The sequence below is a fragment of the Pezoporus occidentalis genome, unplaced genomic scaffold (assembly GCF_034315485.1).
Source record: "Pezoporus occidentalis ecotype Australia unplaced genomic scaffold, CSIRO_AGI_Poc_V1 ctg53, whole genome shotgun sequence".
In the NCBI taxonomy this organism is placed as follows: Eukaryota; Metazoa; Chordata; class Aves; order Psittaciformes; family Psittacidae; genus Pezoporus; species Pezoporus occidentalis.
In genome coordinates this window covers 567,117-682,829 of record NW_026915866.1, presented here as the reverse complement: position 1 = coordinate 682,829, position 115,713 = coordinate 567,117, and the positions used below count along the sequence as shown (strand labels likewise).

Genomic DNA, 115,713 nt, shown 5'->3' with positions numbered 1-115,713 from the left:
AAGTGGTGCCATTTCTAATGCTGAAAGTGTGTAAAATTCTGGCAGTAGAAAATAGGCCGAATTGGGCTTGTTTATCTGGCTTCAAAATGCAAGCTGTCACATGGGCAATGTTATGCTTGTGCAGTGTGGGTTGAGTGGGCATTTCTTCAGGAGCTTTTCCTTCTGAGTGACTCCTGACATTTTGTGTTTATATTTTTAGCCTTCATGTTGCAATAGCATTTTCAGTGCATTTAACTGCCCTTATTTAAAACGCCAAAGCTTGAACTGGAACAAACACTTCTTTGAGTGCAGAGTTCACACCACTCTCCAAAACAGAACAGCTTTGTGTTAGCTCTTGTTGTGAGACTGAAGCTTTGTAGTGGGAAAGGCAATCAGGAAAGTGCTGCCACCCATGTCAGGGCTGAATTCATCATGCAACATGTCTCAGCTTACCTTTCTGTAGAGCCTTTTCTTCTGACATGGCAGAGTGTGTCTGGGCATCTTTACTCTTAGGTGTCAAAAAGAGAGGAAGGTGTCCCATAGGTTCAGAGATGTCCTCAGCTAAGTTTGTAGAGAGTGAAGGGGGATCCAGTAGCAGGCTTGTACAGGCATTAGAAAGAAATTCTTCACTATGAGGGTAGTAAGGTGCTGATGCAAGTTGCTCAGGGAAGCTGTGGCTGCCCTGTCCTTGGCAGTGTTCAAGGCCAGGTTGGACGGGGCTTTGAGCAACCTGGTCTAGTGGAAGGTGTCCCTGCCTGTGTCAGGGGATTGGAACTGGATGATCTTTGAGTTCCCTTCCAACCTAAACCATTATGTGATTGTATAATAAAGATGGCAGAACCAAATCCTCTGTGGTGTCTGCTGGCACTGTGGCAAATGGCAGTGGCAGCAGGTTGCCACATGGAAGGTTCAGGTTGAATGTGAGGCAGAGTGACTTCCCTTGGAGAGTGGTGCTGCAGAACAGGCTGCCTCAAGGGGCAGACAGATCTTTCTGCCTGGAGGCATTCATGACATGGCTGAACAAAGCTGCACAGACCAGTGCTAGTGGTGGTGGCAGTCCTGCTCTTTGTGGGAGGTTGGACTAGGGGCCATCACTGTCCATTTACCACTCTGAGGATTCTGTGAGCTTGAGCAAGTTCCTTTTTGCTGCTTCAGTTGGTGTTCTCTTGCCCTTTGAACACAGACTGCAAAACGAGAACTCTGACGATGAGATGCTGAGGCTTTCCCATTTGTTTTATTCAAAGGCAGAGCAGATGAGGCACTGCTGACAGCCTTCAAGCAAGGCTGCTCGGCAGCCTGAGCTCCCAGACCTAAATTCTGTCCCTGTGTGTCTCGCCACGTCTCTGAGCTATCAGACCAGACCAGCTCCTCTGACTTGCTGGTTTCAGCCGGAAATGCCATCCAGGGCTTGAAATGTTTCATCAGCAACATTTCTGTATGAAGTTTATTTCAGTGAATCAACAGTTCCTGCAAAGAAAGCTTTGTTGAAAGATACCCTGCGAGCTATGCTTTCATGTGTGCTTGAGTTAACTCAGAAGGAGGTAGCAACTGGGTGGGATGCTCAAAAGCTGCTACATTTACTTGCTTTAACTGCTCATGGGGAAGGTGCTTTTAAGGCTTCCTTTGGTTTGATGTCAGGAAAACAGGATCATCCCTGAATGCTTTTGAAAACCATGGTGATTTAATGGCTTGATCAGGAACTAGTGACTGGAGTCTGGCTGCTTTCCACATTGTGTTGTGCTGGGCAGGAATCTGTTTAACTCTGCAGTTTAATTGCAGTTGCATGGGATTCTGAAGGGAGTTCACATGTTCGTATGAACTTTGATGCTCCTGGGATCAGTACTAAGCCATGAGAAATAGTCTTGACCACTGACATGCTTTGTGTGCACCTCTTGCCTATGGTAGGAGGCTTCAGGAGGAATAGAGTGGGAGTGCCAACACAATAAATATGGATGAAAAAGAGAAAAGTGTTCTTTTGCTTTGAAACATAATGAAATCCTTTATTCCCTCGATGATTTTGCTTGTTGTATAGCATGTTCATTGAATTTTGTATGTACAAGGGCACAGGAGAGAAGAGGGGGCATGCAAAGCTGTGCTTAGTTAGCTTACTCAGCTCATTCTGTTAATTGTTTTAAGGAGATCTGTATTTTTCGTACACTGGAGTTTTTCCTCGAGTACCAGTATAAGTAGATGCTTTTATTGCAACTGTAATGACCTGTAACGAAGGGAAGGGAAGGGAAGGGAAGGGAAGGGAAGGGAAGGCTGCATGGAGACCTCATAGCAGCCTTCCAGTATCTGAAGGGGGCCTATAGAGATGCTGGGGAGGGACTCTTCATTAGGAACTGTAGTGACAGGACAAGGGGTAATGGGTTAAAACTTAAACAGGGGAAGTTTAGATTGGATATAAGGAGGAAATTCTTTCCTGTTAGGGTGGTGAGGCACTGGAATGGGTTGCCCAGGGAGGTTGTGAATGCTTCATCCCTGGCAGCGTTCAAGGCCAGGTTGGACGAAGACTTGGATGACATGGTTTAGTGTGAGGTGTCCCTGCCCATGGCAGGGGGATTGGAACTAGATGATCTTAAGGTCCTTTCCAACCCTAACTATTCTGTGATTCTAAGAAAACCCCACAGAGTTATGATCAGCTTTAGGTCCCTGTTGTAAGTAACTGTAATGTTTGAGACAGAATAGATTGGTGGATAAGAGAGGGAAAAAAGCTTGCAATAAACCAGGCAAAGACACTGTAGACTTCAGGGACAGGGTTAAAAAAAATACCAAGTTAGAAAAGGTGATCTCTGTGAAGAAGATGGTCAGAGTTGTTAAAGGCCAGCAAAAGACAAGGGAAGTGAGCCACAAACAGCTGGAGAAAGACTGCTAAGAAAGAAAACAATCATTCTCTTTAATCAAACCAGAACAGATCAAGAAGTCATTCTTCTGGGAGCTGTGTAGTATTAGGCAAAGTATTTCATATAACTTTTCATAACAATAGCTAAGGAATGTAACAGGCTCATTAAAGTTACCAGGAATAATTGCTGCCATCAGGAGACATCTGTAGCTTAATTAGCAGCCCACTCAATGCAAGTGCATTTGGGCTCAGTTAAAAATCATTCCTCCTGCAGTAAAGGGGAAGATGAAATAAATAATTCCACTGCGAATTTCTTTGTGCTGAGATGATTATAATTCTCCTGGAGTGAAACTGGAGAGGTTGCTCTAAAGACATCGCATTGTCGTGAGCAAAATAATTCCCAATTTCTTGCCTTGTGCCAGGAATTCCTTACAGTGGGAGCTTCCCTGATCTCTGAAACTGGTACCAATTTCTGAGAAACTGCAGCAAAAGAAGTTTTCGGTTAACCCAAGAAATGCTTCAGGTTGCAAAGGGAGAAACAAAAATGCCAGTATAAAAAAGGAATGGCTTGCACAGTTCACTAGTAGGGCTGGTGATGGAAGAGGGGGGGAAAACACGGGCAGTCCAACAAGTGTGCTGATTTCGACCACAATGCAGATGCTGCCTAGCTCAGGACATTGAGCGTTTTCCCAAGAAGAGACATGGGAGAAGAGACAGCCAGTCTTGTTCCCTGCTCCCAGTGGATTTGTGGCTTCTTTTATATATTATATGCACAGGGGACAGAGGTACCAAGTTGTCACTGTCCTTGATCTGCACAGGACATCTTGGCCAGGACTGCCCAGCTGGTCCAGTATTTTGCCAGAGAATATTTACTGGCACCTTTTGTGAAGGCATTTAGGTACTGTGAGAGACAGCATTTGGACAAAGCCAGCATCTACTGCAGGGGTGTTTAGCTGCCCTTGCGTTGCCAGGCTGCAGCCAGCCCCTCACAGCACTAAGCCAGAGAGCTAAGGGAAGAGGAGCATCCAACGCAGCTCCGCTGGGACCATGTTTCTTGGTAAGTGGTGTTGAGCTTTGGACTAGCCAGCAGCCTGGCTGGCACCAGTCTGGCCTGGGAGCCAGGTCTGAACTGCTTGAGAGCAGCGCACTGGCCAGACTGAGCTGCAAATACCGCCTGTGGGGTTCAAAGCACATGTGGGATGGTACCAGTGCCTGCAGGCAGGCTCAGCCCGGGAGCATGGCTCTTGTCATGAGCGCAAGGTCTGTCCTGCAGCTGGACCTGCGCATGCAGTGCTGTTCAGCCGCCCCAAGGAGCAGTGACCAGTTTGGCAGCTTGCTGTTGGTCTTGCAGAAATGAGCCTCAGAGCTCTGAGGGCAGCTGAGGGATCTGACTGCCAGGGGGTAAATGAGCTCATTAAAGAGAGCTGTTAATTATCTTAATCCGCTCAAGAGGGCGGAAGAGGAGGAGGCATGGGAGGTGCTCACTACCTGCACAGGGGCTGGCAGTGCCGTCACCTCCAGCACCGAAATTCTCTGCCTTGGGTAAAGCCCTGATGCCGCTTGGGAAGCCTCGGCAGCACCACAGGTTCCTATAGAGCTGGCACCGCTGTCCCACTAGGTGAGGTCTTGGCTGGTCTATACAGTGGTGTGTCGGGCTTTGCTTCCCAGCATTTGCTTTTTCCCCTTACAGCCTCAGGGAACACCCACTGTTTGTTTTTATTAGTCATCGAGGCACCTCCATCTTCTTCTGCCCTCTCTGTGTGCTTGCTTTGCTTTCAGCAACTTGTGGGAAAGGTGGCACCTTCCTGTCACTATGGGTGTGTTTTACCTTGTACCTTTGGTTGCCTCATCCCGTTGTTCAGTCTGCCTATTCACTTTTATGGGGGAATAGCTCAGGGCACGGTTTACCGCATCCTCTTCTGCAGCACCCTTGGCTATACTGAGAGATCACTCTCTCCAGGACTGCTGTGCTGCTGCAGATGTCTTCTGTCCCAGTGGCAGTGCAACACTCGCCTGCCTTTCTGATGGGGAAAGCTGGCAGCAGTAGGTGTCACAGCTGGAGAAGGAGGATCCTGGCATTGTCAGTACTGCACTGGAGAATGCTTTGCTGGGTGAGACCCAGTGGTGCTCCCTGTCTTCGTGAGCTGTGGGATGTGGAGGGGCAGGAGACAGTGGGTGAGCTGTGCTCTGCCCTGTTGTGGGTGGGTGATGAGCAGAGCAGGGGGAGGATTTACTGTCCCAGCCCTACAAAGTGATGTTGCAGGTGAGGTCCTGGGAGCTCACACCCGCTGCCTCTGCAGCTCATCACTAATGCACGGACACAGGCATTCCCCTGCTGCTAAAGCTGAATATTGCTGCTCCTGCCTCCGTCTCTGGAGCGGCTTTCCCTCCAAAAGCTGTCTGTGCCTGCCTGACAAAAATGCCTCCTTTGTTGCTGTGGGTGGCACACCATGTGGCTCACCTCTTCTGTCACCTCTGCTATATTTCATTCCTTGGGGCTTTCTTCAACAGCAGCAGCACAACCCCTCAAACGTATTCTAGCTCTGGAGCTGCTCTGAAGGGTGGTTGTCCCTGGTTGTACATGAAAGCTGCTCCCTGGACAGTCTGAGGGTTTAGCAGCCTTATTCAGGGGCCTTAGGGGTTTGGTGCTTCCATGTGGCCCCATGCACCTCTCTGGAGCTTTTGCTGATTGGAGGCTGCCAGCAACCTGCGCAAGCAGGGACCATGGTGGCCTGGAAAGAGGGGCCTCCCCAGTGTACACACCGGTGCCAGATGAGCTTCTCTAGCTGATGTGGACGAAGTTCTCATCTAGCATAAACCAGTAATTTAATTGTTGTCAGCTAAACTACCAGCAGCCAAGCTTGGCTTGCAACTGAGTGCATTGCGTATACATCTCTTGGAAGGAGCACATCACTGCTGTGAGTGACCAAAAAGCCCCCATCCTCTTCAGTAAACCAACTCCCATACAGTGATTTCGGGCAGGTGACAGACCCTACCCCGACCATCCCTGTTGCACTCTGGGGTATGGCTGCTGTAGTTGGGGGATGAGAGGCTCTGCCAGACCTCCTTTCTCCAACCGCGCCGGCAAAACGTGCGGTTTGCCGAAGACGCTTGTTTGGTTTTAATTTTGAGTGAATGCACGATTTGTGAGGGGAAGCTGATGCTTTCGCACGTCTTTGTTAGCACAGATGTGGGGGAAGCCTATATGCGCTGGACCTGCTCCGGCTCTCAGGGACGATGACGTGGAAGGCTGGGCTGGGAGTCAGCGGGCACGGTGGTGCGGGGCTGTCTCAAAACTACAAATAACCTTCTCACGCAATGCTGAGGTGCTGCAGCAGCGCGCTTGGCCATCAGTGAGAACTTGCTACAGTCACTGGTTCTGATTTAGGGGAGAAATGTTTCACTTCATTTGCTCAACAAGACCTTGTTAGATGAAAGGTGCTTTGCTGTGTGTTGTAGGAAACGCCAAGAAGTGCAAACCAGATGTTGAAGCTGATAAGGGAATCCTGCAGAAATGGCAGAAAACACCACAACCTTCCCACCGCTGCTCTCAGACCTGTGAGACAGTAGTGTGGCAGTGGGAGGTCCTTGCTGTCTTCTCAGCAGTGCTCAGATGAGGAAGGCAGCAGCTTGGCGGCGTTCCTCCGGCCGCTTGCACACAGGCTAGCTCACTCTTCCTCTAGGGCCAGCTTGTGACCGCACACATACCTCCAGGATGGGATGTGTGGTGCTTGTGAGGGAATGGAAAATGACCTCAGTGCCACTCTGTTTCCAGAGCAGCGTGGGAAGCCCTTGCTTCCCCTCTGTTCCCCCTGTGCTTTTCAACCACATGACCCATGGTATATGGTGTAAATGGTTTGTGGAGCTCAGCGGTGCTTTCATATTGATCTGTTCTTTCCAGAGCTGCCTGCAGGTTGTTCAGTCTCTCTGTGGACAGCAACCAGTTGTTAACCAGAGGAGATGTCAGCCCCGCTTCTGTTGATGAAAGACTGCCGAATCACAGCTTGTGTTCTTCCTTCAGTTATCAGATTTTAATTAGGCACCTACCACCCCTTCCCATTGGCTAAGGACATCAGGCACACACTATGTGTGCCTTGTGGCTCCCACTGCTAGTGCTGTGCTCAGTTCATGCACCCACCAAATGACTTTGAGTACTGCGTATCAGTTGTTCCTGTCTGCATGTCCTTGGCACGCAATGCATTTTCCAGGGCTGCAAGAAGTCAGACCATAGATATCTTCTGCTTAATCAAGGCTCAGTCATCTGGTTTTCCCATGCTGCTGCTCTGGTGAGCACAGATGTGGCTGAGCAGTTATCTCCTGGCACTTTGCTATCACCTTCAACACTGGTACATCACAGCAAGCGCAGCCGGTCTCACTCTCTCCTGGCTTGCAGGGTTTACCTACGCTTTCAGTTGCAGCCTTGAACATTGCAGCTCTGTGTGGCTTGGCCTGAGCTATCTGCAGCTTCCAGGGTGAGACGCTCTGATAGCAAGCAAAAACCTGGGACACAAAGCCCTGATCAAGATGCTGGGGTGAGCAGCCTATGGGGGCTGAGCTCAAGGTGACACAAGCTTTTCCTGTCTATTTCTGCTTTCTGACCAGGCAAGATTATGAGTTTCCCTTGCAATAGCTGAAGTTCATGACCCAATTCAATACCCTACAGCAATGTGCAAGTTTTGGAAGCCCTCAATTCACAGTGTCATTAAGGAGAGATATCTTTGTGGCTTTTCTACATGGCCTGCACATGACTGGTTGGTGAAAGGTTGGTTTGGGCTTTTTTCTAAGGAAAGATCCTGTCTATTCACTTGAAAGCTTTTCAGTGATTTATCAGTTTGACTAAAATTTGTCACACAATTTGCTGAGGACCAAATACTGTCTTATAGAAATGCTTCAGAATCCTTAAGTGGGATATAAAGTATTTCTTAACTCTTTATTTATTGATTTCTTTGGTTGAACGTAAGCCTATGAGCATCCTCCAGAACAGCTTACATGACTGAAACTCAGTAAGCTGCAGGCTTGCTTTTGGTTGCAAGAACCTAATATGCCATTTGCTGTAATAGAGAAACATGAAGCCTAACCAAGACAGTATTCTTCTTTCTGAAGAGCTGACCTGAGGGATGAGCTAAAGGCTGCTACATGAACAGCCCCATCCGCAGACCTGTGAAGCAAGAGTCTTGGCCAAAGCATCACTGGTGTTCTGATGTTGTGTATAGAGACAGTTTGTTAGACAAGTCCTCGAGAGAGTGAGTATTGAGTTCTAAACATAAATACAGGGAACAGATGGCACCAGTTTGAAAAGTTAAGTGGTTTTTAACTAGTCCAGTAACTAAAGTTCTCATATACCTACAACAATATTACAGTTTTATCTTTGCAAAGATCAAAAGGAAACTTTGAAGCATTTTCCAGGCACTCACAGCCATGCGTTTTAATAGATGACAGACCAAATGTGCCCTTACAGTAATGGGGCTGACCTGCTGATTTCAAATTCCCCCATGTATTCCTGCAGTGAATAAAGCCTAATGGCTGCTCTGGGTTTTTTGGTAGTGTTTTTTTGTTTTGTTTCGGGTTTTACTGCTACTACTGTGGACCCAGCATTGCCTCAAACATCCTGTAGATATTAAGAGAAGTCTGCAAGTCTGAGGACCAACAGAGATCCTGGTAAGGAAGGGTTTTATGAGAGAAGAAATAGGAAGCCTCTGGAGCTGCCCAGGGCTCCTCAAGGGGCTCAGTATGTCAGCATCCACCCCTGTTTAGATCAATTTGCTTGCCTGTGGGTGCCTGTTTTAACTTCCAGAAAAAGGGAGAAGACAGACTGTGGCATGCCTGATTTAGATTGGTTCAGGCTGGCCCTGCCCTGTGACTTGTTGGGCAGGCTATAGGTATGATGTCTAGCATGACTGAACCCATGGGAACTGCAGGGCAGTGTAGCAGCAGGCGGGAATGCTGTGTGCTTGCAACACGGAAAACCGACCTCCGGTTGTACAGTTTATTCTGAGGGTAGAAGAGGCTGTTTCTCCCAAGCTGGAATAAACCTTTTAGTGTCCAGATTTCTTTAGAGTTACAGGTGAGCTAAAGCTTGCTCTTTATGCGAGACGCTGACTTCTATTAGTTTGCCTGCGGGACAGCAGCTGCTGCTTTCCACAAACACTGAGCTCTGTTGGAAAGCCTCTCTCCTGCGCCTCTGCTCTGCTCTGCTAGCCAAACCCAGTGCTATCAGAGGGGAATGCCACTGCATGTGCTTTGACTCTTAACTCCTTTTACCATACTGAAACTTGGCTTCCCAGGCCACAGGCTTCCGTTTTGTTTGTTACGTGCATGTTCGTTTGTTTTTAAGGAGCTTAAGCTTTTACTTAGCTTGACTTAAAAGCGTATTTTTGCAGTGGATATTTAGGGCACAGTTAAGAAACCTACAGATCTGGTAACAGTACCCTTCCTCTGGATTCCCTGTCAAAATGGCCTCAAGTCAAGTTTCCAGAAAGCCTATGCAAGAAGCTGCATGTCAATGCCGCCTACAGAATTTGTGCAAAGAAATCTATGGCAGGGATTTTTTTTCCTCAAATTCAATCTTATCAGTTAGACTTTAATGCTTCTCCTATAATGAAGAGAGAAGGAAAGAGGGTCAGCTTTCCTTTGGTAGGTAGATCATCAGCAAGCTATGTTTAGAGACATTCGTAATGTGCTTTAAGAATCAGACACTGCAGTCTTACCTCAGTGACAACTGAGAGACTGGGGCAAAGTCTGGGATCCTGCTGCCCCTTTAGACATGTAAGTGTTCAGCATTTAGTTCTTGGGTGTCCCATATTCATGTCCAGAAGAGGAGAAAGTAGCACTTCCTTTTCTTCTGTACATCACTTGTAGGAGCATTTACAGAAGTTTAGGGAGCCCTTGGGTTCCAAAAAATCCCCTCTGCCATTGGACAGAGCAGTCACGGGATATCTGCCCTCAATGTCTGTGTTTATCCTGCTTACTGTAAAGGATCAGTTGTGACAGTTGTTCTCAGTGACTCCCCCTGCCACAGCCTCTTGGACAGAAGATCACAGCTTTCAGGGCCAGGCAAAGCCAGTGCCTCCGCATGCAGGAACAGTCTTGTCCTGCTGCCTGCCAAATGTGCAGGCCAGATTAAATGTATGTGCTTGCAGCGACCCAGTGGGGATGCAGAGCTGGGGCGGGCATCTCATTATCTCTGGTCTGCCCCATCTCCTGGCTTTTCACCCTGGAGGAGGGGGAGCAGAGCAAGGAGGAGTGGGTGCAAGCAGACAGCTCTGCAGCACCTCAGTGCCTTCACTATTTAATTCCCTCTTTAAAATGCAGTAGGGGTCCATCTAATGAGAGAGCAAACACACGATTAGAGGCACAGCTGTATCTGCAAAGTTCTCTTTGTGCCAGAAGTTATAGGAAAAGGGTTGGAGGGGCAGGAAACCTGCTGGCTGAACTGCGGAGTGGGAAACGGGAACTTCTAAGGACAGAACAGGACAGAGAAGCCTCAGAGGCACAGTGATGATCCTCTCATCATCCCGTGCTTCCGGAATGGCTGAGGAGAGGCCCTTGCTCAGCCTGCAGCTTCCAAATGCTTGTGCAGCCAGGCGTGGCAGTGGTTGCACAAGGTAGGCAGTGCTGAGGCCCCCCATCCCGGCTGCCTCTTGTATCAGAGGTATCCATCACTCCCGGGAGCTCCCCAGGGAGGTTTTACTCCTCTTGGGATGGCAAGATCTGGCCAAAGTAAGGCTGATTGCTGGGACGACAAAGGACATCTATTAGTAATCGCCCGTTTCTCTATTTATTCTCGGGTATTTCCTGGTTTCCGTGTTGTGTGATGTTTACCGAGGACAGACAGCCAAAGTAAACCACCCGAATGAAAAATTGCAGATTTAAAAACCAGCTGCAGAGCAATGCTGGTCCCCTGCCTGCCAGTGCTTTAGTCATTCCAGATTAGGTGCTCGCTTGCCGTTCTTCTGCTGATAGGCTTATAAGCAATCACCCTGAGACAAACCTGCCTCCGTACACAGCCACAGGCAGAAAGCTTAGACAGGTCTGGAAAGACTCTCTAGAAAGAGGAGGGATTAATGTGCTTGCTTGTTAACTTTGGCAGCGTGTGTAGTCATTGTGCCAGCAGAGCTAGGGAAAGCAAACGGGGAGGGATTGTTTTATGATCGGTGGCATTCCTGGTGCATGGGAGGGTTTCTTTTAGGGACGGACTTCCTAGCAGGAGTAAGAGGCAGAGTGGAGTACAAAGCAGTTCCTTCATGGCCAGGATGCTGTTTTGGCAGGAGGAGCCAAAATGAATGGAAACTTTCCCTTCTCCCTTAAGCCAGTTGCAGACCTGTTTTACCCAGAATGAGTCAGTGGTATCAATGTTGTCCCGTAACTTGGTGACAAGTTACAAGCTCACAGGGGTTTTTTGTCCAGCAAACCAGCTTGCCAGCTCCTTTCTGAGTTCCCTGTGGAAAGGAAGGGGCCACCCAGGCTGGAGATGGGATTTCTTCACCTGCAGAAAGAGGGAACAAGTCAAACTCATTCATAAGCTGTGTTTCACCATGACAAGTGTGAGGATTACTTATTTTACAGAAAAACTTAGGCCTCTGAACAGCAGGGGAGAAAAGTTCAGCCAGCATTCACCTTCTCTGACCCTTCTCCCATTACTCACTGCATTTCTGTTAGTGACCCTTGACAGATACTATTCAACGGGAAGATTTCGCAGTCATAGAGGGCACTATCAGATGGAAAAACGAGGGGACGCCAGAGAGGTGACCAAGAGAGAGTTGTGCCTCTCAGTATGCTTTGCTTGGCCTTTCGCTCCCAGATATGAGCTGGGAAAAAAGAGTTCAAGGAACCAACCCCAGAGGAAAAAAGTACTCTGAAGGACTGATTTTAAAGGAAATTTGTTGAAACTATTGATCATGGAACATACAGGGAATTAATTTAAAATGATGTCATAAAAATAGCACATGAAAGAAGTGCAAATGTAACATAATTTCTATAAATAGAAAAGAATCCTTATGCTGACACTTGTGTAAGTTATAAGCTGAAAACAAACCAGCTGGCTAGCCTACTGGGTAAGTGGTGTTAAACACTGGATGCTAAGACCCAGAGAAACAAAGATCTTCTTTTGCCTTCAAGTGCAAACCTCATGGTGAGTTCAATGTTGGAGGAATATCGCCTGAATTGATACAAGGTAAGAGAATGCATCTAATTTGATGTTTTTTTCCCACAGTAGAGCAGATGTAAGGTGGACAAATTTTGTTATCCTATCGTTATTTCTGAACCAACTTATTCTTCTCCTGTTGAGATGGAAGTTGGTTGGTTTTAATTTTTTGCCTATGCTATTTCCTTTGGTTCCTCTTTCTTTGATAATTCTTCTGTCCAAAAGCTGCAAACTGTGAAGCAAATGCATCCTACACTCATTAGAGTTCTACAAAAGTCTTTCTAACATTACTACAAGCCCCTGGTGTGATCTTTGTACAAGTTCCCTACTTGCTTTCATGTGAAGAGAGGGTTGTTTTTTTTTGTTTTCTCTTACCCTGTGCTTGTACCTTGTTCTTGTTGCACCAGTTTTGGTCTCTGCTGGAGTTCCTAAGTCCTGCTGAAAGGCCTGCAGTGCCCATAGTTTCTCTGGAGTGTCACTACTGGAGTAATGGGACATTGTTAAGAAAGGATGATTCCCTCTCAAGTCCATGCCATAGCTACCCAGCCTATGCTTCCTTTAATTCAGACACTGTGACCTGGCCAAAACCACTGGGGTGAAACAAAACCTGAAGAAAGAAAAGCAATGCAAAAATTTTCCCATTAAAGCCATTGCCTAAAAGCAACACTCTGGGAGAGTGTGGTCAGCTGTGGTGAGGATTCCCTGGCTACATTTGCATTGCCAATGCACAGCCATGCTCTGCATGGCATGTCATAGAATCATAGAATAGTTAGGGTTGGAAAGGACCTTAAGATCATCAAGTTCCAACCCCCCTGCCATGGGCAGGGACACCTCACACTAAACCATGTCACCCAAGGCCTCGTCCAACCTGGTCTTGAACACTGCCAGGGATGGAGCATTCACAGCCTCCCTGGGCAACCCATTCCAGTGCCTCACCACCCTTACAGGAAAGAATTTCCTCCTTATATCCAATCTAAACTTCCCCTGTTTAAGTTTTAACCCATTACCCCTTGTCCTATCACTACAGTCCCTACTGAAGAGTCTCTCTCCAGCATCCCTATAGCAGCCTTCCAGTATCTGAAGGGGGCCTATGAGGTCTCCACGCAGCCTTCTCTTCTCCAGGCTGAGCAGCCCCAACTTTCTCAGCCTGTCTTCATACAGGAGGTGCTCCAGTCCCCTGGTCATCCTCGTGGCCCTTCTCTGGACTTGTTCCAACAGTTCCATGTCCTTTTTATGTTGAGGACACCAGAACTGCACACAATACTCCAGGTGAGGTCTCACGAGAGCAGAGTAGAGGGGCAGGATCACCTCCTTCAACCTGCTGGTCACGCTCCTTTTGATGCAGCCCAGGATACGGTTGGCTTTCTGGGCTGCAAGCGCACACTGCAGCTGGCTCATGTTCATTTTCTCATCAACCAACACCCCCAAATCCTTCTCCGCAGGGCTGCTCTGAATCTCTTCTCTGCCCAACCTGCAGCTGTGCCTGGGATTGCTCCGACCCAGGTGTAGGACCTTGCACTTGTCATGGTTAAACTTCATGAGGTTGGCATCAGCCCACCTCACAAGCGTGTCAAGGTCCCTCTGGATGGCATTCCTTCCCTCCAGCGTATCAACTGAACCACACAGCTTTGTTTGGATGTTTGAATGCTGTGGAAGATTGTTTGGATTGTGTTCATCAGGGGGCAGTATTGGGACTGATCCTGTTTAACATCTTTGCCAGCGACATGGACAGTGGGATCGAGTTTGCCCTCAGCAACTTTGCCAGCAACACCAAGCTTTGTGGTGTGGTTGACACACTGGAGGGAAGGAATGCAGTTCCTGGGACCTTGACATGTTTTAGAGGAGGGCCAGTGGCAACCTCATGAAGTTCAACAAAGCTAAGTGCAAGGTCCTGCACGTGGGTCAGGGCAATCCCAAGCACAGTTACAGGCTGTGCAGAGACTGGATTTAGAGCAACCCTGAGGAGAAAGACTTGGGGGTGTTGATTGATGAGAAACTTAACATGATCCGGCTTCAGTGTGCGCTGCCAGCCCAGAAAGCCAGCCGTATCCTGGGCTGCATCAAAAGGAGCGTGACCAGCAGGTCGAAGGAGGTGATCCTGCTCCTCTATTCTGTTCTCATGAGACCTCACTTGGAGTACTACATCCAGCTCTGGGAGCCCTAGCATCTGAAGGACCGGGGCCTGTTGGAGTGAGTCCAGAGTTGATCTGAGGGCTGGAGCATCTCTCCTATGAAGACAGGCTGAGAGAGTTGGGCTTGTTCAGTCTGGAGAAGAGAAGGCTGCGTGGAGACCTTAGAGCAGCTTCCAGTGACTAAAGGAAGCTTACAAGAAATCTGGAGAGGGGCTTTTTAGAAGGGCATGGAGTGACAGGACAAGGGGGAATGGCTTTAAACTGACAGAGGGGAGATTTAGATTAGATACTGTGAAGAAATCCTTCACTGTGAGGGTGGTGAGGCACTGGCACAGGTTGTTCAGAGAACCTGTGGCTGCCCCATCCCTGCCAGTGTTCAAGGCCAGACTGGACGGGGCTTTGGGCAACCTGGTCTAATGGAAGGTGTCCCTGCCTGTGACAGGGGCTTGGAACTGGATGAGCTTTAAGGTAGCTTCTAACCCAAACCAGTCTGTGCTTCTATGATATGTTAGAGAGGAATTAAGTTCAAAGTTTGTAAATGTGGATATTTCACAGCAGTAGAAAGCACCTTGTTTTGGTGTTTGACCCCTAATAGGGGGTATTTCTTTCTATAGATATTGCAATAAGGACAAAAAGGCATCTTACAGCACAGGCACAAGAGTTACACAGTCTGTTCTGAATATATCATTCCTAAGCTGGTACTGCTACACTCAAGGAAACTTACAAAAGAGCAAGAAAAGCAATCTGAGGGTAATTTAGGAGGAATGATTAAAATAGCTGAGCGCGTACTTGAAAATCAGCTTGGGATGTCTGCTTTTAATCATGTTCCAGTCTGGAAAGACAGAGAATGGTCACATATTGGAAATATCTAATTATTTGAAGATGTTTTGGTGGCTCTGTCAGAGTCAATGCATGCTTTTCAAATACTGACATTGTTTTATGATCAGAATTTTAACTTTTAGTAAAAACGATTTTCTGCATGGGTGTTTACAGTTCTGCTGTATTCAAGCTCCTAAAAAGTTGATTTAAAAAATTATACAATTGTAAAGGAACACAAAAGAAATAATCCCTGTGAGAGACTCATGAAACATGTCATGAAAGTGCAAAAAACTTAGGAATTAACTCATTAGATTTTTCCCTATTTTTTAAAAATATGGAGCTTTGATAGGTGGTAAATCAAGAGAAGTACCTGCACTGAAGGAAGAAGTTCTGAAGCCTTGAATAACTGAAAACAAAGATTTGGAATGGACTGGCTTTATGTTTCTGAAATGCACTGTCATGCCTGAAATATTTCATGTCATCAGAGACAGAAGGAGGCAGCAGCTGAATGCGAAGCCTGAACTACCTGTACCTAACGTATCCTGGCATTGTCTTTCTTGGAACAAACACAAAAATCTCGATATTTTATGGCATATGATAATGATCTGCTTCATTTCCTGCTCAGATTCTTGCCCAGCTCTTAAACACAATTACTTTTTTTTTGGTACAACAAGCAGTTAAATATGTATCTCTGCACCCCAGCACAGTGTTTTCCACCTCCATTCAGGAAACAAACTCTGTCTGAATCTGCAATGACTTGGTCCCATTCCCAGGAATGTTTCCCTTCCATTAAAAAAAACCCAACAAAAGACACCCTCTCAACAACAGCAAAACCAGAAAGAAAGCAAGTACTTTATCAGCACTAGTTAGACCTAGACATGAGACATGTGTCCACGCATTCCTCTCAGTGAGGCAAGACAAGGTTTGATGGACCTTTCCCGCACTGAAGCCCACTGACACAGTGTCCCTTTGCTCAGCCTCTTTTGAAGAAGCTTTTCGCCAGAGCTGAGCAAAGCTGTTTTTCCTCCTTCTGGGAAATTCCAGTGCTGGGATGTTAAACCCTAACTTCCTCACAACAGCCTGCCAGTGATGGCTTGCACCCGGTGGGCTGTAACAGGGTATTTTCTCTCCTGGTGAGCAGAAATGAAGCAGAAGCTGTCCAACAGTGAGAGTAAGAGATCCCATTCCTCTCATTTCCTGACCCCCCTACAGTGCAGCCCACTTGAGGAACCCAACCCTGGGGTACCTACAGTGCCCCTGATAGCTGGGGATGTACTGGGGGGACAGCACCATCTCAGTGCAAGCAGGTTTGCTGCCTCCTGTGAGGCCAGAGCTGAGGGTGGTTGTGGCTCTATCTGGAAACCTACAAAATCCTTGTTTTGGAATAGGCATGGCACCTTGTTTTCTTAAAAACTGGAAAGATGTTTTATGTCTCCAAATGCTCTCTGTGCATGATCTCTGTCCTGTAGCTTGGGGTACAGCAAAGAAAACTGACTGACACAACAAGATGCAGTGCAAAGAAAAGAAGTCCTTCAAAATACTGAGTGGTACCCAGGTATGCTTCTCTGGCATCCACCTCCATGCAGTTCTGGGAGCAAGCAGTGAAGGCTGGGGGGACCCATTCTGTATGAGTTGTCTCAGTTCTCATTTTGGAGCAACAATTTTGAGCAGTGCTGGTAATGGGTTCTTGCGTGTTTGTCATAGTGGTCTTCAGAACAGGGTGCCAAAGCTTGCTACAGCATTTACTGTTTTGTAACTGTGTATTCATGGAAAATCCTAACATTGCTTCAGAAACATAAGAGTTTTCAACTTGCCTAAAGTGCCAAGTAAGAGAGGAACTGCATTGTCCAGCTTTGCCTTGCATGTAGATTGCTTTCTGTTGATGCAACTTCCTTGGGAGTCAAAACTTCATCAGGACTATTTTGCCAGAAATGAGGTCTTTTCTCTTGTTGAGTAATGCGGATGCAACTGGTCTAGAAAAACAAAACTTTCCGTATTATTAGAACAAGCTTTGGTGCCTTAGCCTGTGAATTTGCCTGCTCGCTTGCTCCTCTGTTAAGGCAGCAAATCAGCATCACGTTATTCCCACTGAATGCTTTCAGACAGGATATGATAAAAAAACACAACACAGCGCTGCTTCCTTGGCAGAGGCAGTCCCGAAGGCTCGCTGCTGAATGAGTAGCCGTTTACACAGCACTTCCATGCTCTGCCACAGCAGCAGGGTGAGGATAGCTCAGAAGAAAAATAAAGGGAATCTGCTCCTTTGCATATAAAATTTCAGTCTGAAGACGTAACCAGGATATTGAGCAGCTGACAGATAGGCCTGATACCAAACACGACAAAGTTAAAAATGTTTATATTTTGTTATAGAGCTCCTTTTTGTTGTAGTTGGAAGATGAATAGCCGAAGCCCTGCAAGTCAAATTGAAGCACAGGCACCAACAGTGCATGCCGAGGCTCTGCTTCCAGGACCGTGAAAGGATGCCAAGCCATTCTGCTTTTAATTACACGAGTATTACACCTCCTGCTCCAAAGACTGCAAGCACAGCTTTGATCACTTTTCCTCGCCATCCATTTCCTGGGGGGTTAGGAGAAGAGCGCCCCCGACTCAGTCCAGCTGGCACCGCTGTGGACAAGCCAACGCGCTGACACATCCTGGTTACCAGGGGTGAGTATCAGGAAGCAGTTTTGCACTGCTTGCAAATATTTGGAAGGCGTTTCTGCGCATAACACAGCCTGGCCAACGTGTTTGTAAGCTCCCTCCCCGTTCTACTGCTTCTGCCTCTTCTTCAAGGGTTCTGGGGCAGGGTGTCACCCGGGTTGTGCCCTCTCTGCACTGCTTGCTTGTCCTTTCTCAGCAGAAAAGCAAAAACCATTCTGAGTGTGGATGCTGACATACAGAAGGAAGGAAGGGAGTGGGCAGGGTGGAGGATCCTCTCATGTGGGAATGGGGAGGAGAAGTGCTTTAAAGAGTGTGATGTGCCCAGATGCAGCAGGAGATGGAAGAGTCAGTACCTCTAGCTGGCAGAGGGGAGAGGACTCAGGGCTCTAGCAGCTGGAGTCTGATCCCAAAGCTTCGTTCCTTGAGTAACACAACACAGATGCAGAAAGAAGAGGCAGTGGGGAATGTAGCAGTGAAATAATCCTTGTAACTCTGATGGCAGACTGGCTGAGGACCAGTGTTGCCACCTGATTTGTGGCTTTTGATAAACAAGTTCATCCCTGTGGGGTTCTATCCCACATAAGTGTATTTCTGTTTCTACATCTGGTTTGGTCAACACTCATCTCATACAGCCCTCCATCACTGGTCGCTGCCCTGTCTAGCAGCAGCAGCTTACCAGTGGAAGAGGGTTGTGGCAGGAGCCTGTCCCTCAGCCAGCACTCAGGGAGCTGGCACAGAGCTGTCAGAGCCAGGGATGCTGAGCAGGCTGTAGCTGGGGATCAGGGAAGAGCTGGCAGAGGGAATCAAATAAAGGGAGTCAAATAAACAGGAAACAAGAGACCTTAAAAAATGATGGCCAGAGTTCTGCCTCAGCCCTATCTATCTGTTGGCAAAGGCTTGTGCGTTGTCTCTGCTTGGAGCACCTGAAGTTACAAAAACACAGGCTTTTTGCAGCTCTGTGCCCCTCTAGGTGGGAAAAAGGAATGTACTGGCACAGGTGAAGGCACATGCCCTCTTTTTAAACAAAGGAGGAAGGATAACCATAGCTTAAACTTGAAGGTTGAGAGAAAGCACCCACAAGGTGCAACTTTGTTCAATGCTGAACATGTTTACTCTGGAGAAAGGGAAAAAGGATGATATTCTCACCTTAAAAGACAGCAGCTTTCTCCTACTTTAGACTCTGATTTCAAAAGAAGTCCAGGCTAACAGCTGATGCTCTGGGAGGCAGGTGTTTCTTCTGTGTGTGGGGCAGCTTGTGGATGGCATTTCCGGCCACCTTGAACATCCTCAAACCTTCTTGTCTCCGGATAACCTTATGAATCCTGACAAATTGACCTGGAACGAGAGAGAGATATGTTGCTTGTAGACTTTTTTCCCTACTGATGGAAACCAGCAGAAGACCCACCCAGGTTTCTTGGCTTTTGAAGCAGCTTACTGAAATGAACTGCTTGGTTTCTGAACTTCAGCATGGGAGTTTGGGTAGGGTTGCTCCAGTCTTCTCTTCCCGAGAGAAACCAGAAGCCCAGCCGAGTTTAGAAGAATGATGAGAGTGGGTTGAGTTTGGATGCTAGGAGAAAGTGGGTACTTATGAAGAAACAGCTGGCACCTACCTCAAATATCCACGAATGCATGGTTGCAAAGCTGCAACAGATAGAACATCATGCCCATTTCGCATTCAGGGAAGTATGTGGCCTCATATGTGGTCTTCTTCAAAAGTTTTCATAAATATATTTAACTGTATCAAGGATTTGCAGTTTCGATGACAAAAGCATATAGGAATGAGTCACATAAAACTCAGAATTAACATTTTTATACATTTTGAAAGCTGAAAGTCTTCCCTGTTTCAGACCAGGAACTGAGAGGTGCTATAGGGAAGAGGTAGCTTTGGGGAAATTGGTGTTAACCCTTCACTAAAAGACCATTTCCCTTCTCTGCTGTGTCCCACAGCTGCTCTGTCTCTATTTTAAAATGTTATGATTATCATCTATCCTCTGTAGCAGACAGAAAATACAAAGGTATTTCAGTTTTTCAAGTCCTTTTTTGTTTGGAACGTGTCAAGTTCTTAACCTAATGTGCAATGCTAATTTCAACTCAGTGGGACTGAAGGTTGCTATGAGATGTACTCAAGCTTCTGTGCACCCTTGAGAATTTAATGGGTTTACCTTTCAGAGCTGTTAGGAAGACTCCCTACACCTTTATGGTCATTTGACCAACCATGTGTTTCCATTCAGTCAGGCTAAAATATTATCAAACCTCCCCTCTCAGAATCGATTTGGATGCTTACAGGTGGATACTTTCCTTCAAACTGTCTTCTTTTTGAGGCAGAATATCATTCCCATTCTTACACATTTTCTATTCCTTGATAACATAGGTCTGCTTGTGTCCTAGAAAATGAAATGATGTTACATGTTTTTCTAGCACTGACTTTGACTGAACAATTTGACTCCAATTTTTTATCAAATTAATACATATATCAATTTATTTATTGATAACATTTTACGGAACCTACACAACAAAATAACTTTGCTGTTCTCAAATGGTCTGTTGCTCAGTATAGTTAATAACCTCCCAGTGCATACCAAACAATAAGTCTCAAAAGCAGAGATACAGGGAGGTGAATGCAGTTCTGCCTAGGAACTATTTCTGCACTTAATGCTGGAGGAAGTGATTGTGAAAGACCGACTTACGCAAAATGGTTGCATCAGCCTTTCCAGTGATGGGTGATGACCGACAAAAGGAGAGCGATCTGCCACTGAATTTCAGCTCGAGAAGAAGAGAGTGCAAACACAATCTATGCTTATTTTCATGTCAGCAGAAGTGGTAGAAGAAGTTGAAATGTGAGTTTGAAGGGCAGCGTCATGTATGCCGGACAGTGACAAGCTCTTCAGAAGCCATGGATTCCTTAGAAGAGCAATCATTGAACAAAAGTTGTGTAGACCGGTATGCTTCACAGGCTGAATAGTTAGAGGATATTGGGAAATAGTTAACATAAAGTTTTGTTTCAGAAGCACACTGAAATATTTTCTTACTCCAGGACTGTTATCACATCAGACCTGCCAAAGGGTTTACAGCTTTTGTTGTTCTCGCAGGTGCGAGGCGATCACTTGGATCCCAGAATACGTGATTCTCACACAAGGAAACTGAAACACAGCATGCAGTACACAAGGTAAGTATTTACTGGAGGGTTATTCAGGATTTGGGGGTATTGTTTGTCTGCAGTACTGGAACTGTTTAAGAGCAGCTTGTGAACTTTAATAAGTGACTTACTTTCTGGTGTAGCCAATGCAAAAATGATCTTTGGCACCCATGGCAGGAAACACAGACCTTCTGTAAATCAAAATCAGTATTTTTCTAATTACATTCACTGTTTATATGTTGACAGCAACATCCAATTCCCATCTATTACCAGCGTTGGTATTCAGAAAAGGGTGATAGACTTGTTTGGTTGCATATCAGCATGTTCTGCCTTTCCAGTAAAGAATATAAATTGCTTACACAGTGTCTAAAAGGGTGTGCCAGGAGCAAACACAACTTTGCTTTTTGAAAACCCTGAGGCTGGTGAGACTTTATGCAGAAGACCTCAAAATCTCTTCCGGGGAAGTCTGCAGTGTTGGAAGCCACAGCACACTTGGAGCAAGAAGGAAGAGCATGCTCCTGTCTGAGCTTCTCCCTAGCAGGTAGCCATACTATACGGGCAGGCTGATGCTACAAAAGCTATGAGCATTTAGAATCATAGTCACAGAATCATTTAGGCTGAAAAAGACCCTTAAGATTATCAAGTCCCACCATTAAGCTAACGCTGCCAAGTCCGCTGCTAGAGCATGTCCCTAAATGCCATGTCTACATGTCTTTTAAATACCTCCAGGGACAGCGATTCCACCACCTCCCTGGGCAGCCTGTTCCAATGCCTGACCACTCTTCTGGTGAATACAGTTTTTTCTTAATACCCAGTCTAAGCCTCCCCTGGTGCAACTTGAGGTCATTTCCTCTCATCCCATCACTTGCTGCTTAGGACATGAGACCAACATCCACCTCACTACAGCCTCCTTTCAGGTAGTTATAGAGAGCAGTAAAGTCTCCCCTGAGCCTCCTTTTCTCTAGACTAAAGAACCCCAGAACCTCAGTTCCTTCAGCCGCTCCTCACAGGTCTTTTGCCCCAGATGCTTCACCAGCTTCAATGCCGTTCTCTGGACCCACTCCAGCACCTCAACACCTCTCTTGTAGCAAGGGTCTTCACAAATGCCAAATACAGGCTGGCCACTCTATTTCTCATACAGGCCAGGATGCTATGGGCCTTCTTGGCCACCTGGGCACACTGCTGGCTCATGTTCAGCCAGCCATTGAACTATACTGCCCTGTCCTTTTCCACCAGGCAGATTTCTAGCCAATCTTCCCCAAGCCTATAGCGTTGCACGGGTTGTTGTGACCCAGGTACATGACCTGACACTGAGCCTTGTCAACCCATATGCAGTTTGCCATAGCTCATCGATCCAGCCTGTCCAGATCCCTCTGCAGAGCTTTCCTACACTCTCGCAGATCAACACTCCTGTCCAACTTAGTGTCTTCTGCAAGCTTACTGAAGGTGCACATGATTCCCTAGCCCAGATCTGGACTAGGGGACATTTAAACCCCTGTTAGAGTTGAAAGATACAGCCATAAGCCATAGCTTCATTCTTGAGGGGAAGCACAATGCAAGAGATGTAAGAGGTGAGAGACATAGCCAATGCACATATGAAAAGGCAGAACATTAATAATGGTCCTTGATGATTGCTGAGACATGATATGCCTGGAGTCCAAAGATGAGTAGCACACCATGTCTGCAGAGCTGAGTGGCTGAAGCAGGAGAGTCAGACAGATGTCAAGTTTTCAATTGTTTCAGTTCCTGTTCAAAAATAAAACCTGACACTACCTTGTCTCCTTTCTGTTTCCTACAGCGAAATGTTCAGACAAACAAAACACAAATCAAGAACTATACACACCTGGCAAGTGTGGGCCATGTACATGGTCTTAGCTGTAAATCTCTCCAGAGAGCAAGAGATGAAGCAGACTTGTCCTTCCTGTGATACTACTGAGATTTGCAACTGCTCTTCCATGGGCTTGGAATTCATTCCACCTGGGCTCACAGCCAAAACCACAGTGTTAAACCTGGCCCACAACAGGATAAAGCACATCCACTCCCAGGACCTGCGGCAGGCTGTGAACCTGAGAGCCCTGCTGCTGCAGGCCAACAAAATCAGCTCAATAGATGAGGATTCGTTCCGCTCCCTTGGGAAACTGGAGCTCTTGGACTTGTCAAATAACAGCTTGGCTCACTTGTCCCCTGCGTGGTTTGAGCGCCTCTTTTCACTCCAGCACCTCCACCTGCAAGGCAGCTCCTACAGAGACCTGGGGCAAAGCTCCCTGTTTTCTAAGCTGAGGAACCTGAGCTCTCTCCACCTGGGCAACCCATGGTTCTCCACAATAAGGCAAGGGAACTTTGAGGGCGTTGTGCTTCTTGACAAGCTGTGGATTGACGGGGGCAACCTCAGTCATTACGAGCCAGGAAGTTTGGAGCTGATTAGGAAGATAAATCACATGATCATAAACGTAAGAAATATTAGCATAGTCTCAGCAATTGTCAGGGACCTTCTGCACTCTGTCACTTGGTTAGAAGTGAGAGAAATTGACCTCAATGAACCTGCTGAAACACAACTATTGAGAGTCATGTCTCACTCCTTTGCAAGCAAAATTTCTTTCAAAGAGACCTTAATAACAGATGCCACTGTTCCTGAGTTTGTCAGCATTATAGCAGACATGCCAAAATTAGAGGAGGTTGAGTTTATAGACTGTAGACTCATGGGAACTGGACGATGGAAAATGCAAATTCATGTAAATCAGTCACAGACTATTAAAATTATAACAATAGATAAATTGTCTATAGAGCAATTCTATTTGTTTACAGACCTTCAGGATGTGGAAGGTCTACTAAGTCTTCTTACCAAAGTCACAGTTGAAAACACCAAGGTCTTTTTGGTACCATGCAGGGTTTCACAGCACCTTCGATCATTAGAGTATCTTGACCTTAGTTCGAATTTGCTTGGAGACCAGAGTTTGGAGCACTCAGCGTGTCAGGGTGGTTGGCCCTCACTGCAAATTCTAAATTTAAGTCAGAACTCATTGAGTGACTTAGGGATGACGGGTAAAAGTTTGTCTCATCTGAGACACCTAATTCTCCTAGACATTAGCCAAAATAATTTTGGTGATATTCCAGATGTGTGTGAATGGCCAAAGACCCTGAAATATTTAAACCTCTCCAGAACTCAAATTCCTAAGGTAACGACTTGCATTCCCCCAACGCTGGAAGTATTGGATGTTAGCGTGAACAACCTGAAGGAGTTTGGGCTGAAACTGCCATTTCTGAAAGAGCTGTACCTCACCAGAAACCAGCTGAAGACCTTGCCTGATGCAGCACCCATCCCTAACTTAGTGGCCATGTCGGTCAGAGGAAACAAGCTCAACAGTTTCTCCAAGGCAGAGCTCGAGTCCTTCGAGCACATGGAGCTGCTGGACGCCGGCGACAACAACTTCATCTGCTCCTGTGAGTTCCTCTCCTTCATCCACCAGCAGGCAGGACTAGCGCAGGTGCTGGTGGGGTGGCCGCAGAGCTACGTGTGTGACTCTCCCCTGGCAGTGAGAGGGGCTCAGGTTGGAGCCGTGCACCTCTCGCTGATGGAGTGCCACCAGTCCCTCATGGTGTCGTTGATCTGCACCCTGGTGTTCCTGGCCATCCTCTCCCTCGTGGCTGTCGGCTACAAGTACCACGCGGTCTGGTACCTGAGAATGACCTGGGCATGGCTGCGAGCCAAGCGGAAGCCCCGGCGAGCTCCCCCAAAGGACCTCTGCTATGATGCTTTTGTCTCCTACAGCGAGAATGACTCGGACTGGGTGGAAAACATCATGGTGCGGGAGCTGGAGCAGGCCTGTCCCCCCTTTCGGCTCTGCCTCCACAAGCGGGACTTTGTGCCCGGGAAGTGGATCGTGGACAACATCATTGACTCCATCGAGAAGAGCCACAAAACGCTCTTTGTGCTGTCCGAGCACTTTGTGCAGAGCGAGTGGTGCAAATATGAGCTGGACTTCTCGCACTTCCGCCTCTTTGATGAGAACAACGACGCAGCGATTCTCATCCTTCTGGAGCCCATCCAGAGTCAAGCGATTCCCAAGAGGTTCTGCAAGCTGCGGAAGATCATGAACACCAAGACCTACCTGGAGTGGCCTTCTGGTGAGGAGCAGCAGGAGATGTTTTGGGAAAATTTGAAAAGAGCCTTGAAGATGTAGGACAAGTGAAGAGCCCCTATTTCGGCATATTTCACATAATGTATATGTCAGGGTTTCTTCCTGGTAAGAAATTTTTCCTTCCTGTTTTCTTGTCTATGGAGAACTTGCTTTGTTGGATATAGAAATAATTATCATCTTTCTAAATGAGAAAGACCCACTTTCGGCTTTACAGTGATTTAGTACTCTGATCTGTCAAAATCCCTGCCAATGACTATTATATTTGGAAGCCCTGTTGGATTTCATATGCTTAAATGTATACAAATACATTTAGATGAATATAGGGTATTTCTGTACTTTTTCCTCCTGTTACCACATTCCTGACTAGTTCCTAACAATACTATTGTAATTTACAAATTAAAATAAAAGCCAAGTGTTTCCATACTCTCCATGTCTGTTCTTCTCCTCTGGTTTATTTTCAGTGCCATCATGCATAGCACAGCAATTAAAATTAAATTCTGAAAAAACCCTGAGGACTTACATCAAAATAAGCTCTCTCAAGCCCTACCATTGCTGTGCAACACTATAAAAGACAGTTTTGATTATGTAATTCCATTCACACGTCTGTTATTCTGGCTAGTTACACCAGCATCTGTACCGCCATGCACAGGTTGGGGTTTGCTCGGTACGAGGGAAGGAACCATCCTGGCACCTTGCATGACTGGTGAAATCCATAGGCATAAAATCACTGGGGTTTGTTGGTGGGTTTTTTTTTCTGTTGTTTTGTTTTTCCATAGGCTTCTTTCTCCCTGTGAATGCTTGTTTCTCCTTTCACGGTGACCATGTTGTTCCCTTCTACCTACCCACAGAAATAGCTGAAGCCCTCTCTCTGTGGGCCTCAAGGCTGTGCTTAAATGAGTGGGCTAGATGGCGTTGCAGACTGGCTCACTTCTTCTTTCTGCTCTTCTACTTTGCACAGCACATTTGAGTAATCATTGGGCCAAGCACCCCTTACAGCTCTACTTAGCTTTCTTTATAACCAGGAAAGAAAATCACACTGATAAGAGATAGTTTATCTTTCTACTTCAGTATGAGGTATGTCTTGGAACTACTGTATTGCTCTTCACCAATTACAAGCAGGTAGATACAGATGTTTATATTAAGATAGCTGATGTCACCCTGTGTGCCATGAGTCACAGTTGTGCGTTTCTTGCGTTTTAGAGGTTTTTGTGGAAACTTGTCTCTCAGGGGATAAAGTTAGGTGTGGGTTTCTTTAACTTGGCTCTTCCATGCTCCCCTTTGCTTGTGTTGCGAGAGTTTAAGTGCAGGAGAGCCTAAATGAGTCTTGATTAAACTTTATACACACAATTATTTTGTACTGAAATACTAAACCATTGCTGTATAGGATGAGTATTTGAAAAAAGGGGAAATTTGCTTATACACACATGTCTAAAAGTTGTACATGCTCATATATATGTGTATCTGTGTATGTGCTAATGCATATGTATATATTCCCACTCCTCTGTGTATGTTATACGTAAATACACACATGAGACGGTGGTTTCTCTGGGTGTAGGCTCCAAGCACCACTTTCAGTTCTACTTTCCTGTTATAATGATATTTGTAGGGTTAGTCTAAAGTCTGCTACAAAAGAACTGATCTATATACTCTCTTGGAGAAGAATAGCTCATGGGCTAATCCAGGCTGAACTCCAGGTAAGTGATGAGCAAATGCTATAACAGCAAACACTGAGCAGTGATAAAACAGATTAGGAGTCTGAGTGCCTAGAGGTAAGGAGGAAAACATGTCTTGCTAGTCGTTTCAAAGAGAGGGTCAGAGAGAGAGGTAAGAGAAGCCTTGGCTTTCACACAGTATGCCCTTACTATAAGTTCATTGTTATGAGTTGGCACATTTAAAAGGACTGATAGTGTTACTGTTCTGTCAATCAGAGCCCCCATGTGGGAATTCCCTTGCTTGCATCACCAAGGCTGATCAGTGAAGTGGGAAGGAAACACCAGCGTGGGAGGAAGCTGGGTGAAGAGCAAGAGAGAGATGAAATGTGACATAGGTTCACCAGCATGCAGGCACTGGAGCTGGATCTGGCATCTTTGGGAATCTTTTCTGCACAGAGGTGAGTTTGCAGGTGGGTGGAAGCTGGAGACGCACAGAAAGAGAGTGGAGCTAGAGCAGAAACAAGGAGGGAGCACTGGGAAGAGGCTATATAATCTCTGCCCCGAGTCATCTTCTTCTACATGGGAGATTCAGGGTATCTGGGGCTGCCAGGCAGGGGCCAGCACCTGCAGGAGTGCAGGGGAGGGAGGGATTTCTGGCTGCCAGCAGAAGTGGAGCTGGCACATGCAATTGCAGGCAGCTGGCATGGCTGCGTGGCAGGCAGGCAGCAAAAGGAAGGAGAGCCAGGAGAGCTGAGACATGCTGATGGGAGCAATGTTCTTCGGGAAAGGGGAGAGATAGCTCCCCTTTCTTGCTCAGTTTCCTTGTGGGAGGGTGCCTTGTATGTGCTTAGGGTGTTGTCCCACTTGTGTGTCGATACCGGCTGCCCTGCGAAGGCTGGGTGTGAAGATGGGCTGTGTTTGTTTTAGGAATTCAGCCAGAAAAGGGCTCATTGAGCAATGGCTTCAGGACAGTGGAATCAACTGTCTCCCCACCTAACTGCCCTGTTGCATACCCTCTATATCAGAAACAAGAAGAGGCATGCTTATATATGTGTGTGTGTGTATACACAGACACATGATTAAGGCAATGCTGTGGGCGATAGCTAGGATATGTGAAATCCACACACAGTCAAGTGGAAAGCAGCATCTTCCCCAAGTCTGCCTGTGAATCAATCCCTTCACCAACTACTGACACTGCAGAATCCATAGCATTGCTCAAATTTATCACCTCTCATTTAACTTGCTAGTGTTTGCCAAGCTAGAATCAATTTGCACACTGTTGGCATGCTTAATTTTAGCAGTTACACTAGCTTTTAGCATTTGTTAGCATTTATACAACCTCATTTTGTTGGCACTCATGGTTCTGTTTATGTGCATATTTCCTCAAATACTTCTACTCGCCTGGGCCAGGGAAAATAATCCTGAGCATGTCTGGTGGCTCAGACTATTTGTCCATAATCCAGACACAATTTGAATGTGTAGTTCATCACAGTGCCTTATGGCATAAAGGCATCTATGCAAGTTTCCATATTTTTAGCTGCATTTCAGCTCCTATGTGGCTTTTTTTCCTCCCAGTGCAACAGGGAAAAATGATTTCTTGGTAGGGCAATGATATTGTGGATTGGGACTATATTTCTGAGTGGGTGCAGAGAAGCCTGAAAAATTCTCTAAGTCAGGGTCTTAAGATGAACTATTAGACATTAATGAGAAGGGAAAGAGAATACTTCCTTCTCAGTACCTGCCCAGTTCCCTTCTGTGCTGCTAATTTTCCATCTGTAAATAACCTACCTATAGATAGATTTTGATTGACCACGTTGCCTGGTTGTTTCTTTTCCAAACAGTAATCTTTTAGATGGCAACTTCAAAAACGCCACTTAAATTTGTCGCTTTTGAAACTCATCTTACTCACAGCTTTGTTCCTATGGCCTACAGCACTGTATTAACCAGCCAGACCTGCAAGACCAGAAAAGCCCCATAGAAAAGTCTCAGCTGTACAAGAGGTGAGTGTAAATACAGACCACAGTTTGTTTTGGTGGGATTCACATGGACAAATATCTAAGTATCTAAACTTTGGTGCTCCATTTTAAGTCAGTAATTTCTCTTGGGGTCATCCCATCTTAGTGTGGATGTCCAAGAGACATGATGTGAATTGCCCCTAAAAGTTGGAGGACACGGTGGTTGACTAGCTCAGCTGTGGGCATCTAAAGATGGATGAGAGGATTGTGTCCTTCAAGACACAAAGCTCTACATCAGGGAGAGACAGAGATTAAAGGAAAATAACACAAGAGGTCAAAATGTTTATAGTCCTGCAGGTGAGAAGAGATGGAATGATTAGAAAAATTATCCACAAGTTTTCCTCCTCTCCTATATGCCTGAACAATCTCAGCTAATTCTGCCCCTCCTGAATGATTTTAAGCAACTCTGGCTAAAAATAATGTAACTAGAAGAACTTGTCCGCATGAACTTGTCTGCATGGGTCAGCTATTGTACAGCAAATTAGAGCATGAATTCAAAGGACAGTAGGTCTTTGCACAGAGTGTTAGTGTGGCGACTGAGAGAGAAAGTACTTCTCAATCAATCTAACCTGATTATACAGAGCCCACTGTGATCTTTGGGAACCTGTTCATTGTCTTCTTTGGGGTCAGCTCACTCTTCACCTTCTTAAGTAAGATACCTACAGAAATGGAGGGATTTGTGACATGCTGGAAAAAGTAAAGTTTCAAAAGTGCTCCTTGATCCATGTCAGGAAAGCATAAACAAAAAAGGGTTATAATTCAATATGTAATAAGGGTTTTGAAGGGGATTCAGGCTTCAAGAATTGTTTTTCCAACTCCTCAGAGAGACAGAAGAACTAAAGTCACCTCGCCAGGAGTAAGGACAGACTGGATATGCAGCAAGCTCTGTAACACAAAATGCCATGGCAAATCAGTACTATGAAAGGCCTGGCTCTGACGGGAAAGAGAAGTGACACAGGATCCACAGCTGTGCAGCTTCTCTTGAATAATTTCAGTCCAGACGAGGAACAGGCTGTGGGCCTGGAAAAAGCTGATCTAGTCCAGCTGATCTGATCTGCAGGAGGCTCCAAATGCCCCTGGCTCTTTCTCATGACTTGGCCTGACTTCCTCCCTGCCACAGATACCCAAAGCAGAAAAAGCCACTGGCAGAGAAGTCTGTCAGTAAAAAGGAAGAGCTAAGAGTCAGTAAGCTACAATGGTCAGCTTTCCCAGCTTATGTTTCATTAGCAAGTATTGCACTGTTGTCAACATGATAATAATGGCCCACACAGACATCCAGGCAAATATTTCTCTCCCTGCTCCTAGCACATTTACAAACAGAATAGCCTAAGGCAGATAAAATGAGGAAGCGGACTGAAGCATATTCTTCTCCTTATTGTCAGAATAGAGATTAGACATATACCTGATATGAATATTAAATGCGAATGTCACCGTCTCTTGCAAGATGCTGACTCTTCTTAACATATCCGGGATTAGAATTAGTAAAAAATTATATGCACAAAATAATACTCACAAATTCAGAAGAAAAATGCCTAAGACAGGGCTGAAGAGGGGTGTATGAGGACTATACCCTAAACAGGCAAAGGATCAGGTTAGTAGTAATGTTGTGATTATTCAGATGTTGAGGTGAATCAGCTAAAGATTTGTGCAGCTGTTAATTTATTTGATAGTCCTCATGGAATTAGAAATCGCAGGGGAAAAAAAGTAAATCCAAGGAGTGTAGCTTTTGATAAATAATTCTGGAATATTTGCGTATAGTATGCCTGGTTTCGACTAATCTCTTTAATCTCTGAACAGTGTTAAATATATTTATAGTAGAATCAACTGGAGAGAACAGTAAAGGCTATGGATTAGATAAATCCAAAACATACATTCTCCAAAACTAACTATTCATCTTATATTTGCTCTGACTGTATTTTATATTTTAAGGCAAAATAATGAATACACACACCTGGCAAGTGTGGGCCATGTACATGGTCTTAGCTGTAAATCTCTCGAGAGAGCAAGAGATGAAGCAGACTTGTCCTTCCTGTGATACTACTGAGATTTGCAACTGCTCTTCCATGGGCTTGGAATTCATTCCACCTGGGCTCACAGCCAAAACCACAGTGTTAAACCTGGCCCACAACAGGATAAAGCACATCCACTCCCAGGACCTGCGGCAGGCTGTGAACCTGAGAGCCCTGCTGCTGCAGGCCAACAAAATCAGCTCAATAGATGAGGATTCGTTCCGCTCCCTTGGGAAACTGGAGCTCTTGGACTTGTCAAATAACAGCTTGGCTCACTTGTCCCCTGCGTGGTTTGAGCGTCTCTTTTCACTCCAGCACCTCCACCTGCAAGGCAGCTCCTACAGAGACCTGGGGCAAAGCCCCCTGTTTTCTAAGCTGAGGAACCTGAGCTCTCTCCACCTGGGCAACCCATGGTTCTCCACAATAAGGCAAGGGAACTTTGAGGGCGTTGTGCTTCTTAACAAGCTGTGGATTGACGGGGGCAACCTCAGTCATTACGAGCCAGGAAGTTTGGAGCTGATTAGGAAGATAAATCACATGATCATAAACGTGAGAAACATTAGCATAGTCTCAGCAATTGTCAGGGACCTTCTGCACTCTGTCACTTGGTTAGAAGTGAGAGAAATTGACCTCAATGAACCTGCTGAAACACAACTATTGAGAGTCATGTCTCACTCCTTTGCAAGCAAAATTTCTTTCAAAGAGACCTTAATAACAGATGCCACTGTTCCTGAGTTTGTCAGCATTATAGCAGACATGCCAAAGTTAGAGGAGGTTGAGTTTATAGACTGTAGACTCATGGGAATTGGACGATGGAAAATGCAAATTCATGTAAATCAGTCACAGACTATTAAAATTATAACAATAGATAAATTGTCTATAGAGCAATTCTATTTGTTTACAGACCTTCAGGATGTGGAAGGTCTACTAAGTCTTCTTACCAAAGTCACAGTTGAAAACACCAAGGTCTTTTTGGTACCATGCAGGGTTTCACAGCACCTTCGATCATTAGAGTATCTTGACCTTAGTTCGAATTTGCTTGGAGACCAGAGTTTGGAGCACTCAGCGTGTCAGGGTGGTTGGCCCTCACTGCAAATTCTAAATTTAAGTCAGAACTCATTGAGTGACTTAGGGATGACGGGTAAAAGTTTGTCTCATCTGAGACACCTAATTCTCCTAGACATTAGCCAAAATAATTTTGGTGATATTCCAGATGTGTGTGAATGGCCAAAGACCCTGAAATATTTAAACCTCTCCAGAACTCAAATTCCTAAGGTAACGACTTGCATTCCCCCAACGCTGGAAGTATTGGATGTTAGCGTGAACAACCTGAAGGAGTTTGGGCTGAGACTCCCATTTCTGAAAGAGCTGTACCTCACCAGAAACCAGCTGAAGACCTTGCCTGATGCAGCACCCATCCCTAACTTAGTGGCCATGTCGGTCAGAGGAAACAAGCTCAACAGTTTCTCCAAGGCAGAGCTCGAGTCCTTCGAGCACATGGAGCTGCTGGACGCCGGCGACAACAACTTCATCTGCTCCTGTGAGTTCCTCTCCTTCATCCACCAGCAGGCAGGACTAGCGCAGGTGCTGGTGGGGTGGCCGCAGAGCTACGTGTGTGACTCTCCCCTGGCAGTGAGAGGGGCTCAGGTTGGAGCCGTGCACCTCTCGCTGATGGAGTGCCACCAGTCCCTCATGGTGTCGTTGATCTGCACCCTGGTGTTCCTGGCCATCCTCTCCCTCGTGGCTGTCGGCTACAAGTACCACACGGTCTGGTACCTGAGAATGACCTGGGCATGGCTGCGAGCCAAGCGGAAGCCCCGGCGAGCTCCCCCAAAGGACCTCTGCTATGATGCTTTTGTCTCCTACAGCGAGAATGACTCGGACTGGGTGGAAAACATCATGGTGCGGGAGCTGGAGCAGGCCTGTCCCCCCTTTCGGCTCTGCCTCCACAAGCGGGACTTTGTGCCCGGGAAGTGGATCGTGGACAACATCATTGACTCCATCGAGAAGAGCCACAAAACGCTCTTTGTGCTGTCCGAGCACTTTGTGCAGAGCGAGTGGTGCAAATATGAGCTGGACTTCTCGCACTTCCGCCTCTTTGATGAGAACAACGACGCAGCGATTCTCATCCTTCTGGAGCCCATCCAGAGTCAAGCGATTCCCAAGAGGTTCTGCAAGCTGCGGAAGATCATGAACACCAAGACCTACCTGGAGTGGCCTCTTGAAGAAGAGCAACAGGCGATATTTTGGTTTAATTTGAAAATAGCTCTAAAATCCTAGAGAGGGACATTAAGGAATACTTAAATTCCAAGTATATTTTGGATTTGTTTCCTGTTTCATCTTATCACCTATCTGTATGTTGAGATTTGAAGGCTGAGCTTCTAATATATACAATATATATATTATATATATAATATACATAATATATAATGCTATAAATTCTATTACTTTCTTTTTGTATCCATGTACATTACTTTTTTATTATAGCTGTGGTCATGGATTGTTTTGCTGATCCAGTCTGGAATAGAGTTAATATTCCTTCTAGTTTCTCTTTTGTTGCTGTGGTTTGGATTTGTGACAAAATCAGTGATGATTATGCAGGGATGTTTTAGTTATTGCTGAAGAGATGTTGCACGGCATCAAGGCCTTTTCTGTTTCTCACTCTGTCCTGCTAGTGAGTTGGCTGGGAGTGCAAGATGCTGGGAGGGGACACAGGTGGGACCTCAGATCCCAGGCAACCAAAAGGATGTCTGATCCCATATAATGTCACGCTTGGTAGTAAAAGTTGTGAGAAAAAAGGAGGAAGGGAGGACATTTGGAGTTAAGGTGTTTGTCTTCCCAAGTAACTGTTAAGTTTGATGGAGCCCTGCTGTCTTGGAAATGGCTAAACGTCTACCTGCTAACAGGAACTGGTGAACAAATTCCTTGGTTTGCTTTTCATGCATGCAGCTTTTATCTTACCAATTGAACGGTCTTTATCTCAACCTATGAATTTTCTCACTTTTACCCTACTTATTTCTCTGCCCCATTCCACTGTGGGGTAAGTGAGGAAGCAGTTGTGTAGTGCTCAGATACTGTCTGGGGTTAAAGCATGACAGTTGTTTACACATGTTAATCAACAGTGTTAGCAAAAGCTGTTTCATTTAAATATTTAATGATGAAAAGTCATTTATGTATCCAGCTATGTAGTTTATATATCTCTATCTTTGTAAAAGGTTTCGAAGAGAGCCTGCCTAACCAAGGGGTTTTCTGCATTCTTTGTGCAAACCACTTATAATCAAATGCAATAAATGTCAGTTTATGCAGCACAGGTTTTTGTCCTAGCTATACCAGTTTGTGGATCTAAGGACTGATTCTCAGAAGCATTTCACAATCGCCATGAGTTAAATGTCCAGATCTCCAGAGCATCACGTCTGCAAGGCTTATTGTAAAAACACACTTTCACACTGTGGGTTTGGCTGTTGTAGCATATATGTTCCATGGCAGACAACTTTCTTGATGAAAGATGCCTACGGAGGATGATTTTTCTCTAGTTCCACTGTGCCATATGTGGTAATAGGTGTTTCAGAGTATTGTCCAAATACTCTTTTGACTTTTTCAAATGGAGTTTAAGCTATTCTCATCTAGAATATGGGAAACACTAATATGTATGTAGTCTTTCAATTTAACACCGTTATTCCTTTCTCTGATCAGCAGCCTTAGCACAGGCACGAATATGGTGTTTCCTACCTCTTGTCTCTATAAATGAAGAGAGGACATAGTGAGGAAGGTAAAGAGCAGATATCATGTTTGCTGTCTGGTGGACCCATGTTTTCTCTAGATTACTGGGACAAGGCCTCTAACTGCTGGAAAAGTGGAACAAATGGGAAACACTGGCATTAAGCTCTTCCTTCAGAGGTGATTTAGAAAGAAAGGAGTATCTTAGGTGATGCTGCCTTGCAGCCAGAGGAAATTTCAGAAGAATCCTAACATCTTGAGTCTGGTAGGCCAGAGGGACAACTAACTTCCAGATCAGTACAGTGCTTACACAAAGTGTAGGGAATTTCCAGGCATATAGAGAAGCAGACCTTAAAACCCTTCACATGCAATTGCCTACAGCGTTTGGTTATATCCACGATAAGATAGCATCGAAGTTAGTGTTTTATTGTTGTGTTTGGTCTTGGGCATCTAATGCATATAAAATCTCTGTTTAAACACCTCAATACTTGTAGTTGAATTGGTACATTGAAAGTCTCATCTCACAGCTAATTACCTATTGTATTAATGCTTTTTGGAAATTCTCCTCAGAGCCATCATGTCAGTGAGAGCTGAAGTCCCCCTGTCCTTGCTCGCCATTGAGAAAGCTGAGGACAAACATTCTTCCATTACACCCACAGCTGGGCAACTCTGTCTGTGTAACACAAATGATTTATTTATGTGAATTTTTGCATATATGAATACAAGCATGACACATTGTAAGAATTATTAAGTTTGCTACTTCATCTGAATAAACAAAGCCATCTGCTTTTGATATACTTTAGTTCTGCTCTTTATTTCATTTAATTAACATTTTTAGTTGCAGCTTTTTCTACTTCTAGTATCCAAAACTTACCTTCATCAGTAGATGGCTTTGTGTGGTCTCTGCTTTATTCTCATCTATATATTGAAGTGTAAATTAAATCTTTATCTCTTATTTCTAATAACAATGTAAAGATTGTTGGTATATTGACCATATTTCATTTGAGTTCCAAAGCTACTTCAGCTAGGCTAATTACCTTTTAAGACCAGCTTCTCTACTTCCTAAGAAGAACTCACCATTCTTGGATAAACATCATGCGTTTCAGTTCCCCACAGTGTGCCCAGAGTAGTATAGATGTCAATCATTCAGCTGCTAAGCGGCAAGACGTACGCATCCATTTTGATCTGGTTGTTCTTTTTGTTTGTGTTTGAGAAGCTGTTTATTAAGAGTTGGGCCTTTTGGCAGAAATTTCTTTTAATTCTTATTTTGAGTAAATTAAAGAAATGCTTTAGTAGCATGCTGAACAGCCTTGCTGTAATACAAAAAGAGGCACTGTCTTGCAAAAGGGTGTATAGCACACTAGAGTTCAACCAACTGCTATTTTTTCTAGTCTTTTAAAATTACGTACAGAATATACATATCATTATAGACCAGTAAATATCCAACACTTTGCATTCTGATTAATAATCTGAGTCCTATTCTAGACCCAACGAGTAACTAATGTCTTGGATGAGGCTTATAACATCTGGTTGCCAAGCCACCAGGTAGCAGAGCCAGTCCAAAAGTTGTCTATACAATATATATGTGTTCTCACCTACTCTTTTGTTAAGCAGTCTGCAGAAAAAATGCAGCAATAGGTAAATCTTAGTCTTTTTCTTAGCCAGAATCAAAGAAAAAGGATTAAAATTTTGAAATGCTTTCAACATTTCTAATTTACTTTTTTTTTTTTTTAATAGGGGTCAGGTTGAAATTAAATATCCTCCCTATAAATGGTTAAAATAGGCTTCAAAAAAGCAAGCCAAACTTTGCTTCTACTTGAGCAGGTATCTTCAGCGGCAGCAGCAGATCTTCAACTATGATTTCATTTACTAAAGAAAAAAATGTTGTTTACTAACTACTAAGAGAAGACAGGGAAACCAGCACTTGTTCTGAAAGGGGATTATATCAATTTTGTTATTTCATTAAAGAGCAAAATCCACTGCATGGTCTTTCTAAAATAGTGATTTACATTCTTTAAAATGTTCCTCTCATTATAAAAATGATTTCCGGATGTCTTAAAATCAAGAAGGAAGAAATATATGGACTTTTCCTAGCTTGCTTGGGGTCTTAGATAAGAGAAAGCCAAACATAACTATCATCTTCCCTAAATGTAATTGTTCCTTAATAATAATTGGGTTTTGACCTATTTAATGTGGCCATCTCATCCTTTCACTGCAGATCAAAACAAGAATTAGTAAATAATCAGGCTACAGTTTAGAAAATCCAAATCAAAAGCACTTGCTAGGGAGAGCGTATGGGTTACTTAACATTCTCTTTGAATTAACTTTCTTAAGGCAGTATGGGCAAGCCTGGTCCTTGCCAACAAGGCACCAGCCATGGATGTAGGATTCATGAAACCTGAGATCAGGTGTATAGTTAAAAGTTCTTTCAAATATAAAGAAGGTCCAGTGCTTACATCTGCAAACCTAGTCAAACCATCAACAGACTATTTTAATGACTGATTATGGATACTGCTTTATTTTATAACCGAGCAATTTCAATTTACTTAAAACATTTGGAATTATTTTGAAGTTAAATCCAATGTCCTGAACATCTAGACTGGTATTCATATTTTCCAGCTTGCAAGAAGCCAGGATACTTTTATGAACTGCAAAAGGGGGTTATTAGTAATATTGTTCCAACACATATGTGATACCTTTCACTTTAATTTCTGGAATACAAAGTGATGAGCTGTTTGGTATCCCCAGGTATGAGACACTGCATCTTCTGTCCAGCCACAGGGTATGTACGTGCCATGTTTGAGAAAGGTTCCACATCTGCCTTAAAATTTACCCAGCAAACACAGCCCCAGGTGCAGCTGGGGGAAATCCTCTGCTGTATGGGGGAGTCTGGGTTAGCAGACCTGACCACTGGGTCAGCATGCCTAATCTAACATACTGCCAAGCACACCCACACCGGCTGCACACAAAGTACCTGGAAGGCAGAAGTAGGATACAAACTTTGGTCTTATGGACACTTTTGCATCAGTTCATCTGTCAAAAAGCTGCATGGATTCAACTTGTGTCACAGAACTGAAATATATTTCATGCTCCTATTTTTATTTTTCTGCTACGTTGTTTCTGAATGTGGTTTTGGTTCCTTTTTTTTTTTTTTCTTAGTATTTATTGCTGCTGTTACTATTTTTTTAATGCAGTATAAAAGAGGAGAAAACAAGTGTTCCATAATTACATGGAAAAGATACACATGATTACAGGACAGCTGGTAGGTATTTTCAATAATCCCTTCTTCATTTATACCCACAAGAATTTTCTGCCCACAGACTGCACAGATGTCACTGGACAAATTCCTTGTTGGTATGCCACTGATGATGTAAAACTGTCAAGATCAAATTTACAGGAAAAAAGAAGCCAAAGAACAACAAAATATTTGCTTAAAGTCAAGGGTGCATAAATACATTTTAAATGCTGCCAGAGATAAGGGCAACACAGAAATGGCTACAGTTGTCTCAGTTTACTACTGCCAGGATGCACACAAAATAAAATCTTAGTGCTGATGCAAAAAAATTCAGCAACAGTCTGCTTGATTTTAAGTAACTGCGACATAAGAGATTTGTGCTGAGATAATCGCTTTATTTGGAAAGGGAAGATAGGAGCTATAAAAAGGAAAGGGCAAGAAGAGTCTTTCACAAACTTTGGGGAAGAAGCTTGACTCCTATGGAAAATTATGTAGTCTCTTGTACATAGGGGCCCACCTATTGAAAACCCCAAATCAGACACTGGCATATGTCGCTGGTTACTACTTCATTAAGACTATTCTTCTAATCATAAGACTGATGAGGGAGCTCAGCAGTTTGTCTGTGGTACAAAAACAGCTCTCCTCATGAAAAGCAAGGTTAATCTACTGCAAAAGTATCCAGTAGAACTCAGTCTCATGAGCCCAGAGGCACAAGAGATTCAACAGCTCACTTCCAGACCTTCCAAGTGGTTTTCAGGATGGTGACCCTCAGCACTTAGAGAAACGGTGTAAGCCATGTAGTCAGAACAAATCTCTGCCAAGTCTCTTTCCATCACTCCATAGTACAGCCCATAAGAAACAGTGACACAGCAAAATCCATGGAGCCATCAGACTTGATTCATTCATAAATCTACAAAAGAGTACTCAGGTGGGTCTGTTCTTGTCCAAATTGTCAGAATAAAATATCAACAATGTTTTTTTTTTTTACTCCAGGTAGCTCCTGCTTCCTTCAAACTGCAGGTTTAGTTTCGTTTTCTCTTGCAGCAGCAGACACACTCATACTTGGAAGCATCAATATGCTTCATGGTAAGCAACATTGAAAGTAGGCTATGAACTGCTTTTGGAGTCATAACTACTTAGCTCTGTTTATAGGAAGGCCAAACTGACACATTTTCTTACAGAAAGGGACTTTTCTTAGAGTCTTATTATACAGAACAATTAGATAGATGTAATTGTTTTGCAGAAGTAATGAGATCAGCCAAATCTAAATAAGGCAGTATCTGAAAGAGCCCACTGTTCTCCTGAATAAAATCTTTGCTAAATTTCATCAAGCTGTGTTTAACCCATTATCCCCTCAGAACCCCAGTCCAATAGAGTCTGCAAAAATGTTAACAAACATCTCTTGCCACCTCTCCTAGATTATATGTGTTACAGGTCTTGGAAGATTGAAATCTGGCTACCAAATACTCATAAAAATAGAGCTTCTAAACATTAAGAAAGACTCATCATTTCTGCTGCAATAGGACACTAACTGAAAACCTTTAAAATAGAGCTAACAGATTTTGTAGTGATATCTTTGAAATACACTGGTGGGGGCATTTAGCTGGTTAAATAAAACACCTCAGCTGAATAAAGCTTAATGGTATCGGTAACACAAAACTGTTAAGTTTCTGCCCAGAATTTTCCATCAGAGTTAATCAACTATACAACATACAGCAATAAATCTGACACTTAATGGAACAACTGATTCATTTATGTGCAATATCTCCAATAGCTCCAAGATGTGTTGGACTTATAGCAGATGTATTATGTAGTTGATCAACACACTGTTGATGAATTCCTGGAACTTCTGGTCAGACTGTACCTCAAACAGGGTCCAGCACAGTAGCTCTGGCTGGGCTATTTGTCAGACAGGAATTCTGGACAAACATAAAGAAAATCCAAATTCTACCCAGGCAAAAATTTCAGCGGGATCAAGAGTACAGGATTGTCTTTGGCAATAGTCAAAATAAAAAGAGGAGAACCCCCTAGCAACATTATAGCCTAGTAGAGTGGGAAATCATAATTTTCAAAAAGAATTAGAATGTGGTTTTGGTATGAATGCGCTCATCTATTTTTGTTGTTTATGTCAAGCGTTTTTATGTCTCATCTCCTCCAGGTACATAAATGAAGAAGTGAGGATTAGTTTAGTTAAATTAGGGGATTAAATGAGTGAACACATGTATGAATTTTTAAGTTTTTCCCCTCCTCTCTTCACACCAGAAGCACAAGTTGTAAAATGACTAAATATCAGACTTCAGAACAACTATGTGGCTATAAAAATCAAGAAGTGAGAGAATCTACAGCTACACAACGTAAAAGGGATTTCAGATGTTGAAGTGGGTGGTGAAGAGATCCGCCTGGAGCAGAAGAAGAAAAATCTATTGAATAGGAAATTATAACAGTTGCAAATCCCAATTTTAAGTGAAGATACCAACCTAGAAAATAAATCCAAACATTGTGTTGAAATCCAAACATTATGGCTAGATAATCCAGAATTCCAAATGCATAAATCAGTTTATAGATCAGGAGGAAACATTTGTAGACCAACCTGTGGATAAGATAAAAAAAGACTGCTCAAGACCTTAAGTATTTTTTAGAGTGACATAAAATGCCATATACATAGCTTCTGCTGAAGTATTCATATAAATATAATGCAAGTTTTACACTTCTCTATTTCTTGCTTACTTAAACATGAATAAAAATGAAAAAGTTCAGGGAAAAGAGAAACAACCAAAGCCTTTTTTTTTTTTTTTTTCCCCTAAGGCTTCACAAGAAAAGGTAATTGTGAACAGATTGCTAACATAATTAAAACTAACAGTTGGGAATTCTGAAGGAGGAAGATGTAGGACAGAGCAGAATAAGAGCAGGTGAAAAGAAACTGAGAAAATTTAGATATAGTCGAGCCAGTATACCACCAATGAATTTTATTTAAAATACTTAAAAGTTAGCAGAAACAGCATCTGAAGCATTAATAATTGTCTTTGTGAGTCCAGGGTAGAGAGGCAGAATTTCAGAAGACTGGAGAAATTTGGTATGTATACCAAATTGAGCTATCAGGCTAAATAACACCTGGAATGACTGCTGGTGCTAAGAGTGTGAAGAATGAAAAACTGAAATAAAACTGATGGAATGAATTTAATTTTAACTCTTGTTTAAGTCTTTTTCATTTGCATGTCATGTTTGATAATTGCTAATGGCCCTTTTTGTAATCTATGAAGATTTGTTCCAGGGAGATTCTTATTTGCTCTTCTCCTACAGCTTTCCTTTAAAAACAATATCAAAAAACCCCCACCCAAAACTAAGGCAAAAACAATAAAAAAAGGATGTACTGTTGTGATCTTCCCAAGAAAGGCTTGCAGGTTGCTCTGAAAGTGATGTAAACTGGGATAACTGAGAACATTCCACAGATGGACAGGGATCTACACCAGTAGAGTCTGATGGTGAAATAAAGAGGAACAACCCACATCTGCAGCAGCGTGACTAGCTGTTGACAAATTTGAGACAGGCATTTCAAAGTAATGACTTCCTACAGCTCCATTTTGCATGGTTAGGTTTGCTTAAAAGATTGCTAAACTGTAAAACTCATGTAAAAAATGTGACTTGTACAGCATCTGACACAGGAGGGCCTTTGACCCTAGAATAACATTATCCTGCCTTGTACCTTGCTACTAAATAGTTAGTAATCCCACTGCAGCAAGTAGTTATAACACTAGGATACAACTCATCAGACCCCCACATCCTATCCTCCAAAAACTAAACTATTGATAGAATTAATGCTACTGAAAAAAGAAAAAATCAGGTTTGTTTTCTAACTCAATTTATGATGACTGCCAGACTAAAGATTTGGGAGCAAGTTTTCTGAAATAAGTGGAGGCAATTTGGCCTTTAAACCTTAGAACAACTCTTAGAAACTTTCAGAAGGGCACATTGGACAGCATTAATTTGGGATGCTGCTCAGTTACATGACCTGACTACTGAAGGTTTCTCTTGAAAGCTTTTTCTCGAAAGCTTTTTCTCAGCACAACAAAATGCTGTGGCTTAAACTTTTAAACCTTTTTCCTAAATGAAATTATATCAAATTTAATATGTATATTTGCTTGAAGTGCCCACAGTGATGAAATATTCAACATCTTTTCCAATAAGCAAATATTTGAAACCAACTGAAGAGTCAAAATTTGGTTCTCTCCATGATCACATTAATAAACCATGGATTTGGGATTGTGGAAACCTGATGATGACAAAGATAAAGCAAAACTGGCTTTGATATGTGTTTGCAGAGTTAGCTCCTGCATCCTTGCAGAAAGTTTACCAAAAAATATATAAAAAAAAAAATCTGAGGGGAAATGGTTTTCAAATTTACATTTGGTCTGGGGTGAGGGGATTTGTTAAATGCAAACAAAAAGCACAATCTATCTGGAGTAAAAAGCTATTTCTATGGAAGATGAATCACCTTCCTTAATCCCATAAATAGAATTCTGAAGGAACGTGTTCCTTGCTGCAAAACCTAAGACCTTGCTGCAACAGATTTAAAGGGAAGCAGGACTGGATTCTTCTTCTTCTCAGAAAAAGGAGAATTTCATAAAAAAAAATCCCCCAAACCTCAGAAAGAATGAAACTATTGAGGAAACTCATATTTCACAAAGTAAGTTTATATAAGTTGACAGATAGAAACAACTGCAAAAGATAATAACACAGCATTATCAGATCACATAGCTATAATGCATTTCTCCACCCTGCAGCCCTTCCTTTGTGGTACCAGAGTATGCTGCCTGTGACCATAAATGTGAAAGAGCTCCATCAGTGCTCTTCTGGCATGCCACAGGTCAGTGGTCCCTACGTATCCCTGTTCGTGGAGCCTGATGTCTCTTGGCTTTCACTGGAGGCCATCAAAGGCTCCAAGTTGCCTGCCTGACAGCCTGTCTTGCTCCTGTCATCCAATGTGATGCCTCTCCATAGACTCCACAGTCTATATGGACTGTGGGCTGTTTTTTTCTCAGTAGACTGAAAGTCTGAATGTAAGTGTCAAAGCCAAAATTGAAAGGGGCATACATCTTCAGTAGATACTTTCCAATACAAATTTGTAACAGAACTTTGCTATCATGTTAGCTGCAAAATGAAATGCTAATTGATTTAAAAAATGGTATCACGACCTTCCCTCAGGTGATGCTGTTATCACATCAATTGGTGTATATTGTTTGCAGTAATTGTTTCAGATTTCTTTATTGATTTTTATGTTTTCCAGATTGTTAATTTTAATACTATTAGCCTCTATGAAATGCATGAATATTTTGTCATGTAAATAAGGACAAGGGTAGGAATCCAGTCATATAGATGAAACCCACAGTGTTGATTTATTATTAATACTGGAAGGTCACCATCTGGACAATCCCATAAAATAATGCATCTGCATTGCTGCTAAATGGGAGCTTTAACATCTGGATCGTGTTATTCCAAATTTTCCTCATCCACCCATCATAGCAAGAGGAATTTCCTGACAAATCAGATTGCTGCCCAAAGGTAAAATGTTTTTCTCATTAGCGTACTTTAAATGAGCTCAAAAAGACCTAGAAATGAAGTCAGCATCAGCGTCATAAACAACTTTCCCATTTCTAATTATGCAGATTAAATAGGTCATACAAGCACCAACTGAAAAACGTCCATCTGTCCTCTGCTTGCCTCACAACCCCTCCCCCCCAAACTGAGAGAATAAGAATGCCTATCACCAACAAATTCAGCAGAAGAGCATGCTTCCACTACCTTTTCCATCTTACAGCATACGGTGAAAACTGCATACATAAAGAAAATAGCTGTGTAATAACTAGATTTATTGTGGGAGACTGACCTTACTAGAACTTGTTAACTTGGCAGCGCAAGCTACCTAGCTCTCTAAAAATCTAGTTTATTTTGATGTAGAGATATTCAAATACTCAAAAACATATGCATGGAAGAAATAATAAATCGGCTATTTGGGTTTCTTTAAGGTTTAAATTAATATGCTTATACATGATAGTACATTGGAAATTGGCAAGGATTTCAATATTAAGTAAATCAAACAACCTTATTTTCAAGATTTGCCTCATTAGTTAGGTATAGAAAACAATGCTGTCATAAATATGCTGCTTCATCTTTCAATTATATTCCACAGTAAGTTCTCATTACTGCCAGATGATTACATGGCTGCCACATGATGCAAGATACATAATCAGTAAAATGGGCAACTAGGCAACTGTATATGGGACAAGAAGTAAGGCTTTTGTGTTTGAAATTGTTCTGAGACCATTAAAAATCTGCGTATCTCAGATATTTCAGGATTTCTATTGTACCAGGGGAGAACAACATTGTCCACGTATATTTATTTTTCATTAATGGACAGCTTTCATCAGCAAGCAAATTGCATTATAAGAATCAGATGAGTACCTGGTAGTTAGAATTTCCTTTGGGAGAACACAGATTCAGAACACTAATAAGCTTTTTCCTTCCTTCCCCATTTGATATGCTAGACTCCGGCCTTTATGTTGAGAAAAATTGATAGAATAGTCTTGGACAGGACAGAATGTTTTTTTCAAGGATGATAATTCTCTGACTAGCTCTCTTTGTTGCCATCCTAGAGCACATAATGCAGTTGCAAATATATAATTGCCTGCATCTCACTGCATTAGAGGAGTGCAAAATTTGTGAGCAAAATGGAGAAATGAGAGCATTATGTGAGCACAGATGAAAACCTATTGAGAAACCGGGTTTGTACAATGTGAATTAGCAGAACACAGGCTCCATATTTATTTCTGAAAATCTCAAATAACAATAGAGAATTTTCAAAAATAGCTGAGGAAAGATCGTTTTCTCTAACTACTTCCTCATCATACAGACATTAACCCCAAACTGCCACCTACCATCTAGAAGAAAAAGTGGCCTGCATTTTATTTCAGTCCAAGACTTACTAGAAAAACCCCTCCCTTATTTTTTGTCTCCCTCCCATGCCAAGGTCATGACATGGTACTTTAGATGTAGCCACCTGGTAAAGGGCAAACTCTTCCCTCTTGCCAAAATTATCCACAGCTGAGCCTCTGTTGCTTTGCTGCAACTTTTTGCTCTTGCCTCTTTGAAATAGGAGCCTTTTTGAGCGAGTTGGTTTTTTTCAGGAGGACTTTTTACATTCTCAAGAAGCCTGGATAAAGCTCTTTTGGAAGGTACAGGCTGGTGCTGTTTCTTTTGTATCTAGTAAGTAGTCACTGCTTTTTATTTTGGGTTTTATTTTTAAGCCTTTATGAACGGCCTTTCCATTGTGGACTGATTTTATGCTCCCTTTGACCTTCATTTCCTTTTCTTTCAAAAAGAAACCAAGCTTCTGTTTTTTGTTTTTTTTTTTTTCACGTTTGCATGTAAGAAAAAGAGCAGGTTTTGATCAGAAAAAAAGAGCTTAAGTTTACCCCCTCCAATTGAAAACAACATGTTCTACCTCTACGTCTAATTTACTTCCTCTTTTGCTCCTAAGGATGTAAGCATATTGTCACAGGCAGGTGAAAGTGTTTGGTTTCTTCAGTATTAGCCACTGTTATGTCTAACCTGTATGTGAACTATACAGGCATAAACCAAACAGTCAAAAGGTGGATGGCAAGTAAGAGAAATGCGTAAGCCAGCAAAAGGAGAGGGCTGTTTTCTCTTTAGTGAGCATGTGGTTGTTTTTCAAATTTGACTTATTAAAATGTTTCCTACCAAATCAAACAAAAATGATATGCACATGAACACAAGCATAATAACTGCCACCTGGAAGAACTGTAATGCAGAAATCTAGACCTGCCTGTACTTAGGGGAGCAGTAGATGTATTTTTTTGTTGTTTATTTTTATGGCAAATGAACAATTTCCTGTATACATTAACCAAGTTGCTTAAATCCTAAATGCCACCATCTTTACAGTTTCTGCTCCTAAATCAGGTTCCTTACTTGATGCAACAATATATACTAGCTATTTTTCATCTGTGTCATCAGTCAAGTTTATGTCTTATTGCTTGTCCTATTTGTTAGTTTTCAAAGTACAGTGGATCATATTTTTGCAGTTATTATACTGGTAGAAATTTGTGACTTGAATGATGTGCTTTTAAAGATCAACGGTGTGTTTGATAACTATACAAAAGTATCTGGATATGAAACATGAGGGCAATTATAACTTAACAGACAAACTTTTAAGTTATTTTGGTGACAAACACTCTTAAGTTACCTGACATGGAATAAATGCAATAAACCATTGGCAGAGACCCACTGTGAGTGATGTTTGCTATTATGAAGTAGCTTCAAACATAGGTGATAGGTGTGAGAATATATTACTCTCCCAGATAAACAGAGCATGAAGCAGAACTGCCAAAATGCAGTACAAAGTGAACTTCAGCTTCTGGTGCTGCTATTTTTACTGAAAGCAGCTCTGTTTCAGTTCCTCTTTTACTGGAGGAGGCCTTGCTGCTGCCACACAGCTATGTACTGAAATTGAGGCCCCAACACATTTCTGGTGCAGATGCTTTGTTTATTTTAAAAAGTACTGCAAACACACAAAACCCATCAAAAAGTTTTATTAAAGGGTTGTGATGGTTGCAATTGTATTAGAGCCTCCCTATATTAGACTAAATTTCATTTCTATTTCAATGTATATTTTTCTGTATCGGTTATGTCACTCTGTAGATGTGACTGGCTCCTGTAAATTAATAGTTGGGAATGAAGCTTCAATTGCTGAAGGCTAAGTTACCCAAGTAATAGAACTGTGATAAGTGTTGGCTGTTGGTATTTTTTGACAGAAGTTAAGTCTATGTAGTGCACATTAACTAACTTTAAATACTGCTAAGGAGTATAATGCCAATGCAACCCAGGGTGCATGTTTTTTAGATTCCTACAGGCTTTCCCAGGCAGATAGGGACCTTCACAGCTGCTCATCACTGTATGCGTACACAGAATTCAAGTATGTCTCAACACTGATTCAATACCAGTCTCATGCGAAATATTTTCGATAGAAAACAAAGACGTGGACAGTCTGAGTGACTTCAGTCACTTCAGTGCTGTGCTCTTTATTCTAAATGTCTGTTGAAATCAGTAACACAAAATGGATGGGAAATAAATACTTGAAAATCTCTGAACTGAGATGCTAACACGAGCAAAAAACGATTGAATTATACAGCAGAACTGGTCTAGAAGAGAAGTTAAAGAGAACATAGTGAGTAAAGTAACACTGTATATGATTATACTATACATGCTCAGGTTATGTGTGCGCTCAGGGTTGGGTGTGTATTTGCAGAGGTGTTATGAAGCTAAAAACCTCAGTGACCTGTGCTACCTGTGACTTCATTAGATACTTCACCTGCATATATGTTGTCATGATGACCTGTTTCTAGGTACAGCTGAAAAGCCTGTTTTGCAATCTCTGTATTGCAATTTTATGCTACTGTGAAACTCTACTAACAGTAAAGCTGTCATAGATCAGGCTGCTTTTATATATCCTGAACCAAAACAATTTCTGTAAATTTTATCAAGATTTCATTCTTCAGTGTTTAACAGACTTGTCAAATCAGGGGTTATGATGCTTTAGAGTCTGAGGAGCAATTGCCAAGAGATAAAGTATTGATCATGACAGTTATCGATGTCCCTGCTATTAAGAAATTCAGTTACCAAAGACCAGATTTCAATCTGCAGATGGTTTAGGGCAGATGGAAAAGCTAAGAAGCTGTTTGTCTTCTTAAAATTCTGCCTGTTCAAAATATGTTTGTAATCCCCATTATTTGTTTAACATTTACTTAAAACTCACATTGCTTTTTAAGGAATGGCCCTTTCTGAGAAGTCTGTTTTTTTAAAAGAACTATTGGATAGTGAGGTCAGGGGTGGAGGTCATGTCACTCTTGTTTCCTCAGGTTTGCAGAGAAGTCTGTGGTAGGGGAAAGGAAGTGATGTGAAGCACCATAAGCCCCAGTTTTTAGCACGTTAACCACAAGACAAACTTTCCCTCTAATTAGGCATGTGCATGAATAAATTGATGAATACCGGCCTTGAATTCTTTCAGTAAACCCTCCGTAACATTACTTCATCTAGATAAGGATAGTGACCTTGTTCTGCTTAGACAGTTTGCAGACTCAAAGCTTTTTCCTTGAAAGCTTTCACCTACTAAAGACTGACCACAGCATCAGTATGCATCCACAGAAAATAAAATACAAGTTGTTTTTAGTTCCTACATAAAAGCTATTCTCCATCTGACCAAAAGCCATGGCTTGGTGCTTTCCACAGTGGCTCAGCTGTCTTGTTAGATGTAAACTCTTAAGAACATGTCATGACTCCCAAGTGTTACCTGAGAAAGATCAGTCTTAACCACTAGGGGTCCAAAATCGCTGTCTTCCTGGCAAGCTATTCACGCTGTATGATCGACAGTGTCTTTGCTGTCACTGAGAAAGCACAATCTGGGTGACAGCTAAGGCTGCAATAAGAACAGGAACCATCTTGATATACATTGATTCACAGCCATTGTGCTTTGCATGCATCTTCCAATGTGTGAAAAGGTTGCTATTAAAAAAAAAAAAGAAAGAAAAAAAGAAAATTAATAAATGGATTTGTTATACCTGGAGGTGACAGTAAGCCTATGTATGAGTTACCTTACGAAGAAATAGATTACTGTTGTTATACATGAAGATATAAGGTGACCAACTAGATGAGAATACTTGGTCTTTGTAACCAGAACTATTATCCTGAAAAAGGAAATGTAAAGTAATGGGCAGAGTTGTCTTTTTTTTTTCTTTTTCTAGTAACTCAGTCCTGAACATAAATATAGCCACAAATACATACTGCCTATGAAGTTTAAGCAGACATTTTGTAATTGCAGATCTGAGTCCACATAATCTTTAGGCCAAAGTTATGCAAATGTAAACTCAGAGGAGGACTTAAACCCCTGTTTCAGCTCCCTTCTCTATCAAGTGAGAATTGTAGCTGGTAGTTATCTTCTTTCTAGAGTTAATGTTTCCTTGAGCCCTTAAGAATCGTTTGGAGCTGTATAAATCAACCTCCTTCATAACTAAAGCTGAGTGAGCTTCTGTGTTAGATTGGAGCCTCACACTCTTGTAGTAAGAATCTTGATCTTCATCTGAACTTAACTCAAATTAACCTGGATGTCAGTTTTTCCCCGACCTGGAGCTTTCTGGGACTTCATTTCAGAACTCAACAGCACCTCCTGGCTTCTAGTTCTGTGTATGCACTGTGTCCAGCCCAACTGCTCTCTGAAACGAAGCTAACGAGACGTACATGCACCGTCTCTCCTCCCCTTCTATGCTCTGGACCCTGTGCAGAGAAACACCATTCTCATGGGCTGGAAGGCTGCTGCAGCATGCTCTGATTGACACCTGCCCTGGCTGATTCACAGATCAAGACTCTGTGTCCCGGTGGCTGATGGGCAGCAGCTGCTCTGTTTGGACGCAGTCAGTGTTAAATCAGTTGGCATCCAGATTTGAGCAAGGAACTACACAAAAGCCCGAAGCCATTCTTTGCTACTATTGCTTGCTATCCCGTGTTAGCCAAAATTTGAATCCAATTAAAACTTTCAACTTTGCAGAAATCTAGGTATAGGTTTAAAATACATGGTTCTTCCCTATCCCTTCTTCAGAAGCAAAAGTGCAAGAGCAGCCACACTTTTATCCTTTTAATAAGAAATGGCTACCTGATGGACAGTACACTCAAATGCCATAGCACCAAAGTGGGGGCCAATGCCAGTACCAAACATCTTCCCAGCTTTATGCAAGTACCATAGAGCATCACATCTTTGCTGGCAGTGTGCTTGTGTTAAGCATTTTGAAGCAGCTCACCAGTGTGATGCACCTGATGTCCCTGAGGCCGCAATCAAGGGTGCCCCCTTATGGGAGCAAAACTATAGCTGGAGATAGCATACTTAATGTGCATTCTAAGGAAAGGGGAGACGGCAACAATGACATAATAAGCTTTTCTTCTCCTCACACTTCCTGCTCCCCCCGAAGCAGGCATTTAAAAGATGGTTAAAGGACCGTTTTTTTATTAGATTTTCAAGGGCAGGAAGTGTTATATTTATTGTACCTAAAGGAAAACAATGTACTAAACAGCCATCTCCGTAATGATTGCTGTAAAGCTGTTCTGTATTTTGTTTTGCTGAGGAGCCAATTAAACTGACAGAATAAAAAGTTACAGTAAATCTTCTCAAGAAAAGAAAATTCTTTACTAAATACACTTATGTGAACAAAATGTTAAAGGTTTCTGGTGTCGCTATAAATGTACAATTCATTTAAGAAAATATTTGCAAGCTATATGTAAATTAACTTACTTCCATTGTTCCTCTGTTGATAGTAAATCGTTTTCCTGAAACACATTCAAAACAAGTATTATAACTTCACGGCAAACACAGCCAGATGGGTTTTCTTCTCTTAACCCTCACTACCCCTTCCATCCTGTGGGTCGCTGGACATGTTAGCAAGTTCTCTCTGCCCCTTTTGTCTGGAAGCTGCTTAGAATCTTGCAGCTATGCTGAGGGTGGTGGCCACACAACTTCAATGGCTGCGATGTACAATGGATGCTGCTAACAAATTCCCTTAGGGTGACTGACCAATGGGGACCACCGCATACTCTACACACCCACAGTTATAGTGTAACTTCAGCCAGAAGGGAGCTTGGCAGTTGTCAGGAGGAACCTCTCAGTGCAAAACGGAGTGAAGGACATCAGATTGATCAGGGCTGAGTCCAGCTGAGTCATTAATATCTCCACAGATAGATATTTTGCTGCCTCTCTGCATCTCCTGTGCTAGTGAATTCTCGGTTGTTTTTTTTTTCCTCTGTACATGGAGACAAAATCACTGCAACAAAATTAGCAAGCTGAGGTTTAATCAAAATGTCCCTCAGATTTAATCAAAAAGGTCCAGGTCTGATCTTTCAGCTACTCTAATTAGGCAGCTGTACAGTTACACCATATAGCCTGTGGTATAGCTCACACGAAAAAGGCTAAAAAAGGGGACTTAAAGAGTATACAATGAAGTCTAAAGGTAGTACTTCTGGTTTCAAACTGGGTTCCATCAGAAAAGATTATTAGAGACAGTGTTTAGTTTTTGGTTTTCCTTCAAAGTCTGCCAATTCTATAAATAAGTCTTTAAAATGTTTATAAGAAGTCTAAAACTCAAGGGTATACATTTTCCCAACTTTTATGAATGTTTGCTGGTTTTCAGTTGAAATGTTCATGTTTGGTTGTGGTGGTTGCCAATACTATAACTTGAGGTGGCAAGGTGCCACTTCATATCGGGTTTTGCCATATTCATCTTAGCCCTGTGGGTGATGTGTCCTTGCATTTTGCTCTGTATATTGAGGGTTATGCTGCAGTTTCACCACCTGCCTTAATTAACTGTGTGGCACTCTGTACCTGTCTAAGGGAGAAACAGTGAATGAAAGTCACCATTCACTTGGGAAAGATGAACACTTTGAGAAGACTTGGAATGGGTTGCCCAAGGAGGCTGTGAATGCTCCATCCCTGGTGGTGTTCAAGGCCAGGTTGGACAGAGCCTTGGGTGGCATGGTTTAGTGTGAGGTGTTCCTGCCCATGTCAGGGGGGTTGGAACTTGATGGTCTTAAGGTCCTTTCCAACCCTCACTATTCTATGATTCTAAGATGTAAAGTACCAAAAGATACAGCTGCACCTAGCAGAAACTTCAAACGCATCTGGATGCCCAGCTGCCATTCTCTGCTTTCCCAGCTCCATTTGCTGTTTCTGTCAGAAAAAGTATGAGGCAAGTGGCTCCTGATCTTTGGAGGTCATGAAGACCAAATTGAGTGAATAATGGAAAAAAACCCCACCCATAACTAAGAAGCAAAAAACAAGTATTCACTTCAGTTTTGCAGAGTCAGGTAACTGTTGACAGTCTAGTCTCAGTCAGCAAATATTGTAAATGGAGACTTGCTTTTGTAGTTGAAATTTATGGTAATGTACCTTTACAAAAACACTTGACTACACATCTGCAAACTCTAATCTCATTACATCTGAATTAAATTTCAACAATTACATTATATAGCTTAGGGATGAATTTCAATTCACACTGCATGATTTGTTTACCAGCTAGCAAGTGACAGACCTTGCAGATTCTGAAAATACATTCATATCTTGCTAATTGGACCTGATTTCTGTTGTTACTATGCAATAAAACTGGAAATACTCCTGGGATAGCTTAGAGCCCACTTTTCTGAACATTGTACATGGTAACATTTTGGCTCTGTAGCAAGCTAGGGACCAGTTAAAAGGAAGCCTACTGGGCCTTACAGCTAAAATGGGTTTTATTTCAAAGACAGCAGACCATTTGGTAGTATTTCATCATATTCCATTAGAATACTTCTTTCCAACTATTAAAGTGAAGAACTTGTACAAAATACTGATTTTTGCTGTCATTGTTTTTCCTCCCCAACACATACCGATAATGACACATTTTCTTCAAATAGTAGCCTATCTGTGCTGGAATTTCGATGTAGAAGTGCTTAAAAAGTGAAAACAAAATTATACAGTGGGTTGCATGTCATAATGTTATGCAGTCTCATTGTAGGGCTTCCATCCTTGCCATTTAACCCAGAATATTTATCAAAACCTTCACAATAAGCCAAAGTCACTAAATGTTTGTTATACAAGTAGTAGTTTTATATTTGTATATAAAACAGCAGCAGATTTCTGTATTTGAAAGTCAGAAGGCTAAAGACCATTTACCTCTAACAAGCAGGAGTATTCAAGGCAAAATTTGTGCATGTTGTTATCCTACCTTTGCCACTTCTTTCTTCGGTGTTTCAGTAAATAGGGCTAAGCAGCCAAAATGAGACTAGGGCATAGAGGACTGTTTCTGGATAAACTAATAGTTCTCATGTTCAGAACACACATACTGTACCTTTATAACACTTATCAAAGAGTCTCAGAGCTCTTGGCAGAAATCTAATCAAAGGCAAGGAGCTGTGTAAGATAGTGTAAACCTAATCACAGCAATTTAAATGACACATGCAATTAACATCTGGGGGGCTGTTTTTCCATCTCAATCTCTTGATGACCAAGCAGCCTTGTCAGTTGTTGGCTTTACCCCACCATTCAACAGAACATAACAAACACTTTAAATTTTATTCCTTGATCTCCCCCCAAAAGACTGCCTTACTATGTTCATCTGTGTTTTCATAAACTTGATATGCTTCAAAGGCTTGCTTTGGCCTTACAAGGGAACATGCTTTCTGGCTGACTAGGCTGGATTCTGGGGCTCCTGGGAAGCAAAAAATAATGGGTTTTCTTTTTTCTCCTTGAACTTTTGTGGGAATGTCTGAATTGCAGAATCTCCAGAGCAGGTCTGTCAGATAATTTTGGCAAATTCTCAATGTGATAACTACAGTACTGTACTTTACTGGAAAGGAGAACCCATTAGGAAAATAATACTAACTGCCATACTTCTTTCTCTCTCTCATGGAGCACAAAATTCACCAAGAAAATAAAGTAACATCAAATTATTCATTGGATATATTTATGATCAAAGAATAAAGCAGTGGGGATAAAGCAAGATGGACATCAGCTAGTTTCACTGTAAGCTTAAATCACTGAAAATTGTTCCCTGACACAGGCAATAAAATTTTGGTTTTGTAACTACCCTGTAAAATGCAAAAAATGGGACCTCTTGCAAAAGTTAAAAGGCTATTGCTTTTAATTGTCATTTGCACTGGTTAAAATTAAATGTGCAAATTTCTATGCACTGAAATATGCATGCTCACGCTGTGCTCTGTGCATTGTCTATTTTATGTCAAGCCTCTGGTTATTGTCAGATAAAAGAAGAACATTTTTATTTTGTGAAGGAGGTGCTCTTAAAAAGCAGCAAAGCACACCAGGCAAGGGAGAAATAGTAAGTTAATCTGCCATAAAACAGGACATGAAAATGTGCTTCTCCTCATATCTGCAAAAGTTAGTGAAGGAATCCTCTCTACTTTAAATAAAGAAAACTCATAGTTCCCCCAGTGGTGTGACTGGTTTAGGAATAGAAAGTTTTCAACAATAACAATACAATTCCTCTTAATCACTTTTAAATTTTAGCTATTAGGGTTCTCTTTTTTCTTTCTGAAAAAAATTAAAAATGTGCATTTCATAAAATGAAAGCAGTGAGGTCTCTATCATCCCAGGATCCCAGAATATGGTCACCAGTAAAATGTTTTGAGACTGGTGGTGCAGTTATGGTAAAGGCACCATATGCAGACCTGTCTTACAGAGCAGCACTCGCTCTGCCATCTCTCTCATTGTATAGTTCTCATACAGAAGCAACATGACTTTTGCCTCCAGTAGTGCTTATGTTGTCTAGGGCATCGCTTTCTAATGCATCCTATTCCAGAGGATAAAGAGTATCAGAGAGTGGGCAAGTGGTGGAAAGGCCGATGGGCAGCATGGGCATGGGAGCAGGATGCTATGCATTTGCAAGCTTAAAATTTAATAACTGAAGTAATGTGGAGCTGCCTTTCAGGGAAGCTCAGAAAGGAGCAGTATAGCTGAGAACTGCAGAGAAAGCTGAAGCTGGGTGACAGCGTGCTGTACTAAGTAAAGAAGATAAGATGGCTGGGGGATAACAGATGTAGTCCAGCCAAAGCATAGCAAAGAGGTGAGCAATACACATGTTCTGTTGCTGGAGTTGCTATCTGGTGTAGGAAGCCTATCTGAATGGTGCAGAGCTCACCGAACCCAATCCCTTTATGCCTGCTCAGCTTGTGGGTCAACATACTGTGTCTTTCACCTCATCATGTAAAGCCCTGGTCTTGCTATTGCTCACTGAAATTCAGAGTGTTGCTCCCACTGAAGCCGACAGGGTGAATCATGGGAGTGATGCGATATGCCTGCAAAAGCCTTTGTGGTGTGGGCAAGGAGCACGCCAGCCCGTGGTGTGCTGGGGAGGCAGCTGCTGAGCAGCATGGTGTGTATGCAAAGTAGGCTCCCCAGCTAAAATCTGACAACTGAAGCCACTGCGAGGCCTCTGGACCACTGCCATATGCCTTATGTCCTGGGTCACATGCCGAAATCCATGCCACAAAGCAGTCGTGTGCGTGCTTTAGTCTTGCTGAAGTCAAAGGGAATTAAACACATCTTCAAAGTTCAGTGTGCGCTCCAGCACTCCTGTGTCATTGTGCTGTCCTGCTGCAGGGAGGTGCATTTCTGTCTCACAACAGCTCTGAGACAGCAGCAGTCAAGTCAAAGGCTCACAGTACTTGCTGCTGTATTTTAGCTGTATTGAGAAGGGAGCACATTCCAGCTGAATGTGGTTTGCACCTCTGAGCAGCGACTGCAGCAAAGCTCCCAAATTTTCAAAGACTTACATGGGGATTTGTACAGCCAAATCCCATTATAATCAATGGTAGCCGGGTGAATAATTACACTGCAATTCTTTGTAAATGACGGGAAGGTTGCCAGTTATTGTTGATTATAATGCTGACTTTTTGTAGATATAGATCCACACGTCTATTGGAACCGCACTTAGACCACCAGGTTATTTCACATATCGGAATAGTTTCCATGTTTACTGTGCACATCACTTCAAAGAACCGAGGTTGATGACTTCTAGTCCAGTGTGTTAGCAGTCCGTCTCCTCTCCATCTCCTGTTGTTTCCTTTCACAATCTGAGTAACAAAAAAATGGTGGTGTAAATAGAGCTCCAACAAAGAGGTCTGTTGAGCCTGTAATGCTCCCCTGAAAGGAGGCTGTCTAGGGGATGAATGGAGCAGCCTCAGCCTAGCAGTAGCAGGGAAATAGATGACTTGGCATTGGACAGTAGCAGCCAGCAGGGTGCATATGCCTAGTGTAGTGGCAAATAATGGTTAAGCTAGTCAGTTGAAGGGCTAAATGAGAGTACATTGTCTAACCCTGTAACCGTAACTAAACTGTAACCTGAAAAGAGTTTATAAACATCTGGCTGCTAGCCCATCTCGAAAGCTTAATAGCTAAATCTGAGGTGCAGAATTTCTTAAGGCTGCAAATTATTACTTGAAAGTATTACCGTCTTAAGCAGATTAATTGCATTTGAGGATTGTAGAGTGTATTAAATTGTGGTTTGAGCATCTCTACTGAGTTTTCCCTTTAAATTAGTTTCCACAAGATCAACATTTATGATTGAAGCTATTTCCATTTGGAAAGAGACCCTCATTTGGAAACTCATTTTGGTTTCATGACATCTTGCTGCTGATTTTATAGCTCTGCTCAGCGTCTCATACAGAATTCTAGCCTGGTGGTACACCTTCACTTCACTAATGATTATATTCATGTCTTTATCAAGATGCTTATCTGTTTAAACTCAAATGGAGTAAGTGACACATCTGTAACTTTTCATTTCTCACAAATTTAGCAGTGCAGGAGCACATTTCCTTGCACAGTCCTATTTTATTTTAATATTGCTATTCAGTGACAATGAAAAGCATATACTGGTTAGACTAATAAGCATGTGACCTCCTCTGCAGACTAGCTTTTCAATCTTTTTATAGCTCCCATTATTAATAGGACAGCATCTATGTGCTCTGCATTTGTGTTGCAAATACCTATAATAGTTGGAATCATTTTCTAATTACTTAAACAATGCACTATAGCAGCACCAATTGAAATTCCTGTAGGCTACAAGCTTGCTAATTGTTTCCTTTAGTAAAGCTAATTTATAGGGCTGTGCAAATAGTTGGTGGGTTTAAAGTATTTTGGCAGCTGAACTGAAAAAAAAAATGTTATGGACTGAATGGAAACTCCATTTCTTTAGAATTGTCTGCACAGAAACAAGGATTGATTTGAGGTTATAGAAACATTTTTTAACACCTGGCAAACTGTTTCATTTGGTTTTCAGGTACATTTAATAAAAGCAAATGATTGGATCATAAACATGAGAGGGAAGTAGTCCCAGCTCTCCCGTTTTATCTACTGCTTGAGTGAGTAGGGCCATTTACCTGGGACGTTAACAACTTAAATTCAAGACACCAAACTGATTCAAGCTTTTAGTAAGGTTCACCTAACATCCAGGTGAAAGTTTTAACACTGGAAATGAAGCATTCTGGGATGGAGCTCTCTTTCTTTCCTAGGATGCCTGGATTAAAAAATAACCCCAATGGATCAAGCAAGCAAAATTAGAACTTGTGGGTAAGGTTTCTTGTGCTGGATCTTCTTTGTTTACAAGTCTGACATAGGGCCATGGCACACATCTACAAGGGCAAGAGAGAGGATAAGGATCAGAGATAGGCTCTGACCCATCTACTCCTGCTGATTTGCAAAGCGAGTAACCAGTTATCAGGCATAAGCTTATTCTTTATCCAATTTAGTCTATGATTTTTTATAATTTGGAAGAGCTTCAGTAACCAAGTTGAGAGTGGAACACCTGGCATTCTCCCCATCTTGATTTGAACTGGGACATGGGCAAGAAGATAGGACAGATTTAAACCTGGATCTCCCACAGCCTAGACAAGTGTTTGCCATCTTGTCTCATGTATCTATTTGAGTGCGCATCAGTGAGTATAGATAATGCCTGTGACTGTGCTAGTCTGCTGCCAAACCTGGAATATTTCGTTTGAGAAATGCCCACTCACCACCTTGGAAATACGAAAGAAACAGCACTAGGTGAATTTCCCCAATTTATTAGAGCCACCCAAACCAATAAGCCATTTAGTGAAATAAAGCTCAGCCAGCTGTACTTAGTTAAAAGAACATACCATAGTGTGAGAACTGATAAAGACCTTGGGTTTTCCATGTATCTGAAATTGCTATCAATACTGTAACTTTTATAACACTTTATGAAGAGGCTCTTGCTCTGGAAAATCTCTGAGCAATATTGTACTTTTGGGAAAGTTTATTAAAAAAAAACCACAAAACTTGAAAAAGGCTTTATGTATTTTTTTTTCTAGTGTCTTTATCTGTGGTACTAGCTACTAACAAGGTCTTATTTCTGTCTTTCTGAGGACTATGCATTTTTCATAGTTTTCAGGTTTCCTTCCTGTTCTTTAACATATTTTACCAATCTCACCTGGGAACCTCTTGGATATTTTCTCCCCTCTATTTTTGTTTTTCAGGACCAACTAAGATTTACTCAAAGGCACATATGCGTGTCTTTGTTGCTTTACTCTGAATGCCTCCAGAGGAAAGAAAAATACAAAAAGAAGGTGTTTTGCCAGGCACAGACCTAAGTGTATGTAAACTTTTGTCATTCATATTCTCAAGGTCAAGTTTAGGGAATCTAATCAAAGATGAGCATTTTCTTCTCCCCACCCCTTGCTTTCTTCCTCATCTGCAACCTCCCTGCTAGCTGAAGCATTTATACCATAACACTGAGAATGAGCATGAAATGTCAAACTAACAATTCCCTTTTGGGGTTAAGCTACCGGCAGATGATTTTGAGAACTATGCAAGCCTCTGCCCCAAACTGGGGGTTGGCTGTGACCTGTTGTATCCCTATCTCTAAAGATAAACTTGAAGAACCAGCCCTCCTCTGCCTTCCCAGGGATCTGCACTCTTATCTCTGTCGTGGCTCACCAACACTTTTATCTGTCAAAACCTTCTCTGCTGCCCTAGCAAGAAGCATCCAGGCTCTTTTCCAGCTGACATAAGCTTCCTGCCACCTCCTGATGACAAGTGCTTCCAACATTTCCTGCTGTCAGACTTTCAGCATCTGCTCCACATGTCACCAGGCTGACTCCACTGAACCTCAGGCAGCTTTGTGCTCAGCCAGTTGCCTGATGCTATATGGTGAGAATGACTTCATCCTGACCACAGTCACTTGTCTGCCTGTTTATGTGCTGAACCAGTGACAATCAGGGTTGCTGTTTTTTCTTCCAGATAGCTTCTGCTACTCCATTTACATATAAGTTCACATCTTATTCAGACTTAGTCACTTGTATTAATACTATTTTAGAGCAGTGACTTCAGTAGGGCTCCATTAAATCCATTCAAAATGCTTCTCTTCTAACTGGAGCTTGAGCAGGTGTGGCTCTTTTGAATTCTTGGTGTCCTTAACTTATACATAGCATGACATTTAGAAAAGAAATACTCTCACTGTTAACAGTCAGATGCTTCAAAAGTGGTCGATACTGGATTTACTCTGCTTCTGTTAATGTATCTGGAATTTTACCATTGATTTCCCTGGGACCAGCTCTAGGCCATCATTTCACGCTTCATAAAGTCTTCCTAGAATGTGTGTTGGTACCAGATTCCCTGGCAAATCTTGTTCTCTTTTCCTTTTAAATCCCTGTTTATACACCACCCTTTCAGTAGTGTATCAGAAATGGAATGCATCAGCCAGATGAAACTCTCTCACTGAAGTAGATTATGCCATTACAGTATTCACCAGCACCTTCTTCTTATCTCTTTTTCGAGTGCTGCTGTGTGCAAAGTTTTCCACAAGCTCTTCTAGATCCTTTTTCTCCTTGAGAGGATCAAAGATAGAATGAGTGTGGCAGACAGGCAAGCAGGAGGAGAGCCCAGTTTGCAAATGCAGCAAGCCTGGGCCTCAGGTGCAGAGCCTTACCAAGATTAGTGTGGTGCAGAAAAGGTGTATTTTTCATATCTGAGATACAAGTGTGCTGAGCCTTGCCCTGTGGATGGTCATTAGCCTGCCATCTGAAGGGATCCAGCCGGCTGCTTTCCTGCCCTGTGGGAGCTCAAAGGGCTGGAGCAGCACCCCAGCCCTTGCTCCTACCCTCCTACACCCCGAGGGGTATGTCCCTAGGGGACCCTTTCATGTGCTGCAGGGACAAGCTAAATCAAGAAAAGTTTATACTGGAAGCTCCTTAATAGTCCTTGCAAACTTCCCTCAGTCCTGGGAAAGCCATAGCAGCAAATTGAGACTCAGCCTGCTGTAATATACTTGTTTATTTGCAAATATCTGGGCTGAGAGCCCATTTTTAGGTTGTGCTTTGTGTGACCTACCTGGCACCTGCATCACCTGCTCCCCATGCGTCAGATGGTGCAGCCATGGGCTGGGAAGGTCTTCTGCTCAGATGCTGAGCTCACCACAAATCACTCATTGTACTCAGTTGTTTTCATTCTTTTTCCAAGGGTATATAGTGACAGGACAAGGTCAAGTGGCTTTAAATTGAAAGAGGTCAGATCAAGATTAGGTATAAGGAAGCAGTTCTTTACTGTCAGGGTGATGAGGCCCTGGCACAGATTGCCCAGAGAAGCTGTGACTGCCCCATCCCTGGCAGTGTTCAAGGCCAGGCTGGACGGGGCTTTGGGCAACCTGGTCTAATGGAAGGTGTCCCTGCCCATGGCATGGGTTTGGAACCGGATGAGCTTTGAGGTCCCTTCCAATCCAAACCACTCTATGATTCTATGATTCAGGGCTCATTTAGGATTGAGTAAAAGAGCTGGACTAATGCACTGTCTGCCTTCTGTGATTGAAGAAGGTGGTGGGAGCACACAGCTTGGGGGGTGGGGGGGTGGGGGTGGGGTGGTATTATACAGAAAATGGAGCCTCTATGGAGCAGCTCACATTTAGATACAATATGCACAAGTTTATTGTAGTTATTGCTAGGTGAAATTCACCCAAAGTTAGGTTATGACACTACTAGCATAGGAGAGCTGCTGTATTGCAGTCCATGTTCTAGATGTCTCCAGTGGTCCTTTTAAGTTTTGCATGTACCCTATATTGCTGACTTTTATATTACTCCTTGCTATGTGCTAGTTAGTTGCAAGGCAAATCTTAACAGTTAATGTAGTTTCCTGTTACACTGTGTTGTAGAAAGTAGTGTTTTATAAATGCCTTTTCTTATTCACCTACTTAATGTAGCAGTACAAGTTGCGAAGGATACTAATCCTTCCACTAAGACTTCTGAAGTTTAGTTCTGGATTGATGAGCTGATTTTTATGCAGTGTTTCCTCATTAAGGTAGAGCGAGCTTTAGAATTCCAGAGATACCTTATGAAGGTATGAAGTTTGTTTCTGTGGGAAAGGTGGGACATCTTATTTGTGCTCTCCCAGTAAATCACATATTCTAGTCCAATGATGAAACAAAAAGGTTAAGGCAATTTTAACCTTTCATGCATGTGGGACAGATTATGATATCTGTTAATATTTACACTACTTGCTAATATTTAAATAGTCTAGATTCCATTTCCAAAATCCTTGGGTGCCAAGTACATTAAACTCTCTAAACATACATGTGCTGCAGCCAAATTTTAAATATATGTGGGCACCTCAAGCAGCAGATAAACACCTGTAAACCTGTAAAAAATCTAACAGGATTCTGAATACATTGCTTCTAACATCTTATTTTTCTTTCTTTTTATAACTTACTTAAAAATCAAAAGGTAATAATACTTTGAAAATTGAGATGATGCTTTAGCTTCATAGAGTCCTTTGAAAACACTATTTAAAAATCCATATTGTGTGAAAAAAACCCACCATTCTTATCACAGGAATGATTGCAGTGCTACAAATCACAGAATGTAAATGAGAGTACTGCAATGTTTTCCCATATTGACGAACGCAGCATCTAAAGGAAAGGCTGTGTGAAGCTATAATGTTGTCTTCAAAATTATTTCCTTCTCTTGTTGAAAAAAAATGTATTAAAACTCCTAATTTTTAAATGATGGTGCATTTTCTTGTCTTGCCTGATTGTTTGGGGGGTGAGGGGGTTGCTCTAGTTTCTGAAACTGCCTCTCAAAGCTTTTTTGCCTTAGCTTTTACAATTAAGCTATTATTTTGCTTAGGAAAGTGGCCCAGCTTAATTCAGGTTTGTGCCTCAGAGTAAACTGAAATGGTTAATAGCTCTGTGTGTGCCTAATGATGTGAGACCTCCAGCCACTAAGGCACCTGTCTCAGTGTGTAACCAGCCAGGGTTCACTATTGTGCATGGATGGAGATTCACATAACAAAAAAGACAATTAGACAATGTTAGGGATTTGAAGCAAAGGAACAATGCAGGGAAATTGCAGGAAAGGATTAGTTATCTCTTGCCTGATAAAGGCAGGTATCAATGGAAAACTCTTAAATTGTCTTTCTATAGTGGATCCATATGGAAAGTTTAATACCTAATGAAGACTGCCAGGGTTAAGCTCTGAAAACAAAGACCTGGAAATCTGAAAGCATGCTTAAATTAGCATTTCTGCTACCTTTTCATATCACTCCTAAATCTGGGGGTTGCTAGTTTTGATAATCTGCTTTGTGCAAACAGAAAATTCTCAATTATTTTATCATCACCTTTGCAGACTAAAAAAGATGATCCGCAGCATCTGGGTTTTGAAAGGGCTGCATTAATAGTATCACCTTATTGTGGGTCTTAGAAGGCCTATATGCTCTTTCTTGTGTCTGTTCTGTAAGACACTGAGCATACCTCCTGACTCGCGCTGCTCTTCCTTGCCGGACAGCTTCTCTGTGTGTACAGTAATTGGTTTTGAAGTTTGCTCCATCAGCTGCTTGGCGACACAGCTTTTTGCCTTGGTTGGCTATTTTGATCAGTCGTGAGAGCGATGACCTGGCTGGCTGATTGCTGAGGTGTTCCTCCTGGCTGGGTGACAGGCTTGCTGGCTGACCTCGGCCAACTGGCTTTAACTCCAGAGGGGGATAGCGGCTAATATTTTCCAAGGCATCTGGGTGATTTAGGAGCCCATGGCTCACCCTGAAGGGGGTTGATGCATTTGGAAAATGTTACCCTATTACACTCACCCCAAAGGGATATATCATGGGCTAATTTATGTTTGTAAGACAGCCTTGGGGTCTTGGATTCCTGTACTGTGAATATCTTGCACTCTTCCCTTTGTACAGAGGCAAATAAGATCCATTCCTGTGGTTGTTTCATCAGACACTCAGGCTGTACAGAACCTACATCTGCTGATAAGAAAGCAGCTTCTAGATAAATCTTACAGGAATGTCTCTGAGGCCTAGAAATAAGAACTTCTGGCTCCAGTAACAAAAGCCTGGGCTGCCCAACCTAAGGAAGGTTGGGCAGCCTACTGCTCTAATAGCAATCAATCCATCGCACTTCCCCTGGCATTGCCAACTGCGGACATATTGTGAGGTCTTATAGGACTGGTGGGTTTGGTGAGGTTGGCAGCAAGCCACAGAAACAGTAAGAAAGGAGCTGCCCTGCAAACTTCACAGGGGTTGCTCATGCCCCAGAAGGTACCCAGGGGATGATGAGGTAGTCTGTTCTCGAGACACAATGGTTCTTCTCTTGGCTGATGCCCTTGATGGCTGAAGAGGAGTAGTAAGACATCTGGAAGAAGGCTGACAGAGGTGCACCATGGCCCCAGTGGAGGGAGACAGGGTTGAGATGTGTGGGAGACAAGGCCATGCAAGGGGAAGTGTACTTCTGTGTGTATCTGTGTGTTCCTCATGCTCACTATATTCTTTACATTCTCCTGCTGCAGAAAAAGAGTAGTGGCCGTGCCTGGGGCAACCAGCATGTGTCTACACTGTTCCTTGTGGCATCTAACCACCATCCTGTCCTCACAGAAAATCATTAATTAAATTTAAATGCCTCTTGCTGAATTTCCTGCATGGATCTTTTTATGTCTTCAGCTGGTCATTAGGATTTTTGTGGCTTGTGTGTCGTTATACTGCATGAATTCTTCAATAAACCATAGTGAGGGTGAAAGTGTCTCTGTGAGAGGGCTGAGAAAAGCTGAGTGGCTTCTCTGTGAGTGTCTGAAATGAATGAGAAGTGAGGGAGAAAAGAAAGGATTAAGAGGTAGTTAAAGGATAGAGAGAATGATAAATAAAGAAGAAAGGAAAAGGCTGTGAGGAATATTGCTGATGAGTTTTAAGTTTGAATTTGGGCATTTTTTTTTTTTTACACATTCATAGGGAAGAAGTTGGAGGGAGCCTTGGTTGCTGCTTTGCTTTCAAATTAAAATCTAAGTGCTGCTTTGATTATACACCACTCTAATTGCGACGCTGTCCTGGTTTTGACTGTGATAAAGTCAGTTTTCTTCCTAGCAGCTGTATGGTGCTGTGTTTTGGCTTTAGTCTGAGAACAATACTGATAACACACTGATGTTTTAGTTGTTGCTAAGTAGTTTACCCTGATTAAGGACTTTTCAGTCTCTCATGTTCTGCCAGAACAAGGAGTCAGGAGGGAGCAGAGACAGGACACCTGACCCAAATTAGGCAAAGGGGTATTCCATACCACAGCACATCATACTTGGTATAGAAACAAGAGGGAGTTACCCGGAAGAGCAGATTGCTGTTTGGGTCTGGATGGGTATTGGTTGGCAGGTGATGAGCGATTGTATTATGCACCGCTTGTATTTCTTGGGGTTTATTACTTCCCTTTTTCCTATTATTATTATTAATAATAATAATAGTATTTTATTACTATAAAATTTTACTTTATTTAAACTATTAAACTGCTCTTACCTCAACCTGCAGGTTTTACCTTTTTTTCTGGTTCTCCTCCTCATCCCACACTCCAGGGGATGAGTGAGTGGCTGCATGGTATTTAGTTGCCAGCTGGGGTTAAACCACGACATGTGGCCTAGTGATTAGAGCATAAAACTCGGAGACAAAAAATATGCTGCTTTTCATGACTGTAAAGGACTTGCTGGGTGGTTTTGAATGAATTATTTCTCTTCACTGTGCCTCATTTTCTTGATCTACAAAAGAGGGATATTAATGCCTATTTTTGTGAAGGCAGTCTGAGAAACTTAAATGGAAACTTCTGTATAAATGTCAAGTATCATTATTATTGTTCTTAAACTAATCCATTCTAGTCAACTGCTTTTATAGTTTTTATGAAAGCAAATACAATGGGAGCTACATAATTGGCTGCCTAACAATGTTGTTTCAATTAGAAGAAGACAAAAAGTGTCTGAAAAATGCAACAGTGGTTGCTTTTTTTCATCAACTGCAAACCAAATAAATAAATAAATTGCTACAACTGAACCATACCATACCAGGTAATAAAGTTACTCTGAAGTGTATGTGGCACAATGATCAAAAGTAACAGGCTTTGACCATTTTTCGTTATGTGTTTGGTTCACTGTTTGCCTGGCACAGCTGAAGATTTTCAGTTATTGTTGAGCAAGTAAGAGTAAGGGTAAAAATGTGAAAAATGTATGTGTTTACTTCTTTACCAGCATGTGAGAGATGAAGTTTCCTCAGGCTGTGACTTTAAAATCCTGATTTTCAGATGAATAGTTTTCAATGTCTGCCTTATACACCTTTGGAAACAGATAGTGTAACAACCACTGACACTTCCTCTCCTTGGTGAGGTGAATATGACCAGTCTTTTAATACAGCACTGTTAGCTGGGAAAACATGAGTCCCATTATTCTTCATATTTGCTAAATCCTGCTTACCTGAAAGGTAATCCTGCCTTTGCCAATTCACCCTGAAGGTGGATAGTCCTACTGGTTCAGCCCAGGGCCACATGCAGAAGGCTTTATCAGTAGGGGTATGCTGTATGGCAGGATGCTCTTAATCCAGGACACTGATTATATTAGTAAAACTGAATGTTTGCCAATCTAGTTTATTCTTCTTTTCCTGAATTTGTCTTGACAGGAACAGGATTTTGCTGGTGTAATGGTGTTTATTTTGTGATGGAGGAAGAGGAGTTTTTTTTTTTGAGGCAGAGCAATGTTGGTCATAGGTAATGTGTCTTTATAGGTTTAAGTGATTTGGCAAAACTCTGTCATGTAGTCTTGGCCTTAGCATGACCTCAGAGTGAGTAACTTGTGACCTGTCTGTCCTCATCACCATCAGTACTGCTGCTGTCTAGGGCAGCCCAATTAAGATAATTTTATGGTTGCTGTAGGAGGACTTCATATATCTGTAAGGCAGGCTGAGTTGAGCACTCCTGCCTGTTTATTTTCTATCCCCAGAGACTGCATTGCAACAACTGCATTGCCTCTTTGAAGTGCTTTCCTCCACCATGCAGCACAAGCCCAGTTTTGCAGGCTCATCTTCTGCCAGCTCCTCTTTATCTGTGAGTTTGTTCCCTCTAAACCCAAGGCTGTTCAGGGACAGGTATTACATTATACACTGAATGAGACAGGTAGAGCTGAATGCTGATGGCTCTGTAAAATGATGGTCATAGTGCTGGTATTAAAATAATTATACTAAGGCATGAAAAGACTCAAAATCTGTTTCCTGGGAAGCCAGGTCTATTCAGAAGAACAGCTTTAATGCCATTTCAGCAGTGTATTGGCCTTTAAACAAAGATAGTGTTTCACAAAAGAATTACATTTGGGCAGTTTGCAATAGGGCTTTTTTTTCTTTTCTTTTTGGTGGTTTGTTGCTTTTTTTTGTTTGTTGTATTAATTGTTATACTTTTGAGGGCATTTGTGAGGATATCTTGCTTGGTCAGAGCCTTACCATTGCTTGTACCAGGTGTAGTGAGCACATTAAGACTCTGGGAGAGGGCAAACAATTAATTTTACTAAAACAAACTTGACAGGATGGATCTTTAGATTTTAGCTTTTTATCCTAATGGTGAAAAAAAAAAACAGCACTAAATATATGAAATTAACATTATTTTTTACTTCAAAGAAAAACCTAGTGTTGGATTTGTATTCTGTCTGTGAATGGTTACAATTGCACTTTGTCCTTGGGAACATTGGACTGCTCATCCTCTCAGTGAAGCTGAGAGAAATTTTTTGTGTGTGACAGCACTGGGAAGCAAGGCTGTTTTTCAGGATTAGGACAATAAAATTCTTTCAGGTAATGCTCTTCATCAAAAGAACATTTGTAAGAAAAATGCTGAAAAACAGTCCTCCAGTTACACTATTATGTATGGTTTATTTTCTTTCAGTAAGAGTAGTGAGTATACATACACACACACAAAACATGCCTTGCTCTGCCATTAATCTGAATTGCTAGTTGCAAATGATTTTTTTTTTCTGTCTACTCTTACACTCCTTAATATGTATTTTTCCAGTGTAAGAAATTGATAAATGGGTTTGGTTTTTAAGCAAGTGGCCTTATTTCAATTCCACGTCAGCAGAGCCTTCTGAGAAGATGAGATTAAAACATTGGCTGTCCAACAAAGGAGCCACAGAAAACTCTTCATCTCAAAGTGCTTAACAGACACATGTTAAAATGAGGTGGTTGAGCCCCAGTCCTGTATCTTGTGGTTTCATCTTTGGGGAAATGAGGTCCACTATGTTTTTGCTGATTGCAGCACTAGATACTTCCTCTTGCTTCTCTACTCGCCACTTGGGTGGAAGGCCAAATTTTGCTTTGTCATGGCAAAACCCAGTTGGACAGTTTTCCCCAGCTCTCCCAAAACAGATTAAAGCGAATGCAGACTGAGACAATGGGTAATCTATGATGTAAAGTTTATGTACAAGAATATAACATTTATCTGGAGTATTTACAAGGTTAATTAAAGCAATATTTTACAACTCTTTCAGGTTAACCACTAGGTATATTACAGTTAGGCTACAGATGGTTTAATTTGCAAAACAATAAGAATAAAAAAAGTTGCATTCAGATCAACCAGCTCCAAAACTTGTACATTTTTTTCTGAGAGAAGGGCTCAGACTTGTGGAAAATAAAATGTGAGAATGGTTAATATACTCTTACTGGTGCCTATGTATCACATGCAAGAGTCGTAATGTGACCTTTATAGTGTTAATATAGATGGCAAGCCATTTCACCTCAGTGAAAGAGTCGTACCCACTGTGACAAGCCAGTCACACGTGTGGCTGTCTTTCTCTGTATCTCCTACTTTTGCACAACAAACATGCATGTATACAGAGAAGCAGCAATATAAATGAACCAGCATTACCAAAAAATGAAGAGGGAAGAACCTCAGACCAAAGTCACATTTGCAACCATAAAATAACCCAAGCTTTAAGCAAGATACTTTAATGCTTCCCCAAAATCATCATGATATTTTTTTGTTTATTACATTTTAACCTATGTACAGGAGTGGGGGGCTCCCTCCCCCCTTGGAGAGCGGTCACCGTGTCTCATGCCCGTGGCATCTCAAGGCTCAGAGGGGCCGAAGCAAGAAGGTGCTGGAGGCCCAGAGAGCTCAGGACAGAGGCGGCTGGTGGAGGCAGCCAGAGCCAAAGCCACTAACACTGCAGTTTGCGGATGCTGCGGGAGAACCGCTTGAAAGCCCGCTGCCCTTTCTGCCACCGTTTCAGAGACGTGATCACCAGTTCCCCAGCTTGCTTCTGCCCCATCACCAAGTAGGGGACGTTGATGTCATTCATCTCATCGCAGGTACACTGAAGGCCACCTTTGAGCCAGAGCACGATCTTCCTCAGATCCCTTTCCGTCAGCCCATTCAGCTTGTAGATGGTTTTGCTCTTTGTTTCGGGGGTGATCTTGGTATCCCCATTGATGTAGGCAATCTCCTTCACTTTTATCTTCAAGGCTAATAGAGCGAGAGGAGGGGGAAGCGGGAAGAGAGAGAGAGATTGAGAGGCTTTTTCCCATTAGTGCACATAAAGAGGACCTGGGGAGGGAGGTGCTCTATTGCTAATTAAACTGTCAGGGCTGACAGAAGAGGCAGCAGGTGGCTCCATTTCTAAAGCCACAAAGGGCATGCAAGTCATTTCAGTTTGAATCAACCTTAGGGCTGAGGGGTTTTTTGAGTTTCTTTTCTCCTCTACCCCCTCCCCCTCTTTTTCCTTCCTTTCTAAATTAATATTTTCTCCAGCCTTTCTCCTGTTTGCAAACAGGGAGCAGGCAGGATCACTATGTTAAGCAGAACTCTGGTTGTTTTTGTTGTTTTTTTTTTCTGGGAGAGGTCAGTCTTCCTGAAACTAGAGTTTGAAAGGGAGGTGGGGAGGCTAGTACCTAGACCTAATCTGAAACCTGATCTCTTCTGCAGCTGAAAACTTCTAAACTTAATTTATTAGGCTGGACAGGATTTTAGGCAAACCTGTAAGGAAATAATATTTCACATGCATTGTTTTTTTGAAAGAATAGATCCCATGGAGGGCAAATTGGTCCAACAGCTGCATTTGATTTGGTAAAACAACTAGGAGGGGGATACAGGGCTCTGTAAGAATCTGTGGGGCATGTTTAGTTTTAGGAGGATTTATCTGAGTGCAATTTGCCAGGCCAAAGCTATTGGTTGTTTTAGCAATTATGTCCCATAGTCATGGTTTCGAATTTGGGGTGGTGTTTTTTTTTGTTGGATTTTGGTTTTTCTTTCTTAAGAAAGACTTTTGAATTGTTGCAGATATTTATACTACAAATCTGTTTCCAGGTATAAACATTGACCTATTATAAAAGGATTCCCCTCCTTATTCCCTTTTTCTCTTGAAATGCTAATGTGTGGATAATGTGCCGTTCAGTTGCCTGTGTCGAAGGGGCTTTCTTGTCCTCTTCTAACCCCAGATCTTCCCATTAAGTTTATATCCCCAATTGTCTGTGCATTACCTTCTCTGTCAAATGATATATAGAGCTTCATTTTTAATCTGTGGGGAGAGTCTTTCTTGCGATACGTGAGATTGGTCATGCGGCTTTTTCTCATACGTCTAAATGAAGCTTTGCTTTACTTCTCCCCAGGCAATAGTCTGGATGAAAGATCCTTTCTTTTTTTTTTTCCATTTTACTTTCTACTTGGCTTGCCAGCAACATCCACATAAAGGAGCACTACTTCAAAACAGCAAACAGAAAAGGACTATAAAAGGGACCACTTTCTACTCCAAGGTGTAATTCTATGTTTCATGACCCAATGGTCAGATGGGTTAATCTGCAGATAAGACAAAGCCCTACCTTTATCCAGGCACATCTCTGACTCCACTGGGAGTTTTACCTGATCCTCAACTCTCAAGTTTCAACCGAGGGGAGTTCCGCTTCCACTTACCAAAGTCATTTTTGCAGAGGTTTTCCACGATGTCATTATCGTCTTCATTTCTGCTTTTGCAGGCATCGCAGACCTTGGGTGCTGGAAGTGCAAGGGACAGCCCCCGTCAAGTCCGGGGAGAAAGGAACAGCAGGTGGCGTTGGGAGCCCTTCGGGAAACACCAGGCTCCCACCCCTCCACACCAGCCCCTGCCTTTTCCCCGCGGCTCGGGGACACTTTGAGGCGCCTTACCTTGCTGCAGCCCCTCTGGCGGGGGCGCGGTGTGCTTTTCAGGTCACACCTCAACCAAAAGTTATTGAGGTTTTGTTTGGTTTTTTTTTAATCCGGGGGAAAGGATAAAGAGAGAGGGGCACACAAAACAGCCCAGCGTCGCGACCTTCGCATATGGGGATTGCCCCTCTGGAAGCCGGGCGGCTAGAGTCCAGCGGCCCGGACCTTTGCTTTGGGCACGGAGACGGGCCGCGGCCGTGGGGTGCGGGCTGATACCAGTTCCCCGACTGTGCCTGAGGTTTTCCCCATCCCCTCGGGAAAGCCTCCCTGAGGCTGACCTGTGGCTCCCTCCGCGGCGCCCCATCCCGGAGCACCGGGCGTGCTGTAACGGGAAGGAACGACCTCCGCTCCCCAGGGAAAGGCGGGGGGTGGACGACCCCGCCGTCGGGGCTGCTCATGAGGGCAGAAGCGGCTCCTCTTACCTTCCCTGGTGACGGGGAGGATGTGGTCGCTGCTGGCCAGCGGGATGCAGAGGTCGTTGTCCTTGGGGAAGCGACTGCAGTCCAGCATGTCGGGCCAGGGGAAGCCGAAGGCAGACATCACAGGGGCGCAGCTCTCCTTCACCTCCTCGCAGAGCGAGTGGCAGGGCTGAATGATCTCGTCCAGGTCGTCGATGCAGACGGGGGCAAAGAGGGAGCAGAGGAACTTCCTCGTATCGGGGTGGCATTGCTTCTGCACCAGCGGGATCCAAGTGGAGGCCTGCTCCAGCACCTCCTGCACCGTCTCATGCCCCAGCAGGTTGGGCAGCCGCATGCTCTGATACTCGATGCCCCGGCACAGCAGCATCGGGGCGGGGATGGGCTTGCAGTTGGAGCGCTTGTAGGAGAAGTCGGGCTCCCCGAAGGGGAAGAGCCCGGCGGCCGAGCCCATGCACTGGGACGCCAGAAGGAGCAGGGCGCAGAGGCGGCGCTGCATTTTGGGGCGCGGAGGAGGAGGTGGGGGGTTGGCGAGGGGCTCGAAGGGGTCGGGGTGGCGGGGCGCGGAGCGGGCGGCTCGCCGCTGCCCTCAGCCGCAGGCAGCGTCCCCCGCTCGGGCTCCTGCTGCCAGACGGGGACTGAGGGTCTGAGCGAGATGTGGGGGCAAACGGGAGTTTTCTGGATTTTTTTTGTATGCAAATGGCAGGGGGAGTGGGGGCTGGGAGGAGCCTGGTGACAGCCATCCAGAAAGGATTGGTCACTACTTTCTCGGTCTGCTTTAGCTCAGGGGGATTGTCTTTTGGCAGGAAATCCTTGCGAGAAACGTTACCGTGCGAGCATGGGGAAGGGGGGAGAGATCCCCGCGAACAAAGAGCCACGAAAGCCGGAGAAGATCCTGGGGCGAGCAGGGCGAGAGGGGCCGCTCCAGCCTGGGGTAGCTGGAGGTGAGCTCCGCCGCCAACACAGTTACTGAGGAGCGGCGGGACCGCCCTCGCCCCTCCGCCCCCCCCGCCCACGTTCGGTGCTTTCGCTGCCAGCGGTTCCTCAAGCAGGGAGCGAAGCTGCTGCTGCCCCATCCCCCGGGGGGTGTCTGGCACTTCTGCCCCTACCCGCGATGCTGGCAGGGCTCGGCCAGGCGCTGGAGCCGCAGGCAGCGGCTGGGGGCTGCCGGTTCTCCTCGCCCCCGGCTAGGCAGGGTCTGCCGGTAGGGCTCCTCCTGCCCTCCTGCCCCTGCGAGGAGCTGGGGGCTGCAGTGGACCCCGGCCCCACAGCCCCTGGATGGCCCCCGACCGCCAAAAGGGGGGTTCCCCGTGCGGGAGGATCTGAGTACTTTTGCAATACGGTCACCTGGCACGTTTCTCTGAGGCAAGAAGTGTGGCCCTGACTCTGCGCAGCACAGGCATGTCCCTCTGCCTTCGATCCTGTCTTCACCTAGAAGCTCCCTTAAAGAATTATGATTGTGTTGATTTACCACAAAAGGGAAGACAACAGACAGGGTGCTGGGATCATGACGCAGCTTCAGTGGGATTTGGATTTCTTGGAATTTTAGTAATATTATTTATGGGATTATTATTGAAAAGAGTAGGCCTGTGTAGTATCATTTTGTGGTAAGCCACATTCATTAATCAGCTACTGAATATATCTCCTTATAGACATGTTTTATGGGAAGCTAAGCTTAACTGTGATGACTTCTGTAAACTACAGGATTCCTCTATGTCCAGTTTCCAGGCTGGGCTTCCCAGAGGTTTGGGTTGCTGCTTGGGCAGGAAAGAGATGGGACTTGCAGCATTCCCACTAGGAAAGCATAGGGCTGCCCTGCTGGAGTGCAGTGCTGCCCCAGGCAAGTGGCTGTCACACACTGAAGCCAGTGCCAGCTCCTTCAGAGGAGGTTTCAAGATCCTTTCCATCAAGCCATGCTGGTTGGTGTCATCTCCCTGTAAGGCTAGCTTCTCTCTTCTTGAAGTTGTTTCATACCTGGAAAACAAACACCCTGAATGTCTAATATCACTTGTGGAAGAGCATAAAAGTAGTTTATTTCTTACAGCTCCACATATTCTTACCATTTATTTTCTTTGTTCAACTCATTCCTTTAAACAATAAATCTGCAAACTCTTGGCCTCAGTTGGCTTCCATGGCTCTGAGCCCCGCTGGTGATTTATGGTGCCCATTTCGAGCTTGTTTTGCCAAGTCCTGAGGATTGCCAGAGGCTGTAGCTGTTGCCACTTGCAGAAGATGCCCCTTCCTCTGTCCTCAAACTCCTCTTCTGTGGAAGAGGACCTACCAGCATGTATGCTCTTACCCCGAACAGCTGGGCTATTCATCAGGTCTTTATAAAATGGACAGGTTTGTAGCTGGGGTGTCTGCCTCCTTATTTTTCACTGCTTCTCATTGCTTGGAGTAACTGACGTCCCTTCAGGTGGATCTCGGTATGATCAGAATACAATGTGCCGCTCCATAAAAACTTCTGGTGGCCCCGTACACTGCTTTCTGCAGATCCAGTCAGCTGGGCTGTGTGAAAGCAAGGACCCAAACCTGAGCAGACTTTGTTTAGGTTGGAGATAATAACCATTTATTTTCTGGGGTGGAGGGTGAGACATATCCAGCAGAAATCTGCTCTTTTTTTTTTTTTGTTTTCACGAGAACAGTTTGCTTGTTTGTTTCCAGCCCACAGGAAATAAGAAGGAAAAACACACAGTTTTCCCAGGGTTAAGCTTTGATTTGAAACGAGGCTTTATGAGACCTCACTGTTTCCACTTTTAATCACCCTTGGCGAACTCATTTACTATAAAATTGAAACGATCCGAGATCACGTAAACAAAACCAGCCCAAGCCTGCAACCGCTGCTGCCCTCGCTCTGATCCCTTGCCGGGGAAAGTGCCGGAGAGGGAGGTGGCTGCCATCCGGGCTCCTTGGGTGCAAACCGGGCACGGCGTTCCCAGCCTGCAGCCCTGACAGGCTGGTGCGGGCAGCCTTCGGGTGGCGTTTCGGCCTGCCCCTGGTGCCGTTGCCTTCCCCGGCTTTAGGGGACACATCGGGACCGGGGGGACTCAGTCAGGAGCTGGGACTGGGATGGGGTGAGGGGGTGTCCCTCTGCATGTGCTCAATAAACAGACGCTGCCTCACGGTTAATTGGGAATGAAACTAATGAGCTCCTTACTGTCGCTGGCTGGCGCAGCCCCAGAGCGGTTTAACCCCCCGCCAGGGCCCTGCCCGGCAGAGGCCGCTGCTCTGAACCGGCCCGACCCTTTAACCGTGGACTCGGACCCGTGCTTCTGGGAGTCCCAGTCTCCCTGGAGCTTGCTGCCATCAGGTAAGGGCGCTGTCACCCCAAGAAAAGCTGAGGGGTTGGGGTACCCCCCTCTCCCAACCTGGGGGAGCCAAGTAGGACGACATGCTTAAGAAACAATGATGTTTTAAGGTAGGTTTTTAATGTTTTAAAGGGAGCATAGGCTTTTGAGCACCCGTAAATTCATCAAGTGGCAGAGACAGTTAAGCCGCTATAAACCCCTGAAAGTAGCATAAGCGTTTAAGCTACCTTAGATGCTTAAAGCAATATAAGCTGTTAAAACGCCTTTAATCCTTAAGTGCTTAAATCACCTTAAGTCTTAGGAGTTAGGTGAGAGAATGAGCTGCCTGGAAAAAGGACCCTAACCCCAGTTCTTTCCCCGCCCCACCCCCCCCCAACCTCTCAGTAAACGTTAACTGATGGATGGTGGTGAAAATGAACGAACTATGGGGAGAATGACTTGACTCCTGAGTGCTTGTAGGGAGTTAAGAGTAGCACTGTCTTGTCTGTGCTGTGTTACAGCCATAATGCTGCTTCCTCTTGCTCTCAAGCCTTGGTGTGAATTCGGACCTTTTGTACCTTTCCCTGGCCAGACCTAGAAGCTGAGAAGTGGAAAAGAGAGAATAAACGTCTGTCTGCGAAAGGGTGGGCAAGACTTGCCTCAACTCAGGCAGCAATAAATACCACCACTGTTAAACTGCCTTGCATATTTTTCCAAATCCACTGTCTTGCTATCGCTTAATCCCTTACCTGGGTATGTACTGTATGTGGGAGCCTCTTTGCACCCCAGACCCTATGACGCATTCAGGTGCTTTTGCTGATGTGATGAGCTTGGGATGAAAACTGCCATCACTGATGGCTCCCCCAGTCTGAGCCTCTTAGTTGCTTGTCACCAACCTGCAGGCAACATCACCTTTTCAGTTGCAGAATCATAGGCTAACTGTGGCAGGGACCTCAGAAGACCATTTAGTCCTACCCGTGCTCCAAGTTCAGAGTTTGTCTAGGTGGTTTGCAGCCTTACCCAGCTGAGCTCTTGCTTGTTAACACTTACCTGGCACCTGGGAGGCTTGATTCAAGGTTCTGTTACAACCTCCCTCCCCTCTGCTTCCTGGACAAAACTGAGCTTTCAGTCCCTGAGCAGCTCACAGGTTGTTTTCCCACCGTGGAAGATGGCAAGACCAGGCTGTGTTATCAGCCACACTGAGAGCAGTGATTTGCAGAAGGAGGCACACACACGTGGAGGGCAGCCAAGCCTTACCCAACACAAAGCACCCACCTTTCCCAAGCAGATAGGTGCTGCTTTCACCCTCAGAGGAGGTCCAGCCCCACTGGCCACTCACTGGTGCGTGTAGCCAGGCCAGGCAGATTAGGGAGATACTGACCTCAGAGGCTCTCTGAGCATGAATTTGGGGTTGAGGTATTACCCTCTGGTTAGTAACAGTGTAAAGGAATGAAAAAGCTGTGGCTTTTTAGCTTGTTCTTTTCATCCCGTAAAATGGCAGTGGTGAAGACAAAACTGGCTTTTTCCTCATAATGAAAAAAAATCTGATGAGAATGTCTGCTTACCTTTAAAAACGGGCTCCAGCATCACACTACCAAAATAGCATTTGAACCTCACAATTACATTCAATAGGAAAAAAGCAAGATTGCACAGCTTTTGGGGGGAGGCAGCTCAGCAACAGATCCCTCCTGACTGTTTTGGTGGCTGATAAGGTGGAATTTAACATTTTCCAGATCCAGGACTGGGCAGCGATCTTGTTTTCTGTTACCACAGCATTTAAAAGCTCCTTTGTCAAAAACTGCATGTGCTGCAGATGCATCTTCCTTCCCCCCCCCCCCCCCCCCCCCGGTGTTCTGAAAGGAACCCTAAAAAAGTCGTTTATGCTTCCCTCTCCATTTGCAGTGCTCCCTGAGAATGCAGCAGTGAGCGGCTCGTGCTCGAAGGGCGCTGAGCGAGTGCCTGAGCAACCCAGGGTGCTGCTCTGGGGGTGGGGAAAAAATCCTATTTGGGAAGAAAATCCTCTTGGTGGCGCTTGTGCACACCACGTCGTTTCTTAATTTGCGCGGTGACACCGGGTATCGCTCTTCTAACGCTCTGTATTTCTGCTTGCTGCCGTCCTGCTTCAGAATCGATGTGTTCGGGGACAAAAACTCTAGACCATCTTTAATCAGGGTGTCGTGTCATGAGGGGAAAGATCAAACCAGGTCTGATTACTTTCACATAGAAACGAAAGCGAGTCACAAGGGGTTTTCTAGTTGCTTTTCTCTTTTATTTTTATTTTAGTGGCTGTTCCCTCAATAGTTTTCCTGTATCTAGTAGCTTAAAATTTTCAGGCAAATTTTTCCGATTTGGAACTTTTTCCATAGCAACGTTATTGAATATTATTGCAAGCCTCTGTTTTTCAAAGTTGCATTGTACTTTCCTCTGTTTATGTTAAATGATAAATATAGGTGCTTGGTTGCTGTATTATGCACATACAAACATATATATAAATTAGATTTATTTGTGTGCTAGTGCTTTAGCAAGTTATGATTCTTCAAATTTATCTCACTTGCATCTATATTTGGCTACAGTTTTTGTCATAGTGAGCATTTTTGTTCATGCAGAGTGTCTGTTTGCAATTACCACTCCCTTTATTATGTATCTAATCTAAGTGCTGGATGACAAAGATAGCAGAGACCATGCCCTAGAGGACTACAATTGCATGGTACCTGGTGTTTCTAGTGTATTTTATTTAAAAAGCTATGATGTAACAAATCTTCCTCCTCCCCCTTTTTCCTCCCCGTTGTCTGCAGCCTGTTAGTAGCTAGCGCCTTGAACAGAGAGCAGGACCTTGCTATGTGAGCCATACAGAAAGCCCGGGTGTTTATGTCAAAATACTTGGGCTCTGGCTAGGGCACAGATGCTGCAGAAAGGAGAAAAAGGAGAACTGCTGCCTCTGGGCAGGGTGGCATGGGGCAGAAATGCTACCATCATTGGCCACAGCAACAGTTTGCTGTGTTGTTGCTGGTCAGGAAGGGTCCAGCTCCAAATTTTGCTCTTCAAATCAGGACTTGGGTGGGTTTTGACCATTTGCATTCAAGGTTGCTGTAGTACTTCCCCTGATGAATGGCCAAAGCTGTGGATATCAGTGAGTTTTGGATTGGGTCTACATGCTGTGGGGTCATACAGTTCTGTAGGTGCTTTTGCAGTGCTTAACGGAGGAAATGACTGTAAATGCGTGAGAGATGCAAGCACAGAAAGTAATTTTCAGAACTAAATTCTACCTGTAAGGAAATGGTCAGATTTGCAAGTAGATAGCAATTCTAATGGCTTCAAGGGTCGGGCACCTGTTATTTGCTGAGAAATTATTATTAAATAATAATTTGTAGTAAAACATCTTCAAAAAACAAAATCAAGGGAACTTCTTGCCCAAAGCTATGCTGCTTCAAATATTATTAAGCCTGACTTAAAATAAAGCAGTGAAACAATCTGCTTATGATGACAGATTGATCTAATCAGCAAATTAGTCTCTACACTGGATTTGGGTTCAATTACAAAGTGATTTAAGTAATCAAACTAGTAGGCACATAATCAGTAATTAAAGTTGCTATTTCCAAATATATAAAAAATAATCCAGATGTGTGAAGAAGCTGAACCAGAAGCAGTTTGGGTGACATGGCTCATGACATCTTAGTATTACATCTTCAGTTTTCATGAAGTTCAGAAATGACTGGAAAAGGCAGCAGCAATGTTCACTTAACATGCATTCAACAAAGAATATATTCAAACTTTTGGTCCTCATCTCCAATTTCTTCTTTCCTCTACTATTTTGCTTTAAAACTAGAAATTTACAGTTCTACCTTCATAAACTTGACACAGAAAAGTAAAGCTGAAGAAGCTCATTCAAATAAAACAAACCTGTTAATGTACATTTTAAACATTGTTATCTTCTCCATGTGTATTTTTACTTTCTCAGTATGTGCAAATACTTAGACGTAACATAGGCTGACGTAAGTTTAAGAACCACCCAGTACATTTATTTATTATTTGGGTTTTTTTTACATACCTTTAATTATTGATTTGTTTCTGTTAATTCCAATATTCTCAGTTCTCCTTTGTTGCTGTGAATAATCCATTTCATCCTCCATTTACCCAAATGCACATCTCCTCATGACATTTTTCCCAACCCCAGCTTGGTTTAATCAAGTTCCAACCGCACCTAGTAGTGCTCGGTCTAGTAGTTAACATTTCTATTCTGCAAGCCTGTTGGGTCAGAGCTGAAGGACTCTGCTAGCTGTAATGACTCTGGCCAAATAGTTTGTGAGATGAACCGTGAAGCACTGTGGCCAAGACGGTAGCTGGAAGGGTATGTGGGTAAGGCAGGCTACCAGCATGCTGAGGAAGACTGCAATTCCTTGCCATGCATCAGCTGGACTTCTTTGTTTGCAAAAAGTGAGATGCTGTCCCACCCCAATGCTCATCGTGGCATTGCAGCAGTAGAAATTCTGCTCCTGACCAAAGGGGTCCTTCAGTGTGAGTTAATAGGGCTCTTCACACATGGCATTTGTACTATAGCGAGGGAGACATGTCAGGAAAAAGAATTGTTGTGCTTTTCTCCTACCTTGTTATCTTAATTTCCTTCTTGAGAGATTGCATTGTGCTAGAGCAGGAGCTTTGCTAAGCGGAATGCTTGCTTGTCATTTTTATTGTGCCCCTTTATTCACATACTCTTGCACTGCTTGTATGTGATATGGAAATGCTGCAGGCTGAAATTGACAGTGAATTAAACGTAGCCAACTGATCTGACCTTGGGATCCAAGTCAATGCTTGGCCTTCTGGTCTGGTTGAAGCTGCTAGTTTTAAGGGATGACAGTGTCCTGCAACCCATGTTCCCAACTGACATGTAGCTGGCTGGATTGACCTCCTGCAGGGAAAACTTAAATTCATGTCTGGAAAAAAAGGTGAGAATGGTTTACTTGCGTAATGTTTTTTTTTTCCCCGTAAGGTTTCAGGGTGAAGAAGGTTTGTTTAGTCCCTGTAAGCAAAGTTGTGGCAGAAAGTGTGTTAGGGTCAACTTAGAATTAATATTTACATCTGTGAGTAAATGGTGAAATTATGTTGTTTTGAGTAGTTCTTATAAACACTGAAAGTAAAGGTACCATGGTTTACAGACACGTGTCCTTTGCTACTTAATAATGTGTAGAGTTAAACATTTGAATCTTGAAAGTGTTCACACTGAAAAAGACAAACAAAGCTGAAACCAAGTTCTGTTATCTTCACCTGGTTTGGCAAAAACTGCGTTGAAAACGATGCTTGAAATATCAGAATAAAGCCTTAAGAATGGTAATACTAGGTCAGATCAGTTTCACTTTAGCCTGGTATTCTATCACCTCTCTCTTGCTCTTTTTTAACTTTCTTTCCCTAAGGATTATAGGCCTCTGTGGATGCTGGGATTTCACCTGGTGATGTGTTGCAGTCAGCTCGGGCATGCCCTGAATAAGAGCAGCTAATTCTGGGGTAGGATCATTAGCCATCTTGAGAGTTAAGAGCATCTTATGTGGACAGGTTCTGCAAACAATTGCCACTCCCTCATCCCAGCCTCAGGTGTTTGTACACGCTGAGAACCTATGTCTACAGTTTTCTGACAGAAGTCACTCACTGTTTGGGATAGCCCCAAATCCACAGAGAGCCATCCTAGCGCATCAGCCTTCCCCACTCCCAGGAAAAGGATGGGCATGATGACCCCAGGGTAGTGAAGGTGTCCTGCACCATCCTCTTGCAGGCTCAATCTATTGCTTTCCAAGTGCACATCCTGTCCTAATTGTTTCCAGTGCAGGGTCAGTGACCTTGCCCTGCCGTTACCAACCATCTTAACAGGGACGTTTCTCTTCTGCCTAGTTCAAAAGGGACATTGACAGTTCTCTGGGAACCTTTGCCCCTTCTCCAGCAGATCCCTCCTGCTGAAGCCTCAGTAGCTTGCCTCCCTGTACACTTTAGGGTTACTTCCTCTGCTTTCTGTCACTGGCGGTTTGCAGTACAGTTAACCTCCCCTTTTTGCTATAGCAATACCATCTTCTAGCAGTGGCTACTAAAATCCAGAGTGCCATGGTCAAAATGTTAAAAATGAGGAGGGGAGCCTTAGGGAAATTCAGGCCCTGGTGAGGTGTGGTAACAGTTAGTGTCAGCCTTGGCTGCTGTGCTTGCACCAAGTGAGCTTTGGTACTGAGGATGACCTGGGTGCAGTCTGCCTGAGATGTAATTAGCCTGTTAAGTGATCGGAAGGAATGTGTGACACGTGTGTATCTGGGTCTGTGATTGCAGTTCCTGCATGAAGACTTGCCAGCCTCTGCCCAGATCTGGGGATTAAGGCGTAGCTCTACACAGGGTTCAAGGAAGAGTCTAATTCACACAGGAAATCACTTTTGTTCTTTGGCCATAGGCTGGTCTCCATATCTACGGTGTAATTGTACTTGGTTATTTTAACGTCCTTCTTACTCATGCTTTGGGTGGGATCGGCAAGACTAAAAGGAATCTGTAGGCCTTCTGACTGCAAAGGGAAAATAATCTGGCTTTACGAAGTAATCTCATTGGATATATTCGTCTGCACTTTTGAACTGTTTTGACAACAATTTTCCCCCCTTTGCTATCTGCCAGAGTTGCAGATGCAACTGAACTCACTCCTGCTTGCTAAAAAACAGAGCAGCTCTGCAGCACATATTTCATTAAGGGGAAGGCAGGGAAAAGGTTAAAAAGAAAAAAAAAAAAAGTAGAAATAAATATGTATGATGGTGTTCAAAGCATTCTTTTCCCCCCTGAAATATTTCTTAGACCAATTATGTGAGAAATTCATTATATGTGAAGATTTTGTAATAGCAATGTGAATTAGCTGTTTGCAGACCTGCTCCCCTCTGTAAATGGGAGCATGCCATATGACAGTGGGCCAGATTTTACTGTTCTAAGCATCACTGATATAGCTGTTTATTCTCTGAGCCTGGAAGAGATCCAGCAGGATTTAGTTTTATGAGGTTTAATGTAAAGGTGTTGTATTTCATGAGATGAAATCATAACACAGTGGGTTTGCAAGAATTCTGAAAGATTATTTTTTCAGAGTGTTGGCAAGAACGATTCTCCTGTGAATTACGTGTCTAAAAGAGAAATATAGGTCTTCTTTCATTGAGCTGAAATGATAACTAATCCTTAATCCTTCCTAGATGGCCTGTGTCATTAATGCTGGCTGTGCATTTAGAATGTGTGCAGGTAACAGCTTTAATTCTGTAATGCTATGCAATGTGCAGCTGTGCCTATAGCCATAAGACCTGGCCATATACTTGAAATGCCTGCTATTATTTTTGGGATATGTTTCTGAATTTGGTTTATTTTTTTTCCTCACCTCTTGATTTTGTGAAGAAGAGAGAAAAGCATCTGGCATTTCCAGCCTATTTAGAGATGTAGGAGACCTATTAGCATTTTTAAATGTATCTGCAATATGTCCATGAATACTTATCTTGTGCTTGAGCAGAAAATTTTCCTTTGGCTGTTTGATTGTTGAGAATGATGACTATTGAGCAGTGTCTTGAGGTTTCCCTTCTTATGTTGCCTAATACATTAAGCAAATGAGATTGCACTGATTTAATGGTGTCAGTTTGCAGCTACTTTTCTATCCTTTACAGCAATGTATGCGTATGCCCCCTCTTGAACTTTTTTCCTTCTGGGAAAGCAGAGGGGTGGCTCTATGAAAGAGGAAAAGGGCTGGGAAAAACCTGGCTTCTATTCTCAACTTTGCTTAATTCTGTGTGATTTTGAACAAATCATTGCAACCCTCTGTATATGTTTTCTTTTCTAGTCAAGTGACATTATTAGAGTCAATTCACTAATACCCCCTATGGCACACAAAGGCCTCAGCACTGAGCTCTGGAACTTAGCTTATTATTTAGCCTAGCACATGGGGATGCACAGCCCTGTTACCAATCTAAGGAAGGCTTGGATTTGACTGTAGAAGTGTTCTTACATAAAGCAAAACCCCTCCATTGTGCCTTTTTAGGACAATATGTCTTCTGCTTAAGGGGAAAGTTGGCACCTTGCTCCTTGCAATTCATTATTTTTAAACATACTCATATTTTTGCATAGGAAGAACATGTTTCATAAGGAGGGGAAAAATTCTAACAAACAACTTTACACAGCTCTAGTTTTAAGAATATTTTAGGAGCATTTACACCATAATGTATATTTGAACCAAGGTCACTCACTGGTAACATCATGCTGTTGGTATTGCACATGGTGAGAAGAAACTATCTGTTACTTCCTTGACACTCATCAGTTACTTAACAATTCTGTTCATGTTTAAATTGCAGGTGATAAAAATGTGTATCTGTGTGCTACATTTTGGCTTAAATTTACATAAATAGAAAAAAGGCCTGGCTACTTTTGATGGCTTTAACAAGGTACAGCTTTTTCCCATCTGTGGGTAGCAAATCAGGATTGTCTTTTGAAAGTTATTCCCTTCCCTAAATTGGTGGTTCGTTGTGAGTGATGCCATTCAGTATTTACAAACATATTCCTTTGGAGAAGGGGACCTTATGCCTTACAGTCTTCACATGGTAGCTGGGAGCTTAAGCATGAAACATCTTCAAGTTGGGAATCTGTAAATTAAGCAGTATTGAAAGTATAAGTCTGGATATCCCAAACTGAACATATTGATTTCAACACAGTGTGTTCTTAATTATTGGGTATCATTTGCAAGTTGCTAGTCCCACGGATGAAGTGACAGGAAGAAAGGTGATGAGCTTGACTACGCAGAGATGTATTTCCTGCATTAGATTTTATTTCTCTCATATTCTGGTGAAGAACCACTGCACAGAAACACTTGTGGAAATGTCACAAACTACAAACTAGTATGAATTTAATAATATTTTTAACTGTGACCTACTGATCAAGAAGAAAAAGGTGAGGCTTTCAGACAGCCTTGTGTTCACAGGCCCCATAGGAGGCTTCGACCACCCTAGTTAGCTGCTGAATGGACAACACAGCGGGACACAAGCAATGTAGGAAGTTTCTGGAGTTCATTGATGGTAATATCTTGATGCAGGTGATTGAGGAGGCAATGAGGGGAGGTGCTCTGCTGGACCTCATATTTGTAAAGAAGGAAGAGCTGGCTGTGAAGATGTAGGCTGGTAGATACAGAAATGCCTTCTTCATCTCAGTTTTCACTGGGGGCCGATTTTGTTTAACCTGTTCCTTAATGACCTCATCACACTAAGACAGAGTGCACCCTCAGCAAGTTTGAAATAAAATGTATCATCACATCAGACGATACATGACTCAGAGGGGTGGTTGATAGACCAGGCAGTTGTATTGCCATTCAAAGGGTCCCTGATAAGCTGGAGGAATGGGCCCTAAGATTCTCATGAAGTTCAGGAAAGAAAAACTCAAAGTCCAGCATCTCAGGACAAGTAACCCTAAGCACCAGTGCATGCTGGGGGCTGACTGTCTCAAAAGCAGCTTGGCAGAGAAGGACCTGGCGGTCCTGGCAGAGACCAAGCTGACTATGAGCCAGCAATTGCACCCTTGTGGCAAGAAAAGCTAACAAGCACCCTGGGCTGCATTAGGAGTGTTGCTGGCAGGTTGAAGGAGGTGACCCTTCCCCTTTACTCAGCACTGGTGAGGTCATACCTAGAGTGCTGGGTCCAGTTTTGAGTCCCAAGTACAAGAGAGATGTGGGTGTACCTGAGAGAGTCCAGTGAAGATGAAGGGATTTGAGCATCTCTCCTATAAGGAAAGGCTGAGAGAGCTGGGACTGGTCATCCTGATGAAGAAAAGGCTCAGGGGTATCTCATCAGTGCTTATAAACACCTGAAGGGAGGGTGTAAAGAGGATGAAGACAGGCTCTTTACAGTGGTGCCCAGTGACAGGATAAGAGGCAATGGGCACAAACTGGAACACAGGAGGAGCCTGTTCAGATAACATAAAAATAATCTCTTTTACTGTGAGGGTGAGCTTGGAAAACCTATTGGCAGAGATTTTCCAAAGAGGTGGTGAAGTCTCCATCTCTGGAGGTATTCAAAACTTGATTGAACATGGTCCTGGGCAACTGGCAGTAAGTGTCCCTGCTTGAGGGGTTGGGTTGGACAAGATAACCTCCAGGCATCTCTTTAAACCTCAACCATCCTGTGAGTCAGTGCATTTTTAAAACCGTGATGAGTATGGCTTCGTGGGACAGATGGAGCCAGCAGTACCTCAGGAGAAACTGATTGTCAGGAATCTAGAGTCAGAATTCTTTAGGAGTATAATCGACAGTGGGTTTTGACTACATGGGCTTGTATTCTGAGAGCACATAAAACATAGTGCTGAGCATCCCCTGATAAAAATAAAACAATCAAGCTGAAAGCCTGCCTGTCTCATAACAACAACATGACGAACCATGAAATGTTTTTTTTTCCTTGGAATTCCAATTTTCTATGATTTATCTTGCCAGTCTGTAATCAGAAATAGCTGCTCCATCAGAGTAGAAAATGCAAATAGGGATGAGGTCAGAGTTTGACACCAAAGTGATGTATGAGCTGGAGTCAAGGAGGAATTCTGATCTCCTAAAATAGAAAACATGCTGTAAATAATACATTTTCCTCAGGGCAAGAGGAGTTACAAATACTTCAAATTATGGGTTATAGGTGAAAGTGAAAACATGATTTCTAGAACGTATCCAGTGTTAGAGCCACCATTTATCTCTACTGGCCATTTAGAACAGCAAGTTTTTGTCTCTTGCTAGATTTTTCAATTTTTCCAGTCAGTATACAAGAAGATAATAATGAAATTAAATGATAATGAAATGTATTGCTTCATGTTTCTTTGCTAGTGGGCCTGAGAGGAGAACTTGACTCTAAAAATACTGGGAGGGTGCAGTAGTTTTCAGAAATCGAATTTCTCTTACAAAAAATTTACTTTTAAAGTGTGGAAAAATACTGCAGCTTAATCTTCTCTGGGGATGAAATATATAAGGCTTCAGAGGAGATGAAGCCTTCTGATTGTGCTGAATTCAGTCCTCACCCTAACAAATCTTTAGGCCATTTGTTCATACTGCACACTGCAGCCAAACCCCCTGGCTCCCTTTTGTAATGACACCCTTTGGACACAATCTGCCATTCATTAAGTGTTTTGTTGCAAGGAGCCCTTTTTTATTACATTGAATTGCTCGAGCTTTGCTAGAAATCCCAGGTTTTGTCTGTGTGCATGTGCATAGATATACTTGCAATAATTCCAGTGTTTAACTGTACCCCTGTGTGTGTGTGCACATATGTGTGTGCTCTGTGTGTGTGTATACTCTGGTTGTGTGGGTGTGTATGTATTCTGGTTGTGTGCACACAGAGGAAAGGTTGAATACAGAAGTTGTTTTCTTCCCATTTTCCACAGCCACAGGTCATGAATACTCATATTCATCGCAGTGCATCTCTACAACCGTTTCTCTTCTATTTCAGGGGGGAAATGTTTCAATTTTTAGTGCAAAGATGCACAGAGATCTGCTCCTGAGCAGTGTAACCAGCTTTCCTACCAAGAATCCAACATCCCCTGCAGAAATCTCAGGTCCTTAGATTGCACATCACTTCTAGTCTTCCCTTCCCTCCCTCTGCCCAGGGAGAAAGAGGCTGCGTGTGGAGGTTCCCACAGCTGCTGTTAGCTGTGGGATCAGTTTTGGGTTTCTCCCCCTGCTTAGCTGCCAGTATTCATATAGATATGGAGTCCCTGAGCTGGGGAATGTCAAGGAGCAGCCATTGTGCTGGCATGGAAGGAATCACTACTGCATGAAATATAGAAGTGATAGTCTCATTACAGTTTACCTCAGGTTTTCATTGTTTCCTTTTTTGTTTCCTTGTCCTAGCAATGAATCAAAGAAAATCAGAAAGTTAAGTAAGTGGCATATGTTTTTGTTCTGTAATTCATCAGCTTTTCCATTGCAAGAACATCCCAGACTTTTGGAATGCATCTGTTCAGTTACTGTAAACCTGGGTTTCAGGCCTCTGTTGCCATAACAGTTCTCTCTGCAGGAGCAATAGGAGCTGGAGTGATTGAAGAGATCTCAACTTACTATCCTCGTTCATCCCAGGCAGAACACAGCACTGTGATGACTGAGCCATCATTTCAGAGCAACATGTAGGAAGTCCGGCAGATAAAAGACATTTGCATCTTACAGCAGCTCTTCTCTGGTAGAGCTGTGCTGACTTGAATTTGGGTTTACATGTGTATGTGTGGGAATTCAGAATTTGGATCCTTTATTTTAGCTGACACAAAATATGTTGCTATAGACACTCGTAACTCCTCAAGTTTGGGAATGATATCTTGGATAACTTCTGTGGAATAAGGGAGGAGCTGTGGATTATTTAATATTGGATAGGAACCTTTTCCCCCAAGGTTTCATGTAGAAATCTTTTTTTCACTGTAGTTGTATGAGGCAAACGGGAGTAGATGCACTCAAAAAAATACTTGATTCCTTATAGCATCCTTCACATTGGGCAAGAAATGTCCCAGACGTGGTGTTATGAGTTGTGTAATTATTATGGAGGTTATGAAGGAGCTGGAAGTCTCATCTCCTCTTGTTTGTGACTTTCTTCTTTTTCTTTTGGAGTGACTTTTACGTTATCTAGCCCTCTGCCTTTGCCTATACCTTCCTGGCTGTATTACATAAAGTATAGGAACACTGTTATAAAAGGAGAGCTGTCAAGCCTTCATTAAGACTATTAGCTGGTCTGTTTCCAGTCATTCCTCTGTAAGCACTATTCCTCCAAAGCCCCATCCCTGAAAAGGGGTATTATGACTCTGTGTAGAAGGTTCTGGGAGGTTTGCTTGGTTTTGATTCCCCATATATGCATGGTGACACAGAAGTTGTAGGGTCATCATGTAGTCTGGGCGGGAAGGTTTTGGCTCATGAGTTGCCATATGTGATTTGAGGTGGCTGTTATACAAATCACCAGCTGGCATCATGAAAAGTCAATGCGAAACAAAACATATTCATAAGATGCCATTTTCCGCCAATCTGTTCTCCAGTGGGATACCACTAGCTATCACTCTAACATTTTTAAATGATATAAAGTTAAGGATTTCAGGCCTAATCTCAAGTTCTGTGTCATACTTCCAAAGAAAAGTGACCTTTCTTAGTGTCCAGTGGTGCTGGCCATCCAAATCTATGCCAGAGCTGCACAGGAGAAGTATTAGGCCTTTCCCACAGTATTAGGAGTCGATCACATACCTCTGAAACATTTGGTAGAAGTCAAAGGGGCTGCCCGTATGGAGCTACTCATGGGGCTTGGAGAGAGCTGTGGGAGTCAGACTTAACCTCTGCTTAGTAATTTCTTGGACTCTGCAGGGGAATGCGAGTATTAGCCTGGAGGGAAAGGGAAAACCAGGGTTTTAAGGAAGATCACAATCTGACTTCTCTTCAGTCTGTGAAACTAATGCACTTCTTACGCAGGGCACTTCTAGCTGTGGGGTTTTTACTTCCTCCTTGCTTCCTGTGAAGATGTCTGGAGTGTTTTCTTTATAGTACACCCTGTGCAAGGTTCTGTTGATAATTCGGGTAATGTTCAAATTTTATGTGAAAATTTGTGCAATTATGTCTCAGAGCTAAGGGGGAGTCCAACACGTCCATCTTTGATCAAATGCACATGGTTTCATTATTTTCCACTCTTCCACACATGCAAATTTTAGTGCTTTTGAAGCTGTACTCATGTAGAAGTTCCTGTATGTGCCATGCAAGCTTTTCAACAAATGAGGCTAGTACGTGATTCAGTGTTAATGAGCCACTGAATTTTTGATCCAGAATCCAAGTGCAGTGCCTTTGGAAGCATGATATAGCTGCTTGAGTTTAGGTTTTAATTTCCAAAATGTGCTAATGGAAGAATTCAGTTCTTCTAGAGTTTGGAGAATACATCTTTGGCTAGCAGAAATTCTTGAAACCCGTTTCCCTTTGCAAACCACACTCTGGTGAGTCAGACTGAAGAATGCTTTAAGCCTTTTGTCTGTAAGGTACATGTCTTATGTAGGCTTCTGTTTTAATTTACAGCACTTGTATGCAGGTTTTTCAGACTAGTCACAGTGGTCTCTTATAAATCCCAAGAAATAGTCCACCCTCAATACCCTTTCCAGCCCTACACAATGAGTCAATGCTTGTCAAAGACCATTTTAGAAATCTTGAATAAATCTGACGTTATGTTGAGACAGCTGTTAAATATATTTCTCCCCCCCCCCCAAAGGTTTCCTTTCCCTCAGTGTGAACAATGCAATTGGTTTAGTGCTATTTTTAGCCCAACTTTTCATTTCAGTCGTATGTATTCCTACCTTCCATGCACACTTAAGTTAATTTATTCTAACATGAAAAATACTAGGAAAGTGACTACCCCCCTCAAAAAGATTTTACAAGCTGAACTGGAGACTAGCTGTTGTGCATATACACTCCAGATGCCCAAGCCCACCATTACAGGAGTAAAATCTGATTTCAGGGTGAAGTCTGACTCTTATGCATGTCTTCCCTGTAAACAAATGCCTCTTCAAAGCAAAAAAGCTCAACAGATGTATATAAATGAAATTTGTGTCTGAGGGCAGCTTGCTTCAGTGTGAAAGGGAAGGTGGAAGTCTGAGGATCTTCCTGCTTTTTTAACTGGCTTTTATGTAGCATGAGAGAGCAGTGGTGATGTGGGGCTTCTGCGTGTGTTTTTTGCGTTGGGCTTTTTTAAAGAAAGCTTATAGTGAAAACCAGAGATCCTCCTGTGGGAGTATCGGTGCTCCTCAATGAGAATGTGAGCAGACCACTCTTAGGTGATGACAATCTCCCTTCTTTTTGCAAGTGCCCTTTTCTACTCCTGGTTTTCCCCTGTAGGTTAGCCTGGAGGTGAGAATTTCAAACTAGTGTAGTGGTGCATGTGGGACAAGACACCTACAGTCTCCTGGAAGCTTGTTTCCTATGGCCAAACCTCTGGTGTTCTTCAGAAGTCATCAGGAAAGGTGCACTTTGGCTTGGGGGCAGAGATGCACCTGCTGAGATCTGTGTTCCCAAGTGGTGTACCAGTGACCAATGCATCACTTACGGTGGCTGATGGTGAGTCGGGAACTGGGAAAGTGTGGTCACATAACCCATCTATGCTGGTAGTTAAATGCATGGTAAGCTCTGCTTTCTGTTTCTAAGTAAAGGAATAACATCGCTAGCTTGGAAAAAAATAATGGAGAGCTAACTCCTCTATTGTTGCATTTCCAAAGGGGATTAAATAAGACAATAACCAATAAATAATACACAGAGCTTATGGGTCTGTCTTCAAATGGAATTTAAACAAAGCGGTCTGAGCTTTTTAAGTGCCTTCTCAAATGTGCAGCTCTCTGGAAATGTTTCTTGCCAGAACATCCCTGGCATTGCAACAGTGCTTCCTTCCCGGGCAGCAGTGGCCAGACCTGGTGTGCCGGGGTGAGCACGGGACATGATGGAGCGGCAGTGCTAAACTTGCCACCATGCCGTCCCCATCACAGCTCTGTGTGTGGGCAGCACCATATGTGTGCTTCCCAGCGCTATGCTACTGGGGCACTTGTGCCCTAACCCTGTCCACTAGCAGTGTGGTGGCCCCTGCACTGTGTAAAGAGGACCACCAGGGTGCTGGCTGGCTCCCACATGGGATGACTAGCAGGAGTGTGTAAGGTGATGCTGCAGAAAGCTGTGCTTTCTGGACTCGGCTGCCAGTCACTGGAGAGAATCATAAAGTTGGAGAGGTAATCAAAGCTATATGTGAGAAATCAGGTTTTCACCTCTGATCTGGGCACGTGGGGAGGTGTGTGTCCTTTTCTCCCTATAGACCAGAGATGGGAGCTCACCTGCTTTTTGTTTGCTGCCACCCTGCTTTCTGCACTGCAGTTCATGATTTCTGCAATGCATAAGGAAGGGTGGGAGACTTAGACATCATTTGTGTTGTGTCTATGACCCTCACAATTACAAACTTCCTGAGATCAAAGGGAATAAATCTTTGCCAATTAGAAGGCCTTTTAATGTCAAGTTGTGACTAATAAACATCTGAACAGCAGATGTGGTAGTGTAGGTGTACCTGTTCCCTGGACCTTTTCTAGTATTAATTACTCAGGCAATTGCTGGTTACGGTTATGCACCTTAGCTATTTCTGAGCATAAAATAATGCACCTTCTCTTTGTTCCTTGCCCATTTATGGAGTGCAGAGATGTCAGCCTAGTTGAAAAAGCAGATTTCCATTTCAGCCACCATTTTAAGCTGCGTGTTTACAATGGCAGAACTCCATCATTTACTTATTGTATGCCTTTAAGGATATGTTTCTGCAGCCACAAATACCAGGACTCAGCATTTTAACTAAGGAAAACCTTAACCTGATGAAAATGAAAAATGGAGCCCCAGCAATGCACAAAAACACAGCTTACATAGAACTCAGATGTTTTTAGATGCCAGTAGATATCAAGATCAGGCATCAGTGCTCCTATGATAAAGTTCAAATTCATTATTTCTACTTCTAGAAACAGTTTGGGACACAAATAGAAACTCTGGATCCTGACTCTGAAATCTGAGACTAGCTGGCATCAGCTCAAACTTTAATGACTTGACATCTCTTTGTTCACACCAATATCCCAGAGCAAAACAGCCCCATATGAGGCACTTTTTACTCCAAATTCATATCTTAGTTTCACGGCTGTGGTAATGACTGAAGTAGCTGATTAGTTAATGGCCATCCCTTTCTGATTCCCCCGACCTTGATTCTCTCTTGAATACAGTTTTTGCATCACTTTATACTTCACACACACACGCACCCACACCCACACCCACACCCACACCTCGTTTCTGTCTGGCTTTAGAGTAATACTGCATCAAATGGTACCCATAAAGTTTTGTTCTAAAAGTGTTTCAAATGTCTTTCCTGAAGCCAGGAGCACCATGCCCTGAAACACTGACCCCACTGTGGTCCCATCTGCAATATAGTTTGAGCTCTAGCAGTCTCTTTCCCCACAGGGATAAGGGACCATTGCTTGAAATCTGGTCTTTTCTCACTCTCTTTTTTTTCCCATCATCCCAAATCCTGTTCACTCTGACTCCTTAAGTGCAAAATTGCCCAAAGCATTCTTGCACAGTATAACACTGCTTGTGAATTAAACCCCACCTTCTATTCATGTTAAGTCTTCCTCTTACTATGCTAATATCTGAAAAATAATCTGTAGGTAGGCCACAAATTGCTTTAGAATATTTTCTTTGTGTTATTTTGCTGTCTTCCATTGGATCATCAAGAATATAGTTTGAATATTAATTTTATGGTGTCTCTCTTAAGAGTGGAATATAATGTTCAATTATGCATTACATCTGCAAGGCTCTGGATGCACAATCCTGCATTAAATAGTAATGATAAAATAAAACCCACAAACCAAACCCCAAAACAACAGTGTGGTTTAAAGAAGAAACAAGAAGAAAGGATATGCTACACAAAAGCAATAGAAGAAGAACCTTCCATTATGCTTGAGTTTGTGTAAAATCAGAGGAAGTTGTGTAAACCAGAGAGAAGTTAACTGTCTTAAAAATGGAATCGGTACGTGCCTTAGATTATGCCATGCTGTTAAAAGCTTCCTGTAACATGCAAGTTTAGAAGTAGATTGATGCCTCAGATAAATATATGGGAGACCTTATGATGAAGACATTTCATCCACTCATTAAACACACACACACACACACACTTTTCTCCATAAGCCCCTTAAAACTCTGCCACTGGAAAGCATTGTTTTATTCTGGGTCATGGAGAAAAGTGCTCTAGTGTCTGCAATGGCATTTACTCCCCCTCAGGTTTTCCCTACAGCAAGAAAACCTGGACAGGGCTGTGGCTTCTGTCTCTGTCTAGACACATGAAAGTAGAATTATTTTGAACCCTTATCCCCTTACTCCGAGCTGGTGCTTTGGGGTGACACCATCTTTGGAGTCATATGGCTATCTTTGTGTCACTCAGCATCTACCTGAAAATGTTTCCCAAATACTGTATGCCCTCTCAAGCATCTCTGGTTTTCTTATAGTGGTTTTCCACTGGGCTGAGGGATTTTGGTGGATATGGTACTTCTCATCATGGGAGCAGCTGGAGCCAGGCCTGGGGCTTTTGCTTGGGTAAAGAGGAGACCTAGTAAAATCTGTGTTGAGCACTGGGGCTCTGAAGTGCTTCTAATTGATACAAGGTAAATTCAAAGTATTAGCTTGAAATTCAGCAGGTGAGAATGTGTTCAAAGTGAACCCAAGTGCAGAAAAAGGTTGGTTGCTCTCCAGCGCAGATGCCTGGAATGCCATTGGGAATGGGAGGGCAAGTTCTGGAGAGAGAGAGGCCCCATGTAGCCTGTTCTCCACTCTCCCTCGGTATAACAACACAAGGACTTCTCCACATGGGCACTCAGCCATTCAGGTTTACTAGAAGGAGCGTTTCAAGTATTCCTCTGCGGTGTGTCTGCTTTTTTCAGGAAAGCACGCTGCTTCTTTCTTTGGCACCTCACCAAGTGCTCTTGGCAAAGCTGTCAAATATGTCATTGTAATGGGAGGCCTCTTTGCCGCGGTTTGAGCAGTGAGAGCTGGCTGGGAAGCGCGGGGCCAGGCTGAGGAGGACTGGATGCAGAGAGCTCTCAGCGGAAATCCTTTGACTCTGGAACTTGTTTGCTCTGGCAAACTCCCTATGCCTGTCTGGACACAATGAGGGTTCAGGACACATGGCTTTTGTTTGGTTTTCCTGGAGGGAAGGCTTTGCTTTTCATTTGGCTGAATTTCTGGGTGGTAGAGAAAGAGGGAGAGAGAGAGAGTGGGCATGCTTCAGGCTGTATCAATCTTCGCCTTGTGTGATGGTGATACTGGAGATTTTTGGTGACCTTTCACTTTCTGAATCATATGTTAGTACCACAGGGGCAGGCTCTTCCTATGCCTTTGACAATGGAATAGAGGTTTAGGTGCTTGAGGAAAGTGCAGGTTTGCCTCACTGCTTGGCTGAAGGTGGAGATCAGATGGATGTTCTCTATCTGTAGCTCCTGGCAGCCTCTAGCTCTTTTTCTTATACTTCTGGGTCTTCTGCCACAACCTCACATGGCCCTGACCCACCTTAAGAGCTCTTAAGCTGTTAGGAAAGGGAAGTTGTTGGAAGGTGCAGAGTGCAGAAGACCATGGTATCTCCTGAAGGAAGTATTATCCAAGTTTAGGGAAAATGAGCTTAAGAAGGCAACACACACAGTCTGTAACATAATGCTAACAAAGTGGTGATGGTGGTGGTGACAGCTTTGCCTTCTAGAAAGCATAGTTATTTGTTTGTGAAATGCTCCAACATAAGGCAATGCTTTGTAATTGTAGATTAGTCCCGAGAAGATAAGGCACAATGTTGTTTTTAATCCATGGATGTAAATTCTATTCTATTCTATTCTATTCTATGATATTATTTTCTATTATATGGAATAATAGAATATCTGTACAAAAGATTCTATTTTTGAAAAATGCTTTGAAACAGTGCCATGCGAAGAATGAGAAGACGCACAAATTGGAATGCACTTTAGCATCAGGTCTGATCATTTCGTCTCCCCAAATAAGATCTGCCAGGTCCTAAATCATTTCAGTATGCCTTAGAGGACATGATGCAAGGAAAACAATCCACTTAAAGAGTACAATAAAATGTTCTAGCAAGTTATCACAACCTCTACCAGCCAGGGATGTTGCCGAAAAAGAAATCATCAAGAAGTCTGTGTTCAGCAGCATCACATGAATATTGGCTGAAGGTTTGCTATTCTGTGAAGACTGCAAATGGACAACTCCTGAACACTGAGGAGAAACAGGAGTCCTAGAATTGAAGATTTATTTCCCCCCCAAACCACTTTTAACCTCTGGAAAGGAACTTCGAGGAAACATCAACTTAGAGCACTGAACACCTAGAGCTAGACTGCTGACCCTCTGAAATCAGTTGGGATATCTTTCACTGATCTTGTTGCACTTGGAGCAACACTCATCCAAATTCTCAGAAGTCAGATAACAGCATGCAATAATTGCACCTTCCTCCATGTAATAGCTGGTGTGATCTTCAGTGAGTTGCACAAGTTGCTTTAAGCACATTCCTATTTCCCCAAGCTATGCTGTGGTTTCACTGGAAATATGTATGTGAGATCACAGCCCCTTTTGAACCAAGAGGGTGCTCCCAATGTGCTAGCACTTTGTCAGAAAATACAGAAATGATAGAAAAGTAGGAAGAGATGAAGTAACACCAGGGAAAGGTGTGAAGGTGCGCGATCCTCCTGACAGAAATGAAACTATGGGAACTAGCCACATTTTTAAGTCAGCTGCAGTTGCTTAACTATCACCCCAAAATACATGCCTGGGAAGTGCATCAGGTGTCTCCCTGCTGCTGTTATTAATTTGCTTTTCCTTTTATCATGCTACTTGGTCTTTGTGAGTCGATATTTCTTGGAAGGGCTAAGATTCCTGTTTTGGCCTTGTTCAAGCATGGAGTGAGCTGCACATACTGCAGAGCAGCATCCCCTCTGCTGAGCAGTGGCAGGTGATCTCATGTGGTCAAAGCTTCTCTGCCAAAGGCATTTCTAATTGTTCTGAATAACTGTGATCTCCGTGAGGTGAGGATGGTAACCTGTGTCATGCTCCAGGGTCCTGGCTCAATTCAAACTTGGATAATTCCACTCTGGGTTTCTTGCAAGTTCATCCTGCAGAAGTATATTCCTTTTCAAAAGAATATTATTTACTTCAAATGTTAAATTGATGCCTTGTGTATTAGTGCAGCTGCAGTATTTTACCCTATTGGAAGGAGAATGATTTCTGCTCATGAAGCCTACGTTGGTGATCCAAATTTGCAAAGCAAATGAGGGTTACTCATTCCAACAGCAACTGCAGCGTCTTTGCACAGTGTCTTTCATCCAGGAACCTCATGAAGTTCAGTTAGGGGAAAGAGCAAATTCCTGCACCTGGGGAGGAAGAACTCCAGGCACTTGTACACACTGGAGGCCACCCAGATGAAAAGTGGATTGGCAGAAAAGGACCTGGGGGCCCAACAATGTGTGCTTGTGGCAAAGAAGATGAGTGGTACCTTGGGCTGCATTAGGAAAGGTATTGCTAGCAGGTTGAGGGATGTGATCCTTCCCCTTTCCTAGCACTGGTGAGGCCACTCCTGGAATGCTGGGTCCAGTTCTTAGCTCCCTGGTGCAAGAGAGACATAGACACATTGATAGTGTCTAGTGAATGGCCGCAGAGATGATGTAGGGACTGGAGCATTCTTCCTATGAGGAAAGGCTGAGAGGTCTGCGACTGTTCAACCTGGAGAATAGAAGGCTCTGGGAGGATCTCATCGATTTGTACAAATACCTGAAGGGAGGGTGTAAAGTGCATGGAGCCAGGCTCTTTCCAGTCATGAAGGCAGTGACAGGATCAGAGGCAATGGGCGCAAACTGGAACAAAAGAAGAACCTTTTTTTACTGTGAGGGCAATCAAGCTCTGCAATCAAGCAATCAAGAGTTTGAGCAGAATGGTTGTGAAGTCTCCATCCTTGGAGGTATTCAAAACTTGACTGGACAGGGCCTTGGGCAACTGGTGCCGGGAGCCTGGCTAGAGAAGGAGGGTTGGACCAGATGAAATCCAGAGGTCTCTTCCAATCTCAACCATTCTGTGACCTGGGATGAATCCTTCTTTTTTTTTTTTTCTAGTATTTTCCTGCAGTGCCCTGAAATAAAGCCATGTGAAGAATGAGGACCCAGCTAAGAGTCCTATTTGGCATCACATCTTTTTTGTGTCACCCCCCCATTTTGTCTCCCCAAATGAGATCTGTCAGATACACTCTTCAGTCCTGACTTTAAGATCTTCAATATCACCAGAGCAACAAGAAAGCAGGTGCCAAATGACTAAGTGTGGGAGTTTGACTGGCCTCCCCCGGTACTCAGCATAAGGGTGGTTGCAGTGCTCTGTTCAGCCTTTGATAGAAGACTGCGAGTGCTGCAGTCTGCCTGCTGTCTTTGCATTCATCTCATCTGCTCGAGCCTGTCTGATGGCTTATTCAGTCACCAAAGTGTTTATTCATACTGTACAAAGCTGCTGGGTGTGTTTGATGTGTAGAGAGCCCACCTGGACTGTGTGTAGGTCCTGATTCTTGTCTATATCGACAGCATTTCTAATCTCAAGAGCCGTCTCAGAGGATTTGTGAGGATGCTCTAGATAGAGCTAATTCACTGTACATTCTGCTGGGAACAAATAAGGAGCCAGTCAAGCCACAGTCAAAAGAACCAGCAGGTCTGTTCCAGCCTCCTTGGGTAGTGGGGAGGAGTTTTAGACTCCACAACCTGCATACCAGCTAAGCAAGGAAAATAGCTTCCTTCCTAAGTTGGACACACTAAAGGCAAATGCATTCTGGTGACATGATTCTTCCCTGAAGCAAAATGCTTTCAGAGCTGCACTGGCCATATGGAGCTCTGCACACACAGTTTTCCATGAATATTGCATTAATCCATATTCCAAGTTATGAATTGCAATCAAGCCATTCTTGCACTAACCAAGCTGCAGCTGCTCCCAGCTGAAAAGTCTTTTGAACTCTGCCAGACGAAACATTCCAAGTCTCATTCCAAGGTGCAATAATTGTCATTGTGGCTCTCAGATTCTCATACATATTTAATTTAGAGTACATATTGAAATGTGTATTCTGCTGACGCTGAAGCTGGTATCAATGCTTAAGTGATGTTGTATGAAGACTAACGAAAGGCCAAAATTGTTTCAATACATGGTAATATGCTGATTTCAACTTTAGTAGAGTTAAGCTGTACTAGTAGTAAATCATTCAAAACCCAAAGCGAATGCTCTGCGTGATAAATTAAAAGAAAGCATCGACTGTATAGTTTCAGGGTTTCCTCTGGGTTTGTGGTGTTTGGAGCTAGGAGACTGCTTTCCTTTCTTGCAAAGACTAGAACCATTTGTGAGTGAGCATGAGAACTAGGATCCAAGTTTTCTTGTGGTTCCCTTGTTGTCTAGTTTTGTCTTGGCTGCTTGTAAGGAAAGAACATCCTTGCGCTTCAGGTGTGGACTCCAGTGATCTCACAGGTGTTCAAACAAGCGATTTGATTTAGAGGTCTGGTTTGGGTGGTTTTCTTCTTTTTTTTTGTTTTTTTTTTTCCCCTATCTTAATATTAGTGAATTATATTTAAACTCTCTTAATTAATAACAAATAGACATTTTGGTGACATAATGTGGGAATTCTGTTCCATTTCAGTGAATGTGGACAATGTTGTGTTACTCATATTGAATCCTCTTTCATGTAGAGGGGGACAGAAGGACACAATTTGTTCACTTCATGAGCTCAAGACTCTCATGTTTAGTGCTAACGTCTGAATAAGCGACCTTTCCATTTTTAGGCCACCTCCTGGAGTTATTTGAGCACTGGTTGTTTAATGTTATTTTGAAAAGAAATTATTAATGCCTTATGGTTGGTTTCTAGTGAAGTTGTGCAGATTGTACCAGGTTTGAAAACTATTGTGCCTTAGTCATGTTTGCCAGTAGCCCTCATTTCTCAGAATATAGGATTGTAAAACAGTTTTCTTCATTTTATTATAACACAAGTATTTTAAAAAGGAGTAATTTGGGGATTTTATAGGGATTCAAACCCCATTATTCCCTCCTCTTCCTCCATGACTTTGCATCTCTGTGTATGTAGAATTTTTGGTATATGCACATATGGATATATAAAAAGTAAAGGATTTAATGCAAAAATCTGAAAAATTACAATGATCCAGCCAAACCCTTGCAGAGTATTTTAAGTATTGTGCCATTCTCTGCTCTCGGAAACTCTGAAAACCAGGGGTAAATGCTGAGCAGCTCCCATGGTCATGCTATGGCCCTGCTCAGGTAGGGCTGGGATTAGGGATGCAGATGGCAGTGGGGAAGAGGTGCTGTTAAACCTGAACCTGGCAGAGGCTCACTGCTTGCACTGCTGGTGGGTTTAAAGGTGTTTTGGGGTTCAGATGCATCTGAGACTCTCTCAGGAGGATCTCAGGGTTATAATAGTAAATTGGATCTCACACGCTTACTTAACAAAATTCCCGAGGAAAGGATAATTAGCCTCTGTCATTCCTACCCTGTTTCTGCTCCTTGAATTCCCTTGGCTGCTCTCAGCAAGGGCAGTCTATTTGATCTGAAATGCTGAGACAACAGGCATTTTATGTTTAAACATAAAATGACATTTCTGACCATATATTTGCAATTAAGTTGTTGTTTGTATTAGTCACAAGGGATAATTGCATCCAGAAATTCCTGAAGAAAACGTTTTACTGGGCAAACAATATTACACTGATGTTTCAATTATATGAGTAATTTTCTAGTATAGATCAGCAATAAACTTCCCTAAAGGGCCTATTAAACAGGAAGCAAGAAAACAGAGATGGGGCAGTTGCCAGACACTAGTGTGTCTAGAGCTCATGTGTCAGTTCGTGCCCTTGCTTTTTTTGTCTAGGGAAGTCAAGCAAAATCCTGCTTCACCTGTAGACATCAGACGGGCACAGGAAGGCTTTATTCTGGAGAAAGGGGATTCCTGGGGCTTGGATCTAGGAAGAAAGAGTCCCTGGTTCCCACCTTGTTAAAGTCTATGTGCTGAATCTCCTTGCAATGGAAACAAGAGCATCCCATCTTTCAATGAGCTTGGGTCAGTAACTGGGATAACAGAAACGCCCTTGATGCTGCTCCTGTGGCAGTCTGGGTTGATGGACAGCAGGGCAGGGTTCAACCTCCCTTAACTGGTGCACCAATGCTCCTGTGAACCCAAACTATCAGAGGAAGCAGGCAGGAGCCAAGAGCTGCTTTATTCACTGATCAGGTGTAGCAAACACTCTTTTTCCCATTGTAATTCTTCTCTTAGCCGCATTGCCACACAGCTAAAAGCCCTACCATAAATTTCCCTTCTCCTATCATAATAATGCTTTTATTGGTAACAGCATATTTCACGCACTGACCTGTTATAAGTTATTCTGGCAAAGCAAACGAACCATTTTTCTGAGAAGGCGGTGGTGGAAAAAAAATACTCTACTAAATATTTCCCAATGCACAGCCAGGCAGATTAAATGGATCCGCATCCCCCAAGCTTTTCTAAGGGGTCTGCTCAACAGCAAGCAAGAATTCCAGGGCTTAGTTCCTACTGTATCTGATGGCAGGGAAGAGAACATTCAGCAGATGCACAGGAGCTGTCATGGCTGGATGCTTGTAGTGAGTTATGCTGAACAAAGCAAAGGGGTACATGTGTGCTATAACATGGAGCTATGAGGAGGTGCTTGAGCCGGCAAGAATGCTGGAAGCAGCACAGCTTGACTAGTGTGGCACGGGCTCATGTCTCCCTGTTTCTCCCCAGAGTGGTGGTGGTGAGGTGGTGGTAAGGCATCTTCTTCTGTGAGCATACTCAGAGAGAGAAACAATCTTGCTCTGGAAAGAGCCTGCAGGATGTAATCTGCCCTCCAGCAGCCATTGCTCTGATTGAAATGACTCCTTCTGTGCCCCAAAATTACCTTTCCCTAATATCTGAGCCAGAGCTATATTTTTTAATTTTAATTTTTATTTTAAACTTTTTTTTTTTTTTTATTTTAAACTTTTTTACTTGCAGAATGCCTTTTCTGAGCTCTTTCTCAAAGAGCTCTGCCTCTGGCTCCCACCTGGAAGCACTGGTAGTGGGAAATGCTCTTTCCAGCACACTCTGTGTGGAGCTGCTCAGGGGCTCCTTGTCACAGGACTGGGCTCATGCTTGGCTTTTGGGAAGGAGAGAGCAGCAAGCTGGGCAAGGTGGGAGCCTTGCACACATGAAAGGTGGCTTCAGCCCAGCAGGTTAAACATGCACTTCCCCACACTGCACTTGCCTGTCCTCTTTCCTTCACCTCTTTCTATACATTTTTTTCCTTCTTACATCCTTCAAGGGGAGCTGTTTGAGCTGCAAAAATCTGCTAAAAATCAACCTCTGTGCACTCCTGATTTAAATACAGGCACACTGATTAACTTCTAGCTCCACTTCCCCTTTGGCTCCTCTCAAATTAGCCTCTAATTATCTCAGTTGTAATCACCTGGTGTGATACAGTTAAAGTAATAATGATTCTTTTTGATAGTACAATGTTTTCTCTATGAAAGTTGTAGCTAATAAAGACAGAATGCCAAGCTGCTTATGGGAAACAGATTTTTACAGATCCTAAACAAATGCCCTGCATAGTTCATGTACAGATAATAAAAGAACAAAATAACCCTCCCAAGGAAAATTTATATCTTGATTAAAAAAAATATCTATCTGTATATTTATGTTCCAAAAGACTGTTTTTAAAGGCCCAGTAACTAATGTCAGTGCTTGAGGCCAAATTTGGGGACTTGGGATTCCTGCTCAGGTTTCTGCACCTCTGTGGCACCAGCAGCTGGGCTGTAGCTCTGACCATGAAACTCTTCTGCTGTGCACTGCTGGGTGAGCAGTTTAGCACCTCCCCATGCCTTGTTCCATGCAATATCCAGACAAGGTGTTTTTCCCTGGGGCACTCAGCCTGGGAGGTGTTTTTAAGCATGCCTATCGTGTTGCGTGTTCACAGGAGCATTTTGCTTTCAGGAAGGAAACCAGCATTCCTCAAAGCCAAATGAAGCTGTAGCCACAGGGAAAAGGGGGTGTTGGGGCACAGCTTGTGGAGGGGGACTCGCAGCCCCTTTCTTATGAAACTGTGCTACATCACGTAAAATAAATCACATTGCACTGACTGGGGTATAATGTTGACTTGACACCAAGTGTCTAGGGCATTCTGCTGGGAAAATATAAGTGCATGTGGGGAGACAGCCTGGGTTGCAGTCTGTGCATGAAGGAGGGATTATGTGCTTTACATTGAAGCAGCTGTTTGTTAGGGCACCTAAGCAGAGCACAGAGACTCTAGGTTTCTTTCTCTTCTCTAGGTTTCCTTCTTTTTCCTGGCCTCAATTGTTACAGTGTGTGTTTCTGCCTCCTTTCTGTTTCTCAAAGAGCCTTTAACTCACTTTTTAAAAGTTGTCAATTTTTTGTTTGGTTGTTGGTTTTTGATCTATTCAGCTGTAAATCTGTCTTGGATGCAGGAGCTGTGCTTGCTGCTTTCACTCCAGCTATACTCAGATAACATCAGCAATGTGATTTTAAAAAAAAAGGATTAGGAGGTCAAGCAATCAAATGGTGGCTTGTTTGTAGACTCTCTTCTTCTTCTCTCTTTCTGTGCTTGAAGCACTTAATCCCCTCTAGGCTTTTCATAGCCATATGCAAAGAGGGGCATGTGGAGGTGTGTGTGTGAAGTTTATGTTAATATACGCTGGGTGTTGCATGATCTACAGCGGTGTGTTCTCTTGCTGTAATAATACCAGCATGTTACTGGAAGTCTTTGGACAAATCCGTTATTAGAGTTAACTGTGGCCATGCAGCAGCTTTGGGCTAGGCAATTGCTCTGCATTCATTGTCATATCTTTGACCTCCCTTCCCAATGCAGGGAGCTGTGAAGGCTGGGGTAAAAGGGTTGCCACAGGCAGGAATTTTCTTACAAGCAGAAAATGCTTGTATAAATCTTCTGAAGAGCAAGCAGGAAGGGAAGCTGGTTTTGTTAGTTACTGTCTTGGTGGTATAAATACTGTACAAATTAAAATAAAAAGAGGCCTTGAATGCTGGGGTCTATACTATGTGATTACTGATGTAATTAACATACATCACACACAGACTCATGATTATTAAAACCAGTTGGCACATTTGGACCATATTTAGTGTATCCCCAGGTTTACAGATAACTATAGCACATCTAACCAAAGTATGTTCACTGCTACTTTAATGTTACAAATCAGTGGTTAGAATAGATTTGTTCCTGAGCACCTTTTAAACCAGAAGAATTGATATTTCTGGTATCTTTAACCAAGAGAAACTCTTTCCAGTTTAACATCTAGATGGAAAAATGGACAACCTAATTAGACTAAGATTTTTCAAGAGCAGAGAAAGCATTTCTCACTTTTTTTTTGCATACTCAGATACCAAACTTGTGAGGTTTACGTAAAACATTTAGGAAAGAAACAGCCATTATAAGAAATGTGCTATTAGATCTACACTAACATAGCTAATTAGCTCCTAGGTTCAACCTGAAAAAATGAATAAAGTGCTGCAGTGTGCAGCTTTGTATTACTCAGTCTTTTTCTACTCTTGAGCAAACTTATTCTGCATGCCAAAGGCAAGAGCATTAATTGAGTACAGAACCTGTTTATAAATCCAGTGCAGCTCATGGCTTGACAGGTGCCACCACTGTTCATTCTCACCTTGCCACTGTTCATAATTAACCTTCTGCAGCTTGAAATTTTCCATGAAATGAACAATGGGCCCTGGTTTGGGTGGGGGTGCTCTGGCCTAAATTGAAGTGGCCAAGCTTCTACTCCATCTCAAAGTTCTTACCTGGCCATGTGGGCAAAGAGGGAATGAGACAAAAGAGTCATAGGATCGGTCTTCTAGGTAAGTAGCATTGTGGGCAAGAGGAGGATGCAAGACTTGTGAGTTTTCATAGATTATTCCTTATGGCAATTTTGGTACAAGCTTTGTTGCTCCCTAACAGAGGCGTACAGTGTACCATCAAAGAGGAGACTGGCTGCTGGGTACAGTTTACCTGCATAGGTGTGCACTAGCACATGCAGAATGAAGATGGGCTTCACATATGAATCTGTTCTCCTTCTCCTTCCAAATGTGGGACCAATCAAGTGCCTGATGGAGTCAGTGGGGCCCTCCCTATTGACCTCAGTGAACAAAGCTTGGTGTTGACCTAGGGAGGAAGAGGTCCTTCCCCAGTACCTCCCTCATGCCATGTGCTTACAGTGCTCCCCTTCTACTTGCTGGGTTTCTCTGTTACCTGATTTAGCTCACTAAATTGGCCCAAAAAAATAGGAAAATAAGAAGTAGAAACCTTGTGTTGGTTTCTGTCATCTGATGCGTGTCAGTGGAGGGAAGAAGCAGTGGGGCAGCCTGGGATGGGGCAAGGCTGGTGCTGGGGCAAAAGCAGCTAAATGGGGGGGAAGGAGAGCAGCAGCCCTGCCTTGGTCAGCGAGCTGCCAGACTGTCGGGGCTACATGTGAAACCACAGCTGAATTCTTCATGTCAATGTCTTTATTTTGGTTATTGTTTGAAGGAGTCTCCTTATATTCAGTTTCCAATCAAAACATCATGTACTCCCTAAAATCTGAGCTTGGATATAAACTTGTTGCACTACAGGGACTCAAGTCTACCAGTCATATAACATAGATGAATGCCTTTGAAAAACAAATCCTTGCTCAAAGTTACACTCCATTTGTTTTTTAAATTTTCATTTTCCATTTAAGTGGCTGTTTCATTGCTATGAGAAGCATTAAGAGCTGTTCATGCTTTTTTTCTTGTGGCTCTTTTAAAACTGAACTTCCCTTGTTATTGATGCCCTGCCAGTGGATATTCTCACTTATCTGATGGGTATTAATAACTTGAATCCAAGATTACCTGTGAAGGGGCTTGGTTTCTTCTTGCAGAAATTTATTCTTTGTTATTTTAACTAGTTGAATGTTTTAATTGTAAAGCACTGTTTCTTTCTCACTATATTGTAATTGCATATTAAGTTAAGGCAGAGAATTTTTCTTCTGTTATGTCTTTTTGTCAGCCTGCGGTTAATTCAGTATTGACTTGTAAAAATAACATCAATGAAATTATAGATGTAGCTACACTGAAAGAAAGTAAAACAAAGGTGCAAAATGTAGGCAGGTAAAAAAGCCCATTTCAGCATGAGGAGAAATGAGTGCAATTACCTATTCTAAGAAGATGATAGGCTATGCATGCTAACAAGCCACTTATTTCTACACAGGTGCTGTCTTTGGTCAAAAAGACTGAAGAGGTTACTTTTCTGCTCCAACTTCCTCCTGTGAACATTTAACCAAGGTAAGAAAGTCACAGACTCTGGGATACACTTCTGTTTGAGTAGATCTTTCTTCTACTAATGAATCATCATCTCACATAATAGTGAACCCTCAGAATCATCAGATGAGAGTTTTGAAGCTTGATAAGAATATTTTTCATTCCAGCATGGGCTTCTTTCAGAACAAAACAATACTTGTGGGAAAAGCTGGGCTTTTCCAACACTTTACCTCCTGGAAATGTCAGTGATAGTTTGCTCTGAAATGGTTATTGGAACTTATTCAAAGCATGTTATCAAAATGTTTTGTCTAAAGAAAGCAAACCATAACCACTTTAGATAAAAGATCATTTCAAAGCATGACTTGACAAACACACAAACCTCAAACTTCAGAAAACAGGAAAGAAATTAACATTCCAAATTTTCCCCAACAAAGCCTTTTTTAAAAAGCTAATCATCACCACCTGTCAGCTCATTAATCTCCTTAACCAGACAGGCAAAGCATTATCTCTGGAAAGAGTTTCACCTCAGCTGTTTCTCTGGATTCGTTCATTGCCCCTCGATACCATCAGGTTTTGAGGGCAGCTCTGCCCACATCTGCTCTTCTTGGGTATTCAAATCTCCCAACAAGGTCTCCCATGTTGCTTGGTCTCTGTGTCTGCAACTTCCGGGTATGGATGTGTCAAGTTCCTCATCATCTTTGTGCCTCTTTCGGCAAGCCAGAGATGAATCATTCAGAGTACTTTTATTCATTGCTAAGTGCATTCCTTCCACAAGATTTTACCAGGTTCCCATGACAAATGACTCTGTAAGCACAAGTTTTTTGCTTTTTCCCTTATTTACATTTTCCCTCTACCAAGACCAGCAGGAATTCACTGGTAGTATAGCTGAGTGCTTCTTACGAGCTGTTTAAAAATTAAAAATTAAAACCACCACACATTTCTTAGTATTCAGTCCCACCCCCCATGAGTCAAAACCTATTGGCTGCACAGCCAGCTGCAAGAAAACATTGCTGCATCTTTTCAGAGGCATGAGGGCCAACGTAGTTTTAAGGAGTACAGAGTGTTAATGCATTCTGGAGAGCCCTGCAGAAAGTAAGCAAGCATTCATATGTCAGGATAGGACAATGGGTTTTTTTGTAAAGAAAATGTTAATGTATGCTTAAGATCTTCCAAGGTATCGCACAGGTCACTATTACATCATTGATGATTTGCATTTTCTGCTCTGTATCATTTTATATTCCTGGCTTAAGAAAGCAAGCTAAAGCTAAATGCTGGGTGTGCTCAGACGGTGTACATTCAGTTTCTAATAGCTTAATGACCACTTTCTTCTATCTCGTTTATCATTGTTATTGTGTGTCTGTTAACAAAAAACTGTTCAGCAGAATCACAGAAGAGACTGCCTGAAGTTTTACTACCGTATTTGTGAGAAGGAAAAGGATGGGACAAAGAGGAATAATGTTAAGAAGTGAGAATAAACACAGGCTTTGAAACTTAATTCTTGGCTGTCATCATCCTAATTAGCAATGGGTCCATTTGATGTCTCAGTTCAGGGAGTGTGAATAGCGCTGCTTTGTGTCTGTCATGGTGATCAATGTCTTTTTTGGTAAAAACCCAGTAACACGTACAGAGTCGTACACTAAATCTGTAGAGTGTGCAGTCCCAGAGCTATTATGTGACATTGACCCACTTACATCAGTGGTGATGTCCTCTGTTGGGTTGCTGAAAAAGCAGACTGATAGGGGTTAACAGACGTTAGGGGCGTCTGCTGAACCAGAATATTCAAGTAACTGGATAGAAACAATAGTCCTATGAATATACATTAAATTAGTAATAGTTGTTTAACTTCTATTTCCTACCCATTTTGGATTGTTCTCATCATGGAAACCAGCTTCTCTGCACATTCCACAAAGCAGCAGGAATCGAGGTACAATAAAATCTCAGCTAAGTGCAGCATATTCATCATGTAATATCTCTGATCCTCTTCTGGAACTGGTAAGAGAAATGGGGCATATCTCATTGAATCAAAAATGTGGTTATGCTCATATGACATGCACAATGAAAGGCAGATTTTAAAGCAAATCAGTAAATTCAGATTAATTTTAGTGGGCTTTTGACCAGCGCAAAGTTGAAAATTGTGGCTTTGAGGAATCCAATGTCTACATTTTTATTTCACTTTTAAACAATTCCAAGAATCCCAGTGTTCGTTTCTTATATTACAGCACCCTTTCTCAGGAGTGTTTTCTCATGCCATGCAAGCTACAAGGTGACTGAAGTTTCAGAAGTGGATGAAAGGGGGCATCATCCACCTTTTTTCCTAAAGGAGGCTTTTCTTCAGCTGACCTTGTCTTGAAGAAATATTCACCTCAGGATTGTTTGTGATTGTAGAGCAGAGCAATCATAATTTATGTGACAGCTGATATTAAAATGCTGTGCAATATCTTAATTTTTTAATTATTCATTAAATACATTAGTATATGATTAAATACATAATTGAAAACTTGCAAGGTCTAGTAGATAATTCTCTGTCAGACAATACAGGATACTTTACACCAACTTGATGAGAATGTTTTGGTGTAGGTTTCATTTGAGAAACATAGCACTCAAACAACTGGCAAGTGATGCTGGATATTGGTTGCAGTAAGAAAAAGTTGCAGAATTATCATTTAGAAGGCATCACCAACACATTCTTCTCTTCTGGCATGACCTATAATTTACAGTAATTTATGGTTCTTGTGAGACGTTCACACACTGACACTGAATATAATTCCATGCAGTGTTAATGAAAGTCAGTGCTTATGAAGTTACATGGTTATGAAATTATGGAAATACTGAATTATTATTATGGAGTTATGGAATTAATAGCACTTAAGAATAGCATTGAACAAGAAAATAGCTGTAACACTCAGCTCTTACACATTTCAATGTATAGTTGGCATCCATACCCTCTGTTTTCAGAAATTAGTGAGGAATTGGGTAGTCAAGATTCCACCATCTCTCTGTAGGAAAAGTCAAATACAGATTTTGATTTGACTGAGTCCTAGTGCAGTAACCACTGCAGAGTACTGTTTCTCATTGGATTTAAGGAAGGCTTGTGAGTTGCGTTTTTTTCATCACTCAAGGATAATTTCTGAACTTTCTCTGCATGGTTGAAGAAGATGTACATAAAAGGGTGCAAGTTCGGACTGGTAGCGAAGATCTTTACTGGTTTCTTTGCATATAAAGGATGCATGCATAGATTTCTATGTTACTGCAGTGTGCCAGTAACTCTTCCTCAGAAAAGACACAGTTTGGCTTCCTGCACAATCTTTCTTAGGCTTTGGCATGTGTGGTTTCACAGAACTGTGCCTAAGTGACAGACTGGGGGACAGCATTTTGGTCTGCATTTGGCAATGGACTTGCTGGAGCCTAGAGATGATGGTGCTGCTGGAGCAGCACTCTTCTGAGAACAGAGTTATGTTTGGTGTGCTTTGTTGTTTTCATCCCATTCTGTGCAGTACAAGCATGCTAATTGTAAGGTATGTATCTCTGGTTGAAGGTGAAGATAAGCCTTGCTGGTTGTCCTTTTTATTTCCTTGTTTGGAAGTAGGGGTGCTGTGTACAGCCGTCAATGGTTCCACTGATATATGCTCCAGTGTATAGTATGTACTCTGAAAGGTTCACTAGAGCTGAAATAAGCTCCTGAAGTTAGCTGCTGTGAGCTTGAGGATCCTGCCCTATCTGCTGCTGCTCAGCAGAGCTGAGTTGGCAGACTGGATGCACATTTTTTTAAGACCAGTAACATTTGGCCTATCTTTGCAAATTATTGTGAAGAAACCCACACTTTAACACTGCAAGATACTTGCTTCTTATTTTCACTTTGATCTTTGGTGAATCCAGTCACTGCAGCTTAGTCTCACTGTCACTTTTCATAGGGTTGGGGCAAAGTGTGATTTTTCTGTACAGGCAAAGGAGTTCATGTGGTTTACTTTTGCTTATTATTTCACCAGTTCTACTTAATAAGTTAATCATGATTGAAAATTCAGCAATGAGACACATAGAAAATCTTGTTCTCTGTTAAATAGTTCAGCAAATACATTACTTGCCATCTCACTCAATGTTATACAGTCCTCTTTTATCAGCAAGTCTTTTCTGTACCAATGTTGTAGATTAGGAAACCTGTTTCACATGTGCTACAACAGTGTTTCAGTTTCAGAAGGAAGAAAAGTTCAGAAAGCCTTTCACATTTTATGCCTAAGAAAGGAAGTCACCATGTTGTGCTGACTAACTCCAACCTATAAAGTTTTTGTTTGTAAAGGTTTATGTGATAAACTGTTTTCCTGTGAATTCAGTAAATGACTGTATAACTTCCAGACAGCTCTCTCAACTCTCATCATGCATGTTTATAACTTACTTTTCTTGTATGCTGAATTTTTATGTTAAACTCCCCTGAAAAGTCTTGGCCTCAGACCAGTAAGGCAAGGTGGAAAGCAAGAGGGTCTTCAGAGCCTTACTGGGACTTAGCTGTGTTCTCCTTATGAGCCAGAGGAAGATCTCTCAGTGTATAAAGGACAAAACAGTGTATAGTCTTAATTTCTGTTGCTGCTTCTTCATTGCAACACAAACTCATTCCTGGACATTAACATTCTTCCCTCACTCTGCTCAGTGCTGTGGCTAATAACTATTTATGGAACAACCCAGGCTGAATCTTCTGCTTGACTGCTGGTGGCCTTAAAATGAAAGATATATTAGCAAGCTGATGATATGATTGTCTGCGCGCTGGTAAGTATGGTTAGCCATGTACTTTTATAGCTTGGTCAGGAACAGTTTAAAAACTATTTTGGCAGATCTCTGGGTGCCATTATGGACTTACTTAACTCCTTTTCCTGTTTCAGACCATTTAGTTTGAAATCCCCCATGTGACGTTTGTTAAGCAGGATATTTGTATCTATAGTATCAGGGGCAAATGAAAATTAGAATAATGAGAGTAGGATAAAAAGTTCTATAATTTTCTGTTCATACATTTTAATTTTTATTGTGGTAATGAAATGCTTAATAGAGTACTCTTCAGCTGGTGGAATGTATCTTGAGAAGGTACAATTAGCTCATATTTTAGAAAACTAATTATAATAAAAGGATACATAGTTTTATGACTTGGTAGCAAATTGGCAATATCACCTGCATCCTTAGTGAAGCTAAAATAATGTAACTAATGAGATAATGTGGGATAACATATGGGAGTAAATAATAAGGTGTTGGCCAGGTGAAGAAATGCTTTAATTTAAATAGAAAATATAGTTATAGGTCTAATAGCACTACAGTTCTGACGCAGGCTCATGAAAGCACGGAAAATGAGAGTTAAAGTTGTCTCCCTATGCTTAATATGCTCTGACACTTTTCCAGCACATACTTTATTGTGTGAGCTCTCCCAGTGATTTTGGAACATTAGAAGCATTTTGGACCTCCATAGGGGTTTGACAGTGAATTTTTTCCCCATAGACTGTCTAGCAAGGACAAAAGTCCAGAGAACTGGGAGGGAGAAAAATCTTCAGTTCCATTTTTGGGCTGTTAAACGCAAATAACCTTTCCCTGCAGCCTGCCCCCTCATATTAGGGCATAGCTAAAATATTTTGTTTAAAAATTTGGACTGTGGTTAGAGTTTGAGCAGAAGATCTTCTTTTCATGTCCCCAGAAAATACTTTAGTTGCAGAGAAAGTTTCATCCACCCCTTCTGCATAGGCAGTTAGACAAACCTGTGGTCAAAGCTCTGTTCTTGCTGACCCGCATTAAAAACTTTCCCCTGACACTGGTAAAATGGGAAGATGAACGCAAGCCTTCTCTACTGTACTGAACTCTATTTCTCTACTGTACTGTACTGGCTGGTACCCTGGTGCTGAGCTATTCTGTCATGATACCATGAAAAATGTGGTTTCCTTCTCCTGTAGGACAAAAGCAACATTCACAGCTTTAACAGCTGACATAAAATGGCTGGTTGGAGCTTTTTGCAGTAATGGGATTGGAAGATGAAGATTTCAGTCTCAGCACTTACACGCTTCTCCTTGCTGTGGTATCTAAGCCTCTTGTATCCCAATGAACTAGTTTTATAGTTGCCTGTTTTACAAATGGGAATGTGAAAGCAAAAAAATGTGATGCAGAGATGGAAGTTGATTCCTCTTTGTGAAAGTACCTCATCCAGTGCAGTGCTCCCAGGATTTCTCTTCTTGTGGCTACAGACTTTCTGCATACAGCCAAAAGGGTTACTAATTCATCCAGCATTTCCTTTAGGTTGCCATTTTGTTGCTGCATGCTTTATGCGCCCAGTTTTTCCATTGATATGAATACAAATAAAAATAAAACCCCAATTCCTTCAGCTGAATCAAGAGTAATTGCTATAAACCAATCTCTCTGGCATCACTGGCTGTTCTGTGCAGATCGGAGTCCATATCTCTAGTTTAGCTTTTAACTGCACTCTGAAAACAAATTCTTTAATTTTCAATTTTCTTTTTCTTTTTAGGTTGAAACAAAATACCTTTATACTTACCACCAATAGCTCCCAAGACTTGGGGAAAATTAGCAAGGTTATAAAACCTACAGTGTGTGTGGTTTGCTGTTGCAGCTGCACTTTAAAGGAAAAGTAATATACTCAGTTGTCCTCCTTAGAAAAGCATCTATAAATTAGCACTCTTTGAAAAGTTCCTGATGCCTAGCACAATTTTTATATATTACAGCCAAAATGTGGTCTTTCATATTTAACACTTCAATCAATTTAAGCTGTCTTCCCAAGATCCGATGGGTCTCTGCTCCAGTCCTTTCCTTCGTAACATTTTCTGACCTCATCCCTTTCTTCTAAGTGGCTGAGAAATGGGTGCCTTAGAAGTGCGGAGTCCCCATAGTGACTCGGTACTTTTGCAAATGTCTCTAAGGCCAGCTGGCCATATGACAAAAGTGAGCCTGACCATCTCTGGATGTACTGCATCCTGCCTGGCTCCCTCATGGCCTGTGAGGCTGAAGACCATCGTGCCTTTGGCAGCGATGGGGTCATATCCTTCAAAGTGCCTTGGGATGGTTCATGCTTTCGTTGTGAGAGACTGCTAACATTTCTGTTTCTATCCACTTAAAGTGCTGGAACAGCTATTTATCCACCACCCTTCAGCTCAGTGAGGTTAAGGGCACACTTCAAAAATGTAGCACATGATGCTTTCTTGCAGTACTTAACACAGATTTGTGTTAAGTCTGTTGCCAAGAGTCTTTCTTAAACACTCTTCCTCCATAATATCTGAGTCAAAATAATATTAATTCTATTAAATATTCAAGTTTCTTGTTTTTTTTTTTGTATCGACACTAAGATGAAGCAGTTACAGTCCCCAGAGATGCATATGAGTGAGCTGACTGGAGCAGAGATATGAGTTGTATTTTGTCCTTCCATGCCCTATCCTCTGCTTTTGTTAATCTGCATGTGCAAATTAAAGTGAAATTAAAGTCCTAATTTATCACCATGTTGTGGTGACAGCAGGCAGGATCAGAACACTTTACAAACACGTAGCACCACATTAACATCAGAAACAGATTCTTCCCCAGAGAGGAGAGAAGATTTTAAAGAATGTGGAAAGATACCACAGGGCTGTAATCCCTCTCACTGCACAGAAAACAACTGATTGTTGTTGGAACACTTGGAAGGGGAGGTGGGTCCAATAATCTGCAGAACATATGTAGGATATGGCTTTTCCATTGTCAAGAGTGGAGATCAGAAAATTGAAACAAACAACATGGGGGGGGGGGGGTGTGTGTGTAGAGGAGTTAAAAAAAGAAAAACAAAAAAATGGAAAAAGATACTGTATGGTAATAATTCAATGTGACTGCCTGGAGAAATGGGCTGCTCTGAGGAGCATCCTTCTGGATGCAGATGATTTCTGCTACAGAATTCTGCAGGCTCTGCTGTTTTCCTGTGCTGTCTTTACTTAACCATTGCCTGTTATTTCAGGGGAGTGAGCCACCTCCTTGTCCCTTCACAGGATCCCAGAATCAGTGAGGGCCATCTGTACAGACACCCTGTGGTCCTGATTTAGTAAAGCACTTACTTAAACACATACCTACGGGATATGCTGAATTTGATGCTGCACTCTTCACTGGCTCTCTCCACATCTGGCTCCCTGACTGTTTGCCCCTGCGAGTGCTTTAGGATTCTCCTGTGCTGACAGTTCGGCCCCATCTCTTTATGGCTTTGGAGGTGAGGCAGCACACTAGCATTGCTTCAGCAGGTAGAAACTTTCCTCTGTTATTTTGTGGTGGGAGATGAGATCTCTGTCCCCATGCTCACCCCAGCAGGCTGGAGCATACTGTGGCGTGTGGGGCCACACCACATTGTCCTCTCCTGCCGGCAGTCCACACAACATGGTCCTCAGCTCCACTGGCATGCTGCTCTCTGTCTGCTGGTGGTCTCCAGGACCTGCACTGGTTTCCAGGAGGTTGCAACCCATCCCGATGGCTCCACTCCAGCACTGTCTCTCCCTGCCCAGAGTAGCCTCATGCCACAGAGGGTCCTCCACAGGGCTGTGCCTTCTTTTAGTGGCAGTGACAAAAGGGGCGGGAAAATGCTTTATTTCAGTGGTTGTGGTTTAGAGACTTTTTTGCCTTAATGTTATTGCATTTGGGTAGATTGTCTTTTGCTTGAGAAGAGCAAGAATGAGATTTCAAAACCTTTGCAAACATGGCAATTTTAAAGGTTGCTGTCTGGATGAAGGCCTTAGACACCCCTTTTAAACTCCTAAATTCCCTGTCTTTAGGAGCACAAAAGTGATTTAAGACCCTCTATCTGAGGGCTTTGGCAGGGGTAAGTTCCAGAGCTCCTAATTCACTTCTCTTTTAAATGAAGGTTTACTCCCTCAGGATCCTTTCAATATGTTACCCTCACTTCTGTATTCAGCTTCAGATGACAACATCTTCAGAAATGTTTGGATTCCCACAGAGGCTGGGTAAGAGGAATTTATTTATTCAGTTCTGCTTTGCTTTGTCAAAGAGACCCCAACTGGGAGAAGCCGGAGGGCCCCATTCTTTATGCTTTGCTTAGCCCAAGAGGTGCTCCCGCGAGCAGTAGCAATGCTCTGCAGGGAAATGCAAACTTGCCAAGCTTTACTTACCTCAACCCAGCATGAGATTCAGCACATTGACAGATGCACGGGTCCAACACACTTTCGACACCAGCCAGGGGAGATGTACTGCCTAGCAGAAGAAGGACACGTACCCCCTGTATTGCATGTGATTTATGTGTCAGGTCAGCGCCTCAGAAGGCTGCTTTGCTGAGATGGGTACTGGGGTGCCAGCCCATGGAAGCCCTGTCCTTTACATAGCCACAGCTCCTTTGTGCATGGGAGCAGAGCAAGATCAGAGCCTGTGGCCATGCTAAAGCCTCTTTGGAGACTGTACTGGCAAGTCAAGGGGGAGTTACAGGGGTCCGCGCAAGCTTGTGAATCAATGGCTGGACTGTGGGTTCACCGTGCCACTGCATTCTCAGTGGGATTCCCAGGTTTCCCCTAGGACAGCTGAATTCCTGTGGTTGGAGAAGCTGAGCTCACAGGCTGACACTGTGGCCCACTCCGGTATCCCTTTACAACTGATATTTTAGGTGCCCATAAAGAAGCAGATAAGTCTTGAATTAACAGGGGTTTTATGTTTGGACCTTTTTCTCTAATGTTGAGGAACTTGGTACGGGGTGGACTCAGGACTTTGGCAACTCTGTTAAGATCATGTCTCAATTTTGGATTTTTGATCAAGTAGTTCTGGGGCAGGGCAGACATACAGGGTTAGGTGCTGCAGCTGGGCACTGTTTCCTTGCACAGTGCTGTCATTTGGAAAAAGGAGAGCAGACAGAAAACTATGTCTGAAACCGCCCTGAAAACGAACATTTCTAAAATTCACCTGCAAGCAGCAAACCCTGTCAAGGGCTTCATTTGAGGAATAAATATTTTTCCCTTAAGAGGCTTTAAAAGCAAGTACTCTCTTGAAAGAAAAGAAATCCTAGTTATTCAGCTGGGCAGAGTGCAATGTACTCAGCAAAAATAAGAAAGAAACGAATGAAAGTGTTAGCAGAGCCTTGATTATTGGTGACAGAGGGGCATTAGCCAAGTTATAATGGATTGTCAAACTAGGTTCGTGTTTGTATAACCTCCCAAGTTCCTTGCGCTAAGTAAACATCTAACCATCTGGGATTGGAGAGAGGGGGATAACTTTTTGTTTTAAAAAAAAAAGTAAAAATCAGTTAAATTTATGTTTCTGTAACGGAAGAAGAGTTTAAAAGAAAAACATACCTTTCAGAGTGAAGCATTTGTTTTTGTTCTTTACAAGTGCTTGTTTGAGTTCATGTTTGTTAAACGGATTGTAGTTATTAAATCACGGAGGTTTCCCCTGCTAGCATAAAAATAAGTGTGACTAGAAAATGCGTAGCAGGAAAATAAAACCACCTTTCACCCATTTGGACTTCACTTGACTTGGTGAGATATTTGTAAACCCTGATTGACTTAAAAGCACTTTTTTTTTTGAGAGAAGTACAATTAAGACAAATTTTCTAGGAATACCCATAGATGCTGCAGCAGTAATACCACGGCTTACTGTGTCCACCAAAGGACACAGCCATTCCCAACTGGTGGTGCTTACTGATGAGGGAAATGCAAAACACTTGAGTTTGAAAGCAAGAACAGCTTGGAAAACAAAGATGGATTTTCTATAGAAAATGTAATTTAGTTCTCCATCCTCCTCCTTGTATATATAAATTCAGTCATTTCTTATGTTTAACACCCCTTGGCTTTGATAGGCACAGCATGTACATCATTAAGATGATGGTAACCTCTTGTCAATGTACTTGTGTGTGAAAATAATTGTGCTGGTTTGTGCCACACTGGGACCTGTGGTGGTCAAAACCCCAGGGGAGTGAACGGATGTACATTAGCCAGCTTGAGGTGTCTTTGGGTCAGGTCCTAATTATGTCTGGTACTAATGAAAAAAGGAATGATACACCTGAGAGGAACTTTTGTGGCTTTGTCCTCCACTGCCCCACAAGGGAACATGAAACAGCACAATTATCTTCACATGCAAGGACGCTGCCAAGAATACAGAGGTAAGAGAAGGAGGCAGGCACAAACACGAGGATGGAGATTTGGCTTTAGCCCTTCAGTTTCATCAAAGCCTTTTGAGGGTCAGGGGTGACCGTGAATGACTGCAGCATGGCTGGCAGAAATGTTCTACTGAAGATGATTATGCTGATGTCTGCAGATAATATCTTCTTGCGACTGTTGGTTTCATCCAGCTAGCCACCAAGAGATTTTCTTGGGTGTCCCTATGCTACTGGATCCATGTAATTCTGAATGGAAAATCCTGCTGGTGGCAGTCCAAACATTTTGGTTTGCTATTGTGTATGTGGGCAGATTTACTAACTTGCAAAATTCAGTACATCATAATCAGTTTCTGGGTCATTAAAGAGACTTGGCAAACTTTTGCTCTACTTGGTAATGTGTTTTCACTGAATCAAGTCAAACTGGAGAACAAGCCTTGACTTCGAGTGTTCTGATTTATTTCCTCTGGTTTTGGAAGTTATCATCTTTGTTTTTGTTACACAGAGATAAAAGAAGATCCTGGTGGAACACTGCTCTCATGAAACAAAAGAAGAAACAAAATACGAAAAAGGAACATTGAAAGTAATGTCAGTAATTTAATTCGCATTCTAATTAAACTGCTTCATAAGAAATATATCCTACCTAATTCTTATCCACTAGTGAAAATTCAGCAAGGGTTAACTTTCTCTTGTGCACAAGGATCTAATTAATTTAAATCCCCATTGAGTTTTGTAGCACACAAATGAAGTGTTATATGGTCTTGCTGGAGCTGTTGACATAGGGTGAATTTTTCCCATCTTAATGTTGACTTATAAGACACATGCAAAGCCTGTCCACCTCACTGTGGCTGTGGCTGTGTGACAGAAGGCAGCCTCAGTAAGGACCCTGATGTGGATGGAGCAGCTCTGGTCTCCCTGTAGTGGTCCTCCTAAAAGTTTGTGTCTGTAGGGGCTAATCCCATCCATTGGGGAGGATGGTGCATTTTGCTGAGTAGGTGTGCTGTCCTAAGGCACTCTGTGCTTTCTAAACTCCATGAGAAGTTTACAGCTCTTGCAGACCTGGGGACACTAAGAAAATTCTTGTGAAATTTAAACAAAAGTGAGCATCCTCACAGGCTCCAGGTGGGGTCTTTGGTGAGTAGCCACCAGGATGTTAAACAGTGGAGTATTTTGAAATGATGATGCTCAAAACTGGTCTTGTAGTTCTGGTATATGGATTGTAGATATCCAGAGGTAATATTGAGCCCAGGCCTGGTTTTTAACACACAGTTGCTGTAACTGAAGGTGCAAAGTTCATGTTTACATGGGGCATATTGACTCTTACCCCTATATATGACATAATAATAGAAATGTAAGCAAGTATGTAAAGATGTGTGTGCAGGTAGGCTTCCTGTTAGGAAAGTAGGTACTATTCATAAACTTAATCGCATTGACTGAGAAGAGGAGGGACACTTATATTTTATATGCAAATGCTGGGCTTGTTTTCATTTACCACGGCTTCTTTGTACTCTTCTGGTGAAGTAAAGCA

The 115,713-nt window shown here is 42.9% G+C and overlaps 3 protein-coding genes and 1 long non-coding RNA gene across 15 annotated transcripts; 3 read left to right on the top strand and 1 right to left on the bottom strand.

Moving 5' to 3' along the window:
- Positions 1-3,707: 3,707 nt before the first annotated feature.
- LOC134173475 (toll-like receptor 2 type-2) lies at positions 3,708-25,280 on the top strand. Of its 6 annotated transcripts, XM_062637480.1 has the most exons (4): positions 3,708-3,878; positions 17,303-17,581; positions 20,665-20,741; positions 22,510-25,280. In XM_062637480.1, exons 3-4 carry the CDS (start codon positions 20,728-20,730, stop codon positions 24,890-24,892), a joined length of 2,397 nt encoding a protein of 798 aa, XP_062493464.1. In that variant the 5' UTR covers positions 3,708-3,878; positions 17,303-17,581; positions 20,665-20,727; the 3' UTR covers positions 24,893-25,280. The 6 variants fall into 6 exon arrangements, with proteins under 6 accessions (XP_062493464.1, XP_062493463.1, XP_062493468.1 ...); XM_062637479.1 differs by lacking the exon at positions 3,708-3,878 and having other exon boundaries at positions 17,062-17,581; XM_062637484.1 differs by lacking the exons at positions 3,708-3,878; positions 17,303-17,581 and adding an exon at positions 19,704-20,515.
- A 555-nt stretch (positions 25,281-25,835) lies between these two features.
- On the top strand, positions 25,836-40,541 carry TLR2 (toll like receptor 2). 7 transcript variants are annotated; one of them, XR_009968271.1, is made up of 5 exons: positions 26,414-26,548; positions 26,779-26,960; positions 28,435-28,502; positions 37,438-37,505; positions 39,637-40,541. XR_009968271.1 is itself a non-coding variant. In XM_062637476.1 (5 exons), exon 5 carries the CDS (start codon positions 30,455-30,457, stop codon positions 32,804-32,806), a length of 2,352 nt encoding a protein of 783 aa, XP_062493460.1. In that variant the 5' UTR covers positions 26,432-26,548; positions 26,779-26,960; positions 28,435-28,502; positions 28,671-28,814; positions 30,447-30,454; the 3' UTR covers positions 32,807-32,837. The 7 variants fall into 7 exon arrangements, 5 of the variants coding, with proteins under 5 accessions (XP_062493458.1, XP_062493457.1, XP_062493460.1 ...); XM_062637476.1 differs by lacking the exons at positions 37,438-37,505; positions 39,637-40,541 and adding exons at positions 28,671-28,814; positions 30,447-32,837 and having other exon boundaries at positions 26,432-26,548; XR_009968270.1 differs by lacking the exon at positions 39,637-40,541 and having other exon boundaries at positions 26,416-26,548; positions 37,438-39,164.
- Positions 40,542-42,581: 2,040 nt separating this feature from the next.
- On the top strand, positions 42,582-104,583 carry LOC134173474 (uncharacterized). The gene is made up of 4 exons (XR_009968272.1): positions 42,582-44,738; positions 103,056-103,129; positions 103,676-103,774; positions 104,488-104,583. It is a non-coding gene; the product is annotated as an uncharacterized LOC134173474 (long non-coding RNA).
- SFRP2 (secreted frizzled related protein 2) lies at positions 66,754-70,642 on the bottom strand. The gene is made up of 3 exons (XM_062637472.1): positions 69,955-70,642; positions 69,263-69,343; positions 66,754-67,819 (listed from the first exon to the last, which is right to left on the bottom strand). Exons 1-3 carry the CDS (start codon positions 70,445-70,447, stop codon positions 67,515-67,517), a joined length of 879 nt encoding a protein of 292 aa, XP_062493456.1. The 5' UTR covers positions 70,448-70,642; the 3' UTR covers positions 66,754-67,514.
- Positions 104,584-115,713: the final 11,130 nt, after the last annotated feature.

Coding starts and splice junctions, on each gene's coding strand:
- LOC134173475 (XM_062637484.1), top strand. CDS start 20,438: ATGCCGGACAGTGACAAGCTCTTCAGAAGCCATGGATTCCTTAGAAGA. Junction 20,516..20,664: donor AACAAAAGTTGTGTAGACCG/GTATGCTTCACA, acceptor TTGTTCTCGCAG/GTGCGAGGCGATCACTTGGA. Junction 20,742..22,509: donor CACAGCATGCAGTACACAAG/GTAAGTATTTAC, acceptor TGTTTCCTACAG/CGAAATGTTCAGACAAACAA.
- TLR2 (XM_062637474.1), top strand. CDS start 26,882: ATGAAATGTGACATAGGTTCACCAGCATGCAGGCACTGGAGCTGGATC. Junction 26,961..30,446: donor GGAATCTTTTCTGCACAGAG/GTGAGTTTGCAG, acceptor TTATATTTTAAG/GCAAAATAATGAATACACAC.
- SFRP2 (XM_062637472.1), bottom strand. CDS start 70,447: ATGCAGCGCCGCCTCTGCGCCCTGCTCCTTCTGGCGTCCCAGTGCATG. Junction 69,344..69,954: donor CCTCCCCGTCACCAGGGAAG/GTAAGAGGAGCC, acceptor TTGCACTTCCAG/CACCCAAGGTCTGCGATGCC. Junction 67,820..69,262: donor CCTCTGCAAAAATGACTTTG/GTAAGTGGAAGC, acceptor TCGCTCTATTAG/CCTTGAAGATAAAAGTGAAG.